We start from the raw sequence: 125,000 nt of genomic DNA, 5'->3' as shown, positions 1-125,000 counted from the left end.
TCTCGTCTAATAGCCTACTATGTATTTGTACTCTGTACCGGAACCTGATATAGATATTAAAACCACTGCTCAATGCTTCATTCTTTTCTATCTCCATGAAATAATGGCTTAGGTATTGACTCTGATTGGTTGATCCCCAATTTTAGTTTTATCAGTGAGTATGAATATATTGCTACCCGGGCATAATTGTTCATAGATTTAAGTATCTAGGATTTTTATGGGCAGGAATATCTGTAATCTCAAGACCTATCCTTTTCACGCCCCAAAGATGCGTTTGCATTTTATTAAGATTTCCAGGACTAGACAAAGGGCATATGGTCAGAAACATATCTTTGTGTTGGAAGGATTGCCCCCCCCTCTCCCCCGATAGTAATTTTTCACTATTTCTAGTGAACACTTTGGTTGCCTATTTGTCCTGTTATTTGTGCTGAGTATTTTAGAAAAATGTAGGATTTCTTTTTTTTTTTTTTTTTTTAGTGTAAGAATTTCGGGAAAATTGCATGTTTTTTCGACATTTATGTAGAATACCTCGTATTTCCTAATGAAAACAGCCTTAAAATTTTTCTAAAGCCGTGCATAATAAAAAAATATACTTTTTCTACCATTTACAAAAATACGGCAAATTTTAAGTAGTGATGTTTTCATCATTTAGAGATTAGTTCTCAACAATGGCCTAGTGGATACCATGGGTTAAGAAATCTCGTAGGTCATATAAATGAACACCAGTGGATAAAATAATATATAAGCACCAATGATAAAAATTGTGACAGCCAAAGCGGGCTACATTGGTTTGATTTTTAATGTTAGACATAAAGTACAACATTCTAGAAGTCGAGGCTGTGAGTACGTAGCAGCTTCTACATGTGAGAAAAAAGAGCCTAAGCACGGATGAGTGTCAGACATATTTAGTTAAAAGCAGTATAAGATGCAAATAAACACATATTATAAAGTATATGTATAATATAAAGTATAATATAAATTACGCACACGTAAAATACGTGCACGTGTAAAAACCGCTTAATTACATTCTGAGGCTGGGAAAACTGTTTTCTCTGAGCTGAGAAGTATACCTAGGAAGTATAGTAAAATCGTGCATAATTTGATCCTATAGTCACTTCTTAAGAACCTTGTACGTATTTGGACACTCCCCAAAATGAGGAGAGCGACGAAGGATTTTCCGAGAATCCCCCTCCCTACAAAATCATTTTTTAGAAAGTTATCTTTAATATTCTGTGAATTTTGATATTTTCTAAGTGTGATATTTAATTTTGCTTCGTCTAAACTAAACTGTTATTTTCTACTCGACTAAACTATAATTTATGTTTTTGTATTTTTTGTTTTTTTGATACCATGACACATCTTTTAGACATACAATAAAAGTTTATAATACTAAACTACCCCCCCCCCTTACGCGCCCGGAAACTTACTTGCTGGGCCACTATTTTTTCGTTAGTCCTTAGTAGACGGGATTTTTGAGTACAACCGTATGTATTCCTTTGCTATATAAGGAAAACATTGGTTTCACACATATGCTAATGCAGTTGTCTCAGTTATCTTTCGTTTTTTTTCAGATATTAGAAAGGAATATAAACTCCATGGACCTCACTCTCGAAGATGGAGCCAAACCTGTTAGGCATGGACATATCCCATTGGCAGAAAAACTAATGTAATTTTTTTCCTTCTTTTATAGTAGATAACTCAATTTTACTTTTTGAGACTGTTTTAGGATATGTAGCAGAACTGTTGCTGTTACAAATCTTTGAAATTTTGAATTTTGAATTTTGTAAAGTAATTTTGAATTTTGACATCATTTGCGTCTCGATTCATTTGTCTGCTTTCTACATTTCCCGATTTTAAAATAAACAGAAATCATTTAAACATTGAATTACTTTAAAACAGACGTAGTGTTTTCGTCAAGGAAGTCTTGAATTTTCTATTGGACTTTTTTCAGAAGGACTTTGGTGAGAAAACTATCTTTGCACGAATTAGAAAGTGTAATATCCAAGTAAAGTAGATTAAACTTGAAAAAAAGGTGCTGTAGAAAGCAATGTTCTAAATAAAGGAAGATATGTTCAAAGTAAAACTTGAAAACCCCTAGAACTTTAAATATCTTCGTACACAGACGGAAAAAGCATATATGAGCAGATAAAAATTAAGATCAAGATACAAATTAAAATGGTGTCGTATAATTTATTTATATGTAATTTACATATGTGTTTTTAAATTATTTTCAAACACCTATAACTAAAAAGTCCCATGTACTTTAAGACAAAACCAAGGGTACCAATGGTGGAAAATACTATTGACTAATAAAAGAACCAATACGCACCTGCTTTGGCCAAAATTTTATGGTACTAATAGTTTGTAAAAATGGTGTTTGTTTATGTATATTCATTAATCAGTGTGTATTGGTGGTGTCGGTGGTAAGGTATTTATCCTTTTTTTCTCTCGGTGATTTGTTTCCTCTTTTTCCTCTATGAGCAGGCGTTGCTTTTTGGGGAGGTAATAAAAAATGAATAAAATTTATTTGTTGTATTAATAAAGCCTTCCTTATTATTATTATTATTTACTTATCGTTTGAATGCTCTCAGAAGAGTTTGTTTGATAATCTACTAGCTGTATAGAGTGTTGTTCGGTAATAATGAAATGATAGAGTGTTAATCTATACTGTTCAGAAATATCAGTGCTGCTTACTTGTTAGCTCAGCATAAGTTGCCCAGAGTGTGAACAAAATTAAGATTTTCCTGGCAGGAGCGTGGATTTTGCCCTTATGCTATTCTGATATTTGTGTGGGCAACCGAACACTAGCTGTGCAAAATGTTGCTTAGTAACAATGCTGATCCATACTGTTCAGAAATATCAGTGCTGCTTACTTGTTAGCTCAGCATAAGTTGCCCAGAGTTTGAACAAAATTAAGATTTTCCTGGCAGGAGCTTAGACTTAGCCCTTATGCTATTCTGATATTTGTGTGGGCAACCGAACACTAGCTGTGCAGAGTGTTGCTCGGTAACAATGTTGATCTACACTGTTTAGAAATATCAGTGTTGCTTGCTTGTTAGCTCAGCATAAGTTGCCCAAAGTGTGAACAAAATTAAGATTTTCCTGGCAGGAGCGTTGATTTTGCCCTTATGCTATTCTGATATTTCTTTGGGCAACCGAACACTAGCTGTTCAGAGTGTTGCTCGGTAACAATGTTGATCTACACTGTTTAGAAATATCAGTGTTGCTCGCTTGTTAGCTCAGCATAAGTTGCCCAGAGTTTGAACAAAATTAAGTTTTTCCTGGCAGGAGCTTAGACTTAGCCCTTATGCTATTCTGATATTTGTGTGGGCAACCGAACACTAGCTGTGCAGAGTGTTGCTCGGTAACAATGTTGATCTACACTGTTTAGAAATATCAGTGTTGCTCGCTTGTTAGCTCAGCATAAGATGCCCAAAGTGTGAACAAAATTAAGATTTTCCTGGCAGGAGCGTGGATTTTGCCCTTTTCTTTGGTTAGGGTTCATTGAACTATTAATTAAAGTAGATCAGGTTTTAAGAAAATACCGAAGGAGTGTATTATTATTGTTACTAGTAAGGTGGACCCAATATCTATTTAAGTGTATGTAAGGCTGATAAGTTCTTTCCCCCTTTTTTTGAAAACTTTAAATTTGAGGCTCTTCATTAATTCACATTTGGTATCTCAAATATTGTAAATTATTTCTTGGTTTCTGCTTTGTATGAGTGTCATTGAACTACTCTCTATATAGTTCGGAATAGATAATTTTTAAAGCGGAAAACTTTGAACTTAATTTTTGAATTATTGCCTCTATCCATAACGATTTTTTTTCCATGGTTCCGTAGAAATAGAAATTTTATTTATTCTATATTATTTTCAATTTGATGAATTATATTGAGTTATTTTTCTAGGCCAATTGCATTCTCTTTTTCCGTAAAATGTTGATTTGTTCCTTTTTTTGAAATTTTTTGGTAACTTTATTTATTTACCTTTCATGCTCGTCGATTTTAAGGGAAATTAATAAATAGCATTTTCCATACTATTTATTATATATTACACGCTTATGATAAACCCAGTTTTACTCTTAACTATATAAATGTTGATATGTCCCAGAGAGTAATAGATCTACAGAAGACCTGGGTTAATTTTAATTATCCCATTTTTTAGACAAATTCGTGATGTCTTTGAATCATTGGATACTAATGGTACAAGAAAACTAACTTTAAATGAGGTAAGATTTTGTTAGTAGTATTGGAATATGTATTGAATTAGTATTAATACCTTTATATGTATTGGTATCTTTAGTAGTTTTTTTTATGAATGTGTTCTGGGTAGAAGAGGAAGTAGTGCCGTATCATGTAAATTCACAATTTTAAATAATGTGCCAATTAATTAATTAATGGGTATTTAGAAGCTATAAAAATAGTTGTTTTTTTAAAATAATGTTTATACACAATGATTCTGGTATTGTAAAAGACATGCAGATGAGTCATTGCTAACACTTTTAATTACTTTATCGAAGAAAAAAAAATCCAAGTTTTCCAGAAAAGTGAGAAAACACAGAACTGTCTTTTGTGTTTTTTATACCTTTATTAAGGTCCGTTTTTTTGAAGAAATGGAGAGCTACCGTTTTTGAATCTGCGAGGAAATTTTTTTTCCAGAAAAGTCAATGCGATAATGTCAAAGTATTTACTATATTTTGGATAAAAAAATTTCAAGTGTCTTGCGAGCGAAATTTTATACAAGAAAATTAACCAGCATACTAACTTTAAGGATGTCTGCAAAAAATCTCAGGTTTTTGGAATAAAAACTCCCATAATTTAAAATAACCACATATAACCATAGCTGAATATAGCTGAGGATTTAAAATAACCTTTTAAATAACCCTAGCTGAAGTCCCTCAGATGTTATAAAAATAATCCAATAAGGCCCCAGAACTTAGACATTTGAAAATATAAAAAGTGAAAATGAAAGTATAAATCAACAAAAAAAAAAGAAATCAGCTTTGTCAATTCACAAAGCTTAATACTGCCCCATCTAAGTTTTAGACAAGAGGAAAAAAAGCAAAAATGTTTTTTTATCTCGTACTTTTGTAAGCATCCAATAATGGACAAAAACTATTTCAACAATAAAACAGGTCAGAAACGTGGCAATGAATAATTGATTTAAAGTTTTTTCCTCACCTTAGGGGGGGGCTTCAGACCAGAGAACCCGAAACTTAGCATTTGATAGTATTGATTATGCTTTCGTTAAATGAGACACTGCTATAACTAGAAGATAAATGTGGAAAGTCGAACTGAAACTACCTTAGAACCGAGATTGACTTGAAAAGCTTCTGTAAACATGTAACCTATTTGAGAAAATGTTTTGTGGTACGACCTCGGGTGATTAGCATTTTGGAAAGTTGCAATATTTGATCACGGGTTTGTATGTAATATTAAACTACTGCTCTCTCTACCGATTGTTATTTAGACAGCTAATCTTGTCTTACTAACCATGAAAACTCTTTTCATTGTTAATTACCTTGTTTTTTGTCACAAGAATAATTTCACGTACGTATTTTTGTCCTCTTGCTCTTTGCCAAACTCAACTGTACCGAAGAAGCATGGTTACCTTTTTTTCAGCTACCGTAAAAGTGAATTTCGCCTCTTTTTTTTGGATGAAGTTTTTGCTTCTGTGGTATACGAGAAGCCAGACGTTTTTCTTTGTTATGTTACATCTACATTTAAGATTATGTCATCTCCTAATAGTTTCTTTTTCGTTGTAATTGTTGTTGTAAATGTCATCTTAGAGTTTTAAGTAAATTTTGGCCTAAAATTTTGCAAAGCAGCTTTTTTTAATTTGTAAATTATTTATTTTCATATAAGTTTTTTAACTATCGTTTATCAATACTATTAACTTCACTGTCTTTACGCCATAACATCAACTTTTAGAATCTAAGGCATGTATCCGTCTTGTTCCAGGCATTTATGGCATTTAAAACCTGTGAGAATCCAGATGTGCAATACGACGAATTTTTAGAGATTCTAAGTGGAAAAAGTCTCTCTGATTTAAGCAAAGATTGGAATGTCATCAGTGAGAGGAGGGAGGGGCTCATTCAATTTGATCAACTATGCGTAGTGCTAGCGGAAAAGAGTGGATCAAGAATGGAATCTAAGAGAAACGTGGAACTAGTACTTGAAAAGATCACTTCCGTGTTCTCACCTCTCGGGAAAGTTCTAGGTATGTCCAAGTTTTCCTTTTTTTAGTTGATTTAATTTACACTACTAATTATTTTTTGCGCTGGTTTTACACCGCCCCTCCCCTCCCAAAGGAAAAATTTTATGATAAATAATGATTTGGAGTGATTTTCAGGTTGTATTCTTACCAATACCTAAACACTTGCAACCATATCAAACAGTTCGTGGTAACGAACTGTGGTAAGGAGCGACCCGGCTCAATAGTAAACGAAACTCTAAAAAACGGAATTTCAATGCTAAAAGATATATCAAAAGAATCAGATTTTTATGCTGATTTTAAATATATAAGTTTCATCAAATTTAGTCTTTGTCATCAGAAGTTACGAGCCTGAGAAAATTTGCCTTATTTTAGAAAATAGGGGGTAACACCCCCTAAAAGTCATAGGATCTTAACGAAAATCGCACCGTCGGATTCAGCGTATCAGAGAACCATATAGAAAAAATTTCAAGGTCCAATCTACAAAAATGTGGAATTTCGTATTTTTTGCCAGAAGACAAATCACGGGTGCGTGTTTATTTGTTTTTTTTTTTTTTGTTTTTTTTTTCCCAGGGGTCATCGTATCGACCAAGTGGTCCTAGAATGTCGCAAGAGGACTCATTCTAACGGAAATGAAAAGTTCTAGTGCCCTTTTTAAGTGACCAAAAAAATTGGAGGGCACCTAGGCCCCCTCCCACGCTCATTTTTTTACGAAAGTCAACGGATAAAAATTTTGAGATAGCCATTTTGTTCCGCATAGTCTAAAACCATAGTAACTATGTCTTTGGGGATGACGTACCCCCCACAGTCCCTGGGAGAGGGGCTGCAAGTTACAAACTTTGGCCAATATTTACATACAGTAATGGTTACTGGGAAGTGTACCGACGTCATCAGGGGGATTTTTTTGGTTTGGGTGTGGGGTTCAGGGGAGGGGGCTATATGGGAGGATCTTTTCTTGGAGGAATATTTCATGGGGGAAGAGAAATTCAATCAAAAGGGCGCAGGACTTTCTAGCATTACTATAAAAAAACAAACAATGAAAATATAAACATGAAAAAGTTTTTTCAATTGAAAGTAACGAGAAGCATCAAAACTTAAAACAAACAGAGATTATTACGCATATGAGGGGTTCTAAAAATACTTTAGCATAAAGAGCGAGGTATTTAGGAGGAGATAAATACTTCACTCTTTATGCTAAAAATTTTTTAAGTCAACTGTTTATTCTACGGCCTTTCTGATTCAGGGGTCATTCTTAAAGAATTGGGACAAAACAAGATTTAGTGTGAAGAGCGAGGTATTAACGAGGGGACCAACCCCCTCATATATATAATCAAAAATATAAGAATATAAAAGTTTGTTACGTAAGTTAATTCTTAAATTGCGTATTTTTTTACTAATAAAAACGTTCGTTAAAAATTAAAAGATCTAGTTGCCTTTTTAAGTAACCGAAAAATTGGAGGACAACTAGGCCTCCTTCCCCACCCCTTATTTCTCAAAATCGTCTGATCAAAACTAAGAGAAAGCCATTTAGCCAAAAAAAGAATTAATATGCAAATTTTATTTTAATAATTTGTGTACGGAGAGCCAAAATCAGACATGCATTAATTCAAAAACTTTCAGAAATTAAATAAAAAACAAGTTTTTTGAAATGAAAGTAAGGAGCGACATTAAAACTTAAAACGAACAGAAATTACTCCTTATATGAAAGGGGTTTTTCCTCCTCGACGCCCCGCTCCTTGCGCTAAAGTTTGATTCTTTCTCGCAACTCTACTTTTTAAAACAATAAAAAACTTTAGCGTAAAGAGCGGGGCGTCGAGGAGGAAAAACCCCTTTCATATAAGGAGTAATTTCTGTTCGTTTTAAGTTTTAATGTCGCTCCTTACTTTCATTTCAAAAAACTTGTTTTTTTATTTAATCTATAGAGGGATGGGTGGAGGTATCTAGTTGGTGTAAACTTTTTTTTTGAATTTAGTTATAAAACTGTCTATTTTATAATATTTTTCAAGTGCTTTCAAAATTTCAACAAGTAGTTTTTTTTCCGTAGACCTTGCTGTAAACCTTTATAGTATGAATTAATTTATCTTTATGCGGATATTTCTATTTAACTCCCTCATTTAAAACTAATGGATTTTCTCACTCTGGTAAAACTGTGTAAATATTATTTTATTCTCTAATTAATCTCAAAATATTAATAGATTGTATTAATTTTTGGTTTCAGTAATTTTTTCTGGAAATCTTTGTAAATTGTATTTGTGTCCCTATTTTTACTACATTAAAGGCATTTCAGTGCTGTTTAATCTCGGAATAGTGGCAAAAAAGAATTTTTGTGTATATGTCAGTGTTCAAATTTATGAGCTGGACTTTTTTTTGAAAGTAAATTTTCACCGACCAATGATGATAGCTTATCGAACTCCAAGTCGTCTGAGGCCAATACGGCTGTGCATGCACCTCCTTTTACCTGAACTCTTTAGAGCTTTGTACATGAGTCTTTGGCGTTGGATATTTTCCTGGAAATCCTTCTTATGACCTCTTCCCGCTTATTTGAGGAGAGCTTTTCGTTCAGTCGCATATCTATTTCCGAAAAGTCAACGTTTGACAATCCAGCATCCTTCATCCATAAAACGTGACTCTTCCGTCGCCACTTATTTTCATTATTTTATCCTTAAGAAGTAGGATCGAACCCTGTTTTCAGTACAGAACGGAAAAACAGCATTTGATTCTACCCTTACCTCGCCTAAAAAGCGCTTCGATATAAGTCAGTAGTGTTTTACTTCTTTTAAACAATATCCCTTTCCAAATTATTTTGTTTCTGCATTAATTGATGTTGGCAATCTTAAGAGAATCTTTTAAGAGAAACTTTAGTAGGCAAACAGGCTAATCTCAATAAGGCAACAAAGTAACCCCCTATTGTATAAACTGCAAAAATATAGTAAGAGACTGAAGTAAACAAAATTATTCACTCCTAAATATTATTATGATCTTAATGACTATTATCCCATTCAATAGTTCTGAATAAGGCTAAAATAGCTCAATAGTTTTATTATTATTTCATTCCATAGTCATTCCATTTAATTCCACAGAGCTACACCTGTTTCAGACACTTGCTCCTTTGTAGTGGAAAAATGCAATTTAGCAACAATAGGATAACTATTTATTTTGAAAAAAAAAGTTTTAAATAAGCCATCTTAAGTCATAGGTCTCTATTCCATAGGTCCCTGCCTCCTTTGTTCCTTCTAAGCAATAGGCCTCTTTTCCAAAACTACTATTTCACACTATGGCTTGGGCTCGGACAGGGTTGTGATGTACCAAATTATTTTTGAAGTTGGGTATAATCTATTAACATTCAAGATTCCGTCTTCTGGAAACCAGGTGCTAGAATAGAATTTCTTGTAGCTTTTTGAAAATTTAATATAAATTTTTTGATTGTTTTTCATTTTCCAGAATGGATGACTGGCAGTAATCGACCTCGCGGTGTTTCACGATCCTCGAGTCAAATATCTGGAGAGATTCCTCCATGTGAATCGAAAGATGTATACCTTGGAGGATCATGTGGGAGCAGTACATGGCGAGAAGATATTGCTATACCTTTATTAAAGTAAGTTTTTGCTTCTGAATACTTCAGTTGTTGCTGTTATCCTACAGCAAACTTTGTAGACTTCGTTTAAAACTTAAATACATCACGAAGTGTGGTAAATTTTGTAATGATAACAATAAATAAATTATTTGTAGCTCACTGTACAATATGTAGCTCACTGTGTATACATATACTTGAACACATATCTATTTATCTATATATATATATATATATATATATATATATATATATATATATATATATATATATATATATATATATATTCATAGTAGCTCACTGTGCATACATATACATGAACACATATCTATATATTTATATACTCTCTTTAAACGCGCATTAATTATGCATTTATTTATAATTTTTTTTCTCGTAAATGAGTCCATGCCTTTTATTTATTTATTTTTTTCGAAAATTTCTCAAAAGTCTTAATTTAAAAATAATTCATATGAGAGGCGTCATATTTGTTAGCACATTACAAGAGCATGAATTATATGACCTCTGTTCCAGGAGTGATGGTATCGTTTTTTTTTGTATCTATGACTCACACAAAAATTAAAAAAACGCACATAACTAAGTGTAAAATGCCAACTGTAATGAATCTATTTTAAAAGATGTTTTAAGCAGTTACATAATGCATCGCGGGTAAAAGTGTACTTAGTTACTTGTAATTTTACTTGTATTTGGGTCACGTTCGAGCCTTATCCAGGCCCATCGTGGCATCTAGAATTTGCCAACAAGCGTCCCTCCATCGTTCTCTTGCGACGGCGATAATCACAACAAATAAAAAATGAAGATTACACCTCGTGACTTACAGAATAACGTGATGATTACGCTAATGTATGCTTAGAAAATCAAATATGTACAAGCCTGCCGGGTGCCGAGTGTTGGGGTCTGGCGGTGAAATCTCCGTGCTCCCGGCACGGCACTATATACATATATACATGTGTACTGGAACCTATGAAGACACAAAAATAGAAAAAAACATACTAAAGCATAAAACATAATATAATATGAAATACGAAAACCACCAAATCCAAATGAAAACAATCTTACATGAGAATGAAAATGACCTAACCGCAGGCAGGCCTCATTATTAACCTGGAATTCAACTTCTTATTAAACAACAATGTATTAGTTGCACAAAACATTTGAATAATCTTACGGTTCGTACACCAACCAAGCAGATATAAAAGCTAGTTAAAATAACGGAAATACAGTGCTCTATGTCCTGCATATTAGTAGCATTAAATTAATGAGCATAGAAAAAGAGTGGATCAAAAGATTGGAAACAATGCGAAGATTGGAATGGAACAAAAGGTTGAATAGAGTCTAGCCAAGGTCTTACGACAATATCAGTAGCAATTTAGAATAATATTGCCATAGCCTGCTTTAAGTTAATTTTTTATGTCTAAAACTGCACTAGAGCGGATTGCTTATGCAATAGTGCAAATACCAAGCCAACGCAACACAGACTAATTATATAATAAAATTATGTTGGTTTGTAAACAAACACAAAGTAGAAACAATAGGGAAATTCTTTTCAAGACAGTGGAAACCAATTCAGTAGATATTTCGGCCCTATGTTCAGGGGCCGTCTTCAGCACAAGACGAGAAAAAAAATATATATATATGTATATATATATATATATATATGTATATATATATATATATATATATATATATATATATATATATATATATATATATATATATATATATATATATATATATATATATATATATATTAAAATGTGAGACATTAAAATGTGAGAATTAAAACTAATAATGTTTTTCTGAAAACTTTTTAAAAACAGCCCTAGCATCCTTACTTCAACAAAGTTCAACCAGAACTTTTAAAAAGTTTTTAGAAAAACACTATTAGTTTTAATTCTCACATCTTAATATATATATATATATATATATATATATATATATATATATATATATATATATATATATATATATATATGCGTATATATGTATTTCTTTCTCGACTTGTACTGAAGAAGGCCCTTGGACATAGGACCGAAATATTTATTGAATTGATTTCCACTGTCTTGAAAAGAATTTCCTTATTGTTTCTACTTTTGTTTGTTTGTTATGGAAAGGCAGGGTGGTCTTCGTCGCTATATTTTGTGTTGGTTTGTCTGCATCATATCTAGCGTTATGTCAAAAGTTTGTTAGGGGAGGGTGATCCGTCAGATAAATTAAAGGTACCAAAAAAGATTATAGAGTGAAAGAGAGAGTTTTGTATGTGAGCCTATAGTTATTCTTAAAGGAAAAAAATGCATCTAAAATCTATCTTCTCAAAAATGACAAAAGGCCATAAAAGCCAAGCATATAGCATAGGAAAAAATGCAAATTTCTCTCGAAGTTATTGTACAAGTAGTATTTTGAGCATCCAAGGGGGACTCTTTCGCCTGTTTTAAAGGTGCATTAAGTGGATGATAATTCAAACGTGCTCTTAATTGCTCTCATCGCTGAATCTAAGTTAAATGAAATTTAACTCAGTAAATTATTGGATAGAGAGGCAAATGGGTCTGGGAAAAAATATGTAAATATATAAGTAGTAAACATTAGCAGGAGATGTGGATCTTCTGCGACACCTGGTTAAGGGATATAGTGTAGTGGCGAAACTTTACTAGTGACTCATGGATGGCAGTAGAGGCCATTGGAGATACATTCTATCAACGATTTTTTGTCTCAAGCGTATTTAAGTGTGATTCACGGCCTGGATCTATAGTAGTAGTAGTAGTAGTAGAACAATTTTATTAGAAAAAAACATTTCTTAATCAATAGCACAACATAAGCGAAGCTTGCGAGGCTGTGCTAAATTTAAAGAAAAAAAAGAGACAATATGGAGAATAAGAAGTTATGGAGAATGAGACCATATACCAAGATCAACAAAAAACAAAAAAACATAAACAATACACTCCCTTGCGTGACCCCAAGACAACAGCAAAAAAACAAAAAAAAATACATAAATATTACAAATGAATAAGCTATGTAAAATTTATATTAGTTAATCAGTTTCAAAAGCATACCTACCGAGCAACTCCACACGTAAATCAGACTTAAACTGGTCAAGGCTACCTATTTCCTTGATATCTATACTCAGTTTATTCCAAAGTTTTGAAGCTCTGTAAATAAGTGAAAAAGAAGACCTACTTGAAACTAATCGAGGAACCTCAGTATTACCTCGTATCCGAGTATTGTGGTGGTGAACATCAGACCTCTCACAAAATATTCCTGTAAAACAATCGGGAAGGCTACCTCTGTAATACCTATATATAAAAATCAACGTATAAAAATCACGTAATCCAGCTGCAGGCATTATATTTAAATCACTATACATAGACCTCAAAGACTCCTGATTCCCAACACCACAAAAAACTCGGACAGCATTATTCTGGATCACACGGATTGGATGAACTATCGAAGGGAAAGTACCAAGCCAAATCGACGAGCAATACAAAATGTACGGGTGAATCAGGGAAAAATATAACAATCGTAGAACATTTGGGGGGAAAATATGTTTTAATTTGCGCATCATACCTAAGTTACGTGACAATATTTTCGAAACTGACTTCACATGATCTTTAAATGATAGTGTTTCATCAACATTGATTCCGAGGTATTTGGTGAATCTTGTTCGTTTAATAATTCCCCGCTCCGAAATTATTTCCGTAAACCAAGGGTAAAAATTCGGAGATCGAGAGAAAATAACAAAATTTGACTTATCTATATTCAGGTCAAGGTGGTTTATTTTAAGCCATGTACATATCCTGCTCATTGCTGCATTTATCGGTGACATGAGCAGTTCTTCTGTAGGGGCAACACACACCAAGGTTGTATCATCAGCAAATAAGGGCATAGTAAGCTGGGTCTTACTCGTACCATTGTCAACAAAGTCGTCAATTCTGGGCAGAGCTTCCACAACATGCGGTAGATCATTAATAAAAATTAAAAACAGAGTCGGACCCAGTACGGATCCTTGGGGAACCCCCCAATTAACAACATTTTTACTAGACAAAAATCCTTGTAAATTGACATGCTGCTGTCTATTTTGAAGATAACTCCGCAGCAAACTCAATGTAGCACCCCTTAATCCATAAAATTCACATTTTTTTAATAATATTCGATGGTCAACAGTGTCAAACGCCTTAATTAAGTCCAAAAAAACACCAGCTACCCTAAGCTTTTTGTCAAGAGCATCATTAATTATAGTAGTAATAAATGAAATCGCCATTTCTGTTGTTCTGCCCTTCCTGAAATCAAATTGATTGGTATGTAGAAGTTTATGACGCTCCAAATGCTCATAAATTCTAATATTAATACATTTTTTTAAAACCCGTGAAACAACAGGTAATAATGAAATTGGTCTATAATTCCCCAGATCATTCTTATTACCACCCTTAAACACAGGAGTTATTCTTGCAATTTTAAGACAATTGGGGAACTTCCCTTGCTTAAAGCAAGCATTAATAAGGGACGTTAATATATGTGAAATGCTTGGAAACACGGCTTTTAAAACAAGAAGGTTAATGGAATCACTCCCAGCCGAAGAACTTTTCATCTCAAAGATAATTTTACGAACTTCATCATGAGTGACAGGTCTCAGATACATTGATACATCGACAGAAGTACCCATAAAAGTCTCAAGCGGAGGATCATTATCAGAAGCTACTGTAGCACGAGAAAATCGAGCCCCAACAGTTGCAAAATGTTCCGAAAGGGCATTACAGATTACAGCAGGCTCATTCGATTTTAACCCATCACTTGTAGTAACTTCGTCAGGCAGAACCGGATCTGTTGAAGATATAACACTTTTAATAATTTTCCAAGTTTTAGCTGGGTTACCACTAGCATCTTTAAATTTACACTCAAAATATTTTTTCTTCGCGTTTCTCAAAAGTTTATTAAGAGCATTTCTATAATTTTTATAAATTCTTGTGCAAACTGGATCATTTTCATTCCTTATTGAATCCCTATATAACTGGTCTTTCTTATTTATGCACCGCAGAAGACTAGGTGACACCCACGGCTTTTTGGGCATCTTTTTCCTTGACCTTGTCCGATTCACTACACAAGTTTTACTCAAAATAGAGATCAATGTATCATAAAATCTTTGAAAACTTATATTTATATCATCTAGATTTTCAACTTTATTATTCCAATCAACATTAGAAATCTCTTGTTTAAACTTTTCTAAGTTACCCTGGTTGAGCACAGGTAACATACTCATTTTCAGTCTAGAACCTTGCAGCCTCGGAAAACAAACTTTAAAACTAACCGAAATCCCAAAATGGTCAGAAACATCAGTAACAGTAACCCCTGGATCTGAAAATTTAGAATTAGAAAGAATATTATCAAGTAGCTTTGCCGTTAAAGTGGTAACACGCGTACAAATATTGATAGTGGGAAATAAACTATATGACATGCAAAGCTGTAGGAAATCTATAGGAGTATTCGAATTCATATCATTAAGGTCAATATTAAAGTCCCCAAGCATGAAGAATGGGTGCGAACCAGTAGGTAGTTTATCCAACTGTTCCTCCAAAATATCAAAAAAGGCCGGTATAGACCCAGATGGTGGTCTATATAGTACAACAACATAAACATCTTTTGGCTTAAGCCTGAGCTGAAGGATAAGTGGCTCAAATAACATCTCGTGAAACAGCACTAGATCACTTCTTACCAAAACCTCGATATCGCTCCGTATATAAGCTCCAATACCTCCATGTTGACGAAATTGACGATTCCTATGATAAAATGTATACCCTGGAATATCCAAGAGAGCAGAGTTATGCTCATTTAGCCATGTTTCTGTGAGACCAATAACCTGAAAAATGGAAAGTTCACATATCTCGCTTATAAAATTAAAAGATGAGTTCAAACCCTGGCAGTTAAGATGGAAAACTCTGAGATCTTCAGAATCACCACCACCATTCACGGACCTCAAACCATCCTTAAATAAGTACTTTGAATAACTCTTAGTTCTTCGTTAATTAAAAGTCAGTTTCAACAATCTGAGCATTAAGAATCGTTCTGGTTTTCAGGCGACCAGTAGACTACACCCACGAAAGACACAAGACCATCTGTATAAATATTTTTATTTTTCAAATGGGAATCATTCAAATAGGTATGATTCCTATTTGAACTTTCGCTAGCTCACATTTAAGATTTCTTTAAATTTAGCAGACTTGTTTTAGGGAGAATTGCTATAGTTTGATGCAACTACAACTAGAACCTATAACTAATAAATTACATAGTACTAATTAGTTTGACGTGCCGGTGCTTGTGTATTATATAATACATTCAAGAACTTGCATCGCGAAGATGAGACCTTATCCCCTTTTTACGTTGTCTATACCAGACAATTTCATTCGGCTCGTTGGGAAAATACACTATAGCTATATTTTAATTAAATACTTAGTTGGTTACATCAGCTAAGATGATAAAAGCGTCTGTATGACTGTGTGGCTGACACTCTTTACTAGCATTTGGAAGTCTGAGAAAGTACCTGATGATTGGACAAAAAGTACCCTCATCAAACTTTTTAAGAAAGGTGACGCGACAAAATGCGACAACTGGAGGGGCATTAGTCTCATTTCGACTCCGGGTAAGCTCTCCGCACAGATTATTCTCCGGCGCATTCAGACAGCCCTCGATAGTCACTTGCGTGACGAACAGCATGGCTTCCGGCCGTCCCGTTCCTGCACTGACCTCATCTATGTGCTACGAATGATGATCGAGGAGTCCAATGAATAGAGACAAAAAATGTACCTGATTTTCGTGGACTTCGAAAAAGCGTTCGACTCCATCGACCGAGACTCGCTTTGGAAAATCCTGCGGTACTATGGAATCCCCGAAAAAATAGTGTCCCTAATTGTTGCATTGTATGAAAACACAGAATGCTATGTTCGGACCCAATATGGGAACACCAGATATTTCCGTATCATGTCCGGCGTAAAACAGGGTTGTGTCCTTTCTCCGTTACTCTTTGTCCTCGTTATTGATTACGTACTTCGTGATTGTACAGGATTTGGCATCGAAATTGGTGAAGCCAAAAAGCTAGCCGACCTGGATTTTGCTGACGATATTGCCTTGATGGGGAGGAACAAGGCCAAACTCCAGGATCTTCTTAATACTATCCGTGAAAACGCTAGCCGACTTGGACTCAAGATCAACACGGAGAAGACAAAGAGTATGGCAACAACCGATTCCCCTCTGGACATGAAATGCGGAGATTCAACCATCGAGCAGGTCGTGGAGTTCAGGTACCTCGGCAATACTGTGGAGAATTCAGGATCAAGTGAGCGAGAAGTGCAGCAGAGGATTGGGCAAGCCAGTGGAGCTTTTAACCGACTAAAGCCAGTATGGCGATCGAAAAAGTATTCCCTGAAGCTGAAATTGAGGCTATTTAACAGCAACGTCCTTTCTGCACTTCTATACAGCAGTGAGTGCTGGAAGTTGAATCAGCAACAAGAAAGACGGATCCTAGCCTTCGAAAACAACTGCCTTCGGAGGATCCTGAACATCGACTGGAGGGATCATGTCACAAACCAGATAGTCCGCTCTATCTCAGGCCTGTCCAGGGTCACAGACGTCATCCGGCAACGTAGATGGCGATACCTTGGGCACGTGATCCGTATGAAGGAAGACAGGATCCCTAGGCAGATCCTAGAGTGACAACCCCAGGGAACTCGCAGGAGAGGTCGACCCAAGAACACGCTGCGTCGCACCTACCAACGGGATTTGTCGAACATCCACACGACGATCCAACCCCAGTGGGAAGATGTTTGGGCAGCGGCGCACATGCGGGATGACTGGCGGCTCTTCGTGGATGCCCTGGGTGCCTCTGGCGGCACAGGAGGATCTAAGGTCTAAGGTAAGGTGGTTACATTAGGTTAGGTTACATATTTAATACAATGCGCTCTGGGCGCTTCCATAATTCTTTGTGGTAGTTTTCATAATTTTGTTAATAAAGTATTGTATTTTCATCATATTTTGTTTTATTTCATTAGCATTCACCAAACTTCACTTCTCGACTGTTTATTATATAATACACAAGTACCGACACGCCTATTAGGATTCTGTAAATAGTGAAATTCGGTTTACTTAGCTATTGAATTTTGACTGATAGTTTTTTTTTTTTCAAAGAAAAAATGGACTCTCCTACTACGCTCCACAGACGGCCAAATGGTCAAGAAGGTTTATTCCTTCTGAATCTCGGCATATGGATAGTTGCAGAATACTTTTATTTGCCATTACAAAAGAAACACGTTCCATGGCGGCAATGTGTATGGCAGCACATTATATTGCGCTTGGTTGTCAAGTTGTACTTTGCGTTCAGTACTTGGAAGATGACTGTGAGATTATGGGAGAAAAGGTAAGGAAAGAATGTTAATACATATTTTTTTCTCGCTTAATTTTATCCAAGAATTTAATTTTTCAAAACTTCCTATTGAGAAAAAAAATAATGAAATAGTATACTCTCCCTCAAATTGGTTTGGAATACTGCTTTTCTCCCTCCGTGATTTCCAACGTGGGGTGCAGGCCCCACTAGTGAGTTATGGCAATAGTTTGGTGGGTTATGGACAGGATGGGCACCCTTTGGGTGACTATACTTTAGAGCCTTAATTTTGAAAAAAAAATCATGTGAATGCCGTCATGTTCATCTGCATTTAGAGAGCAAAAAAGATACACGATAGTAATGCAATATCTTTGTGGTTTGCATAATTGGTGTTTTGTAAAGAAAACACTTTTCATCAGCATAAAATATGCCTGGAGGACAACCCCCTCCCCCCAAAAAAATTAAATTGGCTTTTAAGCTTCCTTTAGATGAATACACATAAATTTACGAATAACAAAATTTAACTAAGGACATCAGGATTTTAGAAATGCCTGAGTGGGGCACGGCCAAAGACTAGTTGGGAACCAGTGCTCTAGAGACTCGTGTGCATTTTCCGTATAAAAAGGGGATTAAAGTTATCAAGTTATGCTATACCCCAGAAATATATAATTTCAGTAATAATGGGCTACTTACCATGAAACATTTCCTATCAGTGTCGCTGCCATAGTAAAAAGTGAGCAGGAGGCCATTTTTGGCAATTACGGCTGCCATGATAAAAAAAGAGAGCAGGAGGCCAGTTTTGCGAAATATGAATTTTATGCAAAATTTCCACAAGTCTGATGTAAAATATCGGTTGATGCTTTCAGAATATTTCTATCTCCTAATGTTACAAAAATGAATAAGACGCTGCTATAAAGATTTAAACTTGTTCATTTTTTTAATCTCAAAGAAAAATAGGAAAATGGCATATGCTCCATTCTTGACTGCAATAGCCGAGCAGGACTCGAACCCACAACCTCCTCTATAGAAGGGAGGTGATATATGTTTGGGCTATGATAATATAGACTGGGATATTTAGCCATTCACTCCGGTGTCTCGTCGGTATACACTTTATATGAATAATATTCTTTTTCTAGTAAAACTTCTTTTCCAATACTGAGCTCTTCTGGTAGTGTTTAAATCTCCCATAGCCCCTTATTGCTCCCTTTCAAAACAATTTTCACTTACAACTCTTTCCACACGCCGTGATGAATTGTTTTTTAAATTTGGTGTCGATATTTTGGAAAATCTGCGGCTTCGTGAAATTCTCCCCCCCCCCTTAAAGCATCTCCCATCGTTCCAAAGGCTCCCCCAACATGAAGCTCGACCGGTACCAAAAATTCAGTCGGTACCAGCACGACATATGCGGTACGCAAGCAGTTTTTTTCCTTCGTTCGTCCAGATTTTTAATTCTGCACCCACTCGTCAATAATTGTATATGTTTATTTGCTTTAGTTTATTAGTCTTTTTATTCATTTGACTCTGTCTGACTCTATTTAGTTTGGATCTGGGATATTTTGAATCAATGTGTAATTTTGTGTGACGATGGCTATAGCTGTGATTTTCATATGTTTTTTTGTATATTTAGTGCCTTATTATGACGAGAACTGCCGCTGATCGGCATGACCGTGTAAGGCATTTGAAAATAAAATCATTTTATTTATTTATTTACCTTGTGTATGCATATTAATTTAAAAAAATCCTTTTCATTCAGAATTCTGGCTTATGTAATGTAGACACATATTATTCAATTCTAATAATTACATTGAAGAATAACATTTGAATTTGTTTTAGCTCTGGGACCAAAATATGCGAGTCTAATTTATCTTTTATGCTGATACATAAGAATAGGATTGTTTTAATTATATAACTTCTTAAACTAAATCCAAAAATGGCATGTAATAACTTTGAGTGGTGGAAATTTATGATGGTACTTTTGAATTCAGTGTACCATCATAAATTTGTACAATGAAAGTTTCTTGGGCCAAACTGTATATATCTGTTATGTGCATCATTACGTTACTTGCACATTTTACTATTCTTAGCTGTTTTATAATCCATTAACTGCTACTTTATTTGTCAGTAAGCTTACAAAATGCATTATAGTGTGATATGTTTTATTTTTTTAATATTTTTCTTATAATTCGTTTGTTTTTAGTAGCTAAGGTAAGGTCTAACAGGTGAAACAGCTCTTTCTCTTCTTATAGACTATATTTATATTTAGATATAGGTTTGATTGCACGGTCTAAATTCTAAAAATGTCTGAAATCTTTAAAAAGCTTAGCAAAAATCTCTAAAGTGAATCTACATTGCATTAAATCATAATCTAACTAAGGTCAAGACGTTCTTACATCTAGATGCTACTAATGTAAATTGATTAGTTGGTACAACAAAAAACTATAGCTACGATGTAATTTTAAATAATATGTTGGAAAAGCCCTTAAGATTGCTTTGTATGAACTGACATCAAATTGGTTTCCTGCAACAGAAAAATATCTGATAAATTGTGGCTACTTAAACCCCTAAGTTTTAATTTTTAATAAACACCTCGATTTCTTCAATGACATCTATAAGAAAGAAATTGCAACGTGGTCAGAGATAAGTCTGTATCACGTTTGTAATGCTCATTGCTTATTTGTCAGTTTTCCTTCAGATGGAAAAAAAGGAAAAAAACTTTGTTAGAAAAAAAAATGTCATGATTGAATAACTGTGTTGTTATTCAGAAGAAATTCATGGTTTATAGTTAAGTAAGTGATCACTAAGCTCAATTTTTGTCAGGCAATGCAATTTTCGTCATTGTGTTGCGGAGCAACACTACTGCTTTCGTAGTTTTTTTTTTTTTTTTTTTTTTTTTTTTCACCGTGATCAGCGACCTGTAGCTCCGAAGTGGTAAGAATTAAAAATTTGAGATTTTTCAGAGGGAAGGGAAACATGAAACAGAGTAAAAAAGTTCCAGAGAAGTTCCTAAAATTTCTAACAGTTTTCCATAAAAAAAATAAAACCGTTTTTTTCTTAGAAACTCTGCGTTCGATGTTTGGCGTCAAGTTAAGACGACCCTAGCTTCGGAAATAAACTTGTTAGAAATACAGTTATGCTGAACTCATGTAGAACTTTCATTTGTCTCTTCGAGAACCTGAGCACAAAATTCCGTAGCTCTTACAGATTTCCCGGAAATAATTCCGGAAAAGTCCATCTCGTTCCGATTTTTTTTGGAATTTTCTCAAATTTTCGATTTTGATGTTTCTTATATTTTTATCGAGTAGTGCTATGAAAAGTATGCAAGAAGAAGTGAAGTGTTCTATATACCAAGTTGCTTCGTTCTCTAAGAAATAATTTCCGAAGTTTCGACGTTCTAGAGGTAACTTCTGTTCTGGACCAGCTAGAATTTTTTTTCCAACGTGGCTCGACAGGTCTCGATCTCCTAACAACTGGAGCTTACAATAGTTTCTCCGAAATAAAATTCCTTCTTTGGGTTTCTCTATTTGGAAGTTTTGTCATGCCCTCGGGGCAATTTAAATTTTTTGCTGAATTTGGTTTGTTTTATACTTTCCTAGCTTAGACCATCAAAAGTTAAGCAGAAAACTATAAGACGTTATTTCCGTATCTCTTTCAGATTTCCCGGAAATAATTCCCGAAATGTGCGTCTCGAAACATAATACTTCGAATTGGCGTCACTGTTGTTCCGCAACTGTGTCCCGTAGGGCACAGTTGCACGTGTTGCTCCGCAACTGTGCCCTAAGGAACAGGGCACAGTTGCTGCAACACTTCCCGTTGCACAGGCAACGGAGGTCTAGTTTACTCTTGTGATTAAGCTCTTATTGTTGATTTCTAGTTCTTTAATTTTTTGGTAGACTATTGTAATTATAAATAAACCAGTAAATTAAATATAATAGAGTGAGTAATATTTGTCCAATGCTGAAAAAATACGTTGTGGGCTCATGGTAAAAATCAGAAAGATCTGTAACACTTGCATGGAGTTGTGCATCTTCAGCAGTTGAGAGAAATTTATCAATTTATTTAAAGTTAAATTTTTGCAGGCATAGTTAATTCCCAGCTCTTGCGTCCCAGCTATGATAGAAACAGGGTTAGGTTACTTTCAAGGCATAAAATGCCCAATTCAAATTTTTCTAATGATAGTTTTGGGCCTTGGGTATGGGGCAAAATAAATTCCATGGAAGCATGCTGCTCATTTAGTTTGGTAGACCTTGTGGTTTCAGTTTGACCCTCATTATTTCATCATAATTACTTAAAATAGGGACGTCAATCAACTAAACAAGCAGTGCTTGTCGGAAATAAAGTCTCTCCCACTCTTTTTCTCCAAGGATATTCGGCCACAATTCCAAAAAAATTATTGTATCCTAGGATTTCTAAGACTTTATAATTTTGATCCCAAAATTTAGCCACAAGAATTCTGAATTATTAAAAAAGGTATATCAGATCTCAAGTTCGAAGACTTTGTTAAAGATAAGGGTCTGGGTGTTAGAAAACAAAAAAGATGGGAAAATCAAACTACTTACCGTTTTTTTTTCTAAATTCATGTCTGGATTTTGCCAAACGTTATTTAAGGTATATGAACTTAAAATTTACTTACAGAAATATTGATTGATTAAATTATAATTTTTTCTCTAAATCAGATTTAGATTTTGCCTTAGCTCTGTTGTTACCAAATATCTATAATGGTCATTAGTTATTTCTTATCACTTCACCCTAAAATGGCGGACAACATTAACTTCAATCCCACGTCAATATGTACATAATAAGTAAAAAGAGCTAATATTTTAGTTCCTTCGTCCTTTATGATACCAAGGATTGTTCGTTTATTTTTGGTATCTGGTGTTTGAAATTTAAATTATAATATATAATTAAACATTTAATAATTAAATCCTTCCTTTGGTTTATATAGTTTGCTTCCTGAATGCGTTTAGTATACGAAACAGTTTTCTCCTCGTCCTGAGAATTGGTTTTGGAGTTGTGCATTTCGAAATTAGATTATGAATTATGCTATTTCAAGTGATTTCATTTGTTTTTTTTTTATGGAAAAAAGTCTACAAAATTCAAAAATTCCCTAAATGATATTACAAATTTACCCTTTTATTTATTTATTTTAAATAAAATCGATTTTGTTTCCTTTTTCTGTTCCTTTTTCACTAGCTGGACAATATTTATTATAAATAAATAAAAATTAATTGAGTCAATTGATAAAACATCCATCCTACTAACCCCATTTCCTACAAAATGAGGAAATGAGGCTAGCAGGGATAGAGGAAGAGCGTGCGTGCGTAGTAATTAAGTCAAGTAAGTTCTCGTTTATGATGTAACACCCCCAAGATTTAAAGTCTAGTTAAACAGGGGATTTGGCTATTGGGACAGTCAATTTAGCTTTCAATTAATTCCTTTTAATTTTCAGCTTTCCAAGTTGGCAATACAAGACTACAATAGAGGTAGAGCGTACCTTTCGGACCTAGCCAACCGAGAGAGAATTCCAGTGTTTGACAATGTTGAAGAAGCTGTGCTAAAAGTCACACAAGTAGCTACGAAGAGCAAACGGTGAGATAGTCGAAATTTTGGCCAAAATTTGGTCAAAATTTTGCTGTTTTGCTAGATAATAATTGGATAGTTTTCATCACTGAACTCCCACGTGGAACTATTAGAGACTGCTGTTGGGCTTTTAATGGCATCACAGGAACTTCCTAGTAATAAACCGAATGATATTTGAGTAACGTGTCTACTCTTAACTTATTAAAGAGGAAACAGTACGGAAGCTTATTGGAAAACTTGTTTGTTTGTCCTTATTTTTCAGAAATTTGTTTTATTACAAAGATCACGATTTTAGTTAATATTCGTTTTAACCTGGGTTTTTTCTTTTTATTCAATGTGTTTACTTTTAAACAATTTCGTAGTTGATTTTACTTTAAGTGATTTAGGTAATTTAAGACTATATTTTTAATCTAATTGTAATATGTTTTAATTGTATTATGTTTATTCTGCCTTATGGAAATGCTCTCAAAGGTCACTTAATGCATTTACTGTTTTGTAGTTGCCAGTTTTCTAATAGAATGAAAAAAAAAAAAGAAAAACAGAAAAATTGCCGTCGATATGTGAATGGAACCCAAGAGCCTTCGGCAACTAGCCGGAGCCTTTATTGTAGACTCTTTGACATCACTGGTAAAAAAAAAAATTTATAGGTTTTTATTGCCAACTTCACTGTTCAAAACAAATTTATAAGTAAACTAATATGAATAATAAAATACAAGATTTAATGGTAAATTTATATATATATATATATATATATATATATATATATATATATATATATATATATATATATATATATATATATATATATTAAAAAAACATAATATGGTAGTCAGCTTTAGAAAATATAATATAATAGCCAGCTTTGTCTTAAAAGTTTATCTCAATTCCAGCTATATTTTATATCAAGTTTATCGCAATTCCAGCCAGGGATGAACGTAGAGGAGGGCCTCGGTGCTTGCCCCCCATCTAATATCCTAAATGTTGCTGAATTTCTTTGCACTTTTTACTCTAAGTCTGAATTAAATTTCTTATTTTTATTATCTCCCCTTCCCCATCTATACTAAAAATACTCTGCACATGCCTGAACCATGTGGAATATTCATTAGTTTAATCCAATCTCCAAAAAGGAAAAATATCTGTGGCTAATGGATTTCAAGGATAAGACTTGAATTTTTTTTTTTTTTTTTTTTTATTTCATCCTTTTCGAAATCCATGATTCTTCATAGTTTGGTCCTGATCTGGAAAGATTAAAATGAAGAACCCGAATAAGATTGAAATTGCGCCTCTCTAACATCAAATAATTCTTCTATAATCCTGGTCAAAACATTCTATGGCAATATTTTTGAAATTAAATTTTATTATTTTAATTTTCGTTTAGTTTAGATCATAATTTTATATTTAATCAAGAGTGTATAATTTTACAAATAAGTTTCATTTGGCATTTAATACTTTCAATGGCATTTGACCATTTCTATAAAAAAATACTTTAAAAACACTATAAATAATTCTATTTATATCTTGTTTCTTTTTTCTATTTTAAATCAAAGTTGTTGAATTTACTTTCATCGGAAACCCAATTTCAAAGATATCCTTTTTTTTCTAACTTCGCTTTATTTTTATTGTCAAAGTCCTGTCACTCTTCAATAGATGGTGCTTTCTTTATCTTTTCTAGCTGTAATACAACAAAATTAGAGTGTCACCTGTTGTAAAATATGTGTGCGAAAAATTATTTTCTAGCGAATTGTATTATGAGTGGAAGGGTCCTTGGGTCCCGAGATACCTCCTTCACTCTTCTAGACTGAGAAAAATTATATAAATTTGTATTATTGCTTTGTCACACTTACAAACTACTTTTACACAAACATACCTCGATTGAAATAGTTCGGATTTCCGATAGGCTCTCATAACTAGTTATTTTTCTCGGCCTCTATTTCTCTGTCTACTGAGTAAAAAGGTGGAAAGTTATAAAGAAAAAGAAGTGAACGTGTCAATTCTCTCTTTCCTCCTCTTCCTGTGCCGCAGTATTTCTTCTGTCTTTTCTTCTTCTTTTGTCATTTCTTCTTCTGTCTTGTTCCCTAGCTTAGAATTCTTCTGTGTATTGAACTGTGTAGATCCGACGGACGAAATGGCTATGAAATATATTATAAGTTTTTGTCCGGAATATGGTCAGTTTTAGCCAGTAAATAACCAGAATTTATTTTTTATTAGTTCTTGTTCACAGTTCAGTAGAAGAGTGGGGGGGGGGCTGAAACCAAAGTACCCTTCCCTGGGTGTTGCATATAATTGGACACAGTGTCGGCACTTCTTCATCTTCCATTTTTAGTTAAGATGAGAAAGACTAGCTATGAATAATAACGAAGGGCACGCTGCCTTTCCATAATACAAACAACAAAAGACAAGACAATAAGGAATTATTCTAAGACAGTGAAAATTTTTAAAATAAATACTACGGTTCTTTATCTAAAAGATGTCCTGTGTAAAGTACAGATTATTATTTAAATTAGAAATTAAAGATTATTAATTATTTCTAACTTAAGTCGTATTTTATACTTATCTGTACTTTGCAGGTGACGGTTCTTAGATATAGAGCCGAAATATTCATGGACAATTTCCTTTTGTTATTTGTGTTATGGAAGACTAGTTGCAATATGAGCAGATGCAATTCTGAATAGTGACTTCAATTCACGGGAATTTAGGGGAGGGGGGGAATGTGTTTTTCAATGTCCTAGTGGAGGGGGGGGGATTTTTTCTTTCTAATTTTTTCAATGAAAATATCCCACAAGAACCCCGTCCCTTGAAACCACTGGTTCTTGGGTTACTTACGATTGTTTGTTTTGAATGTAAATCTCTCAGTTTCATCTATTTCGTGTTAGATATAGCTCTTATTGGTTCAACTTGTTGCTCATTTTGTAATTTCGTTGATGATGCGTCTTTTTTCCTTTTGTTCTTTGATTGAAGCTCAAGCAAGTTGATATGACTCTTTTTACGTTGTGATTAAGTGCTTACTTTTTCAAACTTTTTGGTTGCGAAAATTCCAAAGATGTTACTTTACAAGGCACAAATTTTTTGGAGAACAGAAAAATTGAACTTGAAACTGTCATTTTTTTTTAAACCGCCATTTTTCAGAAAATGGGGGTTTTGTTGAGTGTACTCCGAAGCACGTCCTCATAGAGGTAAAGGGTGAGAGGTAGGCTATGAGCAAACTATGCACAGTTATGTCAATAACCCAAAATATGTCATAGAACGCCGTTCGAATCGTCGAATCTGATTTTTACCTTCATTTTATTAAAAAATTTTAGTTCTGTTGTGCATTTTTTATAGTCTTAATTTGCCAAAGTTGTAACTCAAGTACCGTCAAATAAAATCCAGAGACTTTGCCAGAACTTAGGATAAATAAATGATAATTAAAGGTAATATTTTGAATAAAAGTTTTTATTTCGGCTTTTAGCCTGGAATTGATCCTTTTTTTAACTCCTAAGTTTTTAACTTTTAAAGTCCATTTGATAGAGCGTCAATATTGGTTTAACTGTAATTAGGATTTTTAATAAAATTTATTAATTTAGCATACTAAAGAGAAATATTGGCTTCACTTACGCATTGCATAACCTCACGTCATTGGCTAGCTGTTATAGGTATTTACCTAAAGATTATGCGTATAACCAATTATGAAGACTAAGATTGTCTTATAAAATATAAACTTATAAATTGTGATCCATGGCTGTTCCCATATTAGTAGTTTTGTCTGTTTTCCGAAATCTTGTGCACGGTCTTTATTTATGTTTTTATTATTTGATTTTACACAAATATGGAAGGAATTTTAAGCTCTTCAGCACAGCGTGTTTTAGAATAATGACCCCCCTCCCTCTTGGGAAATCTGTTACAAGACATGTTTACCCACCTCTCTCTATTTTGAAACTTTTTTTTCTATCTGTTAAGATTGAGAATGGATATTGTTACATCGCGTTATCACTAAACACAGCATCATATGTCTTCAATATTATCATTGCTTAGGATCACGTATAGTTCATGCTGATGGTATTCTTTCGTTTTCCCATTTTATGATTATACAATGACTGTATTTGAAACGCTAATAATAACCTCTGCTTATCATCATGAGGCTTGATGCTAATGAGGCAAGAGGATATTTTTATAAGGTTAGGGATTGCTCAATAAGTACGATTATGTCACTTGTTCTTTGTTTGATCTATACCAAAGGTTTATGATTTTATTTAAAGTAAATTTCTGACTGGTCAATTAACTGAATGTTTTCTGTTTTGTTTTTAATGTTTTACTAAGACCACTTTTAAAAACTCAAGTTGATTTATTCATGGGCTGAAAAATTGTTATAACACTTTTGTTTCAGGTACAAAATATAACTCATAATTTTAGCCTTTTAGTTGTACAAGTGTTTTGTGTATAATGTAAATTGCGTAAATAAAGTTTATTAATAATTTTATCCTTTTGTTCTTATTTCAAAATCGTACTACGATGGATTTCTCAACCCTTGATCACTGAGGACAACCAAATGTCGGAATTGTTGGCAGGCACGTACCTTTTATATCCTAGATTTTACCTTGTGCCTATTGATTTTTTAATAGTTTTCTGGATTGAATACTGTGTTGACTTTCTTTTCTCCTTGAAAAAACGCCTTCGCCTGTTCACGAGAGACTGTTCTTCACTAGAGTCAGAACCAGGCCGGGATTTACCAATAGGCTCACTAGGCCCGGGCCTAGGGGCACACAATAGCAGGTGGCGTCATAAATTATGACTGAGTGGTTTCTTTTTATGGCACTTATTATTAACCAAGTGACATATAGCAGTCGCCAATTCTGTCGGTCTGTCTGTCTGTCTGTCTGTCGGTCCCGGTTTTGCTACTTTAGGCACTTCCAGGTAAGCTAGGACGATGAAATTTGGCAAGCGTATCAGGGACCGGACCAGATTAAATTAGAAATAGTCGTTTTCCCGATTTGACCATCTGGGCGGGAGTGGGGGCCCGGTTAATTCGCAAAAAATAGAAAAAATGAAGTATTTTTAACTTATCAGCGGGTGATTGGATCTTAATGAAATTCGATGTTTGGAATGATATTGTGTCTCAGAGCTCTTATTTTAAATCCCGACCGGATCTGATGACATTGGGGGGAGTTGGAGGGGGAAAACCTAAAGTCCCGGTTTTGCTACTTTAGGCACTTCCAGGTAAGCTAGGACGATGAAATTTGGCAAGCATATCAGGGACCGGACCAGATTAAATTAGAAATAGTCGTTTTCCCGATTTGACCATCTGGGGGGAGTGGGGGCCGGTTAATTCGGAAAAAATAGAAAAAATGAAGTATTTTTAACTTATGAGCGGGTGATTGTATCTTAATGAAATTTGATGTTTGGAATGATATTGTGTCTCAGAGCTCTTATTTTAAATCCCAACTGGGTCTGATGACATTGGGGGAGTTGGAGGGGGGAAACCTAAAATCTTGGAAAACACTTAGAGCGGAGGGATCGGGATGAACCTTGATGGGAAAAATAAGCGCAAGTCCCAGATACATGATTGACATAATCCGAACTGATTTGCTCTCTTTGGGGTAGTTGGGGGGGGGGGGGTAATTCTTAAAAATTAGAAAAATGAGGTATTTTCAACTTACGAACGGGTGATCGGATCTCAATGAAATTTTATGTGTAGAAGTATATCGTGTCTTAGAGCTCTTATTTTAAATCCCGACCGGATCTGCTGATGGGGGCGGGGAGTTGGGAGGGGGAAACCTAAAACTTGGAAAACACTTAGAGTGGAGGGATCGGGATGAAACATGATGGGAAAAATAAACAGAAGTCCTAGATAGATGATTGACATAAACGGAACGGATCCGCTCTCTTTTGGGCAGTTGGGGGGGGGGGGGGGGTATTTCTGAAAAAAAATGAGGTATTTTTAACTTACGAACGGTGATCGGATCTCAATGAAATTTGATATTTAGAAGGATATCATGGCTCAGAGCTCTTATTTTAAAACCGACCGGATCTGGTGACATTGGGGGGGGGTTGTGAGGGAGAAACCTAAAAATTGGAAAACACTTAGAGTGGAGGGATCGGGATGAAACTTGGTGGAAAAAAAACACAAGTCCTAGATACATGATTGACATAACCAGAACGGATCCGCTCTCTTTGGGGTAGTTGGGGGGCGGGTTAATTCTGAAAAATTAGAAAAAATGAGGTATTTTTAACTTACGAACAGGTGATAGGATCTCAATGAAATTTGATATTTAGAAGGATGTCGTGTCTCAAAGCTCTTATTTTAAATGCTGACCGGATCTGGTGACATTGGGGGAAGTTTGGGGTGGGGGAACCTAAAATCATGGACAACACTTAGTTTGGAGGGATTGGGATGAAACTTGGTTGGAAAAATGAGCAGAAGTCTTACATACGTGATTTACATAATTGGAACGGATCCGCTCAATTGCGGGGGGGGGGGGTAATTCGAAAATAAGAAAAATGACGTATTTTTAACTTACGAAGGAGTGATCGGATCTTCATGAAACTTCATATTTAGAAGGACCTCGTAACTCCGATATCTTATTTTAAATCTCAACCGGATCAAGCGTAATTGGGGGGGGGCAGTTGGGGGGACCGGAAATCTTAGAAAATACTTAAAGCGGTGAGATCAGGATGAAACTGGATGGGAAGAATAGAAACCTGCCTAAGATACGTGACTGACATAACTGGACCGGATCTGCTCTCTTTGGTGGAATTGGGGGGGGGGGGTAATTTTGAAAATTGAGGTATTTGTAACTTACGAAAGGGTGACCAGATCTTAATGAAATTTGATATTTAGAAGGATCTTGTGCTTTAAAGTTCTAATTTCAAATTCCGACCAGATCCTGTGACATTCGGGGGAGTCGGAGAAGGGAACCGGAATTCTTGGAAAACATGAAAATTGGAGTATTTATATCTTACGAATAGATGATCGGATCGTAATGAAATTTGATTTTTAGAAGGAATTCATGTCTCAGAGCTCTTATTTCAAATCCCGACCAGATCTTTTGACATTGTGGGGATTTGGAGGGGGAAATCTTGGAAAAACACTTGGAGTGTAGGAATCGGGATGAAGCTTGGTGGATAGAATAAACAAATGTCCTTGATACGTGATTGACAGAATCGTACTGGATTCGCTCTCTTTGGGGGAGTTGGGGGGAGGGGTTCAGTGATTTGGCGAGTTCGGTGCTTCTGGACGTGCTAGGGCGATGAAAATTGGTAGGCGTGTCAGGGAGCTGCACAATTTGACTTGATAAAGTCGTTTTCCCAGATTCGACCATCTGGGGGGCAAAAGGGAGAGGAAAAATTAGAAAAAATTAGGTATTTATAACTTACGAGTGGGTGATCGGATCTTAATGAATTTTGATATTTAGAAGGACTTTGTGACTCAGAGCTCTTATTTTAAATCTTGACCGGCATTAAGCCTCTTATTTTCCTTTTTAAATCAATCTATTGATTCATAGAATTTTGTTAGAGCTCATACCATATGATCTTTTGGCTCTTAGCTCTTCTCGCCTCGTCACAAGTGCCATATGAGCTCTTAGCTCTTGTTCTTAATAAAAACTGGACTACTGTGATTTATCGTCAAAGCGCCATATACACTTCGCTGCCTCGCTGCATATTTACAGCAAATTGACTTTATAATAACACAGGGATTTCATTGTCACTTATAAGCTGTCAGGTGTCTCCCAAGAATGGCAGTGGAGATTCCGGTATCACCTATTTCCTTCGTTTCTTCTGGCTCATCAGTTTGTTTCTGTTCAGTGCTTTCACTATCCCCGAATTTTTTGGGATTTCCCTAGAAACGTCGCAAAAACAGAGATGCAAAAACGCTTAGGCCAAAATCAAAGCTTTAAATTCGGCTTTGTCAGAACCCTTATTCTTTTTTTTTTCAATGCAGTATATACAATTGCAATCTTTGCAAAAATAAAGAGGAACTAACACTGATTCTATGAAAACGACTCGTTGGATGCTGCTGAGAAATTGTTAGCGCCATCAAGTCTATTACTTTTCCTTCTGTGTTTTTGGTCGGATTTTTAGATGTATTTTTGTTTTTAATTTGTTGAAAAACATGTATCCATCTTATATTTCCCTGAAAGCGCATGTATTGAAGCTCACTAATAAAAAAAGGTTGACGCTGAAGGATTCAACTTCCTAGAAAAAAGGTGTTTTCTGAAATTGAACTCTACTGTTGACGAATTTCACTATTCTCTGCCCAATTGCTGGTAAATTATGATGAATGAATCTGTAAAAAAAATATAGACCGGTAAAAGAATGACCTATCTATTCATTAGCATAACTTTTATTCCTCAAAATGCTACCCCCTAATCAAAAATAAGGGAAAAGGCAGTCAAAACAATCACAAATGCTATTGAAATTCTCTAGATCACGTTCAGAGAGAAATATTATCTCAGGTGCACCAGTTCCCTGAATATATTATTAAAATTTGCTTTGATTAGAGCCAGTTGATCACGTTTAGAGAGAAATATTATCTCAGGTGCGCCAGTTCCCTGAATACATTATTAAAATTTGCTTTGATTAGAGCCAGTTGATAACAAGACGCGTTTGAGTATAGTAAATACCAGTAGCGAAATCTTTTTCCAAACATCATGTACATTTCATTGCGCATAATTAGACTGAGCATACACGTCAGACCTATAGATAGACTCTGAGCATATACGTCAGAGCTATAGTTTCAGTTGCTACTTGGTTTTCCCTCGGAAACATTTGTCATTGCGCGTGCGTGTAGGCGGAGTCATGTATCTCGTGTGGTTTTGTATCTTTGTTAAAGTTTTCAATGGGGAGTATAGTAGTTTTCGCTACTATATATTACCAGTACTGTGCATTTGAGGAAAAAATAGAAAAATATTCCCTTTCAGTTTTATAGATAGATAGATAGATAGATAGTTTATTTTAGCCCACCATCAAAACAACAACATGGCGGAGTATAAAGAAAAAAAGGAAAAAGAAAAAGGCGAAAAACAATACTTCAAGATTAAACGATTAGATTACATTCACTATATGCATTCATAGCTCATATATGACGTGCAACGGCAGGAAATCATAAAGGTGCTCAAGGGCACCTTTTCTAGCATTAGTTTCCTGTTCTGCCACAGATTCACGGGGATCTGGAATTTGATACTTATTCAAAAGAAATGAGTTTCTCTCGAATAGCGGTATGCGTATCAAAAACTTCAAATATCTACAAAACGCGGACCTAACTTTTAGTCTCTCTGTTTCTGTTAACCATTCCCAAAGCGGGGAAAGGTAAAGGACATGTGGTAATGCCACTGCTCTGTACATCCTCGCCAAAATTTGCCGATTGCAAGAATTCTTTAGCGGGGATAGTTTAGCATAGCTCACTCGCAGGTTAGACACAAGGGTATCAAGGCAAAGAGTTCTTGTAGTTTTCTTATCTCGGCCGTACCGAAGACCTAAATATTTGAGAGAAGAAGACGGTGCGATAATAGCACCATCTACGGATACAGTTGGTGCTGGTGCCTCTTATTTCGCAGAGCTGAAAACCAGAAATTCCGTTTTCTGGCCATTAACTTGTAGACCAATAGCGCTATAACCAGATACAAGCTCATCTAAATTATCCTGCAGTACACTCAATGAGAAACTCAACATAAGTAAATCATCAGCATAGCTTATTAAACTCGAGTCACAAGTATCAAATCTTAGCCCGTAAGAAATTTGTTTTGTAACCTTAGAAGTCAACGTGTTAAATAATATCGGACTAAAGACAGAACCTTGTCGAAGTTCTCTCTTTAGTTTAACTGGCTCACTGAGTTTTTTAAGCCCAAGTTCACTCTTATAGAGCTATTAGAGTACCAAAATGATAACATAGCTACTATATGGGCGTTCACACCGGCATCTAGCAAGGTCTGGAACACAGCAGACTGGATTACTGAATCAAATGCAGCGGAAATGTTAAAATTACATATATGTACGGATAACTCAAGTGAATCAGCCTTGGCAAGAATACGCTTTAGAAGTCTATGGGCGAAAGCACAGCTGAGATGCTTTCGAAACCCAAACTGCCTGTAGTCTATCACACACATCGATATAACTTCGCGAAGGACCAATTTTTCCAGCACCTTGCTCAATGTACTTGAGACAGTAATTGGCCTGTAGCCTCCAAACTCATTTGCGTTTTTTCCTTTCTTCAGGATGTTTGTAACGACTCCGGTACAAAACGATTTTGGGACGGTGGCACTATCTATACGCATCTGAAAAAGTAGTTGCATATGCTGGATCAAAAGCGGTGAACCATTGCGCAGATGATTACCACTGACACCATCAAGACCTGGAGCCTTGTTAACCTTTAACTGGCGAACAGCCCTCAAAACATTCACGGATATAAAAAAATAATTTTTCTTTTTCAGCAGTAAATCAAGACGCGATTTAAGCGATTCATCATATTCCTTTTCCAAGGAAGTATCTTTAGACCCGAAGAACTTTGAATAATGTCTTAACCACTGTTCCTCAGGTATCATGGCACATGGCTTGGACTGCACTTTACTACTTTTGAATTTTTTCCACATATTTTGTGGGTCACGGATAGCCTCTTCCGAAGCAGTTTCTGCTTCCTTCACTTTCAGCTCATCCACACATGCTTTGTATTCTCTTTTTGTTTTACGAAAGAGATTGAAGACAGTGCCAGTTCTCGGCTTGCCGGGGTCGTGCCACACAGAATACCACATCTTAGACCTCCATTTGGCATGCTTCACGTATCGAAACATTTTATGTGTCGTGCATCTCCATCCTCACTTAAGGGGAATGCCCTCCCCCCAAATATCAAATTCCTATAAGCAAAATAGAGAATCTTAGATAATTTTAATTCATACCGTTTCGAATATTTACCCACAAAAAATGTATTAAACAAAATAGCCATAATTAATAAAAATAATTCGTTGATGTAATTGTATGAAGATTCTACTAAAAGCACTTTTGACATGGCCCCTCCCGGAGGGCCCTGCGACCATTGGTGGTGGCAAGTTGAAGGCTGAACCACGCCTCTCCAGGCCAACAGCAGGTGTAGGGGCAATTAAATAATACAAAAGAGAACAATTTGTATTAAGTTTTTATATATACAAAAAACACTGACACACAAAACAACGCTACCTTGCTAGGAACATAAACCACAGTGATGGAATGAGGAAAGGACCCCCCTCCTACTTAAGGATATAAATTACGTTAATGGATCCCTCCGATCCACCATCTACTGAATTGTTTCCAGACCAAAATTATATATCTATATTCTACACTTACACATCTCGGACCGAAGTGAGGCAGTGTCTATGGGGTGGCACTTTCACGCTGTCCTCATATACAGAGGCTTTATCTGATAGGGTTGATATGGTATTTTTTTTTCCACCCTGACTGTGTAGTTTTTAAATTTTAAAAAGCTATTTGCAAAGTCTTTTGCTCTTGGAACTAAATTACTTTCCACACAGTTTCTTCAAAACTCAAAGTCTCTTTTACATAGTGTCTAGGCACCCCTTTGTAGACTTTGTTTTATTTCCTCTTGATGTGTACGTGCACTGTACACCTTCAAATCTTCAAGCAAACCGTTCGAAATATAATCTATTCCCGTGTCGGATTTTTAAAATAATAATTTATTTGGGGCCTTGCGATTCACTAGCTTCGAGTAAACGGACTCATCCCAATTGGTAAAGTTGATTTGAGAGCTAATGTAGATACCTTTTTGCAAATATTCTAATAAATTTTCAATTTTAACTTTGAGCAAAATTGAGTCTGTATCAAACGTAATAAATTTGAACTTGCCCATAAATCAGTCCAAAATACATAATTCTGGGCACAAAGAACCATAGCTGTTTCCGTCCGAGGTGACAACTCTGCTGTAAAGTCAATCTGCAACTGGGTTGCCAAAGGGACACTTTTAGTGCTTTTTTGACACTTTTTCACTCTGGGTGACACCGTGCCACTATTGGGTGAAAAAATGCCACTTTTTGAAAAAAAGGACACTTTTTGGCATTTTTTCGAAATCAGTACCATATGTATTTATTTTCAGTTTTTTCTTAACTGCTTTTAATTTGTGCTTTTCAGGTTCGTTTCCGTCTTAGGGATTTTTTTTATCGTATCCGCACTGCTTTTCTTTTCAAAAGCGCAAAAAATCAAACGTGGTGAAACATGTGACTTGTTCAAGAGAGTTTAGAAAAAGTTTTTTTGATAAAAAACTGAAGCAAGCATATTGCTGCTGATAAGTAAAAGCTTAGGGTGTTTTATGACTTGTAGTCTACAGGAGTATGCAGAAGTTCGGCCTGGATAGTAGTTAGTAGCAAACTATCTGATCCTGATCTGATTTGCTGCTGCTTAATCATTTCTTGGACGAGGGTGAACCTCAGTTGATTTCCTGAATTAAGACATTAAGCTTTTGGTAAATATGCAGTTTAGTTTCACATGCATTTGAGAGGGTGGACCTGTTCCATATGGGTTCAGTCTAACCCACAAAAAAATTCTCTGGTAACTGTAAACATGTAATACTGTCATTGACTGAACATCACATCTAGTGTGCCAAGTGCTAACTAAGAAAATGTGCTTTTTGCCCAAAGTGAAGAAAGGATGCAAGAACAACAGTGAAAAATGTTTTCCTTTACATTCTGTAGCTTCCAAGCCATTTCATAAGCAAATTGGCAAAATTGTACCTACCCAATCACATGCAGTGTGGTCACCCCTGGTTACCTGTTTTGTGAAACAGTCAAAGGAACCCTCTGCAGACCAGGCTTCAAAAGATAAGGCATCCAAGATTCAAGCCTACATGAAAGAGCCTACAACTTCGGCATATCTGTACTTTCTGGCTTCTGTGCTTGGTAAGGTAAATACATTGAACGTACAGTTCCAGTCTGGGGACACAATGATCCACACTTTGATAGCAAGCTTCAGATCGACATTGAAAGTGATCATGAGATGCTTCATGAAACTAGAAATCCTGAACAGAAGTGATGCTTTTGAGTTGCCTCTTGATCCCCGAAGTTACAAAGATGTGAATGATGTGTTGTGTGGTCCCAACACAGAAGCTTATGTGAATGAAGAAGAAGCATCAGGGAAAGCTGTTGAACAGTTTAGGCCGACTTGCTTGGGATTCTACGTCGAACTGGTGAAGCAGATGAGAAAGCGGGTTAATCATAAAGATAAGACGTTACAAGCTCTTGAGTATTTAGACCCGAAAGTTGCCATGTATGGAACTGTTGATATGATTAGTCCATTAGAACCATCAGATTTAGCAAACTCCCGGGGAAAAGTCGGAGCGAGATAGAGTCTGTTAGAGACACTCTAGAAAACCAGTGCCTGAGCCTGCCAGATTCCAAAGAAGAAATGAGCCTGAAGTCTGGTGGTGAAGAGCTAGTGTCCTCATCATCTTAGTTATTGAAGCTCTTGTTAGATGGGAAGAATCCTGACGGCACTCCCAAATTCTTTGAACTATAAACCTTTATGTTGAACTTATGCGCGTTACGTCACTCAAGTGCTGGTACCGAAAGATAATTTTCTCAACTAACAAACATTAAAACTAACTTGCAAAATCGGTTGGAAATAAAAACTGTGGATTTCCTCATGCATGTAAAGCAGATGGTTACTCGTAGTGCTGCGTCGGTGGATCGGTGTCAGATTTCGCCAATATTACTTAACAACTTTTCGAGGTGGTACTGCAAGGCCGACGACAAGGATGAGAAAATAGAGATTGGATCTGAACCTGACCTATTTGCTGACCAATCAGAAAACCAAATTACGGAAATCAGATTGATGTAGCCGAAGTTTTTTTCTCCAAAATGGTTAACCACTAGAAATTGATTTTTCTTTTTTTCAAAAATGAAAGCTGAAGATTTGAACAGATTTTTTGTACAGGAATTCTGCATTAAAGTTTAATTCTGCATTAAAGCATAAGCACGTCAGAACAAATAAAATGATAAAATAAATGTTAAGGGATAAACATAGTTACAAAGTTATATCAGTTATTAAAATGTGAAACAAAATAGGGAACGAAATAGTTTTTGTACCTCATGGTCAACAATTAGGGACACAAGTCAAGTTGGGTATTTGGATATCCACAAGCACTAAGTCTTGCATTAGGAAGGATTAGGGGGTTTTCTTTAAAGGGGGGGGGGAGAGAAAACGTCTACGATAGTCACAACTAAGGCACTAATGCCCAAAGTTCATGGTAAGGAAGTAACGATGTGATTCCAATGTAGTGAGTTCAAGTCTACCCAAACCTTCATCGTAAGTAGTATAGGACGTCCCCAGTATAGATTTTATAGCTCTTTTTTGAATGCTTTCAATTTTAGAACATTGGGATGTGGTTAAGCCAGGGTGTCAGACAGGGCAAGCGCATTCAAGACAAGGTCTTATATAAGAAAAATACATTATTTTAAGGTTCTTGATTGATTTGGGAACCGTTTGAGAAGGGAGAAATATTTAAGGAGGAAACCGCCTGTTTTAAATAAGTGAAAAGAGTGAGATTTCCATTTAAGGTCATTGTTCAAATCCAATCCAAGCAGCTTAACCATGTTTAAATTTGGAATGCAAAGGTAATTATTGATTGGGGGTACATTTCTTAAAAAGGAGAATAGCATTAAATTGCTTTTGAGTATGCTTCGATTGAGTTTAACATTGTCAAGGTCGTTCTTTAAGTTGTTAATGAGTGATTCAAGTTTAGCGCCCAAAGTGTTAGGGGTTTGACAAAGGTTAAGTAATGTCAATTAATCTGCAAATTTAAAAGTGTTGTCAAAGTTTGGTAAAACATTGTTAAAAACAATTAAAAATACTAAAGGACCCAATTTAGTCCCTTGGGGTGCTCTACAGGAAATCTAGGTAAAACCTGATGAATCTCCGTTAGGGAGGACTGCACATTGCTCACGATCAGACAAAAAACTAGCTACCATACGTAAAACAAAATCTCTGACACCTAAAGCCCTTGCATTATCAGTAACTTTCTGATGATCTAAGTTGTCAAAGGCTTTGCTAATATCAGCAAAAACAGCCTCAACGTAGGAACTACGTAACTCAAGATGTTTGAAAACAGTGTCAAGTATATAACATAAACAATGATTGGTGCTATGATTCGGCCTTAAGCCAAACTGATTTGGATTAATTTTATCTTGAATGTCGTCAAAGAGGAAATTGTAAATAAAACTCCAAAATTTTAGAGAAATTAGAGGTTTTTGATATTGGTCTTAAGTCGGAGGAGAACTTTTGGGGTCTTTTTTTTCGGTGTAAGTGACACAATAGCTCGCTTAAAACACACTGGAAAAATACCATCTACAAAACATTGGTTTAAAATTGCAGTTAGAGGTACACTTAAATAAGGGGCACATTTCACACTCAATTTGGTAGGGATATCAAATGGGTATACTGACTTATTTGTATCAAGATTTTAAAGTCTAAACTGAGTCTGATGTATTTCAATCACAGGAATTTCACTCACTGCACTGTTGGCCGGTGTATTTTGGAGTGGCGGGTGAGCTTTACAAGTTGAAGTAAAATAATCATTTATGATACCCGCAGTCACAGGGTCGCTATTACTATCTAGCAAGAGAAACTTAGAAGAGACCATTCCCATGAGATCTTGGATACATTTGTGGAAATTCTTAGGGTTAGAATACAGTAACTTATTGAGCACGTGAGCACTGTGCTCTTTTCTTGCTTTACAGATTTCACTAATAACAATGTTTTGAAGTTTTCGAGATTTGTTGGAAAAATCCTTCCTTAAAGAGTCTATCGCATTCATTTATTAGGCACAAAATTTTTTTTATCTATCCATGGTTTACAAGTGGATTTGCGATTGACTTTTTTCACTGGAAACGTGTTACAGTATAACTGGAAAAGTTCTGCTGAAAACTTTGAAGTCATTTCATCACCATTAGTAAGACATAGGATATTGGCCCAGGATTTTGAGCTAAGTTTTATTTTGAAATGGGAAATCTTCTCGTCAATAATGGGCCTATTTGAATAGCTGATCAATGGTTTAAGGGGAAAGGATAATAAAGGGGTCCAAAAGATTCATAGATGGTCACTTGTCCCTAATGGAAGGGCAATTTTTGGGGCAAAATAGTAATCTTCAATTTTGGTAAAAATCAAGTCTAGGGTTTTATCACTGCGTGTAGGCGACCTGACAACCTGATCAAGACTAAGAGCAGCGCTAAGCCACTTTTGGTCTAGCTCATTAAAATCACCAAATAATGTAATTGCAGCAAAGGGGTACTTGCGGCAAATTCTGTCAGTATAAAATTGCAGATATGCCGTCAGCTCCTTCTTAAATCCACTACGAGGAGGGTAATAAATCATACAAAAAATCATGCAAGATACGTCGTTTGGGGGGTTTTTGGGTCTGGTCCAGAGCCATAAAACTTCAGTTTTTGAGCTGTTCTCTATTTCAGGAGATGAAAGAATCCTATTTGGGAGGGTACACCAACAAAAAAAGCCACTCCTACACCATGAGATAGAGGAATACCACCTTTGCCCAAACTGGCTTAAAATGATTAAGCCCCAGTCTGTGGGAAATTGTAAACAAAATTTTGTAGTAGATCTGATATGCTACTTAAGGAAAAGAGGGAGCGAGGGCAATTAAGCCGTGTCGGCAGCGACAGGCATCGTATCTGTGGTCTGCTGGCACAAATATTTTAAGCCCTGTCTTCGTTATGGCGTTTTTCGGCCGAGACGGCTGGGGCGGCTCATAGTGAAGACAGGTTTTATCGTCGTTTTTGTTTTATCGCCGTACAGAGTAGACATTTTGGCTGAAAACACATAAACTAAACAAAACAATTTGTCATTCATCTTTGTTGTACTCCAACATTTCTTTACGTTCCTGTAAAACCGCAAACGCAACACAAATGACTCAAAATTTTCTGCAGCTCCTGGAATAAGACTGCGCTTTCTAATTTTTTGCCAAAGCCAACGAAAATAAAAACTGTCGGGCTTTACTGAATTTTCGGAAGAAGAATAGCTATTACAACCGAAGGTTCGAGAGAGCCAGAGAAATTGTGCTAAATTCTTTTTCTTCTTGGCGTATAAGGTGATTTGAGGTTTTAAATGGGACTTTACTTATTTGAAGAACCGCTTTGCTTTTAATTGAAAAGGAAGAACGCAAATCTGGCTCTTGAGTCGCGAGAAAACCATTTAAAGCCTTTTTTGTCAACTTTTAAAGTATATTGGCTAATTTTCTAGGAGGACACTAAAAGTGTCCCTTTTTGGCCGAATTTGAAACTTTAGTCCCAAAAAGTTTTGGCAACCCTGATCTGCAAAGTTTCGAAGAAAATGAAGAAATTTTGAGTTTGTGTTAGTTTTGTAAGGTAATACTTGTAAGGTAATAGCCTAGTAAATAAATTTTCGGGTTAATCTCCAAATTCAATTTTAGGAAATTTATTACTATCTTAAAAATTATTCGGGTCAAGGTCTGGTTTAGCTATTTTCCACAATCTCGGAAAGGGGTTAGGTTAGGAAAATAAAACTATCAGAGATAGGTCTAGGGTAAAAGACCTGTATTTGGGAAAGACTACTTGGTAAATTGTTGAGGTACCTTTTAAATGGCTGACATTTCTTTGTTTGCAAGTTTATCAGAGTATAATGTTTTATACCCCATACTTAAAAAAATCCTGGAACCACCCTTGTTTTGATATATGTATCCTTTCAGTGTTTCTGTTTATTCACCTCTAACAAAAAGCTGATTTTTTGTTGATTCTAGAAAAGTAACTTTTATTGCTTGGTATTTATTCCTGAAATATAAATTTAATTTTTCTTATTGATTGCTTATCAAAACAGAGACCATATTTTCAATTTATGCCAACAAATTATTCACAAGAATTCCATCAAGAAGGTGGGGTTCTCATTACTACCCTCCCATTGCATCATGCTGTAGTAAAATAGGGGTGGTTTAAGAACCTATCTTAAACCAAAAATGCAAAAGAAAAGGGGTCTTTCCCAAAAAGAGGTGGGTAAAATTCTAGTTAATTGACTTCTTGCTATCTTGGAAAGGGTTTAGGTTAGGAAAATGAAACTTTCAGGGATGAGTCTAAAGGCTAAATTATGTCCCGGGAAGGTATTTTAAAGTACCCACCTCTACTCCTTCTCCCTCTAGAGGGCCCTGAAATTTGTCTACATGACAGGTCTATACCTATTGAAATTTTGACAAAACAACATTTTACCTTAATCTTCAGTTACTAGTTGCTTTTTCTCTGCCTTTAGTTCTGAAAATGCAATTCCTGTTATTTGAGTAGAATTTTTAGCCATATCAATGTTTTTTTTTCAAAATTTAGGAAATGTATTTGCATATCTTTAAAACTTCATAAAATGGAATTGAGCAAAGCTATGAAGCTGAAAATAATTTTGTTGTACTTCAATTAAGCAGAAGATCTATTTTGCAAGGTTTCACTTTTATAACACACATATTTTTAAAGGTCATCAAAGGTCAGGGCCCTCTAGAGGGAGAAGGAGTGGATATAGTTGCTTCAAAATACTTACCTGGGACATACTTTAGTCTGTAGATTCATCCCTGAAAGTTTCATTTTCCTAACCTAAACCCTTTCTGAGATAGCAAGAAGTCAATTAACTAGAATTTTACCAATTCTAGAGGTGTTTTACCCTACAGATTAAGTATGTCCCAAGAAATTATTTGAAGTATCTACCTCCACTCCTCCCTCCAGAGGGCAGTGACATTTGATGACCTTAAAAATCTTTATGTTATGAAATTAAAACTTTTCAAAATAGATGTCCTTCTTAAATGAAGTACTAAAAAACTGTTTTCAGCTTAACAACTTTGCTTGATCACAGTTTATAGGGTTTCAAAGATCTGCAAATATATTTCCTAAATTTTTGAAAGAAAGACTAAAGATGTGTCTTAAAATTCTTCTCTAATAGCAAAAATTATAATTTCAGAACAAAAAAATGAGAAAAAAAAACTGATGGCTTAAAACTTAAGGTAAAATGTTGTTTTGTCAAAATTTCATTATGTATAAACCTATCTAGTAAGTAAATTTGTAAGACTTAGAAATCAGAATAGAGTTAACATTAAAGCTTGACAATACCTTCCCAAAACATGTTTCTGGCCCTGGATTACTGAAAGTTTCATCTTCCAAACCTTACCCCTTTCCAAGATAGCAAAAAATAGCTAAACTAGAATTTTGCCATGAGTAGATTTAGATGAATCAATCCAGGACTAATAATGTACCCTGCCTTAGGAAGATATTATCCTACCAAAATACTATGGCTACCCCCTCCTGCTTTCTTGGGCTTAGAAGATAGCATACATGACTGGTATGCTACCTGGAAAATGTTATTGGCCTATCTCAATTTTGGTCTCCAAGCTCTTTTCCACAAGCTTTAATTTTTGAAAATGTACTTCCTATCATCTCAGTTGAATTTTAAGTATTTAAAAGGTTTTTCCTAAGCCTAAGAAAGAGCATAATATAAATTTGTAGCTTTCAACATAATATAGCTAGGATGACAGTAAATATATCACCTGATGCCTTTTTATGCTCTATCATACCTTAATAATGGCGTCTTGGGGAAATAGCATAGGAAATAAGCCTACATTGTGAGTCCTTCAAGGTCTAAAAAGGCTCAAAAGAGCCGATAATCTTGTAACTAAAATTTTAAAAACACGCTTCTAAAAAGACTAAATACTGAGAAAAAATTGCTACTTTTACTTGATTTAAGAAGGATAATTATTCATTTTCTTAGTCTTAATTGTGCAATATTAATTTTAAAACAAATTAATGTAGTTTTTTTTTAAAAAGAGCTAGAAACCCTTGAAGATTACAATAGTTTTGCTGTGACATCATTTTCAAGGGGTTTCAGGCTCTTTTTGATAATTCCTACAATTTTTTTTCACAATGACATTTTGCTGTTAAGATGGAGAAAAATACAGTTCCAAATAAAATTTTTAATCAGAAAGTTTGTTTTAGGAATAGATTTTAAAGTTTTATGCTACTATGGACTGTTTTACCTTTAGAGGCCCTATTGAGGGCACAAAGTAGAATTTCTCAGAAATAACTATTGAATTATGAAAGAGCATAAGAAAAGTGTCAGTTAATATATGTACTTTCATCCTAGCTAAATTTTGTTGAAAACTGCAAATAAACTGATAAAAAACAAACAGGGAGCCTGTTTGATCTTGGCTGTCCAACTGGCTTGAAACTTTTAGAGATCATTATGTGGGCCAAGAAGATTATACATTTTCTCAAAGGGGAGGGGGTTAAGGGACAGAGATAATGTGTAAAAAAATCTGTTGTTTCTGATCAGTTTGAAACTTATAGCTCCTAAACCAATGGAAACTTAGTAGAAAAAAAAATAATTTGGGAGCCAAAAAATAGAAAAGATCATTTTGCCATTATCTTTTTGTGCATGTTTCTCCCAAGTTGCTAGTTCATAGGATAAGGTACTGATGATTTGATAGTTTCTGTAAGAAAAAAATACTTTTTCTACTCCAGAAGTCTTAACTTAAAGACTTGGTTTGAAAAGCATTTCAGTATTTAGAAAAGATCCTGTTTGATCTTGGCTGTCCAACTGCCTTGAAACTTTTAGAGATAATTATGTGGGCCAAGAAGATTATACATTTTCTCAAAGGGGAGGGGGTTAAGGGACAGAGATAATGTGTAAAAAAATCTGTTGTTTCTGATCAGTTTGAAACTTATAGCTCCTAAACCAATGGAAACTTAGTAGAAAAAAAAGATAATTTGGGAGCCAAAAAATAGAAAGGATCATTTTGCCATTATCTTTTTGTGCATGTTTCTCCCAAGTTGCTAGTTCATAGGATAAGGTACTGATGATTTGATAGTTTTTGTAAGAAAAAAACACTTTTTCTACTCCAGAAGTCTTAACTTAAAGACTTGGTTTGAAAAGCATTTCAGTATGTAGAAAAAATATGTATGAATTTAACTGTTTGATTAGAAGTTTGTAGTTTTATAAGGAAAGGGTATGAAGCTCTAATTTTCTTAAACTAGAGCTTTCTACCTACAAATTCAACAGAACAAAAAAGTTGCATGTTTTCAATGTAAGTTGAAAACCAATCTGGCATGCCTTGAAATACTTGGGGAATACTTGTGGGCAGATCCTGATGGATATACCTTACCTTAAATTATCTTAAATCGCATTTGCCAGCGAGATAAGGTGGTAGATCCTCCTGTAGTTCTTGCTGGTGGTGAGTGATGTAATTATGTTGGCTTAGCTTCCCAGTCCAGCCTCCACTCAGCCCTCTCCCAGTCCCTGTTGACTCCAGCCTTGAAGGAGTGGGGAGTCTCAGCTTGGATGGTAGAATTGGATAGGCTATTCCAGAGGGGGACCACCCAAATGGAAAAGAAGCCATGTCATTCCCTTCTCCAACATCCAGGCAGGTGAAGCTTAAGACTGTGACCTCTTGAATTGTTAGCCAGGGAGGGGGTGAAGATCTGGTTAAGGTGACCAGATTTCAAAATTTTGCATGCCATGATCATATCTCCTCTATATTGTTGATACGTGAGGGTTGGAAGTCTCAGAGATCCTAGGGGATCCTGGTAAGGGAAATCATTTAAGCCACAGACCAGTTTGGTTGCTCTCCTTTGGACACTTTCAAGGGCTCTTGTGTCCTTTTTATTTTGGGGAAAGGCCAAAGTCAAGCCAAACTCAAGGTGGGGACAGACAAGGGATTTATAAAGTTTTGTAACCACACATGACTTTCTGGTTACAAAAGAGCGCTTAATGAGTCCAAGAGCTTGATTAGCTTTTGCAACCTGAGCCTGAGTGTGGCTGTGAAATTTTAAATATTTGTCCACAATTATGCCTAAGTCTCTCTCCTTGGCAACTGCTTCCAACTGATCACACCCTATATGGTAGGGATGGTGGGGGTTACTGTGCCCTAAGTGCAGTACCTTGCATTTCGTTGCATTGAATTGTAGGGCCCAAGTTGATGACCAGGAGGATAGCCTGTCAAGGTCCAGCTGAATGCATGCTCTTTCTTCTTCAGTTTCAGCAGGACCAATGAGCTTACAGTCGTCAGCATATAATGTTAAAAGGTTGCATAGATAAGTTGTACAGTTGTTAATATATATGCTGAACAATGTTGGCCCAAGGATGGTTCCCTATGGGACGCCGCTTATAACCGGGGAAGTGGAGGAGAAAACTGGATCGCCATTATCAGTGTAGATCATGACACGTTGAGATCTACCAGTTAGGAATGCTCCAATTCAATCAATCATATCCTCATGCACCTGGTAAGCTTTAAGCTTCAGCAACAGGTATGAGTGTTCAACTTTGTCAAAGGCTTTGGCTTGGTTGAGTAAGATAATGTCAACCGGTTTACTCATATCCAAATTTTAGTTGCATGATCATATGACTGAATAAAGTTGGTGTTGATTGACCTGCCCCTGCGAAATCCATGATGTCTATTGCTAATAAGTGTATTTTCTTCTAAATAATTTATTAGAGCATTGTTAATAATACCTTCCATGGTCTTGCAAATGGCTGAGGTTAGGTTTATTGGTCAATAATTTCCTGGGTTATCCTTGTCCCCTTTCTTAAAAATTGGTATAATATTTGTTGTTTTCCAGTCATTTGGAACTGACTTTTTGGCCAGGGATATGTTGAATATTCTGGCAAGGGGGAGGGAAATGTGATCAGCAGATTCTATCAAAAGCCGAGGGTGGAGATTATCAGGTCCAGCAGCTTTGTTGGAGTTTAAACTTCTTTGTATTTCAAATACATCTTCTTGAGTAATGATTACAGGAGACATTGGGTTATGTACTGTTACAGGAGGTATGGTTCAGAGTGTAATGTCAGGTGGCTTAGAGGTGAAGTTTGTGCAAAAGCTGGCATTCATGCAATCAGCAATTTCTTTTGGGTCAGTAGTACTGGAGCCATCTGATTTTTTTAGCCTGTTGGTGCGTCCACGTGAAGGGTTGTTGGCTGTAACATAACACCATAATTTTTTGGGGTTTTTCTTTGACTCATTTGCAATAGATTCTTCATGGTCTTGGATAACTTTTCTTGTCATGTTTCTCAGCTTGTTTTGGAGCATGGTGTATTTGTTGTGATGGTTGTCACACTTGCATTTTAGGTATTTATTCCATGCTCTATTTTTCTTTCTGATACTTTTCTTAATATTCCTGGGAAGGGATGGAAGAGTCTTTGGTTTATCTGACCAATAAACCTTTGTATGCTTCCTACATGCACCTACTAAAGTAGACTTAAAACGATTCCAACTAGATTCAATGTCTGTCTCATCTGATAATCCCTCATCCCAATTTATATTAGCTATTCTTCACGGATCAAAGCGTAATTGGTAAAAGTTCTCTTAAGTTTACCATCACGACTATGGTTAATATTAATGTCATTCATTATGGATATGTGGTCACTTGTACCAACAGCTGGAAGGTAGCAAGTGGAAGTAATCCTCTCAGGATCATTTGTAATAAGGAGGTCTAGTAATCATGGTTGTTGTGAATGTCTAAATCTAGTGGGTTGCATTATTATCTGAGTTAGGAAATTGTCAGCAAGGGTTTGGGTGGTTGTGTAGGAGGGGTTATTAGGGGGTGAGTACCCAATACCTTCAAACCAACGAACTTCTGGCATATAAAAATCACCATAAAGCACAAGTGATGAATTTAGATTATATAACATCTCTATTAGGGTAGAAACCGCTTGGTGAGATACTAGTTGGTTTGGAGCTGATGGGCTACAGTAAAGCACACCAATATTCACAGTTTCGAATCCAATTAGAAGTCTAACTAATACATATTCCACCCAAGCATTAGTAGGTTGAGAAATAGAAAAATCAATTTTATCTACCTTAATTCCAAGCCTAGTGTAGATAGCCACTCCTCTTTGACACAGGTTACTATCTAGGTTGCTCAGGAGTAAGTATCCAGGGATTTGAATATGTGCATCATCCAATTTGGTCGACGAGTTCTTAGGAAACACCTTACAAACACAGAAAACATCTAAATCCTTTTCATAAAGTAACACTTTTAGTTCTAAGAGTTTTGGCACTAAAGAATCAATGTTTGTATATAATATTCGTAGTTGTGTCTGTTTTCTTTGGCCGGCTGGGCTGTTGCTACTACCGGCTTTGTAACTCTTATATGGATTTTCGTTACCCGAGCTAGCAGTGACGTAGTTGGTCTCAGACAAATCAGATGCAACACTTGATGGAGAGACAGAGCTCAAAACCGAAGCCCTGGACACAAAGGTTGAATTTATAGAAGTCTTTCTGGCTCGGCTTGATGCACTATTTACACTATTTACAAGGGATATGGGTAAGTCTAGTGAACCATCAAGAGAGGGGGGAAGGACTCCTTCCCGCCGAGGGATCATGTTTTTTGACATGATGGCGTCATCACGGATGACAAGGTTTTTTTCACCAGCTGCTGCACGCCTCTTTATCTCTTCAACTAGTTCTTTCCTTCTCTGGCGGTCTTCATTGGATGCATCAGCAAAGAAGGAGATACTCCCCCTCCTCACTCTCGAGGCCTTCAATATATCCATTTTTATTTTGTAATCATTTATAGAAAAAAGGATTGCGTTGGGTCTGTCTAGGGTATACTTGTATTCTTACCATTAGGTAGACGTTTCAAGTTAGTAATAGCCACAACATTAATTGAGAATTCATCTTTTAAGTAAGTTGAGGTGAACTTATCATCGTAGGTTTGCAGCGGAATGCCATAGGCAATCAGATTAAGTCGTCTTCTGTTTCTGTCTTGCTCTTGTCTCACTATTTTGTGGATGTCTGTTTCGAGACGGTTGGTTATAAAATTTTCCACAAGTTTCTGCACATCATCTATGGAAACCTTCGATTGTATAGCCGTCTCAAGCATTTCCACCTGAGCCCTCACAGTGTCCAAAGAAGTCTGCATATCAGATCTGAAACCAGCCAACATGTCACGCATTTCACTACAATGGGATGTTGAGAGTGCTTTTCACTATATTTGGAACATCAGGTTTACTGGAACCTGTTTTACATAATGGGCATGTCCAAATACTTCCAAGTCTTTCATTCATTTTGCAGAAAATGTTGTATTCCGCTGTACTCATTCCTAGACATGTAGCACAGAGCCATTTGTCACATTCATCACACTGAATGGCTGGCGAGGACTCACTTAGAACACAACCAGAGACAGCACACTTATCGACTCCTTTTTCGGGTGTTGCGGGTTTTGGGCGTTTTGAGCTATTGGACGCCATAATTTCAGAGTGAGCGGCAATGGTGAGCGGAAAAATTCGACACAGATAGCGCTCTGTAATTTTAAACACAGATAGCGCTCTGTTATTTTAAATACAGATAGCGCTCTATTATCTTAAGCAAGATAGCGCTCTGTTATTTTGAGTACAGGAAAAGAATAGCGCTCCGTAATGGATGTCAATTCACCACTATCATCATCACATAAACAAAACAGGTCTTGAGAGTTCAGCTTTCAATGACAAAATACTGCATTGAATAAACACCAATTCAAGTAATTTATATATTGTTCTTTTCAGTAACTTCTTCTGAAACGACTGGTAATACTTATGTTTAGATATATGAATTCAGTCCTTAATATTTTTGTTTTTAATATGCTGCAATTAATTTTCAACCACACAGATTATCACCACTATCATCACTGATAGTGGTGATAATCCTAATTTGACATACCTAATTTTTACTTTATTTCTTTGTTTCTCTCTAACTTATTTTAAATGTGTAAATATATAAAATACTATACTGATAGTGGAAGCCAAAAAAACTGAAAAATTGTCTCAATTTTAAGGACTAATGTGACCTAGGTCTTTATACTATAATGTGTGATATAGATCTCTTTATAAATGCTATCTGGATGGCCTGCTTTCTCTCAGCTTTAATGGTCCAGCAAAGATTTCTTTGTTACTCACAGTTAAAGTGTTGTCTACATTTGGCCATTTTAAAGTTAATCAACCAGTTTAATCCACTTTAAAATTAGTAGCTTTGACCATCCTTTGTCTGGGAAGTCTTGAATTCTTGAAATATGCATGTCTTACTAAAGATTATTAGAAGTTTGTGATACCAAGGAGTTTAACATTTTCATTATTATTTTGAGTGGGATAGGAATTCCATGCTAATTAGCAAGGGTTTCTGTGAAAATATTTTATATTTTACAGCTTGAGATCTACTTTAAAGAAAACAAATATAAAAGTTGCTAAGAGAGCAGTGTACTTCAAATTTATTCAGTAATAAATGAATTAGGGTGATTTGATCAACCAAGTCAACTTCTTAAAGATATAAACATAGCATGAGGCCAAGCAGCAGTTCCTCAGATGATGGAAAATCTAGCATCAAATCAGTAAAACTATAATTAAACAAAATTAATGTTTTTTTCATGTGATATACTATTGCAAATAATAATCATCAAAATCTCTTGTTGTTCAGTAGGTACCTGTAAATTTGACAACTATGTTTTTGTCAGAGAACCCATGAATTTTGATACCAATTGTTTCTCATCTGTTTTACATGTTCAGTGAAGTTTGACAGAGTCACCTATATTTCGACAGGGCCTGTTGCTGTCTGTCAAAAATTTTGACAAGGTTACTACAAGATATTCTCAAAAGAAATGAATCTCACAATAGAACCCAATATTTACATTTGGATTTGACAGAAGGAATATTTTTGTCAGTCTGGTATTCCCCTACATCAGACAAGAATTTTCAACACTTGGAACATAGTTTTGTCAATATAATACTGGCTGCCATTTTAACTTAATTTTATGAAGAAAAAGCCAATATGGCTACATTTTAGAAAAGATCATATGTATCTTGATGCATTGATGTTGATCCCAATTTTTGTTGCCAAAAAATAACAAAGTAATGACGGTTTGAAGAATACATAGCTAAAAATTGTTGGGAGCTCATGTTGTGTCAAAAAGCAGAAACTGATTGAATTAATTATTCTTTTCTTATCTAGGTGTCTTGGATATAGTGTCCACATTTTGCATTGTTAGAATATAATGAAGGCTTCAAGGGATGGTGTTCCAAGTCACAACTAAGCAGAGTTATACTATTTTGAAGGAGAATTTTGACAAGGGTTCCAAAATTGCACTGTTCAATCATTGGTGCCTTTACCCTTGTGCTGAATATGGCTTAGGGTTTTATCTGGCCCCACAAGGGTGGTCTCTGACACAATTTTGATAATTGTAATCATATTGCAAAATATATAATATGTTTTTCTTTTATCTGGTTTTGACAAATTCCACCAGTTTCTGACCCTAATCTTGGACGTGTTACCTTAAATTCCATGAGCAGCAAGATCCAGTGGCTTTGAACCTCCTGTGGAAACTTGTTGGGTAGTGCAAGGTTCATCAAGGTTAGGCAGTATCCTAAGCTAGCTTTCACAGTCTTGGACTGAACAGTGGCATCTGAGAGACTGTTCCAAAGTGGCACAGGACAAACAATGAAGAAGTTTTGATGCACATTATGTTGTCTTCTTGGGATCTGTAGTTTCTGGCTGTGTCCCTTAGTGGAACTATAGAGGGGTAAAGAGAAAACTAAGCTTAAACTTGAGTGTTTAAGCAGCCTGAGCATTGAGTGTTCAAGTCATGATGATATCTCCCCTCTTTCTTCTATATTTCAATGTAAATAGCTTTATGGATGTGAGATAATTTTCAGAATTTTTCATGCAGATGTGGTACAACCTTAGTCATTTGGCACTGATGATTTTCAAGGGCTTTTGCATCCATTTATATGGGGGATATTCCAAAATCATGCCAAACTCTAAATGAGGGCAGACTAGTGCCTTACAGAGTTTTCTTTTTTTCACACATGGCTTCCTGGTTGTTAATGTTCTCTTAATGAGCCCTAGGGCTGGGTTTGCTCTTACAGGCTGTGTATGGCTATGGAAATGAATCTGTTTGTCAATTAGAACAACTAAATCTTTTGATTCACTTAGCACCTAAAGTTGGTTGTTCCCAATGGTATATGATTGGTTGTTTTTGGTTAAGATCAAGAAATTTACATTGAGATGCATTGAAATGCTGACCTTGGTCTTCAAACCATCTTAAAATCATGTTGAGGTCTTCCTTATTACTTGTGAGTATTTCATTACATCTAACTACCCCTAGTAGCTTACAGTCATCAGTATGTATGTCTCATCTTTAATTCATTCGTCCACACTAGTAACAGCCGGAATCTATCTGATAATTCGTTTGTCTCCTTCGTTTGAAGAGAGAGGGTGTTTTTTACTTGTTATCATAGGGGCCTTAACTTCCTTTTTTTCAGAGGATGTCAGAGGATTCTATAGGCTTGTTGAATAGTTATTGGGATACACTCTAAACAATATAGGCCCAAGATGGTTCCTTTTAGGACACTGCTGAAAACTATAGCCGACTCAGAAAAGATTATACTATTTTTTGCATTTATAAAAACTTCTTGGATTTTATTTGTCAAGAAAGCCTCAACCCAACCTATAAGCTTAACATGGACTCCATAAGCATTTAACTTCAGTAACAGGAGGTTGTGTTGCACCTTGTCAAAAGCCTTTTGGTTGATCTAGCAGGATAATGCCACAGGAAGGTCTCTATTGAGGAGTTTAGCGACAATTTTATAAGACTCAATGAGGTTAGTTTCAGTTGAGTGACTTCTGCTGATTGAAACTTTGCAAAGTGCAGAAGTAAGGCTGATGGGCTGGTAGTGGCTAGCTAGGTCCATAAATGTGTCTTGAAAATGGCCAAGTTTTCAGTCAATAGGGAGAACTTTTGATGTCAAAGTCATCTAGAATACCTTAACGAAAAGTTCTACTAAGAGCTGGGTCTGTAGCACCAGTTCACAAAACAACTTTGTATACAACTCAGATCATCACTCTGGAGCTCTAGAGGGAGAAATTCTTAGATTGCTCCTAGCTGCAATTTAAGTAATTGTGGATGAATATTCCTGAGCCCAGCACATTTATTTTCATTAAGCTTCCTAATCCTTTTGAAGAAATTCTCAATGTTTATAACAGGAGAAAGACATATATGTAAAGAAACAGGGATGATGGCATTGCTGATGGAACTGGTAGGGGAATTTGTGGCAAAGCTATTATTCAGCATATTGGCAATATCTTAAGGATTAGTAACCTTAATGCTGTCCTCTTGGTTGAGATTTGGGATGTACTGCCCTGAGGGGTTTACAGAGGAGACATAATACCAAAACGTTTTTAAATTTGTTTTGTATTCAGCAGCAATTAACTCTTCATGTTCTTATACTATCTTTCTGGTGATATTTCTCAGCTTATTTCAGTACTTTTTGAAATTTTCAGAAGGAATGTCATACTTAGATTAAGTATACTTTCTCAAAGCTTTCTTTTTATCTTTTAAACAATTTTAATGCACTGCACAGCAAGTAAGGAAGGACTTTAGGGGCAAAACACCAATGTTCTTTTGTATGCCTCTTTCCTGCATCTGTCAGGGTGGTTTGTAAATTATTCCAGTTAGTTTCAATATCATTAGCTGTGGTAAACACTTTTCAATTAACCTTTGCAAGGTCTTGGCGGATTAGTTGATAATATAAAAATGTCTTATTGACCTTACTATTTACTTTGAGGTCAACTTGTATTTCAGATAAGATTCAGATGTGGTCACTACTACCAAATATTGGGAGATAAGATGTTAATTAAATTTGGTCAGGATCTCTGGTAATAACAAGGTCTAGAAATGAAGGCTCCCGCAAGTGTCTAAGAAAATTTGGCAGGTTTACAATATGGATTTAAAATGGTCAGCAAGGGTTTTTGTTGTGATAGAGGAAGGACTACACTGTGGGGAAATCATAATCCATCCATCCAAAATTGAGTCAATCCTGGAAATAGGATCTTCAAGTTAGAACAAAGTATCCAAATCTTGTCAGACTTAATCTCGGACATGTTTACTCTAAGACAATTGATTTAGGGTTAGCATTGCTGCAATCTATGAGGCTAGTGACTATGGTGAGATTTTGGGTTAGGATACTGGGTATGCAGAGATATACAATAGCAAAGACAGCATACCTAGAGGCATTGAGACAAAAAAGTAAAGTAAGGTGGCTGGCGAAGATTAAAGGTATCGTAGATAAGTGTGGATTAGGGGAATGGTGGAATGAAGGAAAAGGGGGTAAGGATATGGAGGAAATAGTAACAAGGGATGTACAAGAGATGTTGAAGAACCAAGAATGCCAGATATGGTGGGTAAGTCTTGATTGTTCAGGGTTGTTAAAATCTCATAGAAGAATAAATGGTAGTTGGGGGGAGGAGGTATTTTGGAAGGTTAGGTTAAGTAAAGAGGATTTGAAGACATATTTGGATTGAGGGGGAAATGGGTTTTTGATTGGAGAGCAAGGAAAGTATCAAGGGAGAAAAGGGGAGAAAGTAGAATCTATTGCTTGTCCTATGTGTGGATCTCAGGATGAAACTTCGATACATTTTTTGTGTGAATGTGTTGAATTGAATGAATAGAGGCGAGAGATGTATGGTGAAGAAAAATTGAATGAGATATGGATGGTAGATAGAATGAAAGAGACAAATTCCCCGAGTATCAAAATGATAGCAAGGTTTGTCAGGATTGCAGCAGCACATCGTGAGCGTTTTCTTTAAATAATTAAATAAAAAAAACAAGTTTTTTAAAATGAAAGTAAGGAGCAACATTAAAACTTAAAACGAACAGAAATTACTCCATATATGAAAGGGGCTTTTCCTCCTCAACGCCCCGCTCTTTACGCTAAAGTTTGACTCATTCTCTTAACTCTATTTTTAAAAGAGTTAGAAACTTTAGCGAAACAAATTTTTTTTTTTTTATTTAATTTCTGGACGTTTTTGAATTAATGCATGTTTTGATCTTGGCTCTCCGCACATAAATAATTAAAATGAAATTTGCATATTAATCAATTGCAATTAATCGGAAGATTTTGAGGAAAATGAGCGAGGGATGAGGCCTAAATGCCCTCCAATTTTTTGATTACTTAAAAAAGCAACTAGAACTTTTAAATTTTTTCCAAACATTTTCATTGGTAAAAAATATATGTAACTTGCGAATTAACTTACGTAACGAACTTCTGTATTCGTGTGTTTTTATTGCGTATATGAGGGGGTTCAACCCTCGTCGATATATCGCTCTTTACACTAAAGCTTAAATTTTGTCCCAATTCCTTAAGAATGACCTCAGAATCACAAAGGCCGTAGAATAAATAGTTGAAATTACTAAAAACACTTTAGCGTAAAGAGTGAGGTATAACGAGGAGGTAAACCCCTCATATGCGTTATAATTTTTGTTCGTTTTAAGTTTTAATGCTGCTCCTCACTTTCAGTAGAAAAAGCTTTTCACATTTATTTTTTCATTGTTTTTTCAAATAATGCTATAAAATTCTGCGCCCCCTTCGTTAAAATTCTCTTCCCCCATGAGAAGTTTCTCCATGGAAATATCCTCCCACGTAACCCCTTCCCCGTCAACTCTCCCCCCTAAACAAAAAAACTTCCCAGTAACCATTACTATATGTAAACACAGGTCAAAGTTTGTAACTTGCAGCCCCTCCCACGGGGACTGTGGGGGAGTAATTCGTCCCTAAAGACATAGTTATTAGGTTTTTGAAAATGGTGAATAAAATGGCTATTTCGGAATTTTGATCCGGTGACTTTTGGGAAAAATAGCGTGGGAGGGGGCCTAGGGGCCCTCTAATTTTTTCCTCACTTAAAAAGTGCACTAGAACTTTTAATTTCCGTTAAAATGAGCCCTCTCACGATATTCTAGGACCACTGAGTCGATACGATCACCCCTGAAAAAAAACAACAACAAAACAAATAATCACGCATCCATGATCTGTCTTCTGGCAAAAAATGCGAAATTCCACATTTTTGTATATAGGAGCTTGAAACTTCCAAAATAAGGTTCTCTCATACGCTGAATCTTATGGTGTGATATTCGTTAAAATTGTATGACTTTTAGGGGGTGTTTCCCCCAATTTCTAAAACGAGGCAAATTTTCTCAGGCTCTTAACTTTTGATGGATAAGACTAAACATGATTAAACTTATATATTTAAAATCAGCACTATATAATACAATTCTTTTGATGTAACTATTGGTATCAAAATTCCATTTTTTAGAGTTTCGTTTACCATTGAGCCGGATCGCTCCTTACAACAGTTCGTTACCACGAACTGTTTGACTGAGTTAGATCCTAATTTATCATTTACTTTCAGGGCTTAAAAAGTGCTAGAAAGATAAATTTCAGGGGTATTATCAAGTTCCACAATTGCTTTTTTGACAGCAGGCGTGGATGAATCTTTCGTTTTAGGCTGTATTCTTGAAGATTCGCATATATTAACCTAAATTCATCGTGACTACCGTAACAAAAGACCAGATAAGTGGGCTTTCCGTGCGAATCCTTCCCTATTTGCATAATTTTGACGGGCCATAGGGGGTAGTTCTTGAATTTAGCTAGTGCAATATCAAACTGCTTGGAACGCTGCATCATTAACAGTATCTCATTTTTAGAAGTCGATAAACAGAGCAAAAAGACTTACCTTTAAGTGACAGCCGAGCCTCCCTATTGCAACCAAGTGTATTCAACCTGTGTATAAGCAAAAAGACTTACCTTTAAGTGGGAGCCGAGCCTCCCTATTGCATCCAAGTGTATTACAATCCAACCTGTGTAAAGTCGGCCTCAAAGACTTTCCTGCGTATTACTGAGCAGTGTACTTTCCGAACAAGGGCCAACAATTTACCAATTCCACAATAAATAATCCTCCAAAAATTTCAGTCCCAATTTGCACAACTTATTTCAGTAATTGCAAGTTACTTCGTAACAGCACATTTAATTCAAAGCAATAGCTAGCTCAGATCATGAACAATGTAAAAAGATAATCCGGTTAGTTTATATGTTGTAACCTTGAAATAAAAAGATAATCCAGTTAATTTATATGTTGTAACCTTGAAAACTAGTTCAGTACTAGTTCAGTATTCCAATTTTTTGTAAATACAGTTAGTTCAATGAATGAACCTTTTTAGCTTGCAAAATGTCAGCTTTTATCACACAGTCTTGGCTGAACTTTTCTTTAAGAAGTAATGATAATTGTAAAATGTCTGCTTTTATCACACATTCTTGGCTGAACTTTTCTTTAAGAAGTAATGATACCAAGGCTATTTAAAAAAAGTGGATTTTTAGCCGAGAGATTTTATTGTAAGTGTTTTATTGTTTATTACTTTGTTTGCTGAAGACGACCCTCAGAATTAGGGCCGAAATAATCAAATAGGTTTTGTTGGTCCACTGTCCTGGGAAAGAAGTCCTCATTATTCTCTCTTTTGTGGTTGTAACATAAAGAAATATGCTAAGAAAACAATTTTTAGTCAGTAATAGGCAGAATAATTATAGTTAACACGTTTTCAGGGGGAAAACCTTTATCTCCACCCCTTTCCTTGTTTTTCCAGTTTTTCTAAGAAATTCGTGAATTTCTTAGAACCTATATGTTTATAGAGTATATAACCCCACCCCCGTAATGTGCAAATATACACCCAGAATTGCATTCTGAATATCAATATAACATTTGTTTGCGTCACAAATGAACTTTACCCCCATATTATCCATATGGTGGATACTCGGGGAGCGGTAGCAAATCCCATATTATATAGGAGCTTGTTTTAAGTTGTAATGCTGCTTCTTAATTTTGTTTGAAAAAAAAATGACATTTAAAATTTAGTTTTATTATTTGTCCTTATAAATTATCTTTTTTTTCTATCTAAACATGATAAGAGCTTCCGTTTTAGACACTCCTGTTTATTTGCTAAAGCATAAAGTTTAGTAAGTTTTATAAATTAAGAACTGAAAAGTATGCCCGAAGAAGGTGATTCCTTTAGGTTTGCCTGAAATAACCAAAATATTTTTTTTTTCAATTTATTATGCATAAATTTTCTTAGGGGCTTTTTTCCTGGTGTTTATACTTTATTTGAAAATTCGAAAAAGTATCGCTTATGATGTTTACTGTTTACGATGTAATTGTTTACAGTGTAGTTTGAAATTAGAAAAATTATTTTGAAAAAAAAAAACAACGAAGTTCCTCCTAAATTTCAAGAAATACATATCTCACCGGCTACATTTTTGCTAATTCGCATTAATAAGGATTCATTTGAAAAATGTTGCTTTTGTAAACAAAGTCATATAAATGCCAAAAATGAGTTTTTCTGTTCTGTGATTTGGTTGATCAGCTTTCCGGTGTGGGGACTTTCTCTAAAAAACGAATTTGTGTTTTGGGAGACTTTAATTGCAATATGTTAAATGTTGGATCAAATGATGAATATGACCATCTTTTTGATGTATTTTCTTCTTCAGGGCTACTTCCTTCAATTTTTTTTCCTTCTCGCGTTGACCCTTCAAGAAATTCTGCCACTATAATAGATAATATTTTCACTTCTCATTCTCCTAATTTGAAGTTCTCTTCTGGTCTTGTTTTCACTGATCTTTCTGATCACTTTCCTATTTATCTATCACTATCTGTGCCTAAAACTGAGATTACTGTGGATGAGAAAGGTAAGTCTTCTTTCAGAACTTTTACAGATAAGGAAATTTCTAATTTAATACATGGTCTTCAGAGTAATGATTGGTCTAGTGTTCTTGAAGCTAATGATGCTGATTGTGCAACTAGATTATTTTTGTGTCGTATGGGAACTCTGTTGGATAAGCATTTTCCTCTTAGAAATAAGCCAAGGAATTTTACACCCAAATGCCCATGGATGTCTAGAGGTCTGATCAATGCAACCCATATGAAGGCGTCTTTGTTCAAGGCTGCATGTAAAAGTAAGACACAGGATGATCTTTTGAAGTATAAACATTACAAAAATGTGCTCACTTCTTCAGTTCGTGTAGCAAAAAAGCTGTATTTTTCGCGTCGAATTAATGAATGCAAGGGGAATTTGCGTAAGGTTTGGACTGTAATTAATGAAGCTCTCTCTCGCAAGAAACACAAACATTCCTCTCCATGTTTTTATAGAAATGCTGATGGTTCTGTTGTAGACAATCAATTCGTATTTCACCACACTTCCTTCAGTTCTAATTCCACCCCCGAGTAGAGTAAGTTGTTTTCCCTTGGCAGAGAAGTCTTTTCCTTTCCCCATGTAGTACTACTGAGATTTCTAGTATTATTTCCCAACTTCCTAGCAGTCGTTCAGTTGATAGTTTTGGTTTGAGTAATAATGTCCTTAAAAAAATTAGTCAGTTTGTTTCTCATCCGATTTCACACATAACTAACCTCTCTCTTTCTTCTGGTATTTTCCCTCATTCATTTAAAGTTGCTACTGTTCTACCTTTGCACAAAAAAGGTGATTCGTCTCTAATTTCAAACTACAGACCTATTTCTCTTCTTCCCGTCATCTCAAAGGTTGTTGAAAAAGTAGTGTATCGTCGACTCTCTTCATTTGTATTTAGTACTAATTCGACTGATGGAAATTCTCTCATCACTAACCATCAGTATGGTTTTCGTCCCTCATTCTCTACCTTACATGCACTTACTGATGCTACTGAGTTTGTGCGTGTTAATCTGGACAAGGGCTTGTGTGTTTTGGGTCTATTTCTTGACTTTTCAAAGGCCTTTGATATGGTTGACCACAATGTTCTTCTGTCTAAACTATCCTTATTTGGTGTGCATGGAGTCCCACTAGATTGGTTTAGGTCCTACCTCTCAGATAGATCTCAGTATGTTTTGGTTAACCGTACTTCTTCCACTACTTTGCCTGTATTGAAAGGTGTCCCACAAGGCTCTGTGCTTGGACCACTTTTGTTTCTAATCTACATTAATGATCTTGTTGATGGTCTTCATCCCCATATTCACCCTGTTCTTTTTGCTGATGACAGTAATTTTTTCATTGCTGCGGTGGACCTGCCATCTGCCACTTCTATAGCTCAAGGTCTTCTTGATAAAGTAAAGGATCTGTGCTGGTCAAATGGTATGGCTCTTAACAGCCGAAAGAGTGCCATTGTCAACTTTAGGACCCCTTACCGCATGAGAGACGTACGCGAGCCAATCACCCTGACTTTTGGGAATGATATCATACCACAAGCTACTATGGTGAAACTTCTTGGTGTGTATCTTGACTGTTTTCTTTCTTTTAAACCGCATATAACTCACACCCGTTCCTTAATACTCCGCCAGTCTTCATTGTTGCACCGGATTAATTCATTTCTTCCTCCTGATATTATGGTTTCTCTTTATCATGCTTTTATTCATCCTTACCTTTCTTATTGCTGCTCTGTCTGGGGCAATACTAATAAATCTCTTCTCTGCTCACTTCAAAGAGCCCAAAATAGGACAGTGAAGGCTACTTTTCTTCTCCCTCGGCTTTACCCTTCCTCTGATCTTTATAATGATACTGGAATAGCTCCGCTGGATCATATTATAGGTAAAAATACTCTTTATTTAGCGCATTCTGCTTTTCTAGGTACTCTTCCACCGACCCTGCAGCAGTTTTTCTCAAGGACAGGCTCAGGTAGGTACTTTTCTTCTTTGCGTAATTCTTCTCGACGATTTATTTTACCAAAACGATCCTCTACAGCAGTTCAGAGGTCTCCTGTATATCAGTCAATTCTATTATGGAACTCCATCCCTTTGGATGTCCCTCTTTTTCTTTCTGCAAAGGCATTATTTCGTCGGGTCTTTCCAGTTAAATAATTTTTGTCTCTCTTTTAATTCTATCCCAATTTGTATGTCACTTCTCTTCTTTTAAAATCTTGTCTTGTTCCAGTGTTTTTTTTTTTTTTTTTTTTTTTTTTTTTTTTTTTTTTTTTTTTGTATATATTTTATAAGTGTTTTTTTTTTTTTGTTCTCTGTGGCCCATTACAAGCATAGCTTCTTGGGCATATTAATTGATTTACTTTTGTAATAGTTTTCTTTAGTATTAATAAATTGATTGATTGATTGAGTATCTTGCCATCACAAATTCTTATGATTGTTTTCGGCTTACTTCATATTAACCCCAAAAATGTGATCTCAATAAATTTTCAAGCTTCTGAGGTTTCAAATTTTATTCAAATTCAACTCGTAATTTCCTATATTTCTTATATACCTTCCTTTTTCGTACTTGCTACACTTGGCTAAAGTTTCAAGTACCAGTTGGCCACGTATATTGAACTCTGAAATGCTTTCAGTAAAACACTACGTGATCTGAAAGACAAAATAATACTATTCTTTAAGAAGAAACATTTAAGCTACATTTTGCAATTTAGCATAATTTTTTATGTTCCTTCGAATGTTCTTCATGGGGACCCTTTGTTGCTTAACAACAAAAATTCAGTAGTATCCTAATCAACGCGTTAGCACTTTTCCTGAGAGCGACTTTTAACAAAATTAAATAAAAAAAATAAGTTTTTTTTAATGGAAAGTAAGGCGCGACATTAAAACTTAAAACTTATTAAAACTTAAAACCTATTAAAACTTAAGCAGAAATTACTTCGTATATGAAAGGGGCTGCTTCCTCATCAACTATCAACTCATCATCAGCTCTTTACGCTAAAGTTTGACTCTTTCTCTTAACTCTACTTTTTTAAAACAGTAAAAATCTTTAGAGTAAAGAGCGGGGCGTTGATGAGGAAGCAGCCCCTTTCATATACGAAGTAATTTCTGTAATTTCTAATAATTTATTTTTTTGGCTAAATGGCTTTCTCATAGTTTTGATCGAATGATTTTGAGAAAAAAAAGAGCGGGGGAGGAGGCCTAGTTTTCCTCCGATTTTTTGGTTACTTAAAAAGGCAACTAGAACTTTTAATTTTTTTGAATGTTTTTATAAGATATACATAACTTACAAATTAGCTTACGTAACGAACTTCTGTATTCTCATGTTTTTATTATGTATATGAAGGGATTCACCCCCTCGTCAGTACCTCGCTCTTTACACTAAAGCTTAAATTTTTCCCAATTTCTTAAGAATTACCCCTGAATCACAAAAGCCGTAGAATAAATAGTTGAAATTACTAAAAACGATTTAGCATAAAGAGCGAGATATTAGGAGGAGGTGAGCCTATATTAGGAGGAGGATTAGGAGGGTATGCGTAATAATTTTCGTTCGTTTTAAGTTTTAATGCTTCTCCTATAGTGCTAGAAAATCCTGCGCTCCATTCATGAAAATTTTCTTCCCTTCCCCCATGACCAATTCTTTCAAGGGAAGTTCCCCTAATATATCCTCCTCTTATTGACCCCCCCCCCACAACCTAAAAATCCCCCTGAAAACGTCTGTACACTTCCAAATAACCATTACTATATGTAAGCACTGGTCAAAGTGTGCAACTTGTGGCCCCTCCCACGGGGACTGTGGGAGTACGTCGTTCCCAAAGACATAGTTATAAGGATTTTTGACCTCGTTGAATAAAATGGCTATCTCAGAATTTTGATTTGGTAACTTTGGGAAAATAATTAGCGTGGGAGGGGGCCTAGGTGCCCTCCAATTTTTTTGGTCTCTTAAAAACAGCACTAGAACTTTTCATTTCCTTTAGAATGAGTCCTCTCATAAGATTCTAGGACCACTGGGTCGACACGATCACCCCTGAAAAAAAAAAAAAAAAAATAAACACACATCCGTGATCTGCCTTCTGGCAAAAAACACAAAATTCTACATTTTTGTAGAAAGGAGCTTGAAACTTCTACAGTATGGTTCTCTAATACGCTGAACCTGATGGTGTGATTTTCGTTAAGATTCTATGACTTTTAGGGGTTGTTTCTCCCTATTTTCTAAAATAAGGCAAATTTTCTTAGGCTCTTAACTTTTGATGGGTAAGACTAAACATGATGAAACTTATATATTTAAATTCAGCATTAAAATGCGATTCTTTTGATACAGCTATTGATATCAAAATTCCATTTTTTAGAGTTTTGGTTACTATTGAACTGGGTCGCTCCTTACTACAGTTCGTTACCACAAACTGTTTGATATTAATTTATTTTAGTTAATTTGTTGTTTGTTTTTGTTATGTAAAATTCCTATGGCCCATGGGCTTTTCTGGAATAAATTATTACTATTACTGTAAATTATTATTATTATTTGAATAGGCTAGGCTGTATGGGTAACTTTTGTATAAATTTAAAATTAAAAAAACAAATTTCCCAAATTGTTGGCCAATCTAACTAGCCTGGTCCTAACTATCAGTCAATTTCAAATATCTAAGCCTATATGCATCATGTCCAAGATTAAAAATCTATTGTCTTTGTTTAAGAAACATACATTTTAATCAGGGTATTTGTTCAAGATTATGTGCTGTCCTAATACTGGGGATCTTACCTTATTTTATGCTCTTGGCAAACATAATAATTGTTTCACTCACAAATGAACCCACCCTCCCTGAATGGTACCATATATAGCCGTAGTATATAGGCTTGTCCTAACCAGAAATAAACACTTAAACAACAAAACTCTTACTTTTGTAATATGCAGCATATTTGTATTAATCATGTTATTATCTTTATTTCCATTGTTATTCACATTCATATAACATGTCTAAATAATATTTGATGTACAATAGATAAAAAATTGTCTTACAATCAGATATTAGTCTGGTGGTTTTGATGGGTCAAGGAACCTGTTCACATAATTTCGATTTTTGAACAAATAACTGTTCCCACAAGAAATATAGAAGTTCCTTCTTTGCTCATGTGAGATTCTTTAAACACTGATACACCCCTCCCTTTTCTTTTTGGCATAACCATATGTCCTTCTTGAGTTGATAAATCAGTAATTTAAAAGCTGATTTTGTGTATGTTTGTTAGGAATTTGTTTAACTGTGAGAAAGTCTGGAAAAAAATTTACTTCAAGTCAGACTTATGAAACTATGATTGATTGCATAAAATATAGTGATATTAATTTCTTAAAAGTTGCAAAAATTCTTGATTTTTAAATGTTATAGTGATACAAGAGAAACTATATGCATATATTTTGTTTTCATTCAAGTGCAAATAATACTTTAGTCTTTAAGGGCTGGTAGTCCTACTCATATTTATGGTAATTTCTTTCTAAACAAGTCAAGAATTTTGAAGTTAGTTTCAAACTTTCGTCTTTATTAATTATGTCTGCTTTTGCTAAAGAAAATTTTATCCCAAGTATTTAATATGTTACTTTTTAAGTTACTTAGGACTGGGATCAAGGAATGAGGTCACTTTTGCAATATTATCAAATTCAAATTACTGCAACTTTTGTTGTGTTTTTTAGCCCTCGCCATTAAGAGTTTACAACTTTCATTTAAGCAAAGCTAATCTGAAGTATATTTTTAAAAACAAGTCACATTGTATTAAACTGTGTTGGGTGACAATTTAGAAGAATGATGGAATAATTTTAGGAAAACAATTTGTGAAGTTGCTGATGGAATCATAGGAAAGAAAGTTAGGAATATTAATGAAAGGCTTGTATTAAATCAGGAGTTAAGCAGGGTTGTGTCTTATCCCCGTTTATATTGATCATTTTGATGGACTTTGTCTTAAGGAGCACAGGAAGGGCAATGGGAAAACACAGAATCAAATGAGGAAGAAAAACTTTCCTGGACTTAGATTATTTTGATAATTTAAGTATTTTAGATGAAAGTGAAAGCAAGATGAATGACCTTTCAGAGGTTTTGCGAGTTTAGGGTGCTAGAATAGGTTTGAAAATAAATATTAAGAAGACTAAGTCACTAAGGCTAGGAATAAGAGACGATGGAAAGTTGAAATTGGCTAGCGAAATAATTGATCAGGTGGATAGCTTCACTTACCTTGGTAGTATTAATTTCAACAAAGACCTATGTAACCATCGAAGTACACTGACTAAACATCTCCAACAGGAGCGAAATCGAGTTTCTACTTTAGATACAGTTTTCTGCTAAAAGAGAATGCAAGTTTTCAATCCTGAATGTTCTCATTTTCTTAGGTTTTCACGTATTTTGCTCTTAATTTTGTGGCGGTGCTTTGGGAAATCTTCATTATCAGAATCACCCTCAATTTACCATGAAGCAAATTTTCCTCATATACCCCTTGGCTGTACAAAATCAAGTCATAATCACTGCCTTATAAGTAATTTACTGTACTCTGTATACGGTAGATTATATTGATAACTATAACATATAACAGATTATATGATACTTAGATTATATTGATAATTTAAGTATTTTAGATGAAAGTGGAAGCAAGATGATAGACCTTTCAGAGGTTTTGCGAGTTTAAGGTGCTAGAATAGTTTAAAAAATCAATGTCAAGAAGAAGTAAGTTGCTAAGGATAGGAATAAGTGAAGATGAAAATGCAATGCCGGGTAACAAAAAGATCAATCAGCTGGATATCCTTGGTAGTATTATTAGTAAAGATGGTGAGTGTTTTGAAGATGGTAAAAGTAGAATAGCCAAGACTCAGGGTGTTCTTTCAATGTTGAAAAAAGTTTGGAAGAATATGAAGATAAGTGTGCAAACCAGGGTTAGAATATTGGGCACTTACATGTTATTCCAACCAATTTCAAGGATGTTGATATGTTTGAAACCGGTTTTTCTGTGTGCACTCTTGAGATAATAAGCTTAGCCTGAGTGAGATAAACTACTAGGCAGATATATTTTAATTAAATATTTAATATATAGAGTTGGTTAGGTATTAAATATAATGTGTTCTGGAGGGCCTGCTTTCCATACTTTTTCTGTTATAATTTCCTTAATTTTCTTACTAAACTATCATATTTTCATCATATTTAAGTATATTTCACCATATTTCACCTAAGTTCTCTTCTTGAGTGTGGCTGGGGTAACACATAAGTACCAAGTATTGGAAGCTACAATGACGGAAGTGGTCAGATATGGTTGTAAAGCATGGGCACTCTGAACAATAGAGGAAGATTGGCGAAATGCTTTCCAGGGAAATCGCCTACATATTGTTTTGGGTACCCAACTGACTGACCACATTTCAAACAGTAGGCTGTACAAAAAGTGTGGTTCAATCCTGCTTTCTAGGGCTATAATGAAAGAAAGGTGGAGATTGCTAGAGCACATTTTTCAGATGAAGGATGGCAGATTGTCCTTTTTGGTCAGCCAAGGGTGTAAAGAGAGACTTTGAACAGATTGGGATGAAAGAGAAGCTTGTGTAGCTGTGTTGGCCTCAGGTGGCTTGGTGAGTTGGTAGTAGTATTGGGCTGTATACTATAGAAGACACAAAGCAAAATAATACACCTATTTTCTTATGTTGATATAAAATCAGGTTGTCTTGGTCCTGTCTACATACACCTTTAAAGCTGACCAGGAAATATCCATCTATGGTTTTCCAAACCCATGCTTAGAAAAAAGCTTTTTCGGTCCTTTTCCAGACTCTAACCATCTCCCTCTACAAATAAAAATGTTTGGTCCCCTTAGTCCAAGAGAACCTGGAAATTTGAAGCCAATCAGAAAGAAAAATTGGTTTTGTACTTGGAAGGGGACCGTGGTTCTAACCTAAAATTTGTCTTATATATAGAGATCAACTTAGCCTAGGTCAATTTGATATAACAGTCTGTTCAGAAAACATCCTGTTGGCCCAATTTTGACCCAGTTTTAAAATAAGTTAATATTTTTACCCTTTTCTACAAAATTTTTATTATGTTTCTCATGAGAAATATCAGGATTATGCTTGTCTTTCTCAGGGAGTATTCAAATGAAAATGTATTTAGAAAATTTGATGCACATTTCCTTCGTGAGTAATGCTTTACCTTGTTGATACCTGTTTTAGGTCTTTGGCTTAAAGTAAATTCTGTATTTTAGTTATCACATCAGTATGGTTAAACAGTTTAGTGAAGCAGCTGACAGAAACTTTTAGTTATCACATCAGTATGGTTAAACAGTTTAGTGCAGCAGCTGACAGAAACAAAGATCCCATTCTGCTACAACTTAAGAAATATTACAAGAAATATGTGAATCCTGGAGAAAAAGAATTATGCCTTGAAATTTCTTCTGGAACAGGTCAACATGTATCCCATTTTGCTAAACACTTTCCAAATATCATATGGCAGCCATCTGACTGTAAGGACTCTAGCTTTTCAAGCATTTCTGAATATTGCAGAGGATTAATTAATGTTAATCAGCCTATAGTGATAGATGTTTTAAAAGAGTATAGTGAATGGAATATAGAAACAAAATCAGTAGATTATGTTTTGAATATTAATATGATCCATATCACACCATTAGAATGCAGTTATGGCCTTTTTCAAAATGCATCAAAAGTATTAAAGACAAACGGCCTTTTGATTACTTATGGACCATATTCAATTAATGGAAAAATAACTCCTGAAAGCAATGTAAGCTTTGATTTGACTTTGAAGGAGCAAAATCCTGCTTGGGGATTAAAAGATATCAGTTTATTAGAAAAGATTGCTTCTTTAAACGGGATTAAGTTCTTAGCTTTAGAAGATATGCCATCAAATAATAAGTTGATTGTGTGGCAAAAAGTGTAAATATGGGCATTTCTTTCAGGAATTGGCAAAATGTCAAAACAAACAAATATAGTGGATGCAAAATCTGAGCTTGCAGACTTGGTAAGGCGAAGAATGGAAGTGGCTGAGACTCTTGCCAATCTTGAAAGACAAATTTATGCATTTGAAGGTAGTTATTTAGAAGATACACAATTATATGGGAATATTATCCGAGGATGGGATAGATATTTGTCAAGTGCAAATAAAGCTGGTGGTAACGTGGATAAAAGAAATAGGAAATTCAAAGAAGCTGAGAGACTTTTTTCAAAGTCTTCTATCACCTCAATGGCAGCAGTTAGTGGCAACCCAGATCTGAATTCTGATAAAATATTTTCTGATAGAAATAGTGAATCTGAGCTGGGAAATAGTGGAAGTGAAGACAATTCAGAAGATACTAACAGTAAGATTAGCCGTAGTAAACAGAAGAAGAGCAACAAGAAAATGAAAGGGATTAAATAACTTATGATCTTTTCTTAGAAATTCTGATGCTGAAAAAAACAAACAAAAAACAATTCTCTGATAGGAATTGTAAATATAAACTGAATATGAACAAATTAGTGAAAGTGAAGATGCTTCAGAAGATACTAAATTAAAAATTAGCCATAAGAAAAAGAAGATTAGCAACAAGAAGATGATAGTAACCCAATAATTTGTGATTTATTCCTAGCAATATAGATCCTGAAAAAAAAAATTAAAACTTAGTGTACAAGTTTTTCAAATGGGAATTTCTGGACTTTTGCATAAAGGAAGCCATCTTGAAGTGTTTCAAGATGATGATTTAGTATAGTAACACACATGTCGACAATTTATGCTTGTGTTTTAGTATATGCATGGAATGATTATTAAAATCGTCCAAGTTTTCAAACAGCTATATGTAAAATATTGATATTTGGTGGTATAGACTAGAATATTTTATGGGGCGCATTATCTTTCTAAGATTGAATAATCTGAATACAACTTCCAGTATCAAACAATAAATAATGTTAATAGCTATAACACAGGTTGGTTTAAGTGGTAAAACTATATGGCTTCAGTTGAAGGCTAATCTTTGACTTAAGACTAGAATAGAGCATGATCTCTGTTCAATGATCTCTAATGTTGTATTTATATCCTTTTGCTTTATTCTAGCAAGAAGATTAATTATTATGTTATTATTGTTCAATTTCCTGAGGACTTGAGATGCATGAGAGTTACCTAAACCTCCCCAAACTCTATTTTGCACAGACGTATTGTCCATGGCCACCCACAAGCTGAATTTTATGGGGTGGGCTTACCTGGTCTAATCGGGACTTCTAATGTTAGATATCGACCCCGGTGCCGCGCCAGCACATGCATCGAATGCCACCAACTAGAGGCCCCATTGACTACCGCCGAAGTGTCGCAACGCCCCCAGTGCACCCCTGCCGACCAAGATGGCGATGTTCTGCTGACTTTGAGTTAATTTGAGCCAATTCTTTATTGTGTCTACCACAGTGTTGGAGCTTTTCTTTTCTGACGTGGTTAAGGATTTCGATTTTCCTGGTTAGAAATCAAGTGCAGTTTTCAAAATTAAACAAACAAGTGTGCACATAGATAGTTTTCAAAAATTCCTTGTGCTTCCAGGGTGAGTTTATTCGGCACTAGTTCTTGTAACACCTCCATTGTATAGACAATTGTCTTTCGAAGAGGCACCAACTTAAATTCCAGGTAAGAACTTGAAATTTGAAGACCTCTCTATGTCAAGACACCTTGGCATAGCAAAGAATCAATATTTCTTAGTCCTTGCCATAGGCAGGTGTTTATAAATACTGAGGTTTTGATTTTTTGACATAGCAGCGTTACTTGAAACAGGAGGTTCTGAAAATTCTCAAGTTCCTAACTGTTAAATTTTGGAATTAACATTAATGACAATTAATGTTTTCCTTGTTTGTCATAAAATCACTGAAGGTGTAATAACTAGGAGGTGTCACATTACAGGACGGGAACCTATTTCAGACATCGACAGAAATGGATGGGAAGGAAACTACAAATGCAGGTCTCCCTAATCACCACCTCAAAAGTTATATCTATTATACCACCTGGAAAATGATTTTTTCTATTAAATCTATCTAAATTTTCTTAATAACTAATTCATTAGTTTGAATATTTCACCCATATCCAATGGTAACTATTTTAAATGCACAAACAGTTCATAGAAGAGACCTAATGGTAATTCCAAATTTTCAGCTTGACTGTAATCTTGGAAAATAGGCTACTGCCCAATCTTGAACAAAGAATTTTAAAATTGAAGTATTTCAATCATAGACAAGTTCAGTCACTGACATGTGTTATGAAAAAGAGTAATCATATTTAAATAGGCATGGCTATAAGATTATAGTCAGCCAATCCTAACTATCTGCATCAGGTTCAAGATTAAGAACCTGCTGACCTTGTTTAGGGAAGATACATGTTAGTCAAAACATTTGTCCAAGATAACACACTGTCCATGTACTGGGGGGTTTTTACCCGAAATTCTCTTTCATGTAGTAGATATGGTCTGGCTCCTCTAGCCACTTTCATACATTACTTATCCCGCCACTCATTACCGTCACACTGACCTCTGGTGTAGGTTCTACCTTCTCCCTAATGGCCCTCATAGATGAATTTTATAAAGTTGCCAACTGTAACCCAAATCAAAGCTAAGTTCAAATTCCTTTTCACTATCTTACTCTAAAACGCAATTCGTAAAAACTTTCATGTGAGGAAGGATTGACATTTCACGTCGTTCAGTAAAGAACAAACCACGAATCTACTAAAGAACAAACCAGGAATATAGCTCGGAGCAAACGTTATCAAACAGTTCGTGGTAACGAAGTGTAGTAAGGAGCGACCCGGCTCAATAGTAACTAAAACTCTAAAAGATGGAATTTTGATGCCAATAGTTACATCAAAAGAATCGCATTTTAATGCTGATTTTAAACATTTAAATTTCGTCAAGATTAGTCTTACCCGTCAAAAGTTACGAGCCTGAGAAAATGTGCCTCATTTTAGAAAATAGGGGGAAATACCCTCTAAAAGTCATACGATCTTAACGAAAATCACACCATCAGATTCAGCGTATCAGAGAACCTTAATGTAGAAGTTTCAAGCCCTTATCAGCAAAAATGTGGAATTTCGCATTTTTTGCCAGAAGACAAATCACGGATGCGTGTTTATTTGTTAGTTTTTTTTTCCAGGGGTGATCGTATCGACTCAGTGGTCCTAGAATGTCGCGAAAGAGCTCATTCTAACGGAAATTAAAAGTTCTAGTGCCCTTTTTAAGTGACCAAGAAAATTGGAGGGCATCTAGGCCCCCTCCCACGCTCATTTTCCCCCCAAAGTCACCGGATCAAAATTATGAGATAGCCATTTTATTCACTATAGTCGAAAAACCTAATAACTATGTCTCTGGGGACGACTTACTCCCCCGCAGTCCCCGTGGGAGGGGCTGCAAGTTACAAACTTTGACCTGTGTTTACATATAGTAATGGTTACTGGGAAGTGTACAGACGTTTTCAGGGAATGTTTTTTTGGTTGGGGGGGAGAGTTGAGGGGGGGTTACGTGGGAGGATCTTTCCATGGGGGAAGAGACTTTCAATGGAGGGGGCGCAGGATTTTCTAGCATTATTTAAAAAAAACAATGAAAAAATAAATATGAAAAGTTTTTCTACTGAAAGTGAGGAGCAGCATTAATACTTAAAACGAACAGAAATTATTACGCATATGAGGGGTTTACCTCCTCGTAATATGTCGCTCTTTACGCTAAATTATTTTTAGTAATTTCAACTATTTATTCTACGGCCTTTGTGATTCAGGGGTCATTCTTAAGGAATAGGGACAAAATTTAAGCTTTAGTTTCAAGAGCGAGGTATCGACGAGGGGTGAGCCCCCTCATATACGCAATAAAACATACGAATATAGAAGTTCGCTACGCAAGTTAATTCGTAAGTTACGTATATTTTTTACTTATGAAAACGTTAGTAAAAAATTAAAAGTTATAGTTGCCTTTTTATGTAATCAATAAATCGGAGGGCAACTAGGCCTCCTCTCTCACTCGTTTTTTCTCAAAATCTTCCAATTATAACTATGAAAAACCCATTTAGCCCAGAAAAATTAATATGCAAATTTCGTTTTAGTTATTTATGCGCAGAGAGCCAAGATAAAAAATGCATTAATTTAAAAACGTCCAGAAATTAAACAAAAAACCCAAGTTTTTTAAATTTTTAAGAAGTGTAGTTAAGAGAAAGAGTCAAACTTTAGCGTAAAGACCGAGGCGTTGAGGACGAAAAGCCCCTTTCATATACGGAGTAATTTCTGTTCGTTTTAAGTTTTTGTGAAAATGCTAAAGAATTAGCTTCGTTTTACTACCATTAAAATTTAGAGGTGAGGTACATCGATTTATGATACAAAGCATTGTGCCTAAATGTGGTTTTTATGTAGGAATCGACTGCCATTTAATTTCAATAGAGAACAAAACAGGTACAGAATTTTGTTCCACCAAACTTTAGTCAAGAGATATTGGAGTCTTATATCTTCAATGTCGGTAGGTTTGGCTTGGCCATGTATAAAATTAAGTTTTCAGATGGCAGATAATGATTATGGAAATGATGAAAAATTCTTGTTTGATTTAAGTGGTATCTTCGTTTTACTACCATGAGAATTTTTAAGTAAGGTACATCAATTTACGACACAAAGCATTTTGACAATATATCGCTTGTGTGTAGGAATAGATTTTCAATTAATTGCAATAGAAAACAAAAAAAGGTACAGAATTTAGTTCCACCAGATTTTGGTCGAAAAATGTCAAATCAAATTAAAAGTATTTTATTGATTATGCTTTCTGCAGTCGAATCTTTAAAAGTCTCTTCTAGCCAAATGAAACTGACCTCTGAGGTTAAGGACCGTTTGAAACTTCAAGCACAAGGGGAAGGTGCCGAGAAATTTCTGAATGACCTGAATGGAAAAAAAAAACAAAACAAAAACCAACACTTAATATTTTCACAAAGAATCATTTAATTCTGACAAAATTTTCTATCCTTTCAGACGGTGCAATCTTTGTAGTAATCTTGGAATCTACGCAGAAACCTGATCAGAAATACATGTAATGCAGATGACAAACTTGTCCTTCATGATCATACAAAAGCACTATCTTTAAAATACAATTTTTCTCTGGATCAACTTGATCATAAACTTAGAAAACGTAGGGCAACGAAGAAAAGAGGTCAAATCACAGTCATAGCCTTTTCCCTCGAAAAAAGAGAAAAAATAAAAGTCAAAAGGAAACTAAAAGAACTTCAAAAACAAAACTAAGATAAGATACTCTCTTAAAAAAAAAAAAAAACAACAACAAAAAAAGGTGACTTCTCAACGATTTTGACGTCTGAATCGCCAATGCTTGAAAAAGAACCTCTTCAACTTTAACTTTTATTTAAGGGTTTTGACTTTCATACTGCCTTGTGGACTTTTATTTGTGTGGTTGGTTCTTGTTCCTGTGCAGATGTTCCTTTTGCAAACTATTTTCCCCCAGAGTTTTCCTCCCTGTTTTTAGGATGGTTGAGGTGGCATAAAAGCCAATAAAACACAAAATATGACAAATATTGGTTCTCCACTCGACCTACGATGCAGTATCTAGACAATAGAGCAAGTCGTGGAGTTCAAAGATTTAGAAAGTTGAAACCAGCATACTGGATTGTGCCAGCGAGAATTAAAAATTTACAATAAGCTAGGCAAGTGCATTCTTCAGGAAACCGTCTCAAATCTAATACAGCCAGCAGTAGCCTACTCTTCCAACTCAAGCTGAGGCTGTTCAACAACAACGCCCTCTCGACACTTTGCTAAGGTTCCAAAACCCGCATTTTAAACACACGATGGACTCAGAGAGTAACCAATTCTAATGAAAGACCTCGAAAAAAAGTTCATAGAACAGATTGACTTAGCACCTTTTTTTGGAAAGACTTTCCTAAACAGGCATGACTTATCAGATTAGTTTCGATCTTCATAAATAAATCAGAGCCAGATCACATTAAAAATCGAGGACGCGATATATGGCCGAAATAGAAAAAGAAAAGAATGAAAAAAGGCTTAATTCAACAATCTGTCTTGGCTTTTTTCTACAATTGGCCATGACTTCCACTTTTCCCACAACTATTCCCTCTTTTTTAAATTCAAAAATCAACGGATCTCGGTCTAGGCCTTCGGTCTCGACCTGCGTCATTAAAGGCAAATACAATCTCAATATAACAATCTAACTTATCACCTGTGATGCAGAACTATATCGTCAATAAAAATTGCGAAAAGGGCCCTTTAGAGATGTGTTAGAAACACATAACGAGGGTGAGTTAAAAGTGAAGTACTGTGTTGATTCACAGTACTCCTGTGAGTATCCCCCAAATATGGGGAAAGGGGAGAACTATCGAGAGATAATATTAAAAAAATGTTAAAAGGTTAAGAAGAAAGCGATCGATTGTACTGGCAGATAAGAAAAAGGATTAATTGTAGAAGAAGCGAGTGTTATCTGTCAAATTAAAGTGGGAGAAAAGAACTATGTTACACTAAATTCTCCTATCGCCATGGCTGTTCCAATTATCACATGAAGAAATAATGTCATGTTAAAGATGACATAATTGTTACTTTTTTAAACTAAACAAGTCGAGATTTATGAAGACGTCATTTAAAATGCTTCTACATCCCACTGAAATGTTCACGATCACGTAATTCCTATATGTTCCAATTAAAATACAAAAATACAATATATAATATATATAAAAATATATAAAATATATATATATAAAAATACAATATACAATATATAATATATATATATATATATATATATATATATATATATATATATATATATATATATATATATATATATATATATATATATATATATATATATATATGTATATATAAGATCGAAAAGTAGAAATTATATAAATGACCAATTATTCCTAGGCTTTAAAGGAAATCAAATGCTGATGCCTATGCATTTGATCTGCAACCTTCAGCCCCCCCTTTTTTTTATCTCCTATTTATGTATCCCCTTGCTTTTATTTTTTTAGTGTTTCCGAGCCTTTGTTATATTGAAAGAGAGAAGTCGAGGTGTCGATGGACCTGACTTCCAAATAAAATTAAAACAGTGGACGCATGTCTCCTTCGCATAGGGCAGGGACGTATTCAGTAAGGTCTGAGCCCCCCCCCCATACTAGACTTACATAAATTTTCTGACAATTCTTGCCCGGTTTATCGAATAGAATTTGTCTTCCTTATCATTCTCCCACCCTAAGAAAAGTTCCTGTATATGTACCTGGTAGAGGATGGCAGTATGTTTTGTCTATCTAAAACAACCCTCAGGTTAAGTTCCTATTTATTCAGTTCCAACCAAACTGAGCTCTGCCCCTGTTGACGGAACTATAAAATGACGACAGCTCTCCAAACAAAGCAAAATAAATGAATAAGAGAAAATAGCTATGTAAAAAAGAAACTGATTTTAGAGAGGAGAAAACAATGAAATTCGAGCAAAGGTATTCTGGTATACAGTTAAAAAAAGAAAAGAAAAAATCAAGTATCGATGTCTGTGTATTTTTTTTTACAACCTTTAACACCCGTTCTACTTATATGTCAGTCCCTAAAAATATTGGCCAGTTGGTTTTCACCATGCCAGCATGCATTTTGTATATTCTCATTGTTTGCTCTGTTGTAAAACGTCTGTCATTTGTAACCATTTTTCGGCAAACAGGTCGGTATTACTGACCAAATGACTCAACTAAGTGAAATTACCCACTGCTTTTATTGCCCTAGGCCTTCCTCAACTGTATACTGCGTCCTATATTTTTACCTTTCGACTTTAATTCCAAAGATTAATATGAACTCATCCTGGCAGAAGGGTAATACACTTACTTGAACACCATACGGGTTTAGGATGTTTTATTGATTCTCCAGAGCAATTGCTAGTAGACAGGGTGTCAACAATTCTCTACGTTTCAGTCGTCGGGTCTTTTTACAGTGATAGGTAGCAAGCCTGTCGCCCAACCTAGCGTTAGCTGTCATCAAACCCTGGGCTCCATACGGCGAAGCAGAGATACGCTACCAAAAGATATGGTAATTTTAACTCGTCTTGTTTCCAGGAAAGTCTAATAAAGCTGATTTAATTACTGTCCCAAAGAAGAATCTCAGTCTTAGACGTGTGATCAATGCTAAAACGCGAGTCATTTCAGAACAAGCATATTTAAGGAAGGGCCAAACATAAGGGCAAGGTAGTTCTTGAGCTTATCTTCAGTTTTTATAAGAATTCTGAATGATTGTTAGTGCAGTGCGAGTGGAGTTGTAATTTATGAAAGCTAATATTCTTTATTACTGTGGAAGAAAGGATAGATCTCTAAGCCAATCCCTTAAACAGATATGTAACTTATTGTGTTGGTTGCTGTGAAGTAAGAAAGTTTAAAATGCACACAGAAACTAAAAGTTATTCCTATAGAATACAATTTCTGAATTTATTTTAAAATTTACAATTTCTGAATTATAAATTACTTAACATTATCGTAAACTTTGTTTACATCTTCAGATGCTTCAATTTTCTTCACTAAATTAGACAGTGTTTCCATTTCATCTTCATTTAATTCTACTTTATCTACTGGTACATACTCTACACTCCCATAGGTAACTTCATAACCAAAGGAGACCAAATGGTCTTTCACTTTTGAAAAATCGTTAGGACTCGTCAAAAACTGAAAAAAAAGAAACTTGGATTATCACTTGCAAAACCCAGTCTAAATGATGTATATGAATGTCTATCTATACATCTGTAGGAATGAAAACATTGTACCTATCTTGAAATTTGAAACATAAGAGTAAAATATAAAGTAAGTGATGTGAGTTAGGGTTGATCTAACTATCGTTGAGTAGAACAAAGCCCATAGGGAACTTTTGCTCTATCGAGTGGTGCCCCTTTGGTAATTGTTTTCTCAGGGTATGACATAGTAGCTTCCAGAACCAGGCACCGGGCTTAATTTCCACTCAAGAACTACCGTGAAGGAGAATCCACGTTGCTATCTTTGTATTTTCATACAGAGAACTTGCACAAAGCAGTGCTATTTTACAAATATCTGGCCAGCATCAAAAGTGAAGATTTGGTTTCTATAAAGAAAGCTCCCCCAGGGACCGTTGCTAGGGGGTCGCGGCGTTAATAATATTTTTGTGTGTGTCGGGAGTGGGCGTCGTAATTAATCACGCTCCGGGCACCTTCAACCCTAGGAACCGCCCTGGCCCCCATGATTATTATAATATAGCTAATATAATTTCTAATGTTATTTATCTTTGTTGGTAGATTAAACAGATATTAAAATATCATAAGGCAAAGCTACTGACATGAATTTCTTAACACAATTTCAGGTGTAGCTAATTTTATATTGTTACTTGAGGAGCTTGTACACAAAAACTGGTTTACGATCACAATTTTTGCTGACAAATCTTCAAATCCAGAGTTTTAAACTAAGCCAGAATCGGAAATCATCATTACGACTGTTCTTGAATAATACGTTTCCAGTTGCAAGATTGAATTTCTGCCTCTGACGAGCAGTTAAAAGTATTTGTCAACATAAAGACAACTAATAAGTTGTCAACATAACACAACTAAAGTAGATTGGTGTTCGATATTCTAAAGGAAGAATTGTGCATAACGATAAACTACACTGGAATATTAGACAAAAACAATCCGTCCGTCTTTTTGTTTAATGTTATGAACAAGAGTCCAGTTTCATCATAGGAAAATCGTTATAGACCAGCGTAAAATATTAGTCATGATTTTCCAAAACAATGAAAAGCGCATATTCATTCAGCTGCTGGTTACGCCCAAAAAAGGTTCTATAATGTTAACTTTTGCACTCCGAAGTTGTCATTAATAAAAACTAGTCACTTAAAAAAGTTTATTAATACCTTGTCGTGGCTGAATGGATAAAGCGGCGCCTGGAAATCATGGGTGCTGCGGTTCGATTCCTGGCCGTGGCAAGGGAGTTTAAATTAATATAAATAAATATAATAACTTAATAATAAAATAATTTTCTTATAATTAGATGCATACTTCAAACTTCGGATACCTTCACCTTTGACATGCAAGCAAGATGCCGTTTTTAAATTTTAGCACCAAACCATTCTCGTCATCCAGAGCAGGAACTTGTAACGATATTATTGAAGGCTAATGAAACAGTAAGTATTGGATTTATAGCCCAATTAAGGATATAGGGAATGTGAATTGAAATTCATAGATTCTGCACAAATATGTCTAACTTTAGAATCCGCTTCAAATTCTCTTATCTGTGCTGATCTACATGAATTCCAATATAATCGTTATGAAACACACCTTACACAATATGCTGCAGTTTAACGCGAATAAATGAGAACTTATTGCTTTAAACAAACATTGTTTACTTCTAACGTAAACTTTGACTTTTTTGCATGAGCTTAGCTGTACAAGCTGTACAACAATTGATGAAGATCAGGAGAAGGTAGAATATGTATAGTGACGGTTCACAGTTTTTCTCATTCCCATTTTTTATGCATACCTCATGGTGCAAAGCGTACCACCATCTTACAATATATGACATTCAAAGGCGAGAGGTTCCATATAGTAGTAGTAGTAGTAGCAGTGGAATAATTTTATTGAAATTAATCATTTTTATATAATAGCACAACAAAAGCGGAGCTTGTGAGGATTTGCTAAAAAAAAGAAAAAAGAAAGAAAAAGAGTATAGAGTATGAGACCATTTACCAAAACCAACATAAAGATAAACAATAAAACACTACAATATAAAGCATAAAACCCCAAAACAGCACAATGAAAAATACAGAAAAATGACCCACTGAAAATATAGTTAATCTGTTTCGAAAGCATACCTACCGAGCAACTCCACACGTATAGTTCTTTGATATAGCTCTAAATCGTAGTCTTTGCCAGGATTTCCATCAAATGGCACTTCCACCCTATTTGTGCAAAATTTATAGCTTTGTGGCCAAAAATGAATGAAAAATGTGATGTCTTTATCTCTTTTATTACTAAAAAAGGGCACTAGAACTCAAAATTTCATTTGAAAGCAATTTGTTATATCTACGTGACTTTTTAAGTACTTAAACGTAACGTTAAAAGTAGCCAAAAACTATTCCTTCGCACATACGATAATGCCATAATGGGTATTATCCCCTTTCAACCTACTTTTCTTTTTTGGGGCTAATATCTAATTTTTTAAGATATGTTTATACGGCGCTCAAGTTTCTGCTCAACCTACTAAAATAATCAGATTTCGTTTTCACTATCCTTGATACTCTAAAATATATAGATAAATGCCAGATTAAATAGCATATTAGTATGGTCATACTGAAAATGCATCTAGTAGGTCTTTTATCTAAAGAATATACCTTAAACTCTCTTCCATCTTCATTATTTTCTTCAATAACTTCTTCTGCTCCAGCTTCAATTGCATCCTCTTCGGCCTTTTCGTAGCTTTGTGAGGGTAGTGCTTTGGTTATTACTATCCCTCTTAAGTTGAAGTTCCGTAAGCAGAAACCAGCGTCAGCCTGCCTGGCCCTATCAATTTGAAGCAATAAATATAATTAAAAATGTTTAAATTCAATAATTGTTCATTGAAAGAGAAAGAAGGACAAATAAAAATAATCCCGTTGATGAGTTAGGGAAAATTCTTTCTGAAAATTTCTTCTCTACTGAAAATTCTCCCCCAGAATATCCTACCTTCCCTTTGCAGAAAACTGCCCTGCAAAAAGTGGCCGCGTGTTTTCCAACGAACACTATCTGTAAACAATGGACAAATAGCAAAAATTAAAGTCATTTTCCTATTCAGCTGTGGGGGACGGGAGGAGGGGGTTCATTTCATCACGCTAGGAAAATTTATAGGACCTTTAAATTATGATGAACCAAATGGCTATCTAAAATATTATTTCAGTGTTTTGGGGAGAAGGGGGGCTAGATGTCCTCCATTCTGTTGGGTCACTATGTATATGAAACGGATAAAATTGACAAAATTCACTCAGCGAATTCATGCATAATAGTTAAAGGAGAATATTTTTTCCGGTCATACTGCCTCCGGTAGTTGATAAACCTGTAAAAATGCATAAGATTTCTTTCTTTAGTGTTGAAATGGAACGATTATTTACGGTTTTTTTTTAGAGCTCTGCTTCTTTACCTTTTTGTAATGATAAAAACGTTGAAATAAATAAATAAATATTTGATTGGTTTTGGTTCTGCAAAGAACCAAATCGCTGAATCATCTGTTTACTGAATTAAATAAAGGCTTTCATTAGTCAGTCAATTCTATTTAATGAATATATGCATCCTGTGCCGTAAATGACCCCAACTACAACTCGTGAAAGGAACATTTTTCACTCCGCTGATAATCCTGGAATCTTAGAAGAGTAAATATCTTTCTGAAACCGCAGTTTTGAAAGTATGATTTCGACAGTAATTTTCATTCCTAAATTTTATACGTAAAATTCGACTCCTGATTTTAAACATCAGTGCTTAAATATTCAACATAAATAGTAGAGCATTTATTTAGAATACCGTTTCATAAGTCGAAGTTTTCACCAGAGGTCTTTCACTGGTTGGAGTCAAGAGTCTCGTTATTCCCACTGACTTAAACTTTCCTAAGCGTTTTCATCAGTAGAAGAGGCAAGTTGGAGTCAGAGTCCTAATATTCCCCCTGACTTAAACTTTCCTAAGCGTTTTTATCAGTAGGAGAGGTCTTTCCCTGGTTGTAACCAAAGAGTCTCATTATCCTCTCTGACTTAAACTTTCCTAAGCGTTTTCATCATTAGGAGAGGTCTTTCACTGGTTGGAGTCAGAGCCTCGTTATTCCCACTGACTTAAACTTTCATAAGCGTACCAACTTGCGCTTCATTCTACCAGTTTAGGCCTTCTTCGGGGTAAATCAAATCCAAAAATTCAAAAGATAGTAAATTTTGGGAATGGTTTTCGCAGTTGTCCATCTTTGAAATTCATATCCTTAGCATATAATGATGTTTTTTTTTGTTTTTTTTTTTAATGCAGCTATGAATTACTTGTTAGCTCATATTCACCAATTGAAATTTGACCTGGGGGTGGTGATTCAAATTTCAAAGCTATTCCCATTCATTATCTGAAGAGGGACAAGTGCCCTGTGCAGGTCACAGAACTAGTTTGTTAGTTACCTAGGTGGGATGGACGGAGGTCACAATCCTGGACTTTCCCCTATCCTCAAAGATGACCTTTTATTTATTAAAACTCAGCTTTTAGTTAGTCATTGCCGCTACGAACGTGAAAAACAAACTTAACCCACCTATCTAAACTCTCTGGGGACTGTAACCGTACACTTGAAAGGTGACCAAAAATACACAATGTCGCCAAATGTAAAAGCATAGGCATACAAAGGGTTGAATAGGGAGATTCGAACACTTTTGACATGAGCGGGGTGTGACCCTCCTTGGTGAAAAATGTGCCAATTTTTCACAAAAAGCCCCTTTCCCCACATCTTCAATGTTTTTGAAAAATATTTTTAGGGTGAGATCTAAGACATTTTTTCAAAAACATTTGATGCTTATTTTCAGACAAGTAAATTACATCTCTCATCTCCTCTAGATAAAAATGTGCCGAATTAATATCACAATTAATCACAATAGGCCGAATTAATAGAAAATCTTTTTTCAGCATCAACAATTTTTTGTTTGGGAAAGAAAAACATTAATGCTCCATGAGCGATTACCCTGTGAAGAGTCGAAGTGAACCGTTTTCTTTGCATTACTGATGATAAAAATCAATCGCTATTGAGATCTTGTAACCCCTTTCTGAACTTGGTTGTAACCCCTTTTTTACTTGGTTCCCTCTAACACAGAACACTAAATTTCGTAGGTCAATCTTGATTGAAGGTCCGAAGTTTCTTACCCAAATTTCTTAATAGCCGAGTTTATGAGACTTTTGGCATGAGGAAATCGACTTGTAAGAAGTTCCACCAGAATTTGTACATTTCCAGCTTTAATCTCGACTATGTGCTGTTTTAAATCCTCTTTTGAACCCTAGAAATAGAAATAATTACTAACCACTAACTGATTATTCCGTTACTGATACACTAATTATTCAATCCTATTAATTGGATAAATAAAACACAGTGGCGTCGTTGAGGGGGTCAAGGGGCGCAGTTGCTCTCCCTCCCGAATAATCATGAGAAAAAATTATGACGTATTGTTGCAAGTTATAAGTTTCGACGTCGTTCTTTACTTCGAGCAGATGATTTTTTTCTAATTAACTCATCCTTGTTTTTAATACAAGAAAACGCGAAAAACAGGGGTTGATTATGCTTCCTAATATGTTCTACAATAATATTTATAAAATTATAAAATCATCTGAATATAAAACAATATAAAATAATATAAAATTAATAAAATAATAATAATATAAAATAAAATATAATAAATAAAATAAAATAAAATATAAAATAATATTATTTTAATATAAAATAATATTTATAAAATATTATGCAAATATACAGCCTTCAAAACCTTATCATAAAGTAAATTGGCAAGGCTAGATAATGATAAAAATTGCGAAAATATACTTCAGTACCTTTTTTCGCCATGCTTGCTCAGGTCGAATTGTTTTCTGTGATAAGTAAGGGTCTTTTACTTCCTAAAATCTGTCAATTCCATATAAGGTTATCTTGTTTTAAAACTTTCAAAAATAAATATGGACACATCCTCTACATCTGCAAATAGGACAGAAATGGAATCACTGAAAAACAAGAAATCATTGAACACGTGACATTTTTTCATTGGAAAACATGAAAAGAAATCATCGAAAAAAAAAGACAATATTTTTTATAATAATATTCGTACTATAGCTAGATAGGTCAAATCTGTTGTAGTTCAGTCATAGAACTTAGTAGTTTTACTGTTGTTTTACTCTTTTTACTTCCAATATTCAGATCAAAACTCGAAAATAGCTCCAAATTCTGTTATTTATAATTGAAACGCCTAGCGAGCACTGATAACGTCCTATTCAATGCGTTTTACATTCACATACTAACCCATAAACGTAGAGCTGTCTCTGTGTACAATACCATGCTGACTTATCGCTATTTTAACTTTTCTAGATATTTCTTTTAACCAATACCAAAAAAGAATTGACATAAATGTGCTGAGGATCATTTCTGTTATTTATTATTATTTATTCTGTTATTTATATTATTTATTCTGTTATTTATATTATTTATTCTGTTATTTATATTATTTATTCTGTTATTTATATTATTTATTCTGTTATTTATATTATTTATTCTGTTATTAGTTGTATTTCATGTAACGCCAGTGCTAAATGTGTGACATTTATCTCTGCATCAGCATGCTGTACGAAATGTCTGCTGCAAGTGGGACAAGTGGGAGCAATAAATGTATATTTTTCTCACAACTTAGATATTTTATGCTCACAAATAAGCGGTGCCAACACATAATCTTTATCTATTGTTATCAGTTTTGATAGGCAGGACTAGGAGACCCATGTTCGCTTGGTGATTGGAATTGCAAGTATACAAAATATGCAATGCCCCCCCCCCCTTCAGAAATGTATACCTCCCATACCCTGATTTATACAAAAAGCTTTTGTGGAATTTTTCTAAATAGTTTGCTTTAACATAGATACTAAGGGGAAGATAATTTTCAAGCTCTAGGTGTCAATTTTTTCCCATCTGATTGGCATCCCTAGCAAGTTTTGATTAATGTAAGGCTCAGAGGCGCCATTTGGGGGGGGGGGTCAGGGGCGGGCAAATGCCCACCCCAGATTTTCCAAGGGGCCCAAGCTTCCACCACAAAGGGCCCTTTTCTGGCCATAATTATCCATTATGTCCAATATAATCCATTCTGTTCAAATGATTTGAACTAAGAGCACGCCTATTAGCCAAAGAGCGTAATTACATGACGGCCCTTGGGGTATTTACGCTATTTGCTATTAATCATCGTAAACTTTGAAAGTAGGTTAGATTCATAATAAAAGTCTAAAGTTCTGTCAAATGCCCCATGCCCACCCCAAGATTTGGCCCAAATGGCGCCTCTGGTAAGGCTTCTGCCACAATGCTGCAAAGACTGACCCGATTTTCATAATATTCTTAACCAAACAATGCACAACGAGTAAGTTAATAATTTACATATTCTTATCACTGAATTATAAATACTGTTACTATTTCAAATGCGAGGAAATCCTCTATGAAGATTTTCCTCCATAGAGGAAAATCTCCGCAAGAGTTAGGAGAAATTTTTTCGCATAGATTTTCATTGGACAACACCCTTTTTCGTTATTTTTTGTTATAAAAAATTAGTTGAAAACAACCCAAAGCGCAGTTTTTGTCACTTTGCCAAGTGTCACTTTATGGTTACATAATAAAATAAAATTTATTAAAAGCAATTAAATATAAGAATTAGTTTCAAATGAGCCCACAAATAGCTTTCTATGATGCCCAAGTGTCTCGCCCTGCCTTTCCGTTCCAGAAATGTCACCCTAATTGTGCTTTCAGTTTGTCATGACGATCTTATCGAGTCTAATATACAAAATAACGATAAGATATAAGAGTAATCTTTTATGAGTCCTTAAACAACTCTTTATGCTGTTTCAGAACCTTAATAGCGACGAAGAAAAATAAGAGGACATATCATTGCTACCCATGAAAAAAAGTGAGTTTTTGGGGAGGGGGTTACAATTTTCCTGAATAAGGTTTCAACATTGTTAATTTAAAGGGTGTACTTTATGATCTGATAAGACGTCATTTTCAAATCATATGTAACTGAATGACGCGATGCATGGGGGTATTGGAACAGTCCGCAGATTTTGCGAGGTTTTGTCTCCTATGATGGGCGCAGAAGTTGAAGGGTGTGTAAGGGCGATATGTACTTCAATATTAATGGTGAAACTGGCAAAGGATCTGAGCTAATTAAACTCACCATCACCCACACAAAAAGTGTTTACAGAACACTACTATCGTCTGTATCAAGTCATTGCTGACAGCCTTAGTAAAAGCTTAGTCCACAAATAAATTAATATTTTTTTAATGCATATGCATTGTTTATTTATGCATTCTGTAATGTTTTTTTTTTTTTTAATTTAACCGAATAACGTCTTTGCTAAATAGTAGCTTTTCTTTGTTATCCCTTGAAGAAAAAGGCCCTATTGGAGACTTAGGGAAGGAACAGGCTATCTTTACTTTTTAACCATTCGGTATATCCCTCCCCCCATCAGGTGGGAGAGCTCATGCACGTGTAGTCCTAGGATTGGGACAGATGGTCTTCTACATATTCTCGAACTTATTTATTTGGAATTAATTATTTTATTTGAATAACATATTCATATATTGAATAATAATAATATTATTTTTAATATTTAAAAATATTTGAAAACTTTGAATAATATTTAAAATACTCGTTTATTTGAATAATAACAATATATAGTTTATTATTCAGAATTAATGCGTCCGTAGGCTCAGTGATGTAAGATGGCAAAACTTTAGGTTCCTTAACCAGTTCCGTCAAAAGCAGCTTTGTCCAGCTGTTATCTTTGATGTGTTTTATAACGTTATTAAGAATATAAATTGAATCAATTTTAATTGGTTATAACTGGCTCATAAAACCAATAAAAGGTAGGGCTCATTACTTTCTCTCTCTAGCTCAGAACCGACTTTATAAAGCAACGAAAAGTGGAACAAAAAGAAGAAGGTATTGAAAAGGGATTTGATTCCCATTTACGTCTTCTTATAGTAACACAATAACAGAAAGTGAAGACAATGTTAACAGTAAAAGCAGCTCAATTTTGAATAAAATAATTAACAAAAGTGATCCAATTGATAATTCAGCCTCAGCTTCGACACATGTGAGTGACGGTCCTTTTCATCAAAGAGACTTGATTTTCCCTTAGACTAAGGGAAGAAAATTCGGAATAGAATAATTAGAATTTTCAGACATTTTTAAAGCACATTTAGGCTTGTGTTTTTCAAATGTTTTCTAACCCCTTTCCCCACAGATGGTTTTAGAGGAGAGGGATTGAGGGAACAGTCACTCCGAGCACAAATTTTAAATAAATAATCTGACATTCATAATCATTTTGTGGTTTTAAAAATTTAATCTACCTGAAATAAAGCAGAGGCCGTAGTTGGCAGCAAATTATTTATTACTGTAATACTTATATAATAACCACCATTGATTTCCCCTGAAAGATATTCCCTGTACATTGCTTATCCAGATGTGGACCCCCTCTTTCCCCCCTCGCACTAAAAATGCTGGAGCTACACTCCTAATAAAACAGAAAATATGAAAAGACTTGTTACTTCCTTATACTCAACATATATACAAATCGCTAAAGATACTCCGTCTTCATCATATGATTTCTTTCAGAAACTTAATTACAAAAGCACTTAACATTAATAAGAGCAAGTCTCTTTTTTTCCAAGGGTGCAAATTTTGGCAAAAAAAAAAAAAAATAATAGGCATATTTGTATACATTCAACTTTTCTTTAACTAGGCTATACTGTTCATACTAACCTGAACCTAAATATTTACATTCAATGATAAGTAGTAAAAAAAAAAAAAGATTGATGATACTTTGAGATATTCAGGTTAGGTTCAAATAAACTTTGAACACTAATTGAAAGCATTGTATTAATACATCAATCAGAGGTAGCGCTGTTGTGTTGCCTATTGTAAAGGCCAAACGACTCCAATGTTTTATTTTCCAGGGGCACTTCATATGGAAGGGGTAGTCGTATAAGCTTCAAAAGGAAATCATTCGATTGGAAATAAGGAGTTCTAGTGCCCTTTTTAAGGGTCAAAAGTAGTCAGAGGGCAACTAGCCCTCCACGCCCTTTTCCCCCAAATACATCCAATAAAGATTTTGGGATAGCTATTTTGTTAAAAATAGTTAAAAGATCAAATAACGTAACTCCGGGGTCGACATAACCCCCCAGGGCCCGGGGCAGGCGTTTTATGTTATGCCCTGGGGCCATATATGGCTCTTATAGAAGGGATGAAAAATTCTAGTTCACTTTTTAAGAGTCAAAAGATATTTGAGGGCAACTTGCTCTCCCCCACGCCCTTTTCTCCACAAACAAATCCGATAAAAATTTTGAGATAGGTATTTGTTAAAAATAGTTTAAACAACAGACAATAAAAAATCCGGGGTCAATACAACCCCCCAGGGCCCGGGGAGAGGCGTTGTAAGTTATGCCCTAAAGGCATATATGATTCTTATATAAGGAATCCTTGCATAAACTTCAGAGAGGGCTCATTTGATTAGAAATTGAAAGTTCAAGTTTTCTTTTAAAGAGTCAAAAGAGATGGAGGGGCGATTAGCCCCTTTCCTCCTTGCCTTACCCTTAGATCCTCCTGTGCCTCCCGAAGCGCCCAGGACGTCCAAGAAGAGTCTCCAGTCGTCTCTGAAACTTGCAGCTGCGAGGATATCTTCCCACTCCGGCTGTATTGAGGCGTGAAGGTGCCGCAGGTCGCAGGTCGTTGTAGGTGCGACGGAGGGTATTTTTGGGTCTACCTCTGCGGCGGATGCCTTCATCTAACCAGAAAAATGTAGATTTGGAGATTCTGGAATCATCCATGCCCAGCACGTGTCCGAGGTAGCTCCATCTACGCCGTCATATGGTCTCGATGAAGGACGGTTGACCTGTGATATTTCTAATGTGGTCATTCGTTACCTTCTGGGTCCAATGGATGCCGAAAAGTCTACGTGGGCCCATGTTTTCAAAAGACTGAATTCTCCTCTCTTGTTCTTGGTTGCGATGCCATGTTTCATATGCAAAGAGGAGGACGGACAGGACGTTGCTGTTGAACAGGCGGAGCTTAAGCCGGAGATAGAAAATACTCGACCTCCAAACTTTTTTAAGCCTGTTGAAGATGCTACTAGCCTTCCCTCTACGCCATTTTTTCCCCAAACCCATCCGATAAAAATTTCGAGATAGCCATTCTGCAAAAATAGTTCAAATATCAGATAAAAACTCCGGGGCCGACACAAACCCCCAGAGCCCAGGAGCAAGTGTTTTAAGTTACGTCCCGGGGCATACAAGGTTTTTATGGAAGGAGGGATCGTATAAACATCAATGGTGGCTAATTTGACCAGAAATTGAAAGTTCTAGTTACATTTTTATGTTTCGAAAGGGATGGGAGTGCAGCTAACCCTCCCCTTCACACACACACCCTCTTTTTCCCAAATGTATCCGTTCAAAATTTTGAGAGTAAAAGTTTGTTTAAAATAGTCCAACGATCAGATAACATCGTTTGTCTGTCTGTCGGTCTGCCTGGTCTGAACTCCGCGGTCAACATAATCCACCAAGAGCCTTATGCCCAAGGGTTGTAACTTATGCCCTGGAGGCATATAAAATTTTTATGGAAGACGTGGAAGTATTAACCTCGGAGGGGACTCAAATGATTAGAAATTGAAAGTTTTAATTCCCTTTTTAAGAGTCAAAAGTGATCCAATGGCGACTAGTTCCCCCCGCCAACCCACTTTTCCCCAAATGCGGCATTCAATGAGAGTATTCACTTCCAACCTTAAATTGAAAAGTTAGACGAAAAATATAATGAGATATTCATTCGAAATATTGTAGGAGTTCTACTTTAAGCTGAATTTACCAGCTAGATATTTGACGTTATGGATGCGGCCCAGGGATAACTGCTGCCAATTAGTTCAAGATTTAAAAGACATTCTAAAGAAAGATGTTCCAATAGAGACATATATGAGACTTGCCCGCTTTGCAGTGTTAAAGAGGATTATTTAGTGCATTGCTTAAGTCGGTGCCTTGGGCTCTCTACGATAAGGGAAGATATATTTGGAAATAATAAGTTGATACTTCCAGGTGTCTTAAATAGTACGTCGCCTCAATTCATTTTTAGAGTAGCAAGGTACCTGGAAATCTTGTTAGATAAAAAAAACATACAATTAAAAAAGTCTCAGCATAAAGTAAATATAATGTTTTATTTATGTATTTTTCCGAGTTTTAAATGTTCTTTTCAATGACTGTTTTTTCAAGTCTTAAGTACTAGTATTAGGTTAATGCAGTGTTTCATTTAAGTGTCTTATGAAGATCACTGATTAAAGTTTATGTTATTTGTGCCTTTCGTTTATGTTATTGTACTGTGTTCATGGCTGTATATTTGGCTTTAAAATACACTTATCTATCTATCTATTATAAATCACAACTAAAGTAGCCACGCGAACAGGGTGAATTTTGTTAGTTTTGAAAAATTCAATCAAGGAGAACGATCTTTCAGCCAGGGAAAAATTAAAAGAGAATATATATATATATATATATATATATATATATATATATATATATATATATATATATACATGAATGACGACGAACCTTGCGCACTGATTCCGAAATGTGTCAGGATAAAACAGATCAAAACAGAAATTATTCCGTATATGAAAGGGGCTGTCCCCTCCTCAATGCCCCGCTCTTACGCTAAAGTTTGACTCTTTCTCACAACTCTACTATTTAAAGAAGTAAAAAATTTTAGCGTAAAGAGCGAGGTGTCGAGGAGGGGACAACCCCTTTCATATACGGAATAATTTCTGCTTGTTATAAGTTTTAAAGTCGCTCCTTACTTTCAGTTTAAAAAAAAATTTATTTAATTACTATCCGAAACAAAATCATCAGCGTGAAAATTTGCCATTTGAGTGAATATAGCCACTGACTTTCAGCCTGGAATTAAAACAGATAACACACACTTCACCAAGGAAATATTATAGTTCTTTTATATTGAACACATGACAACTGTAAATACCAGTAGCAACTTTTATTAAATTATTAATCTCAGTAATCCTTAATAATATTTAAAAACAAAAAATGTTGTTTGTAGTTTCTAGATAGGTAAGTTTTTTACTGTTTTAAAAAGTAGAGTTGAGAGAAAGAGTCAAACTTTAGCGTAAGGAGCGGGGCCTTGATGAGGAAGCAGCCCCTTTCACATACGAAGTAATTTCTGTTCGTTTTAAGTTTTAATGTCGCTACTTACTTTCCGTTAAAAAAACTTGTTTTTTATTTAATTTCTGAACGTTTTGAATCAATGTATGTTTTGATTTTGGCTCTCCGCAGATGAATAATTAAAACAAAATTTGCATATTTTTTTTTTACCGGAGGCCTAGTAGCCCTCCGGTTTTTTGGTTACTTAGAAAGGCAACTAGAACTTTTAATTTTTTACGAATGTTTTTATTAGTAAAAGATACACGTAACTTATAAATTAGCTTACGTAACAAACTTCTGTATTCTCATGTTTTTGTTACATATATGAGGGGGTTCACCCACTCGTCAGTACCTCGCTCTTTACACTAAAGCTTAAATTTTGTCCTAATTTCTTAAGAATGACCCCTGAATCACAAAAGTCGTAGAATAAATAGTTGAAATTACAAGAAATACTTTAGCGTAAAGAGCGAGCTATTAAGAGGAGGCGAGCCCATCATATGCGTAATAATTTCTGTTCGTTTTAAGTGGTTTTAGTTCTGCTCCTTACTTTCAGTTGAAAAAAATTTTTTCATATTTACTTTTTCATTGTTTTTTTTTTAATAATGCTAGAAAATCTGCGCTGGCTTCATGGAAATTTTCTTCCCCTATGATAAATTTCTCCAAGGAAAGTTCATGTAACATTTCCCCCTCTTTTCAACCCCCCCCCCCAAAAAAAAAAACCGGTAAACGACTGTACACTTCCAAATAACCATTACTATATGTAAGCACTGGTCAAAGTTTGTAACTTGTGGCCCCTCCCATGGGGACTGTGGGGGAGTAAGTCGTCCCCAAAGACATAGTTAAAGGTTTTTCGACTACGCTGAATAAAATGGCTATCTCAGAATTTTGATCCGGTGACTTTGGGGAAATGATAAGCGTGGGAGAGGGCATAGGTGCCCTCCAATTTTTTGGTCACTGAAAAAGGGCACTAGAACTTTTCATTTCCGTTAAAATGAGCCCTCTCGCAAGATTCTAGGACCACTGGGTCGATACGATCACCCCTGGGAAAAAAACAAACAAATAAACACGCATCCATGATCTGCCTTCTGGCAAAAAATACAAAATTCCACATTTTTGTAGATAGAAGCTTGAAACTTCTGTAATAGGTTCTCTGATACGCTGAATCTGATGGTGTTATTTTCGTTAAGATCCTATGACTTTTAGAGGATATTTTTCCCTATTTTCTAAAATAAGGCAAATGTTCTCAGGCTCGTAACTTTTGATGGGTAAGTCTAAACTTAATGAAACTTATATATTTAAAATCAGCATTAAAATTTGATTCTTTTGATGTAACTATTGTTATAAAGATTCCGTTTTTTTAGAGTTTTGGTTACTATTGAGCCAGGTCTCTCCTTACTACACTTCGTTACCACGAACTGTTTGAAAAAGGCAAGACAGATATTCCAACTGAGTGAGAGGCAATTCTGGCATTAAACCCCCTTATTAGGATTGTATAAAATGATGTTAGTTCATTTGTTAGTCATACGACATTTATCATACGGCATTAGTCATTTGTTATTCATACGGCATTAACGAGGGAGATCCCCCCTCATATCTATATATATAAAAATAAGTTGTCTGTGTGTTTGTCGAGTGACGTCATGTTTGTGTGTCGACTGACGTCATGTTTGTCAACTGACGAAATTTCAGACCGGGACATCGGGACACAAATGACGACCGGGACACCGGGACATAGGGAATATAAATGACGACCGGGACACTCAAAGAGAAAGCGACCGGGACACAAGGAATGTTCGATTAGCAATCACCATCAACAAAGCACCGGGACACAAATGACGACCGGGACACCGGAACACAAATGACGACCGGGACAAAAATGACGACCGGGACACAGGGAATATAAATGACGACCGCGACACTCAAAGAGAAATTACAGACTGGGACACCGGGACACAAATGACGACCGGGACACAGGGAAACAACAACAACGGGGACGACGGGGGGCACAGGGGGATATATAAATGACGACGGGGACACAGGGAATGTTCGATTAGCAATCATCATCAACAAAGCTCAAGGGCAATCATTAGAATAATGAGGTATAGATCTGAATACATATTGTTTTTCCCATGGACAATTATACGTTGCATGTTCAAGAGTCGGTAAACCTGACAATCTATTTATATGCACAGACAATGGGACAGTCAAGAATGTTGTATATTCGCAAGTTTTACGTAGTTAAAAAAATATATATATATATCTATCTATATTCACAGGTGGGACACAGGGACACAACTACAATGGCACGTAACTAATATGGCACGTAACTACTTACGCGCGCGGGGGGGCTGGGGGGGCACGAAGCGCCCCCACCAACTAGGTGTTGGGGTGGCGCGAAGCGCCTCCCCAACAGCTAGTACGTAATAAAAATATACAAATATAGAAGTATTCGTTACGTAAGTTAATTTGTAAGTTACGTATATTTTCTACTAATAAATACGTTCGCATAAAATTAAAAGTTCTAGTTGCCTTTTAAATAACCAAAAGATTGGAGGGCAACAAGGCCTCCTCTACCACCCCTTTTTTTCTCAAAATCTCTCGATCAAAACTAAGAGAAAGCCATTTAGCCAAAAAAGTTAATATGCAAATTCCGTTTTAATTATTCATGTGCGGTCAGCCAAAATAAAAAAATGTATTAATTCAAAAACGTTCAGAAATTAAATGAAAAAACAAGTTTTTTAACTGAAAGTAAGGAGCAACATTAAAACCTAAAATGGACAGAAATTACTCCTTATATTATAGGGGCTTTTCCCTCCTAAACACCCCGCTCCTTACGCTAACGTTTTTTTACTGTTTTAAAAAGTAAAGTTGAGAGAAAGATTCAAACTTTAGCGTAAAGAGCGGGGTGTTGAGGAGGAAAGGCCCCTTTAATATACGGAGTAATTTCTGTTCGTTTTAAGTTTTAATGTTGCCCCTTACTTTCAGTTAAAAACTTGTTTTTTTTTCATTTAATAGCAGGTTGGACCAGAGGACTTAGTACTTAATTAATACTAAAATAGTATTAGTGCACTATACCGATTCCACATGCTTATAAAAATTTCTCTAACAAATATTTAATTGGAGAAAATAAACTTATTGTTACATCCACAAATTTTAATATGTCATTTCCCTCTATCCCTCATCTTAATTTACTTATTGCTTTGCTTCTGCCCAGAACACTCTCTCGTTTCGACATTGAGCAAGCTTCACATAGTGATGGAAAATATCCACCTCTCTTTACTGGAAGCTTTTCAAAAATTATATTGTATCCACCGAGATTTCTGGTGGCCGATTGTCCTGTTCTTAATTTATATGAAACAGTCCAAACTAACTGTTATTTATTTAACAACATACAGTCGGAATAGCTTATCGCTTTTCACGGTCAAACAAACTGTTCATATCCACCAATTGCAAGATAAATAATTTCCCTCATCTTAATATGCTTATTATCTTCAGCCAAAAACACATTCTCGTTTCGACATTGAGCAAGCTCCACAAAGAGTGATGGGAGATATCCACCTCTCTCTACTTGAAGCTTATCAAAAATTGTAATTAATATTTAAGGACAATTCTGCCTACTGACAATTCTGTCATTAATTTATATGAAACAGTCCAAACTAACTGTTATTTATTTATCAACATACAGTGGCTGTTTTGTAAGTAATGCGAGTCGGAAAAATTCTTATTACAATTTTCTATTTTAAACAAAATATTAATTACAAGCTTAAAATTGGTTTTGCATCGTAGTTTAATAGAAATTAAACTAAATATGATTTTTGTTTTAATTATGATTCCGCCGCGAGGGAATAGAGACACACCAGAATAGAATTGCAAAATAGAAAATCAGTTATTCTACATGCTGACACATAAACATTGTTGATGAATGCAATTTAACCAGTGCTAGAAGCAGGATAGCTAAGTAAAAACGTCTGTTAATTACGAACGCAAAGTGGGCTAAATTGTGAGCTAATAATGAAACTAAATTATAAAAACCAAAAAGAAAAAACCCGCCTCATTTCAATTAATCTTTTATATAGACGAAGGCCTGGTCAGTGATTTTTGTTTGGGATGGGACGGAGGGTAGGGGGAAGGTACAATACACGTCTTCAAACGCATCAAATTTTGTCAATGTGCAATTTTTGCGACTCCGAAACAAATTTTAGAGGAGGGTGAGGGGTGAAAACTTGTAGCGTCCCTCCTCCGGATACAGGCTTGAAGGTTGAATGATCAGTTGAATATTCTGGGCCCCATATAGGGGCCATATCAGATATTAAGCTGATAAGAACAGATACTACACTTTGATCTTAGCCAAAAGGCCGAGAAGCGATAATTTAACAAGGATTGTCAAAGACTTTACAAGAATAGGAGTAACAAAGTTTGTCGCAAAATTAGTTTCGGTTGCAATGCTCAAAGAACACTGAATTAACTTATCACTTTGTCTTTAGATTTTTGTCAACAGTATGAAACATAATATCCCATAATATCAAAGTTTATCTAAAAATTTTAACGGTAAACAGAAAATTTTCCAATCAAGACTTGGACAAAATTGTCATTCAAATAGGGAAAATCAGAAAAAGATAAGCCTTAAATCAGAGATATATTGTCTTGGCCCTTTAGCTGACAATGATCAGAACCAGCATTGATGAATGGCATTCATTCACGGCAACTAAGGGGGTGGGGAACAGAGAAAAATATTTTTCAAAATCCAGAGAGGACAATTCTCTTGTGTTTTCACTTTCTTTCACAAAAATACCCAAGAAAACACCCTCATTTGCAACAAAAATTGCCAATCCACCAGTCGACACCACTGGTACTGATTAACAGTGTTAATTCATGGAAACTAGGGGACAAGGCCGGATCCAGTGAGCTAATCCCCGGTATTTTGTCCGAATCGTTAAACCGTAACGCAATGCATGTAAACAAGTTTCCAATGGGTTAAATTTATTTTTGTATCCCTCCCTCCAAAATGGTTTTCTATCTAAGGGGGAGAGGGGTGGAAATAGTATTCTTCAGAGTCCATGGAGGAGAATCTCGCTGTCTTATTGTTTTCTGTAACAAAGATACAAAGAAAAACAAGCCCTTTGTCAATGATAATACCACGAAAAGATTTTTTTGAATCTAAGAGGGGGAATGCAGGAAAAACATCTTGTAGAGAAACTTTCCTTGCCTTAATTAAAGCCACTGGTTTCCACATATGCTGCATGGTAACAATGCAAGTTACATTAAGAAATTATTAAATTTGCTTCAAATATGGACACAAAAAATGAATTTTCATCACCTAAGAAAGATAGACAGACACGAAACAGTGAGACTTTATCAGATAAATGATTGTTTTCTTTATTTTATAAGTACTTATTCTTTTCATTTGTCATGTACTTGATTAATTCTATAATTCCATCTTATTACTAGCAATGTAGCAAGAAGACTGTCTTGGAGAATAAATGGCCTTCAAGTATAATTCCAGTTTTATAGTAGAATTTGAGTATAAGCTTATTAAACGGCCCTAGGTTCGAACCATAAAAAATTAGGGGCGTAATTTGCTATGGAGCAGGGAGGAGCAACTGCCCCTCCCAGACCTTGCTTTTCCCCTCACCCAAACCTCATCTTACCCTTCCCCCTTCTGAAATTTAGTTTCTTCCAAAATATTGTCAAAACTAATGTAAACCTATAAATTCAAGTATCTACAGAAATACATGATTTTTTTTTTAAGTACATGATACCTTTATAGTACTATAAAGTACCTTTAATGCCAATGTATTTTTTTTAGCTTTTACTGCCATTTTCACTTGGCTTTGGAAAAAGGGTTCCAACTTTGCCCCTCCACACCCTTCAAGTTTGGAGTTTGACGAAATTACGCCACTGTAGAAAAGCAACATAATTAAAAAAAGAAACTTTTAAAAACGCACCAAAAATGTTTTAAAACCGCACCGAAATTGATATCTACTTCCTTATGATTTTTGGGTATTTTTCTGGTCCACGCTGTTATTATGAAAGTAAAGAATAACATTAGACCCCAAAATGAGCAGAATTTATTCCATACGGGAGGTGGACTGCCCCTTCCTTATTTACACCTCCACCTCAAGATCAAAGAAACTTTGGAGTGTGCTTATTACATCAGAAAATGAGAGTTCTAGTCTTTATTCAGTCAAAAGGGATTAGAGACCAACGAGCTGCGTGAGATTTATTGGTATTTCTTGGGGAGGGGGGTATTTTCTTCTTCTTTTTTCAGGGGGAGGGGTATTTTTCTCGGGGTTTATTCCCCGAGGGGGGAGGGGTAAACACTGGCCACCGAAAAACGACTAGGAAAGATAAGAAAAGACCGCTAATATCTTTAGATACGTCAAACGAGGCATGCTCAATGCCCACAAAAGCCAGAAAAGAACAGAAACGTATAACAATAAGAAAAAATGAATTGCAACTAATCCAGTGGAGAAGAGAAGGGGAAAATCAGAATTGCTCGTCAACAAAACTAAAAATGTGAAATCGATATCTACTCCCTTATGATTTCTGAGTATATTTCTGGTTTTTGCTGTTATATGAAATTAAAGAATAGCATTAAACTCCAAAATGAGTAGAATTTATTCCATGCAGGAGGGGGATCGCCCTTTTCATATCCACACCTCCACCTCAAGGTAAGGGAAACTTCGGAGTGTGTTCACTATATCAGATATTGGGAGTTCTAGTTTTTTTTTTAAGTCTAAAGGGATTGGAGACCAACCATTTTCATTATATTTACCGAGGGGGGGGGAGGGGCAAATACCGGCCTCCAAAAAAGGACAAGGAAAAAAAGGCAATTAATATCTTTAGGTGACGAAGAGAAGGAGAAAATCAGAATTTAACTAAATATGAACAACAAGCTTCGTAGGGGTGATATTTTCCGGAGGAGGGAGGATTGGATACCAGCCATTTTCATCATATTTTCCGGGGGAGCAGGGTATTTTTCGTGGATAGCTATTTTCTGTGGCGTTTATTTTCCGGGGGGGGGGGATAAATACCAGCCACCGAAAAAGGACAAGGAAAGATATAAAAAAAAGGATCACTAATATCTTTAGGTGCGTCAAACGAGGCATGCTCAATGCCGATAAATCCAAAAAAGAACAGAAACGTCTAACAATAAGAAAAACGAATTGCAACTAATCAAGTGACGAAGAGAAGGAGAAAATCAGAATTTAACTAAATATGAACAACAAGCTGCGTAGGGGTGATAATTTCCGGAGGAGGGGGGATTAGAGGCCAACCATTTTCATGATATTTTCCGAGGGAGCGGGGTATTTTTCTTGGAGAGCTATTTTCTGCGCCGTTTATTTTCCAGGGGGGGGGATAAAGATCGGCCATATAAAAAGGACAAGGAAAGATATAAAAAAAAGACTACTAATATCTTTAGGTGCATCAAAAGAGGCATGCTCAATGCTTCTCAAACAAAAAAAGAACAGAAACGTTTAATAATAAGAAAAAAGGAATTGCAACTAATCAAGTGGAGAAGAAAGGGGGGAAATCAGAATTGGTTGTCAATAAAACTAAAGTTATTAAAATCTATCCTGCATTAGGCTGGAATCTTATTACCTGGATGGGGTTCGAGTAGCTTAAATACATTTGATTTGCTTTTTTTTGCGGCAGGGGGGGGGGGTAATTTTTTTAAGTTTTCCTTAAAAAAAAACATTGTATCTAGCTTTCTTATCTCTTTTTGCATTGTTCTTGATGTTCCATTCTTCCGGTTTCGTATTGCTTTCAATTTTGTTGTTTTGTTGTACTAGTATAAATGAATTAATCAATCTTAATATAAATGAATAAATAAAAACTTAAAACGAATAAAGCTTTAATTAAATATATGAATCAAGATTTAAACAAACAAAAATTAATTCAATGAAGAGCATGGGTAATGCCTCCTTCTCTAACTGTAAAAATCTAAAACCTACTGCGTCATTGGCGCTTTAGTGAAAATGGCACTTATTACAGCATTGAAAATAAAAAATGAAATTACAGTAAAATCAAATTTTGAACTGATTGGCTTTTCAGCTGTTGACATTATTATATTTCAAATATTTAGTCATTGCCGCTTCACTGAAAGCAAATAATATTACAAGTATTCTCTTTCCAGTTATTACAGCATTGAAATGAAAAATACTGAGTAAACAATTCACCTCTTTATTATTCAATTTTTTTTGTTGTGAAAAGAATTTTGTTTTTTCAATTTTGTGTTTAATTAGAATTAAACTTTAGCCTCCTTATAGTATATTAAAGGCTGGATGTATAATAAATGCATTCAATACATTTTCTTTTGGCAATTAATGTTTCTCCTTGCATTATAAAAATATTAGATTGCAATTGCGATTGCAAGCATCAAACAGTTCGTGGTAACGAACTGTTGTAAAGAGCAACCCGGCTCAATAAACTCTAAAAAACGGAATTTCGATGCTAAAAGATACATCAAAAGAATTGTATTTTTATGCTGATTTTAAATATATAAGTTTCATTAAATTTAGTCTTACCCATCAAAAGTTCCGAGCCTGAGAAAATTTGCCGTATATTGGAAAATAGGGGGAAACACCCCCTCAAAGTCATAGGATCTTAACAAAAATCACACCATCGCATTCAGCGTATCATAGAACCCTACAGAAAAAATTTCAAGGTCCAGTCTACAAAAACGTGGAATTTCGTTTTTTTGCCAGAATACAGATCACGGGTGCGTGTTTATTTGTTTTTGCTTTTTTTTTTGTTTTTTTTTTCCAGGGGTCATCGTATCGACCAAGTGGTCCTAGAGTATTGCAAAAGGGCTCATTCTAACGGAAATAGAAAGTTCTAGTGCCCTTTTTAAGTGACCAAAAAATTGGAGGACACCTAGGCCCCCCCACGCTCATTTTTTCCCTAAGTCAACAGATCAAAATTTTGAGATAGCCATTTTGTTCTGCATAGTAGAAAACCATAATAACTATGTCTTTGGGGATGACTTACACCCCCACAGTCACTGGGGGAGGGGCTGCAAGTTACAAACTTTGACCAATGTTTACATACAGTAATGGTTACTGGGAAGTGTAAAGACGTTTTCAGGGGGATTTTTTAGGTTTTTTTTTGAGGGGGGGGAGGTTGAGGGGAGGGGGCTATGTGGGAGGATCTTTCCTTGGAGGAATATTTCATGGGGGAAGAGGAATTCAATGAAAAGGGGGAAGGATTTTCTAGAATTACAATTAGAAAATAACAATGAAAATATAAACATGAAAAAGTTTTTTCAATTGAAAGTAAGGAGTAGCATTAAAACTTAAAACGAACAGAGACTGTTACGCATATGAGGGGTTCTAAGAATACTTTAGCATAAAGAGCGAGGTATTTAGGAGGAGATAAATTCTTCGCTCTTTATGCTGAAGTATTTTTAGTAATCTCAACTATTTATTCTACGGCCTTTCTGATTCAGGGGTCATTCTTAAAGAATTGGGACAAAACTTAAGATTTAATGTGAAGAGCGAGGTATTAACGAGGGGACAAACCCCCTCATATATGTATTAAAATATAAGAATACAAAAGTTTGTTACGTAAGTTAATTCGTAAGTTACGTATATTTTTTACTAAGAAAAACGTTCGTTAATAATTAAAAGTTCTAGTTGCCTTTTTAAGTAAACGACAATTTGGAGGGCAATTAGGCCTCCTTCCGCACCCCTTATTTCTCAAAATCGTCTGATCAAAACTAAGAGAAAGCCATTTAGCCAAAAAAAGAATTAATATGCAAATTTCATTTTAATAATTTATGTACGGAGAGCCAAAATCAAACATGCATTAATTCAAAAACGTTCAGAAATTAAATATAAAAAAAACTATTTTTTAACTGAAAGTAAAGAGCAACATTGAAACTTAAAACGAACAGAAATTACTCGTATATGAAATGGGTTGTGCCCTCCGCAATCCCTCGCTCTTTACGCTAAGTTTGACTCTTTGCCACAATTCTTCTTTTTAAAACAATTAAAACTTTAGCGTAAAGAGCGAGGGATTGCGGAGGGGACAGCCCATTTCATATACGGAGTAATTTCTGTTCGTTTTAAGTTTTAATGTCGCTCCTTACTTTCAGTTGAAAAAACTAGTTTTTTTTAATTTAATAGCATATATAAGATTGTTCTAGCGTCGCAAGACCGTAAGAGAATCCTAAAACTGCAGTTTAAAATATTATGCCCAATGAAAATATTATACGGGTAATGGAACTAGAATAATAATTCTGAGGGGAGTGGAAGGTGAATACGTTTGAGAATAAAAGGTGGTATGACAAATACAATTCTCAGATAAAAAAGAAAAGAACTAAATTTTTACACACCGAACAAAAATTTAAGCGGTAAGAATTACTGCAAAAAGATCTATTTCTTTTGTATCATGCGTTCAATCATCAAGTATTAAATATTAATAGAGTATGTCCAAAACCAAAAATAGCAAAAGAAAACAAAATTTAAACTTACGATTCGACTTTTAAAAAAGTTGTCTTTCTTTAGAAGTTCAATTTCAAAACCCAAAATCCAACCCATCGTTCCGTTAAACAATTTCAAGTATAATTATTGGTTAATCTTGTTAAGGTTGTTTGACCACGAATGATGGAGTTGTAAGGGTCACATACCATTTGGAATACTGCATTGGAAACGGTTTAATCTAAATTTAGGAAATCATGCTTTTGAGAATTTATGAAGAGCCGTTTATGCTTAAATTGTATCGGTCTGGTTTTTATGCAAAGTAGCACAGGAGACGAAAATTAACGAACAAGAGATTAGTGAAAAATTATGGTATCTAAAGTAAGATTTGCTAGGGAAAGTCACTAGGGATGACACCGTGATTTCCGGGCAACCAAAGTTTTTTTCGGGGAGACACAAAGATTTTCTGGGATTTGAGGGATCGACCTCAATTAATCAATCATAGGTGAAAGTACACGTTCTACCAAAGAGGTAAACAAGTGCACGTTCTCCGTTAATTTTCGAATTAAAATCGAATAATTGTGAGCATCAAGTCATGGCTAATTGTATCAAAAGCCAAGGCAGATAGTCCAATTGAGTGAGAGGCAAATCTGGTATTACCCCCCCTTATTTAGGATTGTATAAAAAAGATGTTTATTCATTTGTTAATAGATACGTCTATCTATTATTCGTCCATGCGTCATTCCTACGGCAGTAGAACTAAGGTAGATAGTCATAAAACCTATAGTTTAAAAGGGTTTGGTTAAATGGTAGGGATAAACGGCGGGAGTGAGTGTCCCTTTTATTGGAGCAATAATTGTTTGTTAGCTTTTAGCAAGTCACACCTGCCTAGGGTCTCAGGCAGATTTACCCAAGAATTTTAAATAGGACCGTTAGATTTTCTGAGATAAGTGATAGCAAATATTTAATCTAACCAATATTTAATTGGAGACAATGAACTTAATGTTCGTATCCACCAATTTCAATATAAATCATTTCCCTCATCTTAATGTGCTCAGGGCTGCCATTTTTTTTTTAAGGAGTGTGTCATATTTTTTCCAAAAATGTGCTTTTTGTGTCATCTCAGATTCCAAAATGTGTCATATTTTTTTGCTACAAGTGGTATCATATTTAATTGTCAAATCTTTATTTAGAGTTTTGAATATATAATATTTTTTAAATCAGTTCAAAAAACAGTAAAATTAACCTTATCCTATTATCTTGGGATCATGACCTTTTTATGACGTCATGAAAGAAATAGAAACATTTGATTAAATTAATGTTACACACTAGGAATTTGTGTCTGGGCGGCCAACGAGGCAAGTTAACATATATAAAAGTTTTAGGGACAATCAATTCCGACAGTGAATTGAAAATAGACTTTTTGTATGACGTTGTAATCGTAATAGGCTCTATACGTAATCAGCTTTATTGGCTAAGCTTTTTATTTACTCCATATGTAAGCCATTCAACCAGCTTCAATCCAGTATTTTTGTTATATTTGTTGGTGCCTTTTTAAGCCAGATGGATTATTCTGAAGGAAAGACATCTTTGGAAATTTTTAATCTTGTCCGAGGTGGTATACCCTCCTGTACTCCTAAAAATGGGAAATGCTGCTTGTGCATACAGCTTTGGTAAACTGCATGCTGTTTACTTTTTACTATTAAGTACGTACCAGTTGGCTACATCAAATACTCAATGGCTACATCATACTAATTACTCTAACTAATAATATCATCATACTAATTATCTAACTAACATCATACTAATAGTATACAAATACTCAATGGCTACATCAAAAAGAAGACAATTAAGTTCAGATATTCAGCGTACATTTTGATTTGAAATTCCCACCTATGGCTGCTTTCTTCCCGTGGTTTAAATTTTGAATATGGTGATGGCATCCGTCCTGTATTCCGTACTGTTTGTGTACTACTACCACCGTTAGGTAGCGCTATTCGCTTCCATTAATTTGTAGCTTTCCTGGAGGTAGAAAATTGAAATTTAACTTTTATTTTATTACCATTTAAAAAACAAGACTTGGATGACGAAAATGTGTCATTTTTTTGAAAAATGCGTCATTTTTATTGAACAAGAGCTAAGAGCTCAGATGGCACTTGTGACGAGGCGAGAAGAGCCAAGAGATCATATTGTATGAGCTCTAACAAAATTCTATGAATCAATAGATTGATTTAAAAAGGAAAATAAGAGGCTTAATGCCGGTCAGGATTTAAAATAAGAGCTCTGAGTCACGGTGTCCTTCTAAATATCAAAATTCATTAAGATCCGATCACCCACTGGTAAGTTATAAATACCTACTTTTTCCTCTCCCTTTAGCCCCCCAGATGGTCGAATCTGAGAAAATGACTTTATCAAGTCAAATTGTGCAGCTCCCTGACACGCCTACCAATTTTCATCGTCCTAGCACGTCCAGAAGCACCAAACTCACCAAATCACTGAACCCCTCCCCCCAACTCCCCCAAAGAGAGCGAATCCAGTACGATTCTGTCAATCACGTATCAAGGACATTTGTTTATGCTATCCACCAAGCTTCATCCCGATTCCTCCACTCCAAGTTTTTTTCCAAGATTTCCCCCTCCAACTCCCCCCAATGTCAAAAGATCTGGTCGGGATTTGAAATAAGAGCTCTGAGACATGAATTCCTTCTAAAAATCAAATTTCATTAAGATCCGATTATCTATTCGTAAGATAAAAATACCCCAATTTTCACGTTTTCCAAGAATTCCGGTTTCCCCCTCCAACTCCCCCCAATGTCACAGGATCTGGTCGCAATTTAAAATTAGAACTTTAAAGCACAAGATCCTTCTAAATATCAATTTCATCCTGATCACACCGCTTTAAGTATTTTCTAAGATTTCCGGTCCCCCCAACTGCCCCCCCCCCAATTACGCTTGATCCGGTTGAGATTTAAAATAAGAGATCTGAGTTACGAGGTCCTTCTAAACATGAAGTTTCATGAAGATCCGATCACTCCTTCGTAAGTTAAAAATACGTCTTTTTTCTTAGTTTTGAGAATTAACCCCCCCCCCCCAATAGAGCGGATCCGTTCCAATTATGTAAATCACGTATTATTTTTCACACCAAGTTTCATCCCGATCCCTTCAATCTAAGCGTTTTCCATGATTTTAGGTTCCCCCATCCCAAACTTCCCCCAATGTCACCAGATCCGGTCAGGATTTAAAATAAGAGCTATGAGACACGACATCCTTCTAAATATCAAATTTCATTGAGATCCGATCACCTGTTCGTAAGTTAAAAATACCTCATTTTTTCTAATTTTTCAGAACTAACCCCTCCCCCAACTACCCCAAAGAGAGCAGATCCGTTCCGGTTATGTCAGTCATGTATCTAGGACTCGTGATTATTTTTCCCACCAAGTTTCATCCCGATCCCTCCACTCTAAGTGTTTTCCAAGTTTTAGGTTTCCCCCTCGCAACTCCCCCCCCCCAAATGTCACCAGATCCGGTCGGGTTTAAAATAAGAGCTCTGAGCTACGATATCCTTCTAAATATCAAATTTCATTGAGATCCGATCACCCGTTCGTAAGTTAAAAATGCCTCATTTTTTCTAATTTTTCAAAAATAACCCCCCCCCCCAACTACCCCAAAAAGAGCGGATCCGTTCCGTTTATGTCAATCATGTATCTAGGACTTGTGTTTATTTTTTCCACTAAGTTTCATCCCGATCCCCCAACTCTAAGTATTTTCCAAGTTTTAGGTTTCCCCCTCCCAACTCCCCCCAATGTCACCAGATCCGGTCGGGATTTAAAATAAGAGCTCTAAGACACGGTATCCTTCTAAACATCAAATTTCATTGAGATCCGATCACCAGTTCGTAAGCTAAAAATACCTAATTTTTTCTGATTTTTCAGAATTACCCCCCCCCCCCACCTATATATATATATATATATATATATATATATATATATATATATATATATATATATATATATATATATATATATATACTAGCTGTTGGTATACCACCTAGTTGGTGGGGCGCTTCGCGTCCCCCCAAGCCCCCCCGCGCGCGTAATCGTTACGCGCCATTGTAGTTGTGTCCCTGTGTCCCACCTGTGAATAGATATATATATATATATATATATATATATATATATATATATATATATATATATATATATATATATATATATATATTTAACTACGTAAAACATGCGAATATACAACATTCTTCGCTGTCCCATTGTCTGTGCATATAAATAGATTGTCAGGTTTACTGACTCTTGAACATGCAACATATAATTGTCCATGGGAAAAACAATCCGTATTCAGATCTATACCTCATTATTCTAATGATGTGTCCCTGTGTCCCGGTCGTCATTTATATTCCCTGTGTCCCGGTCGTCATTTGTGTCCCGGTATCGCAGTTTGTAATTTCTCTTTGAGTGTCCCGGTCGTCATTTGTGTCCCGGTCTGTAATTTCTATTCGAACAATCCCTGTGTCCCGGTCGTCATTTATATATCCCGCCTGTGCCCCCGGCGTCCCCGTTGTAGTTGTGTCCCAATGTCCCGGTCGTCATTTATATTCCCTGTGTCCCGGTCGTGATTTGTGTCCGGGTGTCCCAGTCTGTAATTTCTCTTTGAGGTTCCCGGTCGTCATTTATATTCCCTGTGTCCCGGTCGTCATTTGTGTCCCGGTGTCCCGGTATGTAATTTCATCAGTCGACAAACATGACGTCAGTCGACACACAAACATGACGTCACTCGACACACACACACACAGACAACTTATTTATATATATATATATATATATATATATATATATATATGTTTCTTTTCTTTTTGATAATTTTTTACTTGTTATTATTATATGTGTATGTATGCATATGTATATATATATATTGAGTTATCTGGAAGAATTTATTGATATTGGTTCTTGTAGTCGTTCTCCCACAGAGCTTTGTTTTTTCTTGAATGACTACTTGCCAAATGATTAAATTGTGTTGTTTTTTTTTGTTTAATACAGTTTAATCCAATCCAAACTTATATTAGTACCCGTTGTATGTTTCTTTGCCATGATTGTTTATTTAATTTCTGTTCGTTTTGGGTTGCAATTATTTTTTAATAGTAATTTCTGGTCTTTTTGAGTTGACTTATTGTATGTTTCTATTTCTTCTAATCTTAAGTTTAATATGGCCTTCACTTTTCTTCGGAAAACCTCTTTTTCGGAAAGTTTTGTAATAACATTTATAAAGAGTCAGTATCTATTAAATTTGTGTCGAAGTGCCAACATCTTCTCTCATCAATATCCTCTGTTCTGTGACTGAATCTCCAAATGCTTATTTTATGTCATTTTTTTTGTGTGTGTGGGGGGGGGGGGTAATTTTATCAGATGATAAACACCCTTGGGGTACAAACAAATTCGAAAGATATAAATTCAAAGATAACAATCCAAGATATAATTTAAATAACAATTTTGCTTCAAATGCACTTACATACCAGAGATTTTTTCAACACATCATTGATTTTGTCAACAGGCATATTTGAACTTCTTGCAATGTCTATCACTTGAGCTAACTTTGAATTGAACTTTGGATCAGCACTTCCATTCTCTGAAAATAGTATGCCATTGATTGACTATGGTTAGTTTGACCCCCCCCCTCCCTAGAAGTTAGTGACGCATATGAGTAAAAATGTCGTTTTATATCTCAGTCAAATATTGGAAAAGAAAGATAAATCTCTAAATTCAATCCAAAGAATTAACAGTAGTGATGTTAAATATAATAAAAGAAAAAAATAACATTAAAAAAATCATGCAAATCAGAATAACGCGTTTCATATTCTCAGTAGGGTTTCGAAAAGAAAGACCTGATGAGTCAGCTATACAGAATTTTGTTGACTTTAAATGAAGATTAGTCACTACATCAATTTTCTTGGATGTAGTACATTAATCTGACTGTATAGACTGGTTTGCGTGTAACAGAGGCCTGTTTAACTGAAGCCGTGCAACTGAACCTATCAAACTGTACCCCGTTTAACTCAACTCCCATTCAACTCAACCCTATATAACTGAACCCTTGTTCAACTGCACCCCTGTTTAACTCAGTCCCACTTAGAATAGATCCTCATGTAGCTCAACCCCCTTTTCAATCAAGCCCTGTTTGACTCAACTCAACCACAAACCAAAAAATAAGTTTGAATAAACATTGATTGGCGGATTCACCCATAAAATCCTCCCCAGGAAAATTACCCCCCCCCCCCCATATTCAGAATCGAACATCCAACAGAAACTACGACGAATAAAATGATAAAAAAAAATTAGTAAATCCTGGAATGACCTACTTATATCCCGAAATACAGGCAGAATACATGGTATAGAATACCCTATAGTATTTATTTCAAACTTTTATTTATATTAATTCGTTTTTCATATTTTTGGGGGTAGAGTTTTCATAACAGGGTAAGATAAAGGTTGGAGAAAATAATTTGAAAATAAAAAAGAGCCAAGAGCTCATATGGCACTTGTGACGAGGTCAGAACCTAAAAGTAAACTCGGTAACAGAGTTATCGATTTCATCGTCCTAGCACGTCAAGAAACACCGAACTCGCCAAAGCTCAAGAAATCCCTCCAACTCCCCCAAAGAGATCAGATCCGGTCTGCTTATATGTCAATCACGTATCTATAACTTGTTTTTATTCTCGAACTCACCAAAGCACTAGAAATCCACTCAACTCCCCCAAAGAGAGCGGATCCGGTCCGGTTATGTTAATCACGTATCTAGAACTTGTGCTTATTCTTCCCATCACATTTCATCCCGATCTCTCCACTCTAAGCGTTTTCCAAAATTTCCCGTTTCCAAGATTTTTCGTTCCCCCCTCCACCCCCTATGTCCCAGGATCTGATCCAAATTAAAAATGGGAGCATCTGAGACATAATATCTTTCTAAATATCAAGTTTCATTAAGATCCGACCACCTATTCGCAAGATAAACATACCTCAATTTTTACAGCTTCCCCTCCCTCCAGACCCCCCTGGATTGTCGAAATGAGGAAACGACCGTTATCATTTCAATTCGTGCAGGTTCCTGACACGCCTACCAATTTGCTCCTAGCACGTCCAGAAGCACCGAACTCGCCAAAGCACTGGAGATCGCCCCCCCCACTCCCCCAACGAGAGCAGATGCGGTCCGATTATGTCAATCACATATCTAGGACTTGCGCTTATTCTCCTCCCAAGTTTCATCTCGATCTCTCCACTCTAAGTGTTTTCCAAGATTTCCAGTTTCCCCCTAAAACTAAAATGAAGTTATTACTGTCCTGAATAATATGTAAGATGGATTTATTAATCAGATTATTATGTTCTCTTCTATTATTCTACACTTTTCAATCATGTCAAACATTATTTTGGTAATATGTGAAATCAATCAAACACAAAGATAAATTCCAAATTGAGAAGATAACAAGTTTAACATAGGAGCTACAGGCTATTGTATAAATAGGTTGACGTAATGGAAAAATACATTGTTGAGGCTATATATGGGATCATTAGTCAGGGTGCATTTGTGAGTGAATTGATAGTAAGTGATAGTAAGTGATTAGTGCATTTAGTAAAAGCATAAAAAAAGGAATCTTTTTATCACCTATTCCCTATCAGAATTCTGTGATGGAGGAGGAGCGAAGTTATATCGGTAGTATCTCTTGATTCTTTTCATTAAACTTATTTGAAATAACAGAGGTAATGTTTCTTACAGGGTTGCCACCATGGTCAGTTCCCAAAGAGCTAAAATTACAAAATTTTGCGTGCTATGCAGACAGTTTCGGTGGTACTGTAAAAAAAATTGTGTGTATTGTGGCTTGCACCATGACATGCACGTTGGTCCGTTTAAGTGTACTTGGATTAGTATAAAAGGTCAATATTTTAATCTTTTATGCCTGGTTATCTTTTATACCTCATTTCAATCTTTTGAAATGAGCATGCCAAAACCAAACTTTGCACAAATCTTCCAAAACAACTACAGCAAAAAGGTGGCTCATGCTTGTTATTAGTCCCTCTGCCTTTTTTCAAAATCCCAAGAGACAGTGAATTCTGTAACTTAAGCAAAACATATAAAGCTTTAAAAAGTAGAAAGATACGCTACGTTGTTATGAAAAGAAAAATTTTGATTAGTACATATTTGAGATTTTGTCAAAGTTGACACTGTTTATTAAAACACTATTTTAGAAAGAAACAGTAATTAGTTAATGCTTTATTGCCTATACTTAAAACCCTTGTTATATATATATATATATATATATATATATATATATATATATATATATATATATATATATATATATATATATATATATATATATATATATATATATATACATATATATATATGTATATATATATATATAATATAGTATCGGATTAACGACGCTTCTTGACTACTAAGGTCCCTGCGTCGGCCCTGCAGTGCATTCCTGCAGCATGGTTCGATCTCTGGGTCCCGTATTACCAAGCTAAGGTCAAACCCACTGCGCCACCACAGGACAATATATATATATATATATATATATATATATATATATATATATATATATATATATATATATATATATATATATATATATATATATATATATATATATATATATATATATATATATATATATATATTACAAATATACAATTTATATCTTTATCCTCATTTCCCAATCTTCATTACTATCATAGTTACTAAGCAAAGCCATAAAGTTAAGCAACATGCTAAATGGTTTCATCTATACAAATTGTCACAAAGAGTGCATGACCCCAAAATGTGGTTCAAGATCAATCTTTTTTTTTTTGACAATAAAAAGCTTAGCTCACTCACAATAGCAGTGAGAAGTACAAAGGCAAAAAATTATGCAGAAAATATTAAACATTATATTTTTTATAGATTGTGAACAGCGTTTTAGTTTTTCTTCATGGCGGTGTGGTTTTTATAACTTACTATTTTATGCATCAATATTTTTATACCATTTTAATTTCAACAGATTTATTAGAACTTTAACCCTTACCAGACTTTAGATTAAATTTACGACCATTTCCACTAACTACCTACAAAACATAATTGTCGAGGTTTCCTTTAAACTGCAGGTATTTCTTTTTTCGCAAGTTTAACAAAGTAACCTATTATGCGCCCCCCCCCCCCAAAGAAAATCCTGGATCCGCTCTGATCAACTTTCAGTAAGCAGACTCTTATTACTTGTTGGTTTCCTAAGACCAAATGTGAGATGGATTATATCATTTTGTGCTGTTTTTTCAATTTTTGCGAAATTGTGCTGTCGTTTCAACTTTGCAAAAGCACCATAAACAATTAACCCATAATCAATATGGGGTCTTATATATGATCTATAAAATTGGTGTAAAGTTTTCTCATCATAGCCCCAGGATTGGATAGTAGTCTTTTTATTATTCATATTTTTTTTCTATAACATTTTTATTGTGTTTGTGATGTGAAAGTAGAAATTAAGTTTTTGGTCAAGTATGAAACCTAGGTAATGCATTTGATTATCCTCTGGAATGATTATGCCATTGAGAGTTAGTTTTGCATTAAGATTTTTTCGCTTATGGTGGAATTCGAAGATTTTTGACTTGGTGGGTGCAATGGGTAAATCAGATTTTTGAAAAAAAAATTTCGAATTGGAAAAATGAATACTGTAACCTTGAATGTGCAATCTCGAAGGTGTTCCCTGTTGCCCATACTACCAGATCATCAGCATATTGGTGTGTAGGAGGCTCATGTCCCAGACAAATAGGAAGAAAAATTAAGCAGGTCAGGACTGCACCCCGTAGAAGACCTTTGGTTATTGTAATTTTAGGTGAGGAAGTTGAACCTACACAAACAATTAAATTTTAATTTTCAATAAAATATTTTATGAATGATATCCAAGACTTGTAAGTTTAGCAAGAGGGATCTGGTGGTCCACATTGTCGTATGTGCCTTCAAAGTCTAGGAAAGCAGCAACTAGGAAATTATTTTTAGATAAGAGATTCATTTATGGCATTTGTTAATCAAATACAAGCATCTGTTGAGGAGTGATGGTTTCTGAAATTAGTTTGAGTATGAGGTACCATATTATTCTTCTCAACAAACCAAATGATTGGTAGGAGGGACATATATTTTGAAACATTGGGGAATTTGGACGTAGACCAAGTATGATTATTGCAATTTAGGAGTTCCTGTTTATAAGAAGAGGTGATATTCTTTGTCCATGTAAGGTGTGTGTTATCATAGCTATTAATAGCCTTAGCCTTAATATATTGTATTACATTTATTCTGCTCATGAATTGTGAATGAGCAGGTTATATACTATGAACCTGGGCGAGGCTGGTATATGGGATTTATGGAGATTGGGGTGGTGATGCTGTTATTACTTGATGTTAGCTTATTGGAGAAAAAATTTGCAAATAGATTTGCCTTTTTATTATCATTAATCACAATGGTTATTATTACATGATAGCTCATACTGGGGTGGGCTGGGGGGTATTTTTCCCACAGATGTGGCTTATGAGTTTATGTATGATTGGCTCACGCGTTTCTCCAAAAAGACAATTTGCAAAATTAGTTCAGTAATTTTATTTTAGCCTTTATTATAGCCCTCTTGAGATTAGCCTCAGCTAGTAATTTATTTAAACATGTAGCAGGAGAGGTTTTTTTTAGATATGTTCTCCTAGATGCCATTTTTCTTCTCCATTAGGAGTGTGTTTAGGGAATTTTTTTCGGGTGTTGTCTTGGAATTAGAATGATTAGTGTTATTTGTCAGTATGGAGGCCAAAACTTTCGGATGTGCGTCAACTGTTACAATTGAAATATATGATCCCTGAGTGAGACTTATTAACTCCTCATTAAGCTTATTTTTGAACACAGTCCAATTTGTTTAGGTGTTAATAAATTTGAGGGTACATGGCTGAATTTTAGTGGGTTCATTTAATGAAGAAACTATGGAAAAGTGGTCTGTGCAAAAGTTACCATTTTTCTTCATATAAATTCTATTCAAAATATTTATTGACACAATTTGTAGGTCAATTGTGGAAATTTTACAACTTTTGGGGTTAAAATATGTATTTAGATTTGGAGGGATAGCAACTGTGAATTCAGAGATCCAACTTCCAATAGACTTACCAACTTTATTTCCGTGCTTATCCCTCCCCCTGCACAAAAGGCTGTGGGCATTAAAATCTCCACAAATAATTACGTTTTTTAACATATTAGAATTACTTATATAACTGAAGAAGTCCATGGCATCTGCAGTTTGTCCATTAGGATTATAAAACGTTATTATGTAAGTTTTGGTATTATTCAGCCATTTTTTTAAAAAAAAACAGAAAGCTAATACCACAAAATTTGATATTATTATTTATTATTAAAGCTACACCACCTCCTTTTATCTCTGATGACCTAGCCTTTCCCTAGATAGTATATCGCAGAGACTCTGTTTGTTGATTTTTTGTCAAATGGGTTTCCTGAAGGCAAGCAATATCAATGGCATTATTATTCATAAAGATATTATTTCATTTAACTTATTTCCAAAAGTGATCTTACATATCAATGAATTATGGAGATTAGCTTTGTTACAAGTAAAGTAAGATTCTTTTTTGATTTTTGTTTTCTGTGGCTGTCGTAGGTTCATAGACTGAACCACATTAGAGTGTAGTATAAAGAGGTACATATTAGGTCCTAGCTTGCTTGGTTGTTCATCCAGCTTGTCAATTATCAGGGGATTAATTCCTGGTATAATGCTTCTAATTCATTTCTATTTGGGGGGGGGGGTGGCCAGGCATACCTCATCTCATAGGACGAAGAGGCTAGTTGGCGCAGCATTGAGTGTTTTGAGGAATGAGTTTTGATTGTTGCTTTGGGTAGATTGGGGGTTCTGTGAGTGTTAGTATTGGGTGGTTTCAAAAAGGGTTTAGTTTAGGGTGATTGGGCTGCATTTACTTCCAAAGCTGCAAATAGATGAGGTGTAGCTTTCCCTGTTGCTATTTGAAGTTTTAGAGCATGCTTTTTATATGAAGGGAATAGTGTTTTATTGGAAAAATAATAGGAGTCTTTGCAGTATATACATGTTGACTGATCACTTTTACCTGTTTAGCATTCCTTTGGGATAGTAACTCTTGCATTTACTGCATGCTAGTAAGATTTCACTGCATTTGTTTGTGCTGTGTCCAAGTTTTAGACATTTTTGGCACTGAATTGTGTTACTTTGGCTTGTGTGTTTTTCTTTGTCCAAAGAGGAGTATCTGGCCAGGGATATTGTTTTTTTCTTTAAGTATGGATAAAAAAGACTTGCTTGACTTTTGGCCATTAACATCTGGTTTTCCAAGTTGGGTGACATATGCAACTGAGATTGTGCTAACAATTTTGTCAGACAGCCCTTCCTTTAGCTCCTGAATATGTATTTCTGGAGGGATGCTATACAAAACTGTTTTAGTTGGGTAGGGGTTTGGGGTCCATAGAGCAGAATTTATTGGGATGTTAAGAATGGTTTCTAAGTTAAGTAGTATCTCTACTGATTTAGAATCTTAGAGAGCTATTAGCAAAGATCCATCTTAGTTATTGTTTAAAGAAAGTATTGATTTTAACAATTCAAAAATTGCAACCCTTATTAGAGTTATTTTATTTATCTCAAAGGGGGTATAAGAAGAATAATAAGGAGAAAGTATATTCCAAGGTTTTGTGAAGGAAAAGTGCAAGGGGAGGGGATTATTTTTGATTGGGGCGATTTTTTCTTTCTTTGGAGCTCCAAGAAAAGCCCTCTTGAAAGTCATTTTAATGATGGATAGTGACAAACAACCCCCCCCCCCCAAACCTCCACCTTTCTCTTATCCATTGAATTTGACCTGTCTTATGAGCTTTGAGATAGTGAGCTTGACCAGCCGAGATGGGGCTGGTAATACATTTTTGGTAGTACTTGGGGTAGGGTCTGGGGGGACTTTACATGTGTTGCCTATTGAAATAAACTTTAATACTAACAACAGGCAATTATAATACCAGACAATATGCACTCTTGTGAAAGGAAAACTTCAATATCAACAAAAAACACCACAGAGTGGTCACAGAGTGGTTTGGTGCACAATTGGTTAGGTTGATTGCTGATGAATCAAGATATAATACACACAAGAACTTTTTTTTTTATAAATTTCTTAAAGCATTGCTGTTGCTCATTTTCATTTTTTCTGGACTCTTTTTAGTTTATTTCTTTGGGTAATACCAATTTTCTTTGTTTTTCAGAGCTGGAAAAGATCATTTATAGCTAAAATATGGTCTCCTATGAAACAACTGACAATCAAGTCAAGTTTTCTCCTATGAAACAACAAACAAGTCAAACACTTATTACAGAGGAGACATAACAGGCTGTAATCTCGTTATACACTTTTCAGGTCTCAAATGACACAATGACCTAAAACCCTCTGAAAAGGCATGAGACTTTTTCATCACAGTCAAGAACCTTGAGAAGACTGTCCTTCAACCAATGCCAAACTGCATTATAACTTTTGTATTGTAGATAAGCAAACATACTTGAAACCAGTCAACATCATAGATATGCAAGCCTTTTTAGACCTTCTTTACCTCTTAAGAGTGTTCAAGCTAGGCAGTGAAGATTGCAAAGGGCTCTCTACAGCTGAGGGAACTGGGCGGGACATTTTCCTTGCTACAATAAGGTAAGGGGTAAGGTAAAGGATACGGCATTAGACTTTACAGTCCGTACCGGCAGTGCTGATCTCCGTTTCTTGGCCCTTCAGCCAGGAAGTGCAATGGGGGGTTGAGGGCCAGCCATCCTGTGCTTTCGCACAGCCTTCCTGTCTACCTTCCCCAGATTTCTCCAGGTACCCATTTAGAGCTGGGTCGACTCTGGCTAAGCTTTGTTACAATACTCTGGCTTGCTACAATAAGCCTGAGAAAATTCTAGTTTCTGAAAAAATGTCTTCAGTTCAATGATAGGCTCTAATGGGGATTGGTCTCCCACTTGGTTGGTCAATATTTAAAAGCATTTTTATTGTTTTCATCTGCCAGATGGTTACCAGGTAATGCCTTATGTCTCTTGAAGCAAGATTATCAATAATGCTAAGATAATGAAAAGTGTCCTTATCTGATACTGAGAAGCTGAAGACAGCAGCTCTAGGCTTCCCAAAGAGTCAGAATAATCTATAATGTTTTGTAAATTAGCTGTCAAAGGTTGATGTTCATGAGGTGCTCTAATGCCATGGTTATGGCATTTAACTATGCAGACATTATAGACACATTATCATACATTATCCCACCCATTGCTAATTTAAGAATTGGGGATAAAAGCTCCACTTGTCACCTTCTCATGCATTTTGGACCCATCAACAAAATTTGGAAATGGTTTTTATATGTAATAGTAATAGTAGTGGTTTTAAATTCAGCATTTTTTTTTCTGGGTGAAAGCAATTGGCCTTTGTCCACTTTGAGAAATTAGTGTATAGTATGGGGATTGACCAACTCCATGGGGTTGGGATTATGGGGAATGTTGATTCAATAGACTTTGCTGGCACTGGAAGTTTCTTCTTGGTATTGGCATATTCATTTGCAATGCCTCTATACGTGGATGGATTTCTTAACCAGTTATGCAGGGTATGCAAGCTATTGAATTAAATTTTTGTCAGACAATTCATTAAAAGAAATCTTTGTCTTACAAATATTGTTGATAATCAACACATTTTTTTGTGTTTGTGTTTTTTCCTGGGCCTGAAGCAACTCTAGTGTCTGAAAAACTGTCTTCAGTTTGATGATAGGCACATATATCATGAAAGAGGCAGACCTCTAGATCAAAGCCATCAAAGAGGTTTTTGATCTCTTCATCACAAACTGCTAAGCAAATTACTCGTCAGGCAAGTATTTGGCAGTTGATGAAATGCTAGTTGCATTTAGAGGACAGTGCAAATTGTATTGATGGGTGACTTTAACCTTGACCTTGCAGAATCTTCATCTAGGCAGGCTTCTGTCTCTTGTCTTACTAACTTTGTATTGATTAGCTCCTTGTATAAACATACTGACAAGGATCTCAAACCAAACAGCAACATTAATTGACAATATTTTCTCATCACTGCACTCCATTAAGAATAATGGGGGGGGGGGAAATTAATGCCAGGTTTGCCTCTCACTCAATTTGACTCTGTCTCTTGGCTTTTTCTAAAATTAGCCATGACTTGATGCCCACAACTCTTCCATTTTAATTCAAACAACAATACAGCAAGAAGTAAAGTTGTTCTAAGCTAGCAAGCTTAGATTCAAAATTTAATGTCTAGTGGTCTGGATGACTTTTTGTCTATCTAACATCTTTTGTCTACTGTGGAAAGAAAGCACTTATAGTTGAAATCCACAATGCTTCAGTTCCAATATGAACATGACCCTTATCAATCTCTTGAAGAGCTTAAACACCAACATCACAGCTAGCAACTGGTTCATGTCCATAGAGCATGTGTCTGAGCATTAAAATGTTCAGACCCTTGAAAATGACATGTGTAAATAGGGTGAAAAAGAACAAAAGAGAGATCTACTCTCTTTTCTTGCTAGTCATACAAGGGAATCCATCTCCAAATTTGAAGACCATCTGAACCTAGTTTGGCATTTTTCAAAGAAAAAAAAGTAATTATTCTTGATTTGTCAATCCCCTTTTCAGTAGCAATTGAACATGACAGTAGTAAACCAGAGATGATCATACAGCAAAAATGTAGTGGACCCTCTAGGCTAAAAGGGGTTCACTTCACAAGAAGATGGTCCAAGGAGGTGTGGTATCCAATCATGAACATAGGAGGAGTCATTGCCAATGTCATTCTGAGCTACTTAACATCCCAAGAAAAGATCTGACCCAAAGAAAAATTCTGATAAGAGCTAGAATGACCCCTCATCAACCAGTAACTTAGGATCAGAGGAACTCTTCAAAGGATCCCATAAGGACTGTATAATTTGGTCAAGGACCATGCATGATTTTCAGCTGAGAACGTCCCTTACATGTGTTCTTCAGGTTCCAATAACAAAAAAAGGTCATTGCATCACTTACCCCCTAAGCAAGGAGTGAACATCTGAATATACCTGCAGTTTATGCAAAAAAATGTAGGCCTATGTATGAAGTATATAAAGTTCCTCTGCCCCAAATGCAAATTATGGAATTATTTTTGTGTTTTAGTATTTCTAACTGATATATCTGAATATATTGTAAATGAAATTGAGATAAATTTGAAAACAAAATTTTAAAATACTAGTGTCCTGCAGAACCAACTTTGTAGTTAGTGTAACTTTTTTTCTCCCTGTCACTTCAGGGTTAAAGTTGGGCAAAATTAGATATCAAAATTAAAATATCTACATATTGGACCAAAATTCAAAACTGAATATTGGAATGTAATTATTGATACTGGAAATAATATTTGGAAATTTCTGTTTATTTCTAGCTTTTTTACCATCTAATAGTGAATATCCAACATACAAAAAGTTCTTGTTAATATCTAGTGTAAATTCTAGTGTAAATAAGGGGGGCAGCTGCCCCCTTTTCTACATCCATGTCTGTTAATGGAGTGGGCAGTAACAAATATAGAGTTGTAAAGAATGAAATAGAGCAAAAACGCAATAGAAAAAGTCACAGATAATACATGATCTTCTTCAATTAACAGATATAATATAATAAATAAAAAAAATGTTATCAAACTAATCTAGTTTTAAAATTTGTATACAGGGTAGGTTAGAATTACATATTAGAATATTATTTGTATAATGAATAGGTTAGATTAGGTTAATCCTTTCTAGCCTTGCATAAATATATAGCCTATATAATGTATTTTCTATGCTTTTACTAATTCTTGATTTTGAAACTATTAATTCAATTTATGGGTAAACTGGTTTTAACAACACTAAGACATGTATATAAGCTGTATCTAAAATCTGATAAAAAAGCATTATCTTTGAGGGTCTGTAAAGGGTTTGAATTGAATTTTCAATGGAAATAAATGTCATATTCAGGATGAAATTCTTGTTCTAGGTAAACTTCTAGTTTAGCTACTTTTTGCTATCTTGGAAAGGGGTTTAGCTAAGACAATGAAACTTTCAGCAATGAATCTAGGGTCAAAAACATACTCAGATAAGGTATTTCCAATATTGAACATTAATCCTCTTCTGATTTGAAGAAATTCTCTTTGAATCCTCCTCTGAAGTCACAAAAATTTGCCCACTTCATAGGTAGGCTATACCTACTAGAATTTCAACAAAATAATTTTTACCTTGATTTCCAGTTTTGTGGTTTTTATCTCTGGGTTTAGTTTTGAAAATATAGTCCCTGCTATTTAATTAGAAATTTAATCAATGGCAATGATCTTTTTCTAAATTTAGGGGGTGTATTTTCAGATGATTGAGACCATATCCATTGGGGTTGAACAAAGCTTTGAAGCTAATAACAGTTTTTGGTAAATATTTTCTGTCATTCCAAGTGCTCTAAAGTGTGTATTACTGCATATAGCAAGATTCTGACAATCACATATTGTTTCCTTGTCTTTATTAAAGAAGTGCATCCATTTGTGGTTGACCCTCCTTCTCCATGGGGCAAACTGAAAATGCACTAAGTAGGCTTGCTTACAGGTAACATTACCTATACAGCAAAGTGTATTAGTCCATGAGCCCTACAGTAACTGGAGTGAGGTCTGCATTCTATATTCATTCAACAAAGAGTGATAAAACTATAAAAAAAATATTATACAAGGTTTATTAAATAAATATGTAATACAGACCTTGCCCCACTGCCTGCAGGGCTCATGGACTAGGCTAATATGCTCTGCTCTATAGGTAATGTTACCTGTAAGCACACCTACTTTATGAATTTTTAGTTTGCCCCATGGAGGAGGAAAACAACCAGAAATGAATGCACTTCTAGAATTAGCATTTCTAAGAGCTCTATACTGGAAACTATGCTGCTTTGCTGCATAGTTTTCAGTTTAGAGCACTTGGAACAAAAGTAAACATTTACCCAGTTTTCCTGGACCTTATTTAAGCAAAATATCTATTTTGCAAGGTTTTATTTTTATAACAATAATGTTTTATAACGTCATCAAAGGTCAGTACCTCCAGGGGGAGGGAGTGGAAGTAGGTAGTCTACTTTAAAGTTCCTTCCCATGATATACTTAGGTCTGTTTACCTACTCTTCATTTATAATTTTTCAAAAGCTTCTTTCATCTATCCTGCTTGAAATTCATTTTACCTTTAATTGCAGTCCTCATTTGAAAAGCAAGTCTCTGGAATGTGGCAGCTCTCTGTCCATCTTTAGCAGCCTTAACATGGCGAATATTAGCCCATTTACTATGACCAGCGTTTCGTTTTGCTACATATACAACATAATTAAATGATAGGTCTTGCTGTATGAAGGTACATCCTTGGCCTCTCAAAACCTGTAGAAATTTTTGGCCAAGCATGATTCAACTTTTCAAAAAAAGATCATATCAAGACACCGTTTTCTATTTATAAGTATACCAAATAGTTCGTGGTAACGTAAGGAGCGACCCGGCTAAATAGTAACCAAAACTCTAAAAAATGAAATTTTGATACCAATAGTTACATCAAAAGAATCGCATTTGAATTCTGATTTTAATTATGTATATTTCATCAAGTTTAATTTTACCTATCGAAAGTACGAGCCGGAGAAAATTTGCCTTATTTCAGAAAATAGAGAGAAACAACCCCTATAAGTTATAGAATCTTAACAAACATCACACCATCAGATTCAGCTTATCAGAGAACCCTATTGTAGAGGTTTCAAACTCTTATCTACAAAAATGTGGACTTTTGTATTTTTCGCCATAAGGCAGGTCACGGATGCGTGTTTATTTGTTTGTTTTTTTGTTTGTTTTTTCCCAGGGGTGATCATATCGACCCAGTGGTCCTAGAATCTTGCAAGAGGGCTCATTCTAGCGGAAATGAAAATTTCTAGTGCCCTTTTTAAGTGACCGAAAAAATTAGAGGGCATCTATGCCCCCTCCTACGCTAATTATTTTCCCAAAGTCACCGGATCAAAATTCTGAGATAGCCATTTTATTCAGCGTAGTCAAAAAACCTTATAACTATGTCCTTAGGGACGAGTTACTCCTCCAGAGTCCCCGTGGGAGGGGCCACAAGTTACAAACTTTCACCAGTGCTTACATATAGTAATGGTTATTCGGAAGAGTACAAACATTTTCTGGGGGATTTTTAGGTTGAGGGGGGACGGTTGATAAGAGAGGGATATGTTGGAGGAACTTTCCTTGGAGGTATTTGTCATGGGGAAAAAAAATTCATGAAGGGAGAGCAGGATTTTCTAGCATTATTTAAAAAAAAATGAAAAATAAATATGAAAAAGTTTTTTCGACTGAAAGTAAGGAGAAGCATTAAAACTTAAAACGAACAGAAACTATTACGTGCATGATGGGCTTACCTCCTCAAAAGCCTCGCTCTTTACGCTAAAGCATTTTTAGCAATTTCAACTATTTTTTCTAGGGCTTTTGTGATTTAGGGGTCATTCTTAAAAAATTGGGACAGTATTTAAGCTTTAGTGTAAAGAGCGAGGTAGTGGCGAGGGGGTGAATCCCTTCATATACGTAATAAAAACATGAGAATACAAAAGTTCGTTTCGTAAGCTAATTTGTAAGTTACGTTTATCTTTTACTAATAAACATTCGTAAAAAATTAAAAGTTCTAGTTGCCTTTTTAGGTAACCAAAAAATCGGAGGGTAACTAAGCCTCCTTCCCCGCTCCTTTTTTTCTCAAAATCATTCGATCAAAACTACGAGAAAGCCAATTAGCCTAAACTATTAATATGCAAATTTAGTTTTAACTATTCATCTGCGGAGAGCCAAAATCAAAACATGCGTGGATTCAAAAACGTTCAGAAATTAAATAAAAAAAAAAGTTTTTTTAATGGGAAGTAAGGAGCGACATTAAAATTTAAAACGAACAGAATTTACTTCGTATATGAAAGAGCTGCTTTCTCATCAACGCCTCGTTCTTTACGCTAAAGTTTTTTACTGTCTTGAAAAGTCGAATTAAGAGAAAGAGTCAAACTTTAGCGTAAAGAGTGGGGTGTTGATGAAAAAGCAGTCCTTTCATATACGAAGTAATTTCTGTTCGTTTTTAGTTTTAATGTCGCTCCTTACTTCCCGTTAAAAAAACTTGTTTTTTTTTTATTTAATCTCGAAAACAAGAAAGAAGAGCAACAAGAAAGAAAAATACTACTTGTACTAAAACTAACAACTCTCCGCAGCAACAAGCCGCCTTAGACAGCTAGGCCAACAGAGCTACGCACGCTCCTCCTCGATCCCAATAAAAACAGAATCTTCTTTTTTCCTTCTTGCGGGAAGTTTCCATTTCATTTAAATCTTTCTTTTTGACGTTCTCCCATCCCAGACGAGGATGACATGCTTTCCGCTTAGTCCTAGGTGGTTGGCCGAAAAGGACAATCTTCGACAATCTGTCATCCTTCATCCGTAAAGCGTGCCTTATCCATTTCTAAATTTGGGCTTTTTTGCGTTAACCTAAGTGACTTGTTTTTCAACCTGCTGCTCACCGCTGTTTTTGCGTGAAAATATTGTACCAGCTATTGACATTACTATCGCCCACTATATCTTTCACTTTGACATGTAATTTATAAAATAACCCTAGATGGTATCTCATTCCAGCCAACAATTCTTTTATTATATTTCTTGTTCTTTCCACGGTCATAGCATATTTTTGGCAAATTCAGTTAGGTGATTTTGGCTGGTTTTGTCAAACTCTTCTCATTCCGGTGAGATGATTCCAAGAATTAGGGCTCCAACACTCAATCATATTTTTGACAACTGCACCATAAATGACATTTTACAGCGCGGGGTTAAACTTAGGAATTAGTTCCTTTGGTCTTTTGCACCCTGGTTTTCCATTCCTTTTTTGCTATACCCTTCCAAAACCCCCCATTTTTCATTATTGATTTCCAGTAGCTTTCAATAATGGAAGCAAAGGTTTCCAGCCAATAATGTTGAAGTTTTGCCATAGTTTCAGCTTTTTTAACTGCTATTTCGTCGCATTTGATTCCAGAGCGCCTTAAAGACATATTAGTGTACTAGTTATCCGTGTTAGCCCCATCACAGAAACTGTTAGACAGTTGTCTAGTCAGTTCTTCATATCATACTAGATAGTTTTTTCATACTTTTAATTCTCTCAGGACCCATTATCAACTATCTTGCACAGTTAATATGTGTAGTTTCCTTTGTTTTCTATTTGCATTAATGTCTTAGCTGCCTGTTCAATCTAAAAGATCTCAGCTGGAAGACCGTACTAGATTCCCCTCAATGACAGACGGATATCTCCTTATTCAAATTTCTTCTCATTGAGTAATAAGAAGCTGCTGTAGCTCACAAAGCAGTCTCAGTTTTCTATTTAAGCAACTAAGCGTACTTTACGATGCTTCAAACGCAAAATTAGAACGACTCTACACTTACCCGGAAAGATGATTTTTGACTTTGACCCTACGGAAGCCGATTGGAAGTGACCCCGCGGACTAACAGCCAGTCCGAGTTTCTGGCAATGGAGTGGATGGTGGAGACATGGCTACCCCATGACAACCCGCTGATACATATTTTCATTCACAAGTCATTTAGATGATACATATTATCATTCTTAAAACATTTTCCTAATATTTTCATGATAAACTTATGATTTAAATCCATTGATTCATGTTTTTCACAAGCCAACCCTTCTTCATAAACCATGTCAATTTATGCCGCCGTGTCACACTACGACTGGTCGCCTGGCATCCTTCATCATTCCTAAAACATTTTCAGACATTTTTTTGATAAAAAAAAAACTATGTATTAACTCCAGCAGATTGTGTATTTCATAAACAAACCATTTGGTCTTGCCCCCAACCCCCCGAGAAAAACACTTCACATCATTACACGGCTGCCCTTCGTGGCACCCTTCGGCATCCTCATCATCATTTAATTGTTTTCTAATGTTTGAATACCCCCAATAGATATATTTTTTATTTTTGTTAATATTATGTTCTGACAATCCTAACCTGTGCCACACTATGACTGAGCTACTGGCACCCTTTACTAGTAAAAATCTTTCTTAGTGAAAATCACGCAATAAATTCATCGGTTCATGTTTTCGAAAGCCAACCCTCTGTAATACACTATGACAATTCACACCATCGTGCCACACTATTATTGGCACCCTTTCATTATGTGTAAGACATTTTAAAGATATTTTATTGTTAAAATTCGAGTATTAAATCCATTAGTTCATATTTATAGCAATACAACAGTCCGTGATACGCCTTGTCACCATTTCATCATTCCTAAGAAATTTTCCAGACATTTTGTTGCTAACAGTCACCCATTAAATCCATTACTGTATGTTTTTGAAGCCTAACCTCCCGTGATACACCATATCAATTCACACCACCGTGCCACACTGATACTGACCCACTGGCACCCCTCATTACTCCTAATACATTTATTGATATCTGCTGGCTTCAAACCCGGTTCAATCGATATCAGCCCCCACTTTATCCTCTGCGATCCCAACTCCAAATCCGATTCTGGTTGTGTCAGTTTCGGATTCCCCACTTCTGCCCTACCTCCAATTCCACAATTCTAGTTCCACCAATTCTGCTCCAAGCTCTGCCAATTCTTCTTATTTTGGTGTGGATACAATGGAACCGTGTAGCTTGATCCTCGATTCAATTGGTATGTCTACCCGCAGAATGATGATTAGGCAATAACAGCACTCTGGTGATTGTGATTCGTAATATCTGTTTTTCGACGATGCAGTTGACTGAAGCTTAAAATTTTTTGGCTTATTTCGAGTTAAAAAATTCCAATTGTTGAGGCCAGTGGTTCCCAATCAATTTTGGACCGTGCCCTGCCAAGACAGTTCTAAAACTATGAATGCCACCTTGTCTATTTTTCGAGCTTGCCGAAAATATTTAGTGGAAAATATTTTGTGAACAAAACACTTTTTGTTGGTTCTACTGCAACTGAACCCATTGCTACTACAACTTCGTGCATCTCACCCCTGGTACAAGTGAATCCCCGCATTAATGAGCCTCCGTATAAGTCAGAACCCATACAACTGAATCCTCGTCTAACTGAACCCTTTGTGCAACTGAAACCTTGTACAAATGATCCCCTTCGTAACTGAACCTTTATGCAGCTCCATCCCCGTGCAAATGAACCCCCGTCAAGCTCAACCCCTGTTTAACCGAGGCTTCTTAAAAATGAACCCATGTGCAACTACAACCTCATGCAACTCAATCTGTATTTAGCTGAACCCTCGCGCAACTGAACACCGTTAAACTTAATCTACGTGCAACTCAATCCCCATTCAACTCCAACCTCAATGAACTTAATACCCGTGCAACTCATCCACACTCAGCTCAACCTTCATGTAAATCAATCTTCGTTCTAGTCAGTCCTTGCGAAACTCAACCTTCATTTGTCTCAACCCCCACTCTACTTGCCTTCACTGTAATTCAACCCTTATTTAGCTCAATAATTATTCAAATCGACCCTCGTTTAACCAAAACCTGTCTAAATCAATCCGAATTATATCTACTGCATTCTGCTCAACTCCCCTCCAATCAGTAATAAAACTACAAAATTTAATCTAGCCGTTTTGTAGGAGATGACAAAAACTGACTCGACTGAAATGGTCTATGTTTACTGGTTAGTCATTTTATGTATATTCTTTTATGCTGCTTCGATGTGAAACTATTTCCTCTCTTCCTCTAAAAGACAACAATTTAAATTCTGTCTTATGCATTCGAAAATTAGCAGAACTTTTATGCATAGGGAATGAACACACTTAAAGGTTCATGTAGCAGCAATAGCTACACAGACAGAGAAAGCTGTACAACCTAGTACAGAGAAAGCTCGTAGTAGCTAAAATCTTAGCTACATTAAAAATACTACCTCCTAAGAAAAACGTACCGTTAACGCTGATTCAGGAATGATAGCTATTAATAGAATTAATAATATAGGTTTATTTTGGAAATAAAAATCTGAAAACTTTTAAAAAGAGCCAGAAACATTGATAAGTCTGTTAGTATACTATCAACAGGTATATTACTATACTATACTGTTAGTATACTATGAACTTTCATGCCTTTTTGAATGCTATTTACCCCGGGGTCCATTATGCACTTTATGTGGCCAGTATTCTCACCATTCCTACGACACAAATAGCGTTATCTCAGCTTCCGATGATAAGAATATTTCAGGTAAACTTTATTATTCAGGTTTTATGTCTCTGTGAAATGGGCCTTTGGATACAAATAACCAGGTGCACAGTACCCATCTGGCGGTTATCAAGTGATTATCGGTACAAAAGTTAGTGGGTGAGTTACTTAGTTTCACAGTTCTCCATAGACATTTGATTAGTTTACATTGATTCAAGTTCAAAAAGCGTTCTAATATTTAATTTTCTGTTTGTTTTACATTTATTGCAATTCGAAGGAGTTGACAGTGATGTTATAAAGACAAGAGCCCCCAAGAAAGCCTATTGAAATTGGAAAGGATTGTGGACTAGCATTTGAGTGAGATGACAAGCTTGGTAAATATGTTATATTTTTGAATCAATTTAAGATGGAAGGATCATTATGTTTCACAGCAAAAATGAATACAATGTATATATCCAGTCTACAACATGGATTGAATGCAATCATGAAGCAAATTGAAGTCAATGGATTGATTCACCTCATAGAAAAAAGTGAAAATGCAAATTTTTCTATTATAACATTTCTGACTATAAAAACATTTTATAATCATTTGTTTTTTTGGTTAGGTATTTTAGTTGATCGTTTGCTCATGTCTCTACGGAGCCAGCAAGTGCTCAGGGTGTGCACAAAGTAGACAGAATAATGGCTTTGTTAATTTAGTCTATAAACGGCAGTGGGAGTGTCAAGAACAAAATGTATGGAATTGAGAAACAAAAAATCATGCGGAATCTTGTGACATTGTAAGAATGTGTGAATGTAAATGGCCAATTTCAGAAGTTGACAGTGCAAAAGCAAATATTATCTGAAAGAATGCTTGATGCTATCATGGAAAATGATTCTCCAGCTTTGGATTATTGCGTGGGGCTTTTACATTGTGGGTCAAATGCATTTATTGAATTTTTTGACATACTAATCGAAACAAAACAATATGATATTGTGGGTATACTTTTGAACACAACCTAAGAACATTCAAGTTTCCATGATGAATTTCTCCGGTTTCTCTTTTTCGTGAAAGAAGTCGACAATTTAAAAAATCATGTTCGAACAAATATAATTGATTTTAACGTCAATCGATTACTCCTCTCTCTCTCTCTCTCTCTCTCTCTCTCTATGTCTCTCTCTCTCTCTGTCTCTGTCTCTCTCTCTCTCTCTTTCTCTCTCTCTCTCTCTCTCTCTCTCTCTCTCTCTCTCTCTCTCTCTCTCTCTCTTCT

At 35.4% G+C, this 125,000-nt stretch overlaps 2 protein-coding genes and 1 pseudogene across 6 annotated transcripts in view; 1 reads left to right on the top strand and 2 right to left on the bottom strand.

Moving 5' to 3' along the window:
* LOC136037094 (uncharacterized) overlaps window positions 1-24,302 on the top strand; it is a 138,678-nt gene extending 114,376 nt beyond the window's left edge. For all 5 annotated transcript variants that reach the window (XM_065719545.1, XM_065719548.1, XM_065719546.1 and 2 more), the window contains 6 exons: window positions 1,572-1,666; window positions 4,165-4,228; window positions 5,961-6,219; window positions 9,655-9,808; window positions 17,972-18,200; window positions 23,611-24,302. In XM_065719545.1, coding sequence (XP_065575617.1) covers window positions 1,572-1,666; window positions 4,165-4,228; window positions 5,961-6,219; window positions 9,655-9,808; window positions 17,972-18,200; window positions 23,611-23,754 — 945 coding nt within the window. In that variant the 3' untranslated portion in view covers window positions 23,755-24,302. The remainder of the gene's footprint in view (window positions 1-1,571; window positions 1,667-4,164; window positions 4,229-5,960; window positions 6,220-9,654; window positions 9,809-17,971; window positions 18,201-23,610) is intronic.
* Window positions 24,303-75,581: 51,279 nt separating this feature from the next.
* On the bottom strand, window positions 75,582-118,009 carry LOC136037093 (probable transcriptional regulatory protein Dgeo_2194). The gene is made up of 5 exons (XM_065719543.1): window positions 117,766-118,009; window positions 105,028-105,140; window positions 81,028-81,158; window positions 78,513-78,681; window positions 75,582-75,829 (listed from the first exon to the last, which is right to left on the bottom strand). The coding sequence occupies exons 1-5, from the start codon at window positions 117,974-117,976 to the stop codon at window positions 75,629-75,631; spliced, it is 825 nt and encodes a 274-aa protein (XP_065575615.1). The 5' UTR covers window positions 117,977-118,009; the 3' UTR covers window positions 75,582-75,628.
* Window positions 93,340-93,453, bottom strand: LOC136037455 (U2 spliceosomal RNA; annotated as a pseudogene).
* Window positions 118,010-125,000: the final 6,991 nt, after the last annotated feature.

Source organism: Artemia franciscana, chromosome 16, assembly GCF_032884065.1.
Source record: "Artemia franciscana chromosome 16, ASM3288406v1, whole genome shotgun sequence".
In the NCBI taxonomy this organism is placed as follows: Eukaryota; Metazoa; Arthropoda; class Branchiopoda; order Anostraca; family Artemiidae; genus Artemia; species Artemia franciscana.
Note: the sequence above shows the minus strand (reverse complement) of the source record. Positions and strands in the feature narration are given on the sequence as shown.

What these genes read in the sequence shown, in the direction of transcription:
- LOC136037093 (XM_065719543.1), bottom strand. Translation starts at nt 117,976, where the DNA reads ATGCTTGGCCAAAAATTTCTACAGGTTTTGAGAGGCCAAGGATGTACC. An exon ending in TCGGCTATTAAGAAATTTGG is followed by an intron (nt 78,682 to 81,027) that starts GTAAGAAACTTC and finishes TCAAATTGATAG; the next exon opens with GGCCAGGCAGGCTGACGCTG. An exon ending in AAGATGGAAGAGAGTTTAAG is followed by an intron (nt 75,830 to 78,512) that starts GTATATTCTTTA and finishes CTTTTTTTTCAG; the next exon opens with TTTTTGACGAGTCCTAACGA.